Source organism: Hemiscyllium ocellatum, chromosome 23 (genome assembly GCF_020745735.1).
Source record: "Hemiscyllium ocellatum isolate sHemOce1 chromosome 23, sHemOce1.pat.X.cur, whole genome shotgun sequence".
NCBI lineage: Eukaryota > Metazoa > Chordata > Chondrichthyes > Orectolobiformes > Hemiscylliidae > Hemiscyllium > Hemiscyllium ocellatum.
The window spans coordinates 6,609,067-6,753,245 of NC_083423.1; the positions used below are offsets into that span (position 1 = coordinate 6,609,067).

General features: G+C 43.5%; 1 protein-coding gene across 3 annotated transcripts; it reads left to right on the top strand.

Annotated features, from left to right (window-relative positions):
* Positions 1-9,819: 9,819 nt before the first annotated feature.
* pfkfb3 (6-phosphofructo-2-kinase/fructose-2,6-biphosphatase 3) lies at positions 9,820-105,694 on the top strand. Of its 3 annotated transcripts, none has more exons than XM_060842631.1 (15): positions 9,820-9,938; positions 80,955-81,080; positions 82,163-82,259; positions 83,497-83,563; positions 84,189-84,263; positions 85,108-85,164; positions 85,281-85,405; positions 86,906-87,113; positions 89,662-89,808; positions 91,056-91,160; positions 91,526-91,655; positions 91,908-91,970; positions 92,064-92,128; positions 95,483-95,659; positions 103,569-105,694. In XM_060842631.1, the coding sequence occupies exons 1-15, from the start codon at positions 9,923-9,925 to the stop codon at positions 103,605-103,607; spliced, it is 1,497 nt and encodes a 498-aa protein (XP_060698614.1). In that variant the 5' UTR covers positions 9,820-9,922; the 3' UTR covers positions 103,608-105,694. The 3 variants fall into 3 exon arrangements, with proteins under 3 accessions (XP_060698614.1, XP_060698613.1, XP_060698615.1); XM_060842630.1 differs by lacking the exon at positions 9,820-9,938 and adding an exon at positions 71,359-71,674; XM_060842632.1 differs by lacking the exons at positions 9,820-9,938; positions 95,483-95,659 and adding an exon at positions 71,359-71,674.
* Positions 105,695-144,179: the final 38,485 nt, after the last annotated feature.

Consider the following 144,179-nt stretch of genomic DNA (forward strand, 5'->3'; position numbering starts at 1 on the left):
AACTTGTGGTAGTGTTAGTGTTTCTACCTCTGAGCCAGGAAGCCGGAGTTCAAGTCCCGCCTGCTCCAAAGGTCTGTAACAACATCTCTGAATTGGTCGACTAGAAAGTTTTACATTTCAGTGTAAAGTGTGTCAAATTAGCTGCTGGATTGGGATAAATCCACCCATGAAAATATACTGTCAGAGGGGGGCATGGTCCTATGTGTGCTGCATGTTTCCAAGCCTTGACCAACCAACCCAAGACAGTAAATCAACAGTCTGTCCTAACCCCATTCAAAGTCAAATAAATAATTATTAACATGGGGGAAACTTGTGGACAACTTTCTGTCTGCTTTGCCTTAAGGACTTTGAGACCAGTCACTGCATATCCCCAACTGCATCGGCTGAAATTGGCTAATTTGCCATGGGTCATGTATCAAGTCTAGGATCCTTTCTCCTGATCCTGTGCTCAGTTCTGTCTCCCACATTCGGATTCGACATTTAACAAATGGAACTTTGGGGCGGCACAGTGGCTCGGTGGTTAGCACTGCTGCCTCACAGCACCGGGGACCCGGGTTCAATTCCCACTTCGGCAGCTATCTGTGTGGAGTTTGCACGTTCTCCCCGTATCTGCGTGGGTTTCCTCCGGGTGCTCCGGTTTCCTCCCACAATCCAAAGATGTGCGGGTTAGGTGAATTAGGTGACCATGCTAAATTACCCATAGTGTTAGGTGTAGGGGTAAATGTAAGGGAATGGATCTGGGTGGGTTGCTCTTTGGAGGGTCGGTGTGGACTTGTTGGGCTGAAGGGCCTGTTTTCACACTATAGGGAATCTAAGAAATCTAAGAAACTTCCAGAATATTCTCCTGCAGATATTATAGCTCTCTTTTGCCTATTCACTTTGTTTTGGTGGTCTTTTTATTTGCTGATCCTGCATAAAATGATATCGTTCACGAAGGAGACGGTTGCAAAGTGCTGCAAATGCTGGAAATATGGAATAAAGATAACAAATGCTAAAAGTGCTCAACAGGCCAGTCACCATGAGGGAGAATAGAAGTGTCAATCATTTGTCAGATCTTCAGGTCCACTGCCCAGTTGTTTAAGCATCGTTGCTTTTTTCATTTAGGTATTACAGGTAATCCATTTTGTAATGTTTTGGTGTCAGCTGTGTAACACACTCACCTCTGAGTTAAAGACCTCCTCTATTGACTTGAACTCAAAAATATTTTGGTTGACACTTCATTATAGAAGTGCCGCTTTGTTGTAAGGTGCTGTCTACTAATGGAGGCCTTGACCCATGTTAGACAAAGTGGCATGATTCTGAAGAAGAACAGTGGGCTGATGTCTGGTTTCCAGACCAATATTTATTCCTTATCGATGCCTGGTCTTTGTCACGTTACTGATTGTGGTAGTTTGCTGTGAAAATCTCCTGCATTCAGAAAGGGTAATGTCATTAAATTGGTAATCCAGAAAAGCTGACTCATGCTGTTGGGGAATGAGTTCAAATCCCATCATTACAAGGTGAAAATTGAATTCAATAAAAGAAAATTGGAATAAAATGTTAGCCTAATGGAAATGTGTGTAACCACTGCCAGTTGGTTGTTAAACAAAAAACCCATCTGGTGCATTAATGCCCTTTAGTGAAGGAAACGTACCATCCATACCTGGTCTGGTTGACATGTGACTCCAGACCCACATTAGTGTTTGCTCTGAGCTGCCCTCTAGCCAATTGGGAACTGGCAGCAAATGTTGGCTTAGCTGGCCGTACCCACATTCCACGAATAAAAAAAACTCTGTTTGTGAAAGGTGGCAGATAAATGTAAGTCTGTTCATGTGTACGCACACAATTACGTATTGATCTGATCTTGAAAGCAACTCACCCAGCAATTTTCCAGGGCAGTAAAGGATGGTCAAGCAAACATGCCCACATCCTGTGAGTGAATAAAAATAAATCTTGAAAGATCGTTGCAAATGAATTCTTCTCCAGTATAATTGATGGATTTTATGTACTGATGAATTCAAGTATAGTAAGGATATATACAGTATAAAGTTAAATTCTGTGCTTGCTTCTTTAGCGAATGCATGGTGACTTTATTGGAATAGACCTTAGAGAAACATATTTGACAATGTTCACGTTCCTGTTCACCATCTGTTAAGTTTTCTTGGAATGTGTGAGTATTGACATTGGTGAGAAATGGATCAGGTTTCATGCTTTACCTGTTGGCATTCGAGTGGAAAAGATTTAAACCATATGGCATGTTAATTGCTGAGGTACAGTCTCGAAAATAAAATGTAGACTGGCAAGTGCCAGTGCCTTGAGGGAAGGGAAGGGCAGTAACCAGAGGACGAAGGGAATAAAGCTGAAAGATGTGCACGACTGCAACCGCTCAGTTAAGAGTAATGAGATTTCCCTTTTCTTCTGTTCTTCACATGTTAACAGCCCACACACACACACGCGGTTGTCCTCCATTTCATTTGGCTCTGGGGAATTGTATTATTTTGCCTTGACATTATTGAAACTGTTTCACCATGTGACTCCAGGTCTCCTGCTGCTGCCTTTACAAAAGCTCCAGAGCTTGTCTTTTGCTGATTTTTTTTATCTGTGTCTTATTGTTTTTTGTCGTCTGAGTTTCTACAGCACTGTCATGTCTTGAGTTTGCAATGTTTTGATGAGCACTGAATATTGTGCAAAGCACTATACAAAAGAAAATAGTGCAGGAGGATCCTTTTGATCAGTAGTGTGTATCAGTGCTAAGGAACTGTCCTAACTTTTCTAATCTCTCCTCAAAACTGAGGTCCCTTATTCCTGCTGTCATCCTCTGTACACATCCCTATGCACATCTTATCTGAAGTGGGGTGCACAGAATTGTCCTTTTATTATAGCTGAGGAATAATTAGTGATTTATAATCTGATATCATCTCTGCTTTTTTATTTTAATACTCTGTTTCAATACACAAATATCTTGTGTTGTTATCCTTCTGCGCACCTTGCCTGTTCACTCTGGCTTGTGCATCTCACCCTCTCCTCATGCTCTTTCTCCTCTCTTTCCCAGTGCTCTCTCCCCAGATGTGTTTCTGCAGTTATGTTTTGCTAGGCTTATGTACAGGGCCTTCTGGAGACCACACCTTGAGTAATGTGTGCAGATTTGGTCTCCCTAAGAAAGGATATATTTGCCACAGAGGGTATGCAGCAGAGGTTCACTAGGCTGATACTGGGAATGGCAGGATTGACAAATGAGGAGGGATTGGTTCTAGAAGGTTGTGAAGGGATTTCAATGGAACATTATAATATTCTGACAGATCTGGACAGACTAGAACTGAAATTTCCCTTGGCTGACAAAAGATATTGAACATTGAGTCAAGACATGGGGGAAGTGACATTTCTAATCAGGGATAGTATCACAGCTGCAGAAAGGGAGGTCATCAAGGATACTTAGTAGACAAAGTCAGTATGGGTGGAAGTCAAAAATAGGAAAGGAGCTGTCAGTTTATTGGGAGTTTTCTACAAACTCCTCAATAACAACAGAGAGATGGAGGAGGAGATTGGAAGACAGATTTTGAAAAGGTGCAGAAGTAACAAAGTTGTTGTTATGGGTGACTTCAACTTCCCTAATATTGATTGAAACTTCCTTAGTGCAAATAGTTTGGATGGAGTGGATTTTGTCAGGTGTGTCTAGGAAGGATTCCTGGCCCAATATGTAGATCGGCTGACTACAAGGGAGGCCATATTGGATTTGGTGCTTGGCAACAAACCAGGCCAGGTGTCAGATCTCTCAGTGGGAGAGCATATTGGTGATAGTGATCATAACTGCCTGACTTTTACTATAGTCATGGAGACCAAAAGCAGCAGACGATATGGGAAAGTACTTAATTGGGGGAGGGGGAATTGCAATGCTTTTAGGTGGGAACTGTGGAGCATAAATTGGGAACAGATATTCTCATGGGAGTGCATAACAAAAATGTTGGAGTTGTGTAGGGAGCACTTGCTGTGAGTGCTGGATAGATTTGTCCCCTGAGGCATGGAAGGGGTGGTAAGATGAAGGAACTTTGGATGACAGGAGATGTGGAAAATCTAGTCAAGAAGAAGAAAGAAACTTACTTAATGTTGAGGAGGCAAGGATCAGACAAGATTCTCGAAGGTTACAAGGTAGCTAGGAAGGAACTGAAGAATGGACTTAGGAGAGCTAGAAGGGGGCATGAAAAAGTATTGGCAGGTAGGAGTAAGGAAAACCCACAGGCATTCTGCACTTATTCGAGGAACAAGAAGATAGTGAGGGATAGTGGAGGGAACTTATACCTGGAGTCAGGGAAGGTCCTTGATGAATACTTTGCTTCAGTATTCACTACTGAGAGGGACCTTGATGTTTGTGAGGACAGCGTGAAACAGACTGATATGCTCAGAGAAAGTGAGGATTGGAGATCAGAGTTGAAGAGTGTGGTGCTGGAAAAGCACAGTATCTGAGGAACAGGGAGAGGCTACATTTTGGGCACAAACCCTTCATTAGGAATCACAGACCAGTCAGATCTTCCATCGGTGGTGGGCAAATTATTGGAGAGGATTCTGAGAGACAGGATTTATGATTATTTGGAAAAGCATAGCTTTGTGAGGGGCAGGTCATGCTTCATGAGTCTTATTGAATTCTTTGAAGGGCTTGTGCCTGAAATGTCAACTCTCCTCCTCGGATGCTGCCTGACTGGCTGTGCTTTTCCAGTACCATCCTGTTTTGACACTGATGTACTCAAAACAGGTTGATGTTAAGAAAGAGGATAGGTAAGAAGAAGGGAAGCGATTGCTGCACTTTTGGTGATGGTTTTTGCATCCTCACTGTCCACTGGAGTAGTACCAGATGATTGGAGGGTGGCAAATGTTATTCTTTTGTTCAAGAAAGGGAATAGGGATAACCTGAGGAATGACAGACCTGTCGGTTTTATATTGGTGGTAGGCAAATTCTTGGAGAGGATTCTGAGACACAGGATTTATGATTATTTGGAAAAGCATAGCTTAATTAGAGGTAGCATGGCTTTGTGAGGAGTAGGTCATACCTCGCAAGCCTTATTGAATTCGTTGAGGATTTGACAAAACACATTGATGAAGGTAGAATGATGGATGTGGTGTATGTGGATTTTAGCAAGATGTTTGATCAGGTTCCCTGTGGTAGACTCATTCAGAAAGTAATGAGGCATGAGAAACAGGGAAATGTGGCTGTCTGGATACAGAATTGGCTGGCCCTTAGAAGAAGAGGGTGGTAGTAGATGGAAAGTATTCAGCCTGGAGCTTGGTGACCAGTACTGTTCCACAGGGATCTGTTCTGCGGCATCTGCTCTTTGTGATTTTTACAACTGACTTGGATGAGTAAGTGGAAGGGATGACACGAAGATTGGTGGAGTGGTGGATAGTGTGCAGGGCTGTTGTAGGTTGCAATGGGACACTGACAGGATGCAGAGCTGGGCTGAGAAGTGGCAGATGGAGTTCAACCTGGAAAAGTGTGATTCATTTTTGAAGGTTAAATTTGAATACAGGGTTAAAGGCAGGATTCTTGGCACTGTGGAGGAACAGAGGGATCTTGAGGTCCATGTCCATAGATCAGTCATATTTGCCACCCAGGTTGGGTAAGGTTGTTAAGAAGGCTTATGGTGTATTGGCTTTCATTAGCAGGGGGATTGTGTTTAAGAGTCGTGAGGTTATGCTGCAGCTCTATAGAGCCCTGGTTAGACCACACTTGGAATATTATGTTCAGTTCTCATTATAGGAAGCTTGAGAGGGTACAGAGGAGATTTACCAGGATGCTGCCTGGACTAGAGGGCATATGAAAATGATTGAAGGAGCTTTTCTCATTGGAGTGAAGAAGGATGAGAGTTGACTTGATAGAGGTGTAGAAGATGATGAGAGGCTTAGACAGAGTGGATAGCTAGAGACTTTTTCCAAGGGTGGAAATGGCTATCAGGAGAAGGTATAATTTTAAGGCGATTGGAGGAAGGTGTAGGAGAGATGTCTGAGGTAGGTTCTTTGCACAGAGCGTAATAGCAGTGTGGAGTGCATTGCCAGCGGTGGTGGTAGAGTCAGATATATTAGGGATATTTAAGTGACTCTTGGGTAGGCACATGGATGATAGTAAAATGTAGGGGTATGTTGACTAGTTTGATCTTAGAGTAGGATTAAAAGGTCAGCACAATATTGAGGGGCCAAAGGACCTGCACTATACTGCCTTGTTTTTTTCTCCTTTTATCTTTCTTTCAATCCCCCTTCTGAAACAATCAAGAGGAGAATCTTTGAACACTGTTCCAGCTCCCTCAGAGCCAGCTCTTAGAATGTCAGGATGTCTGTCTCTCATAGGCTGCCTTGTTTTTTTTTATTATTAAACCCCCACACTACCGCCTAACTGCAGTAGTGCTTATTTGTCCCCAGCACTCGTGTGTGTGCAGGTGTGAGACACAGTGAGAGACACAAGGTGTACAAATCTTTATTCAATTTCCACCACCAGGAAGAAAGGAAACACCCGAGTGGCCTGTGACAAGCAGTGCCCTTCACGTCAAAGGGCAATGCTGTGTGATCAAACAGTGAAGGAGGAGGGTAGGGACTAAATCAAAATAGAGTTGGAGGAGGAAATAATGCACTCCACTCCCTGCGGCACCCACCTCTCCCTGAACAACTCCAGGGTGTTGGTGGACACCGCGTGCTCCTTCTCCAAGGACACCCGGGCTCTAACGTAACCGCAGAAGAGGGGCAGGCAGTCAGCCCTAACCACCCCCTCCACGGCCCGCTGCCTGGACCTGTTTATGGCCAGTTTGGCCAGGCCCAGGAGCAGACCCACGAGGAGGTCTTCAGGCCTGCCTTCCCTCCTCCATAACGGGTGCCTGAAGATCAGGAGCGTGTAACTGAAGTGCAACCAAAAGCAGAGGAGGAGGTTTTTAAGAAAATCAAAAAGGGAGTGCAAACGCCCACACCCAATATACACATGGTCCACAGACTCCACAGTGTCACAGAACAAGCAGTTGGGCTGGGAGTGCGTGAACCACCGCAATCTGTGGTTGCAGGGGACTGCTGCGTGCAGCACCCTCCATCCCTGATCCCCGAGAGAAAAGGGGAGGACTCCCGCATAGAGAGCCCTCCACTGTGGATCCCCACCGCCCGGTGGCAAATGGGCATGCCAAGGCATGTCCGGACGGTGGATGAGGGAGAAGAGGTGGACGGTGTGCAGCAGCAGTCGATACAGGGCCCACCTTTTTATGTCCTTAAAAAAAAGGGACAAAATTAAAATTCCGGAGGCGGCTCAGGTTGTGGGGCACAGGCTCCCGCGGGAAGTATGGGACCTTGGGGCCAATGTGAAATTCTGTCCGGGCTGGGGTGAGCGCGGATGGGATCCCACCGCACACCTGAGCGTCCTCCAACTGGTGCACTACGTCAGGTCCAAGCACCGCCGTTTTAAGGTGTCGGATGGCGGTGGCCACGTACCGGACATCTACCGCTGTCCTGCTCGCTATGTCCTGCAGCATCGTCCAGCCCAGGCCCCTGGCACCCAGCATGTCCCTGACCCTGCTCACCCTCGCCGCCACGGCCCTCCCCTCCGACAGCCACTCGAACCCTTGAGTACGGAGGTGCAGATTCCTGAGCAACGGCTCCCTGACGACAGCCGCTACTCCTGCCGGAGGGTAGGCGCGACGCGATTCGACCATGTTCCAGACCGTGATCAGGTCCTGGTAAAAGACAGGCAGCACCTTGAGGGCGACCTCCAAACCGTCACGGTCGACGAACAGGAGCTGCGTGTCGTAGTTGAGGTTACGTACCTGGCAGAAAAAATACGTCGCTAGGGCACACCACCTAGGAGGAGGCTCGACGTAAAGGTATTGCTGCAAGGTCTGAAGGCGGAAGGTCGCGACCTGGGTGCGGACGCTCACCAGCGAATGACCGCCCTCCTCAATGGGGAGACTCAGAACCTGCGCAGTGACCCAGTGCATCTTTTTGTCCCAGAAGAAGTCGACTAACGTTCTCTGGATGTCAGCGACAAAGCCAGGAGGAGGGACCAAAGTGACCAGCCGGTACCACAGCATGGCGGCCACCAGCTGGTTTATGACCAGCACTCGGCTCCTGTAAGATAGCACTCGGAGCAGTCCTGTCCAGCGGCCTAGGCGAGCCGAGACTTTGGCCTCCAGCTCCTGCCAGTTGGCCGGCCAGGATTCCTCGGTCGGGCTGAGGTAGACCCCAGGTAGAGGAGATGGGTGGTACTCCAGCTGAACCCCCGAAACTCCTCCGGCAGGGAGTCCACCCGCCTCGGACCCACCAGTAGCCCGGAACATTTGGCCCAGTTGATCCTGGCGGAAGATGCTGCCGAGTACATGGCCTGGCACTCGCGGATCCTCCCCAGGTCAGCCGGGTCGGTGAAAGTGAGGAGCACGTCATTGGCGTAGGCCGAAAGGACCACCCCCGTGCCCGCGCCGCGCAGAACCAGCCCCGACAACCTCCTCCGCAAGAGGCGCAGGAAAGGCTCCATGCACAGAGAATACAGCTGGCCAGACAGGGGGCAGCCCTGACGCACTCCTCTCCCGAAGCGAAGGGGCGCCGTCAGGGACCCGTTAACTTTAACCAGACACTCTGCGGCGGTGTACAAAAGTCGGATCCGGGCGACGAACTGCATCCCGAACCCGAATGCCCGCAGAGTCCCGAGCAGGTACTCGTGTTCAACCCTGCCGAACGCCTTCTGCTGGTCGAGAGACAGGAAGGCGCTCGGCAGACCAGCCCGTTGACAGAAATGGATCAGGTCCCGGACCAGATGGACGTTGTCGTGTATCCTCCGGCCCGGGACCGTGTAGGACTGGTCCGGGTGAATCATGTGGGCCAGCACGGAAGCCAGGCGAGAAGACAACACCCTGGTGAAGATTTTGTAGTCCGTGCTGAGGAGGGAGACCGGATGCCAGTTCTTCAAAGAACAAAGGTACCCTTTCTTTGGCAGCAGGACGATGACCGCCCTGCGCCAAGAAAGGGGCAGCTCTCCGGCATTTAGACACTCCCCCAGGGCCTGTGCGTAGTCGCTCCCCAGGATGTCCCAGAACGCCCTGAAGAACTCCACAGTCAGCCCGTCCAGCCCTGGGGACTTGCCCCTAGAGAGCTGATCGAGGGGTGGGGGGGGGGGTGAGGGGGAGGTGGTGGGTGGGGGTGTGGGGGTTGAGGGGGAGGGGGTGGTGGGGGGGAAAGGGGGAGGGAGGAGGTGTGGGGGGAGTGGAGTGAGAGAGGGAGTGGGGGAGTGGATGAGGTGTTTGGGGATGGGGGTGTGGGGGAGAGGATGAGGCGTTTAGGGAGGGGGAGGGATAGGGGGTGTGGGGGAGAGGATGAAGTGCAGGCAGGGGGTGGTACAGCAAGTGGGAGACTGCAGGGTGAGAGAGGGTGGTGGGGGTGGGGGTGGGAGAATGGGAAAAGTGCTGTTGAAGTAAACGATCTGCATTGATTGTGTAGAATGTCTGAAAGGGCTGAATGGCCTGTGCCTGTATTTCTGAAAAAGACTAACATGTCATTGGTGTCACTGTTGTTTCTCCAATAGGTGCCAATAGCTAATGAGTGTCTGTGTTAATCATCGTTCCCTCCAGAGCCCAGCTCTGGGACTCTCTGATTCAGCACCTTCCCCTCTGCTCTGAAATCCCCCTGCTGAAAGGGATCTCCCAGGCTCAGGAACATTGATCTCTCTGTCCAAATGGCCCCCTCTCTCTCTCTCTCACACACACACACCCCAACTCTCCCTCCACAATGCACACTGTTTGTGTTTTTTGAAACAGGCGGAGATGAAAGGGTTAACACTTCAGTGACAGCTACTTCCGAGGTTGCAGTTTGACATCATGTCTGTACGAGTAAGGCACGTCTTAGTCAATTTCTAAGTGTTTATGCTTCAGTGTATCGGGCCGGGGGAGCTGAAAAATCAGCCTGTTCCTTTACCATCGCAATCTCGGTCATCAAGATGCCTTTAGGAGTTGGTAAGTAACATTGTTATCCTCATATTCTGGGGCGACTTTCAGTCCCAGAAAGGGGCGAGGGAAAGCGGTTGGTCAAAAACCATTTGTGCGAAGGTTTACTGAGCAGAAAGAATCCTCTGACCCATGAACAGGAGATTTCCAAATCCAAGTGAACAGTCAACACTCTTCCCCACCCCCGGCCCGAAAGGTCGCATTGCAATGCTTTTAATTCCTGATGAAGGGCTTTTGCCCGAAACGTCAATCCCTCCTGCTCCTTGGATGCTGCCTGACCTGCTGCGCTTTTCCAGCAACACGCTCTCGAATGCTTTTAATTTGTTTGATTTTAGTTCTGTCAACGTTCATTAAGGTAACACGGCATGAGGCGTCGCCAGCTGGCTGGGAAATGTTTGCTTTAAAAGGGGATGTTTTCAGATCACTGTGGATTTTGCCATGCCCGGAAATTTGTTTCAAGTGTGTGAAACAAACGGGAAAGGTGAGAGGAGATGGTTTTTTAAGGAAAAACAAATAGGGTGTCTCCCTTTTATTTCAGAAGCGAATATGTTCCAGCCCCTGCCTTTGACGGGCACGTTCACAACACTTTTACTGAAGTGCAGTCATTTGTTGAAAGCTAGAACACCAAGACGTGTGCACAAACCACAGAAAACCAGCATGGAGGTGCAGCAGCTAATCAGGGAGGCTAGTGCAGTATTGGACCTTATTTCCAGGAGGTTGGAGTGGGGAAGTCTTACTGCAACTGTACAAGGTGCTGAGAGACCACACCTGTAATCAGTTCTGGTCCCCTTATTTAAGGAACAATGTTATTTTGTTGGGGGCAGTTCATAGAAGGTTCCCTCAATGGTCCCTGATACGGAGATATTGTCTTATGACTAAAAGCTAAACAGGCTGGGACCCTACCCATTGGAGTTTAGAAGAATGAGATTGACCTCATTGAAACACATGGGATTCTTAAGGGACTTGGCAGACTGTGAGAATATTTCCCCCTGTCTAGGACCAGAGGTCAGAGTCTCAGGGTAAAGATATGCCAATTTAAGACTGAGATGAGGAGGGAGCTCTTCACTCATACAGTTGAGTGTCTTTGGAACTCCTTGCTATAGAGAACTGTGGTGGCAGAGTCCCTGTGCATATTTAATAATGTGAAGGTGTTGGACTGGGGTGGACAAAGTCAAAACTCACAATGCCAGGTTACAGTCCAACAGGTTTATTTGAAAGTACAAGCTCTCTGACGAAGGAACAGCACTCCGAAAGCTAGATCCAGGTAGACCTGTTGGACTCTAACGTGGTGTTGTGTGATTTTTAACTGTAAATTTAAGTGTGAGATTGATTCTCGATCAGTCGGGGAATCTAGGGTTGTGGGGAAAAGTCAGGAAAATGTCATGAGGCATATTGGGTCAGCCGCAATTCTGTTACATGCTGCAGCAGACTGGAGGGACGGAATGGTCTACTCCTGTTCCAGTTTCTTATTGTCTCACCAATAAAAGTTAAATGTATTATTGTGAAGTCAAATCCTGACCCTATGTTGAAATCCTTGAATGTTTCATACAGAAGTCTCTCACTGGACCTGCTGCCGCCAAAAGGGTATTTGTTGCTCGTGAAACACAAATGGCTTTTCTCGGGTGGTTAAGACTCAGGGACACTCTGGGTGTGGAGTTAATCAGAATAAGGACAGCAGATCTTTTCTAAAAGGACATCAGTGAAGCAGATTAAATTTAATAGCAATCCCACAGTTACTGAGCCTAGCTTTTTATTCTGGCCTGAAGAGTTTAATTAATTGAGTTTACATTAATTCACAGTGGGTCACGTTGCTGGGTCATTTTCTCAAGTTTCCGAATAGCTGGTCAAGTATTAATATCACTCTGTGTAGTCCACATTGCTCTCCCTCCCAAGTTTCTGATGGCCTCATTGTTCTGTCAGCTTTGGATGAGTGGACAGCTAGTCAGCCCAGTGTGCGATCGAGCGACTTACTGCCCACATTAGATGCTTGGGTTGTGTTAGGTTAAGGAGTGCCACAATTGGTCCAAGTCATTCTTCTCATAGTCAATCAACCCAGTGATACTTGTTAGCTGGGCTTGTATTTGAAGAATGGTACCAATACATTGAGTATGGGCAGGTGGAACTGTACCAGAGAAGGGCAAGGATCATATAGTATGGACAGTAAGTAGTCCATGTGCTATCCAAGTAGAAGCATCCATCAGCTCCCACCATCACCCTGGTGTATAGGGATAGTGGGGAAACACACAAATTAGCATTGGGTCATTGAACTGGTGCAAGCATGATGGACTGAATGGCCACCTTCAATGTCATCATTAGAGTGGTGCTGTTAAATCCCAATTATTTAGCATCTTGGTAACTGGAAGAAGTATTTTTTAATCCCTCCAGCCTCAATTCAGTGGGGTGAAAGTGGTGAAATTGTTTCCACTTGTTTAGAACAAGTGGACATCAATATAAAATAGCAGCTAACACATCAAACAAAAAGGAAGAGAATAGTGTAACCGTACAAACACCCGCCCATGTGGATTGTTTAAATGAGGAGAAGGTAGCCTAGTGATAATGTTACTGGATCAGTGATCCAGAACTCTAGGCTAATGCTCTGGGGACAAATTTCTGACGAAGGGCTCCTGCCGAAATGTTGATTTTTCTGCTCCTCGGATGCTGCCTGACCTGCTGTGCTTTCTCAGCATCACTCTAATCTTGACTCTGATCTCCAGCATCTGTAGTCCTCACTTTCGCCTACCTTCAATGTCATAACAACTCTGTGATCATGTATAAGCAGCATCTACCCATGTTTGTATGACTCATGGACCTGATCATATTTAATCCAATCACAATGTAGGTCTGCATCTTGTTTTATTCTGATTTGTAGCTGTGGACTTTTCCTCTATTTTGCTCAAATGCGACCATCTTCTAAAACTAATATCTATTAATATTGCATCTATCAAAATCATAAGGCATAGCAAAGTGCTTTATAGCCAATGATTGACACTCCTGTTGTTCAAGGAAGTACAAGGGTTTTGGGGTTTCACAGGAATATGGAAATAAGGCTGTTATCAAATTGTGATCTCATTAAATGGTGGAGGAGGCTCAAAAGGGGCCAAATGATCTAATTATGCTTTGAATTCATGTTTGTGTGAAAATTAGACAGCTGGTGTCGAAAGCACATCAGCCAATTTGTACGTAACATGCTCCCACAAACAGCAATGTGAGGTGTTTGTGTTGTTGATTGAAGTCTGAATATGGTCCAGGACATCAGGGAAATCTCCCCCATTTGCCTCTGAAATAATGTTAAGGATCTATTATGTTCACCTGGGAGGACAGTGTCTTGGTTTAAATACTCATGTAAATGGAAGCCAGTGATGTAGCTGCAATGTCACTGATCAGGGCACTGAGTTTAGAAGTTGGGAAATTATGTTGCAGTTGTACAGGATGTTGGTGAGGCCGCACTTGGAGTATCATGTTCTGTTTTGGTCCCCTTTTACGGGAAGGATGTTATTAAACTGGAAAGAGTGCAGAATAAATTTACAAGGATGTTGCCAGCACTCAATGGTCTGAGTTATAGGGAGAGGGTGGACAAACTAGGACTTTTAATTTAGAACGTGGGAGACTGAGGGGGGGCTCTTATAGAAGTGTATAAGATCATGAGAGGTATGGATAGGGTGAATGCACTATCTTGCAGAGCTTGGTGTGTGTATGGAATGAGGAAGTGGTGGAGACTGGTACAATTACAGCATTTAAAAGGTATCTGGATGGGTATATGAATAGGAAGGGTTCAGAGGGATATGGGTCAAGTGCTGGCAAATGGAATGAGATTAATTTAGGATATCTGGTCAGCATAGACAAGTGGTCTGAAGGGGCTGTTTCTGTGCTGTACATCTCTATGACTCTATGACCTCTAATGGCGACTATGTCAATTATCTTAAAAGTCTATCTGGTTTGATGTTATCTTTCAGGAAGGAAATCTGCTACCCTTGCCTGCTATAATTTTTTTCAGTGTTCAATATTTTCACATTATTATTCCTCCTTTACATTTTTCGCCTCAAATGTGTCTTTCAGATGCAATGTGATCTATGTTAATTTATGCAAAGTTAATCTAAGTCAAATTTGAGTGTGATATTCATCACCCAAAACAATTAATTAAAAAAACAAATAAGGGCTTCCCTCTTTGTTTGTAAGACCATAAGATATAGGAGGAGAACTGGCCATTCGGCCCATCAAATTGGCTGCACGCTTCAATCATGGCTGATGTGTTTCTCAATCCCATTCTCCTGCCTCTCTCTCTAACCTTTGATCCCTTTGCTAATCAAGAGCCTATCTATCTCTGTCACGTAGTGTCACAGAGTCATACAGCACAGAAACAGACCCTTCGGTCCAACCAGTCCATGCTGACCATAATCCCAAACTAAACTAGTCCCAACTAAACATGTTCAAATGGCAGGCCTGAAGTGTTTTCAGAAATAAAAAACAATTAGGTTACAGATACTTTTATAAGTATGATATTCTAATGTATCTATTGAGAGCCTGAGTGGGATGTAATCATTTAAATATAATAATTTATGTATATAAGCTTTTAGAATTATTAACAACAATACTACTTTCTGTGTGACTTGGTTTTTAAATGACCAGGTTAAGGCCCTCCCTAGGCTATTCTCAATCATGTTTGATTGCACACATAAGGCTTCTCAGAATCTTTTCTTCTATTCTACCATAGCCCCATCACCCCATGTGACCCTCCCTCAGCTTCCATATCTTGTTGGTTGCTGTAGTGATTGGAGCGAGGTGGATCTCATTGAGTGTGAGTTCCTTTAATGGGATTGTTAACCTGGACCAATCAGGGAGTCCTGGCTGACAGAGATAACCAGGAGTCTCTCTCCACGTGTAAATAAAGAGTGTCTTGGTGATGGGTTGCTGGCCTCTGTGGGGTTATTTCATGTATTAATCATTTCTCTATGTTAAGAACAGAAGTGTCCAAGGTTCTGTTCATGCTGAGTGTTGGTTCTGAGGGAGCTGCATCAGTGTCAAGGAATCTCCACACCAAAGAATAGAAACAGGAGTCTCACATAAGCATTACCCCTATTGGGCTTCCATCATTACTGGTTCCCTGGCACGTGGGTGATTTTCCAGGTGACTGAAATATTGAATGAAGTTATTTGCACAATGATGTCTTCACTGAGTGCCTGCACTCACTCATTCTGTCATTCACTCACTCTCACTCATACTCACTCACTCACTCTCTCGTGCGCGCACACACATACACACAACATGGGTGCTGTGGGGAAAAATAAGCACTGCTGCTGTGTAGTCCAAAAATAAACAGGAGTCTCAGGATTTTCCTGACTCTATGGATTGGGTTCAGGTCTGGCTGGTCAGAGTCCACGTACTGTGTAAAGAAAGAGTGACTTGGTGATGGGATACCGGCCGGAGTGGAGCTATTTCAGTTGCAATGTGGTGTTTGGGGAAGTTGGGGTCGGAAGATTCTCTGCACGCAAATTCTGCTTCTCTGACATTGCCTCACAGTTTGTTATTTGCTTCCCCTGTCAGAGCTGAGTCTTGCACTCGCTCTCCTCCTGAAGTGACATTTTGTCATTTCTTCGCTACCATTAAAAGCCTCCAGGAGCCGTTTGGTTTGATTTATTCCTTTGAATTCTCCCAGCATCGCCTCCGTATAAACCACTGTCACTCTTTTGAAGATATGTTATTTGCAGGTTAACCAGTTGAGATACATAAGTGGTCATCACTGCTGTGGAGAGAGATGTTCCCAGGTTTGCGATTGCAAAACTGCGATTCTGTTGCTTATGGCAAGTCCCTGCATTTTGTTAATGCGCCACTTAGTGCTGGACATTTTATTTGCAGACTTGAAGCAATTATTCATCAGTGTGAGTTATTTGTAGAATTTCCAGGAATAGATTGCAAAAGTTTATTTCTCAACTGGTTTCCAGTAATGACCTTATGGCAATTAATCTTTTGTTGTGAGTATTAGTGCCTCTTAAATGATATTTGTTGTGACAATTGCTGGAGGCACAGGAATGTGCTGGGAGCTGAGCACTGTTTAAAAAGCAGAGGAACTGAAGTCTAATATTAAAACTGCAATTAATATAACGATTGTAAGCTTCATGAGAGTCACTGTCAGGATTTATAAAACCACCTGAACCTTTCAGTTTGATTACTGTCTATGAGAAACCCAAAGTTGGAATTTATTTTGCAGATCCTTAGCAACATAACTCAGTATATCTTTCTGGCATTTGAATCAGGAATAATCTTTTGCATTATGAAACAGATATTTCTGCAGTGTCCCTTGCTGCAGGGAGATCATGGCAACTTGGTCAAATCATTTGACGAATATTCCAGAAACTAGTCAATTCTTTTGGGATATGAATTCAATCCCTGCTATGGCAGCTAGCAAAACTTCAATTCAATAAAAATTGGAATTAAAAATAAGCAAGCTGATTAGTAACCATTTTTAGTTTTCATAATTATCCATCCAAATCACAAAAGGCCATTAGAGAAGGAGATCTGTTGTCCTTTCCTAAGTCTGGCCTCCATGTCACAGCTAGATAGGACAGTGAAGAAGGCGTTTGGTATGCTTTCCTTTATTGGTCAGATTATTGAGTACAGGAGTTGGGAGGTCATGTTGTGGCTGTACAGGACATTGGTTAGGCCACTGTTGGAATATTGCGTGCAATTCTGGTCTCCTTCCTATCGGAAAGATGTTGTGAAACTTGAAAGGGTTCAGAACAGATTTACAAGGATGTTGCCAGGGTTGGAGGATTTGAGCTATAGGGAGAGGCTGAACAGGCTGGGGCTGTTTTCCCTGGAGGGTCGGAGGCTGAGGGGTGACCTTATAGAGGCTTACAAAATCATGTGGGGCATGGATAGGGTAAATGGACAAAGTCTTTACCCTTGGGTTGGGGAGTCCAGAACTAGAGGGCATAGGTTTAGGGTGAGAGGGGAAAGATATAAAAGAGACCTAAAGGGTAGCATTTTCACACAGAGGGTGGTACGTGTATGGAATGAGCTGCCAGAGGAAGTGGTGGAGGCTGGTACAATTGCAACATTTAAGAGGCATTTGGATGGGTATATGAATAGGAAGGGTTTGGAGGGATATTGGCCGGGTGCTGGCAGGTGGGACTAGATTGGGTTGGGATATCTGGTCGGCATGGATGGGTTGGACCAAAGGGTCTGTTTCCATGCTGTACATCTCTATGACTATGGCTATGACTCCAGACCCACAGCAATGTTTGCCCTTCACCTCCCTTTCAAATGGCGCTGAAGAGCCAATCAAATATGCAAGAATAGAGTGAGTGTTTAGGCACCATTTCTTCATGCTCATAATAGTACACACAGAGTAGATGTTGAGAACATGTTTCTTATTGGTCAGAGAGACCAGGATCCAAAGGCATAGTCTTTGAGTAAAGGGAAGACCTTTTAGAATGGAGATAAGGAGAAACTTCTTCAGCCAGAGAGTGGGGAATCTATGGAATTCATTGCCACAGAAGGCTGTGGAGGCCAGGTCATTGAGTATATTTAAGACTGAGATAGATAGATTCTTGGTTGTCAAGGGGATCAAGCGTTACAGGGAGAAAGCGGGAGAACGGGTTTGAGAAACTTAACAGCCATGATTGAATGTTGGAGCAGACTCGATGGGCTGAATGGCCTAATTTCTGCTCCTATGTCTTTTGGTCTTATGGAATTATTGGCAATTCAATCCTTTTCTCTTTCTATCCTGAGTTTTGCCAGAGATTGTGGTGAGTGATTGGGACTTCATTATTGGGCTCATCAGCCAGACAAAGACACATAGACCCAGTGACACAGACTGTCCTCACTGGACAGTATGACCCTTTAGCGAGGGTTAGCCAATGACGATTTGTCAGAGATGGTAATAAATTTCCTGTGCAGACTTGTTTCAGGCTATAATCCAAGGCAGGATTCAAAATAATGCACTTCAATCGTCTGAGGTGTGTCTAGTGAGTTAGGGAGTCATAGAGATGTACAGCACGGAAACAGACCCTTTGGTCTCTCTCGTCCATGCCAACCAGATATCCTAAATTAATCGAGTCCCATTTGCCAGCATTTGGCCCATTTCCTCAACTTTTCCTATTCATGATGCCTTTTAAATGTCACAATTGTACCAGCCTCCACCACTTCTTCCAGAAGCTCATTCCATACACGGAACACCCTCTATATGAAAATGTTGCCTCTTAGGTCCCTTTTAAATCTTTCCCTTCTTACCTTAAACCTATACCCTCTAGTTTCCCCTACCCTGGGTAAAAGCCCTTGGCCATTCACTCCATCCATTCCCCTCATGATTTCATAAAGCTTTATAAGGTTACCCCTCAGCCTCTGATGAAAACAGCCCCAGCCTATTCAACCTCTCCCAGTAGCTCAAATCCTCCAATCCTGGCAACATCCTTGTAAATTTTTTCTGAACCTTTTCAAGTTTCACAACATCCTGGGATACTGGGAGGCCAGTATCCCAACAGTGGCTTAACCAATGTCCTGTACAGCCACAACATGACCTCCCAACTTCTATACTGAATGCTTTGCCCAATAAAGGAAAGCATACCAAATGCCGCCTTCACTATCCTATCTACCTGCAATTCCACTTTCATGGAGCTATGAACCTGCACTCCAAGGTCACTTTGTTCAGCAACACTCCCCAAAACCTTACAATTAAGTGGATAAGTCCTGCCTTTCCAAAATGCAGCACCTCGCATTTATCTGAATTAAACTCCGTCTGCTACTCCTCCTGCCCATCTGATCAAGGTTCTGTTGCATCCTGAGATAATTTCAGTCATTTAAGTCCTTACATTTGGTGCAAAACTTTAGGATTTAATCCCCATTTCATTTGTGAGTTGAGGGAATTCAGCGTAATTTCTGTTTGGAGCGAGGAGCCTGTCACTGTGTGGAATGTGTTAGGTTTTGTGTTTTTTTATGTTGTCTGCACTTTATTAAAAGCCATGATGCATGGTGCAAATGCCTTAATGTTAAAAGCCCTTAGGGCCATTATACCTATTTAAATATACTGCTCATTGGCTTCAAAACTGGAAAAGCAAAGTCCAATTTTTATGCCTAACAACCATTGTAGGGATATCGTCTGGAACTTCTCGGAGCTTGAGAGATGGAAAGGCTTGTGTAAACTATTAACGATTGCCTACAGGCAATAAATCTTATGCTATAACTTGTCGACTGGACACATCAAAGATTTCAAATTATCCTCTGCCCACTGCTCTACCTCTCTCCAATAAAAACATATGTTCACCAGTGCAGCAGATTCAAATAAGGAGCCAATTACAAAATTTTCTTGAATGAAAGCAAGGGCAGCTTTATTGCTTGCTAACCCTGATGGGAAAAAAACAAAGTTGTGATACTAGGCCAGACCACTCAAAACATTCTTAAGCAGGCAGCCCAGACCATGACTTTGCAATTTGTTTCGATAAGTGTACAGTGAAAATTACCCGGATTAAGTTAGCGAGGTTGACTATCAGGTTTAAAACAGACAAAAATTTATTCACAAAATTACACAATGAAACGCAAAGAACAGAATAAAGAACACCTACAGAACTCAGTCTATCCAAACTCGACCTAAGTATGCTGTTCCGAATATACACAACAGTCCCAGTAAGCAAACCCCCTTTAAAACACAGTACAAAAAAAGTGATTACAGGTTGAAGTTAGAAAAGTAGAGAGAGAGCGAGAGAGAGAGAGAGAGAGAGAGCTTGTTTCTACATAACCCACTGTTGAACTGAACTGAACTAAACTGCTTAACTAGAGAGCTGATCACTCCCCTTTCTTTATATGGTCACTGCTAAAAGATGATCACTTTGCCCTGAAATCTTCTCTGTTTATGTATAAATAAGAGACCCCTCAAAATCCTTTTCACCTCTATACCAAACCAGTCTGATCTGAGCCCGGACTGGTTTATTATCCCTCTGAAAAAAATCAAGGGTAGAGTATCCTTGATCCAAGGCACAGCGTTTAGAAAATAAAAGGACTAGCTTTGTGACACAAAACACACAGAAACAATGATATGTCGTCTAACAAAGAGTGTCCAGTATAAAGACTTTGAAGTAATTAAAGTCCCTAGAGCACTAGATTTTAGATGTTTTGCATTTCAAAGCTTTTCACTGTGCCTCGGTACATGTGATAATAAATTCATCTTGCTTCAGAGTGTTTCTACGCACCTCTGGAGCAGGTGAGATTTGAACCCCGCCCAGAGGTGGACACTATCATTGCACCACCAGAATGCTGAAGTTTCAACCTGAGATCATTGTGGTTTAATGATGACCCACTAGTTGTGCATGTGAAGTGGGGAGGGTGTTGAATCTGCATAGTGACTCTCTGTCTGAAGTGAGCACTAAATAAGCACCTAATTGCTGAAGATCAGCTATTGAACATTGTGTGGGGTGTGGCTGGTGCTGTATAAATGCCTCTGATAAGACTGTTTAGTGGAAAGACCTTGCTGGGGAGTGGCCTTTGCTCAAGGTGCAAATGCTGTGTGAATGAAGTGTGCAAAAGTGCAAGCTCTAGTGGTGATTAAGAGCTGCTGAAGCAGGTAGAGGTGAGGGCCTGTAAGGAAGAAAGAGGGTCCACCTCAGGGTTGGAGTCAAAGACAGCCTAGTCAGTAAACATCACTTCACTCATCATGACAGCCCTTTGTCAGTGTGGTCAGTGATCATAGTTTGTCCAGCCTTGCCCGCTTGCTCCCATCTCAGAGCTCAATGCAATTTGACACAAAGGACTGTGATGGAAGTGTAGACTGTGGGCTTCACACCATAGATCGGTGTAAACGTTTTTGCTGATCTTTGTTCTGTTCTTAACATTACTGAGCCACCTTTCTCTACAAAGGCTGCCAATCACACACCTCCCAAACTCTCTATCCTTTGGAAAAGGAATGTGAAACCCACCTCCAGATGTATGCAGGTTGGGTGGATTAGCTGTGGGAAATGCAGGGTTACAGGGATGGGGTGGGTTTGGGTGGGATGCTCCTCGGAGGGTCGGTGTGGACCCGTGTTGTGGTGGTGTGGGTCGAATGACCTTCTTCCACACTCTAAGGATTCGATTATACCTACCTGGCAGAAAGTGATCTGGGAGGCCTCCGCAGTGAGGACTGAGGCCTAGCTGCTGAGGTGTGTTCTGAACTCTCTGAAAAATATTGACACTTGGTGCCCCTTGGAGAGAATGCAGAGGTCTCCATGGGTATCAACGCATGATAGATACCAAGAAATCCAATAAGGAAGACCAGTGATATGTCTTCACCCAAAGTGGGATGAGATTGTGGAACTTGCTACCATTGGGGTCAACAATGTTGATGCATGTTAAGAAATTCAGAGATGCATACTGAGGGTCACAGGCATACATCATAACCTGTGGTCACTGTAGGCGCAAGAGGACATGATCTCTGTCCAAAGCAATGTTTTAATTTCATTTTAAATTTGTTTCAAATATGTTTTTTTTATTACATTGCCACCTTAAGGGGCTGTTACCTTTGTAGTTTGGTTGAAGAGTATTACTTGTGACGCAGCATCTGCACATTAGTGAGGCCAACTTCTCAACACAGTCCCTCTAATAAGGGATCTTAGAAACGTTGAAGATAGAAGCAAGGGTAGCCCATTCAGCCCCTCAAGCCTGCTCTGCCACTCGATGTGATCACGGCTCACCTGAATTGTAGCAGCCGTCTGCAAGGCAGCTGCTCATTAGCAACGAGGGGTCCATTTCGGAACAAACTGGTGCTGCCACTGGGAGTTTGTCTAAGGGCCAACATTATTGAGGAACGGTCACTTTGCAGCGGTCACTGGGTTAAATGTCAGGTAGGTCTGTGGTAAGCTGTCAGTGCATACCTCCCATGGGCAGGACAACAAGTCTGACCTGGATCTAGCTTATCTCTGGATAACAAAATACATTCACTACTGTACAGCTCCACCTGGAAAACCGGTTCTGGGTTCAGCCAGGAGTTCCCACTATGATAGCTTGGTTGTTCCAAATGAGTTTATCTCCTGTTGTTATTAGGGTGCACATCTCAAAGATCACCAAAAGAAAGTACTTTCATAGCTCAGGGCATTGGAATTCAAGTGCTATAGTGCAGTCAATTTTCATGTGATGTAGAAACATGTTTGTACCTTTCTGGAAGTGAGCTATCACCGTGCTGGGTGTTGCCTCTGAGTTTCTGACTCATTTGCAGATTAGTGCTGGCAGCTGGTTTGAGCCTGGGAAATGGTGATGATTCACTAGGTTTGTGTGTAAAGCCTTTCAGCCCGAGCTCCCCAGAGGACTGGAATCTGTAGAAACCATTGGGTGGTCCTCCTGACAAGGAATGTACGATGTTCTGACCAGGAGTGAAGCAGCTTTCCTCTTTATCCCACCACCCATTTGGCCACGACAAAGAATTTTACCTTTTATTTTAGCATACCATTATATCACACTTCAGTTTAAATATAGAAATAGTCAAGATTAAGGAGCAAGATGTTTTTGAGCGAAAGGAAGAGGAATTTTATTGTTGTTAAACTGAAGAAAAATAAGAACAAAACACAACATCTCTCAAACACACATGCACGCGCACACACATGAACACGCACACGAACACATACACGTGCACACACATACTCGAGCACTCACAAGCGCACACATGCATACACCCGCGCACACACTGCATGCTCACACACACGTGCACGCATGCGTGCACATAGACACACAAGCACTCACAAATGTGCACATACGCACTCACATGCACACAGACATACACAAGCACTCACAAACACACACACACACTAATACACTTGCGCACTCATGCACGTGCACACATGTGCACGCACACAAACACATGAGCATTCACACACACGCACTCACACTCGTGAACACACATACACGAGTACTAACATACATACACACGTTCGCACGCACATGAGCGCACGCACACACACAAGCACTGACAAACGCGCGCACACACTAACACAAATCAACAAATGCGCACATATGAGCACTTGCACACACATGCATGTATACATACACGCACACACAAGCACTCTCACACACGAGCACCACATACACATGAGTACTCACACAAATGCACACACAAGAGCACTCACACATGCACACACACACGAGCAATCATGCGCACACACGAGCAATCACGCACACACACGCATGCATACACATGCACTCTCAAACATACAAACACATACCCACACACAAGCACTCTCTCTCTGTCTCTCTCTCACACGCGCACACAAACACACACGCACACACACACGTGTAAAGTTTAAACAAAGGAGAATGTTGAGTATAAAAAAGGAAGATCAAGATCAGACAGATTAAAATAAAGTTCTGAAAATCCTTGAGGTGTTAGGTTTCAACCTGAGACCACAGTTGTTTAGTTGATAACTTGTATCCTCACCAGTAGCAACATTTGTAGCTATTGTTGAGTACTTGGTGAATGGATGTTCCTCTGAGTTGCTCTTCAATGGGGCAGTGGGGACTGTTTTTTCAAAGGTTAAAAATAACAGATAAAGCAGGGGTGAGCCAGCCTTTGATTTCTGCTGTTATAAAACTTGTATGCTGCAATCATTTTGAGGCATGTAAGGGTCAATTTGAATTTTGTTGACCCTTTTGTAATTTTCGAATTGAAATATCTGGTGATGGAGTTTTACACATTTTATGAATAAAATGTATTTTTGGGTAAAAGAAGCTGCATTTTATTTGACCTCAAGGCAGAAACCTGAGGATCCCTGGGAAAGGAGAGAAACAGAAAACAGTCCTGATGGAAGGACAATGATGTTGGGTTGAATTTTGCCCCCAGTTTCAAGTTCTGATCCACACATCTGCTGGCATAGTTAATGGGAGACAGTCCTTTCAAAGGCTGGCCCACTATCCTCCACCCGCTTAAAGATGACAAGTGGCACAAAACTTTAACTGGGCCTGTCAGAGGATCCAAAGGGAGGACAGGGGGGCAGCCCCACTGCAGCAAGTGGGTACGCCTCAGGGAGAGGGTGAGTGAGAGGGCACCACAGGCCAAAGTGCTCAGCAAAGTGTCCAAAAGACAGCTGGAGAAACACCCGAGAGCACCAGTCTGGCAGGGGGACACAATTATTGCTGCAAATACACGGCTACAGTTGTTGGTCTCCCATGCGTCAGGCCAAATACAACATTGCCAATTTTCAAACAATCATCGGGTAAAAAATGAGGTCTGCAGATGCTGGAGATCAGAGCTGAAAATGTGTTGCTGGTTAAAGCACAGCAGGTTAGGCAGCATCCAATGATTCCTGATGAAGGGCTTATGCCGGAAACGTCGAATTTCCTGTTCCTTGGATGCTGCCTAACCTGCTGTGCTTTAACCAGCAACACATTTTCAGCTTCAAACAATCATAGCAAGTTTTATAGGACTGAAGAAAAGGGATGTTTGTTGGTTGACTAATTGATTCTGATTGGCTGTACAGTTGCCAGGGAGAAAGAAATGGAGTCTATAGGCTCCTGGCACTTTGGGGTGACTCCGAGAGAGCACAAGGCTTGAATCTGTTCCTTTTGTTTGCAGAGGGTGAGTCCCTGTGTATGGAAGTGTTTCATTTCGAGCTTGCTTGGGAACAAAATTACCTGACGGTTCCTGATGCTCTCTCCATGGCCACACCTCCATTATTCAGCTCTCTTTACTCCTGTGGTTCAAAGTGGTGTTACCAGTTCAAATCTGGCATTCTTGCATTTGTCCTGATGGGCACGAGATGAAAAGGCTTGGCCACACTTCACTGTTTTCTGTGAGATTCAAGCTCCTGCTGCCAAGCATTCCTGCCCAAATACATTCAGCCAGAGAGGTACGCAGTTCATTGAAATTTACGTCACAGGGAGACTGGGTGGTGAAAAAGGTGTTTAGCGCGCTGACCTTCATTGCTCAGTCCATTGAGTGTCGGAGTTGGGATGTCATTAGATTTAGATTAGATTACTTACAGTGTGGAAACAGGCCCTTCGGCCCAACAAGTCCACACCGACCCGCCGAAGCGCAACCCACCCATACCCCTACATATACCCCTTACCTAACCCTTACTACGGGCAATTTAGCATGGCCAATTCACCTGGCCCACGCATCTTTGGACTGTGGGAGGAAACCGGAGCACCCGGAGGAAACCCACGCAGACACGGGGAGAACGTGCAAACTCCACACAGTCAGTTGCCTGAGGCGGGAATTGAACCCAGGTCCCTGGCGCTGTGAGGCAGCAGTGCTAACCACTGTGCCACCGTGCCGCCATGTTGAGGTCACTTTTCGAGTAATGTGTACAGTTTCTGTCATCCTGCTGTAAGAATGATAGTATTAAATTGGAGTGGGTTCAGAAAGGATTTCCCACGATATTGCTGGGAATGGAGGGTGAATTTGAGTTATAAAGAGAGGCTGGGAATATTTTCTGGAGCATAGGAGGTTGAGGGGTGACCTTATAGAGGTTGATAAAATATTGAGGGGTATAGATAGGGTGAATTGTAGGTGTCATTTCCTTGCTGGGGTTGGGGGTGTGGTTCACAACAAGGGGGCATAGGTTTAAAGTGAGAAAGGAAAGATTTAAACGGGACCTGAGGTTCAACCTTTCCACAAAGAGGGTGGTTTGTTCGCGGAATGAGCTGCCAGAGGAAGTGGTAGGTGCAGGTACAATTACAACATTTAAAAGGTATTTGAATAAATACATGAATACATTGGCCAAATGCAGCCAGGTGGGACTGGTTCAGCTCGGGAAACTTGGTCAGCATGGATGTGCTGGGCTGAAGGGTCTCTTTCCGTGCTGTATGACTCTGTGACTATGACTCCATAGACCATGTGTAGCCAGTCTGAGCCTTGCGATGGATATATGTGGCGTGTCCCGCCTCAGAGACCACAAGACGTAGGAGCAGAAATTAGACCATTCGGCCCATCAGGTCTGCTCTGTCATTCGATCATGGCTGATAGGTTTCTCAACCCCATTTTCCCGCCTTCTCTTCGTAACCTTTGAGGTCTGACCTCATCTGAGGTGTGGGCTCAGCAGGTGAAGGAGGGGAGGGTGGGGAGCTGTGCCACTCTGTCAGATGCCTTGCTGTCTGAAAGCAGCTGCTCACTTCAGCCCATCTTCATCAGGTGTGTTCCCGAGTTCAGCAATGTGGGAAAATTGCCTGGAAAAAGGGGAGCGCTTTGCGGGAGCCATTTTAGATTAGATTAGATTACTTACAGTGTGGAAACAGGCCCTTCGGCCCAACAAGTCCACACCGACCCGCCGAAGCGCAACCCACTCATACCTTTGCCTAACATTACAGGCAATTTAGCACAGCCAATTCACCTAACCCGCACATCTTTGGACTGTGGGAGGAAACTGGAGCACCTGGAGGAAACCCACACAGACACGGGGAGAACGTACAAACTCCACACAGTCAGTCGCCTGAGGCGGGAAATGAACCTGGGTCCCTGGCGCTGTGAGGCAGCAGTGCTAACCACCGTGCCGCCCACTAAGAACCATCATTTTGATGGAGTTTTTCTGGCCCATCCTCCTCTGAACCTGGATCGCCAAGAAGCCAGGAACGTCCTGGCCCTGTAACTCTACTGGAGCGGCTGAACATTGCCGATATTTTTCTGTACTTCCTTTTAAAATTTCTCTGGTGGTGCAGCATTTGCAATCGCAATCCTCCTGTCCCTGAATGCCAGGGACCATTGGCGCTGAGACTGTAGTGGTGGTGGTGGTGGTCAGTGTGTCCTCCTGGTCAGGCAGCCCTGGTGCTGTGGGTTTGATGACCCTATCCTTGGCTTGTTGGTACTGAAAGGATTGTCAATGCCAGGCAAACTGCACTGTTGTTCAGGAGAAGAGAGGGAAAAACTCTCTGCTGCATGAGCCTTCATTTCTCAGCAGCGGCTTGATGACGTTGAGGAGGGTTCTGATGCTGTTAGAGCTGAAACAAGATGGGAACATGGGAGGAACATGGATAAATTGACAGAAATAAAGTTTGAATAATAGTCCAATGAGTGCCACTCAGTGGAATAATCATAGAATCTCTACAGAGCTGAAAGAGGCCATTCGACCCATCCTGTCCACCCCAACCCTCCAAAGAGCATCCCACCCAGACCCATAATCCCACATTTAGTGTGGCTAATCCGCCCAACCTGCACATCATTGGCCTGTGGGAGGAAGCTGGAGTACCTAATGGAAACCCATGCAGACATGGGGAAAACATACAAACGCCACCCAGACAGTGGCCCAAGGCTGGAATTGAACCCAGGTCCTTCATGCTATGAGGCAACAGTGCTAACCACTTTCAATCAAGGGTCTGCCTCTGAGCTGTAGACCTCAATGACTCTGTGCTTCTGTGTGAATTGACCCAGTGAAAAACCAATTGCAGATAGACCTAATGATAAACGATATGGGTCGGGACTCAATTTAGTTAAAGGCAAAGTAGGAAATAAATCTACTCTGTCCCAGCCAAAAATAGAACTTGCAAATAGGAAGTTTGCAGTGTCATAAAATATCACAACCAAGCTCCAATATTTGGCTAATATCCAGAGATAGGTGAAGGTTAGTGTTACTGAGCGCTGACAGCAGGACACTTCAATAAGGATTGAGGGTTTTGGAGGAAAGCTGCTCAATGACAGTCGGCTAATGAGGAACTAAGCCTCTTTACTTCATGATCCATCCATGCTGGGAGCTGCTCTGTATCACCTCTTTAACCTTCCACACGAGGCTGTATTTGGTCTGATTCAGAATCCTTAATAACAAAAGATGGTACTAGCCCCGTAACTGAGCTGTGATTGGACAGTCACTCTCCACAGGAAATTTTATACCAGTTGGGATGTTGATTGGAGCAACTTTGGGATTCATTCTCAGGAAGAGTTTAACCTTTGCCCCAGAGGACATCACTGATGAAAACTAGGACGAGTGAGAGATTGATTTCTTCGATGACATCTTTGAAACTTTGCTGCCTTCCATCTGGAAGGCAAGGATCAGCTGATACACGGGAATGCATCCACCTGCAAGTTCCCCTCTGTGCCATTGACCATCCTGACTTAGACCATAAGACTATCAGATATAGGAGCAGAACTAGGCCTTAGGGCCCATTGAGTCTAAGCTGCCATTCGATCATTTCTCAACCCTATTTTCCTGCCTTCTCCCTGTGACCCCTGACCCCCGAACCAATCAGGAACCTATCTATCTGTGCCTTAACTACACTCAATGACTAGGCCTCCACAGCCCTCTGCAGCAATGTGTTTCACAGATTCCCCACCCTCTCACTGAACGAATTTCCTCATCCCAGTTCTGAAAGTTTATCCATTCACTCTGAGGCTGTGCTCTTGGGTCCTACTAATAGAAACATCTTCTCCACATCCACTCTGTCCAGGTCTCTCAGTACTCTGTAAGTTTCAATCAGACTCCCACCTTATCCTTATAAGTTCCATCGGGTACAGACCCAGAGTCCTTAACCACTGTTTATACAACGAACCCTCAATTCCATTTCTGTAAAGCACCCTTGGACCCTATCACTGTTCTTTCAGGGTTGCTGGGTTGAAATCCAGGGACTCCCTCCCCAACAGCATTGTGGGACTACCTACAGCACACAGACTGCTGTGGTTCAAGAAGGCAGCTCATGTTCTCAAGGACAAATAGGGACAGGCAATAAATGTTGCTTTGAGCTGTGGTTGTCAACATTTTGTGAAGTAAATTAAAAAGACTTTGTTAATATTTTCTTAGTCCCACTTTGCAAAACAGGAAAAGTTCATAAAATAAAAAGAACAGATTCACTTTGCTGAAATATTCTTAATTTGTATCAAAAGTATACAATTTTTAATATTAGTGAATTAAAATAATGCATAATATAATATTTTTGATATTTTAGACTTGAATACATTTATCATTTAGCAACAGTTGCATGTAAATTACAAATTTAACACAAAATATGCCAAGTTTGTGAACAGAAAATTGAAAATTAGAGCATGAGTGGCCATTCAGCCCTTCGAGCCTGCTGTACCGTTCAGTATGATCATGATGTGGAGTTGCTGGTATTGGACTGTGGTGGACAAAGTCAGAAGACACACAACACCACGATATAGTCTCAGTGAACCTGATGAAGGGACAGTGCTCCAAAAGCTTGTGATTTCATTAAACCTGTTGGGCTATAACCTGGCGTCATGTGATTTCTACCACTATGATCGTGGCTAATCATTCAACTCTGTACCATGTTCCCACTTCCTCCTCATATCTTTTGATCCCTTTAATCCTAAGAAATATGTATATTCTCCGTCTTGAAGATATTCTATATATTCTGAGAATTCCCCAAGCTCCCTACTCTCTGAATGAGGACATTTCTCAGCTGAGGTGTAAACGGCCTACCATGAATTCTAAGATGGCTTTGGACTCTCTGGTCATAGGGAACATCTCCTGCGTTTACCCTGTCTAGTCCTGTTAGAATTTTATAGGAGTCTACTACATCCTAGTTTTTCTTCTAATCTCCAGTCAACAAAGTCCTAACCGATCTAGTCTCTCTTAGTATGTCAGTCCTACCATTACTGGAATCATTATAAGTCACTGTAAAAATGTAAATCTGTTCCTAGTGGTCAGGCCATCATCAACCACGTAGAACCCTGCCAGAGAGCTCAAGCTGTAATGGCTGTTACTCCATCAATAGGCAGACTGTCTAATGTTTGGATAGTCCCAGTGTTATTGAGTTGAGACTGAGGCATTTTGTACATGTGGAAGGTATTTCGTGGATCCAATTGTTGAATTTCATCCTTTGAATAGCCTTTAATTTTGCTTCCTTGTGCTTACTGAGCAATAGCCTGTCCAGGGCCAGTCCAGTGAGTGCAGGAAAGTTTAAGGACGCTGCGGACATGCTGTCCCTCTTTTTGCTGCTCCATGTCTCTAAAGGTCTCCAGTCATGGAGTTAATGTGGGAGTGTGTTGCTCTGCTGATTCATCATTGCTTTGACCAGGATCCACCCGCCCTTCCGGGGTAAAATGGCCATTTCCATTAGGGGAATGGAAAGCATTCCGGACTGGAGGATTTGCACCCAGGTGTTTGAAACTAGCTCAGAAAGAATGCCAGTTTGTGCTGAATATAACATATGCCTGAAATTTCCTAATACTTGGCATTTGTTTGGTTGATGTGGGGTCAAATTGTACAGAGAGATCAAGACAACTAGAAATTCTCCCAGCTGGTGTCTGTAACTGTTCTGCTAGAATCCCTATGGTATGGAAGCAGGCCATTCAGCCCATCAAGTCCACACTGACTCTTTGTACAGTATCCCACCCAATCCTTGTAACCCTGCATTTCCCATGGTTGCTCCACCTGTGGGAGGGAACTGGAGCACCCGGAGGAAACCCACGTAGATGCGGGGAAAACGTGCAAACCCCCACACGGACAGTCACCCGAGGATAGAATCAAACGCAGGTTCCTGGCACTGTGAGGCAGCAGTGCTAACCACTGAACCATCATACCAACCTAGGGCCGGTTAAACTGGTCACTTAAAGTCCTGCTCGGTTGAGTTATACAAGACAGTTACTTTCAAAGGGATTTGATGCCTTAAACGAAAATGCATTCATTCAATAATGTGTTAATCATCATTTGTAAGCAATTGGAGATTGTGTTTTGAACATTGTGCGGCAATGTTAAGGTGCAAGCTAGATTCTCCCCATCAAGGGGCGCCATTGCTTCACTCTCCCCACTCTGTGTCCTTTCAATCTGCGACTGTTCTTGGCTCCTGTTCCAGTGAGCTCAGATTTGTGAATTGTACAGAACTGTCTTAATTACAAGCCGAAGCTTCTATGCTGTTTGTAAACATGGAACCAATTTTAACCTGAGGGCGATGCTGACACTGGTTTGACATTCGGAACTAATTTTATTGGCTGTCATGTAAAGTTGATTCTCTGTGTCCTGCCTGGCAACTAAGATTCCAGTCACACCCAATCAGTGTTTTGAAATTCCACTGTACACATTTTAGCATGACAACCTTTCAATTTATACGTAATTCCTTTGTCCATGATTTGATTGTCATTCCCGCTGTTGGTGTGGTATACCTGTGTGTGCCTGGAAGCTACGTGCGTTAATACACATGGCCCTGTTCTTTACACACTAAAAGAACATATACACACGCACACACATACACGCGCAATGTGCCTGTTTCAACATGGTGATCACCATTCCTCAATTCATTGAATTCAATCAAAGTTAATCTGTCTGATGTGAAACTTAAACAAAATGTCCACAGTTAACTGTCAATCATCATTAACTGGTGTATTCTCAATGGGCAATCAGAGTCCATTTAGCAACCAGATGGCATTCTACTCTCATATTGTACACATGTTGTTTGCACTTGCCATTTTTATTCTTCATGGGATGTGTATGTCAACAAAGAACCAAGGAACAATACAGCACAGGAACAGGCCCTTCAGCCCTCCAGGTCTGTGCTGACAAATTTTGCCCTTCCATACTAAAACTGACTTCACTTACAGGATCCATGTCCCTCTAGTACCCTCCTATTCCTGTATTCCTCCAGGTGCTTCTTAAATGCTGCTATTGTATCTGCTCTCACCACCACCTCTGGCAGCATGTTCCAGGCACTCACCACCCTTTGTGGGAAGAACTTTCCTTGCACATCTCTTTTAAGCTTCCCCCTATGTACCTTGAACCTGTGTCACCCAGTAACTGACCCCTCCACCCTGGGAAAAAGCTTCATCTTTCCACTCTATCCATGTTATTCACAATCTTTTAAACTTCCAACCCCACCATTTGTTGCCTGTTCCTAATTGCCCTTGAACTGAATGGCATGCTCAGGAAATCGAATTCTGATTTCTCTAAACAGATGCTGCCAGACCTGCTGAGCTTTTCCAGCAATTTCTGTTTCTCTTTGTGATTTCCAGAATCAGCAGTTCTTTTGTAAAAGTCACCCATATTGGCTGTGAGTCTGGAGTTACGTGTAGGCCTGACTGGGTATGGACTAGAGTCGATTGTGTGGTGCTGGAAAAGCACAGCAGGTCAGGCAGCATCTGAGGAGCAGGAGATGAAGGCCCGAAACATTGACTCTCCTGCTCCTCAGATGCTGCCTGACCTGCTGTGCTTTTCCAGCAACATACTCTCGACTCTGATCTGCAGCATCTGCAGACCTCTCTTTCTACAGGGTATGGACTAGAGATTTTCTTCCCTATAGGGCATAATGAAGCCATCTTTATAGGAAAAATGATAATTAATGGTTTGGCACTAGACTAGCTTTTATGCTAGAATTTTATTGAATTCAGACTTTGTTATCAGCCATGGTAGGATTCAAACCACACAGCCTGGCCTCATACATTCCATACACACCCCCAACCCCATCCAACCTGACCCACACCCCTCCTCCCCAAGATGGAGTCCCTGATTTAGTAGCCTTGTGACATTTCCACTGTGCCACTCACTACCTCTAAACAGTCAACGGTAAGGTTGCGGGTCACCTGTTGTGGCCACCCTGCCACTATACCATTATGTGTACATGTTTGAGTGTACCAGTGGGGGTTGCTGACCTCACTGGGATGGTACAAAAGGCCTCAACATCATCAGAAATGTTTCTTCGACTGATTGCTGACTCCTGGGGGTTACTGGCCATTCGATAAGGACGGTACCGTGCTGGATTGTGATTCTTGCACCAGGTGAAGAGTTGGCCACTGCTGCCAATTATCAGCCGAAGGATCCGAGATCTGGCAGCGGGCCAGTGGAGTTAAATTCCCAGCGTGAACATGTTGAGAGCCGAAGGATAATCTCCAGCCTCTAAGCCAGCCTGTAGTTTCAGGAACGGCAGACATTGGAGAGATTTCTTTTGCTGAGAGATGATGCTTTCTGCTTCTGAGTTCTTCCACACGTAGAGGAGAAGCTGCAGTTCCCAGCTCTGTAACCTCAATCCTCTTCATTCAGTGATGTCTGAAGATATACCTTATCCTCAGTAATCCTCGCCTTGGGTTGCCACATTCCCAGAAATGAAGAATTTCCATCCTCCTATGCTTGGCCAAATGAACTATACAACTGACAGCTGTTAGGAAGTGTGAGATCCAATCGAAGAATTGTCTATTTGACCCCTAATTAAAAGAAAACCAATCTTTTGTGCTTCATTAGGCAGGCTCTGATGTGAAGTCAGATTCACAGGTGAATAAATTCAATGCAGAACAAAAATAGTCTTACTGTCAAAATTCAGCTGAATCACAGCGTGGGTTTGTAATTTCAAATTTATATTGCTGTTAATAACCTTGTGACTCAGCATAACACTGATTCATCATAACTTTTTATAGTTTGTTGAGTAATATAGATTGATTAATTTATTGTTGTCCCATATACTGAGATACAGTGAAAAGTGTTGTTTTGTGTACTTATATAGGCAGATCGTACCATACAGAGTGTGTCAGGATAGCAGAACAGAGTACAGAATACAGTGTTACAGTCGCAGAGAGAGAGAGATCAGCATTAACATTCGAGAGGTCCATTCAAAAGGCTGATAACAGTGGGGAAGAAGCTGTTCTCAAATCTGTTTGTACACGTTTTCAAACTTTTACATCATCTGCCCGAGGCAAGAGGGTGGGAGAGAGTATAACCTGGTTGGGAGGGGTCTTTGATGATGTTGGCTGCTTTCCCGAGGCTGGTTTGGGTGACGGACAGAGCTGTGTTCACAGCTCTCTAGTAACTTACAGTCTTGGGCGGAGCAGTTGCCAAACTGCACTGTGATTCATCCAGATAAGATAGTTTTTGTGATGTATTTATTAAAAAAATGGTTAGAGTCCTTCTGGACATGCTGAATTTCCTTGGCCTCCTGAGGAAGTAGAGGCGTTGTTGATATTCTTGACCATCGTGTCAAAGTGGGTGGACCAAGACAGATTGTGGGTGATGGAGCCTCCACTCCACTCCCTGAAGTTAATGACCAGCTCCTATGTTTTGTTGACATTGATGGGAGATTGTTGTCTTTACATCATGCTGCTAATCACTCAATCTCTTTCCTGTACTCTGTCTTGTTGTTTGAGATCCTGTACTCTGTCTTGATGGTATGGTCAGCAAACTGTGAATGGCGTTGGGGTGGAATTTGGCCGCAAAGTCACGAACGTGTAAGGAGCACAGTAAGGGACTGAGTACACAGCTTTGTGGGGCACAGGTCATAGAGATGTACAGCACAGAAACAGACCCTTCGGTCCAACTTGTCCATACCGACCAGATATACCAACCCAATCTAGTCCCACCTGCCAGTACGTGGCCCATATTCCTCTAAATCCTTCCTATTCATTTACCCATCCAGATGCCTTTTAAACGTGGTGGAGGAGGTGTTGTCGCTTATTATCATTGACTGCAGTCTATAGGTCAGGAAGTCAAGGATACGTTACAGAGGGGGGAGCTGAGGCCTTGGTCTCAGAACTTAGAGATGGGTTTGTTTGGAATTATGGTGTTGAAGGTGGAATTGGACTCAATAAGTAGGAACCTGATGTAGGTGTCTAGATGTTGCAGGGATGAAGGTAAGGCCAGGGAGATGGTATCTGTGCGGACCTGTTGTGTCAGTGTCAAAGCACTTCGGGAGGCTGGAGTTGGTATGAGCCATGACCAACCTCTGGAAGGACTTCATAATGATAGAGGTCAGAGCCACCGGGCAGTTATCATGGAGGCATGCTGTGTGGTTTTTCTTTGTCACTGGGGTGATGGTGGTCTTCTTGAAGCAGTTGAGGACTTCAGATCATTGTAAGGAGAGGTTAAATCTGTCTGAAAAAAACTCCTGCCAGAATTCAGTTCCTTATTGAAATGTGGAGATTGAATTAGCAACAAGTTCAAAACCAGAATATAACCCAAACTGGCTATCATTCTATCAGTTGGGAGTGTGATGGGATACTCCCCACTCACTCGGATGGGTGCATCCCCAACAACACTCAAGAAGCTTGTCACCATCCAAGGCAAAGCAGTCTGCTTGATTGATACCATATCCACCATCTTCAACATTTACTTTATTCATTCCTTTCAGTAGCAGCAGTGTGTGCTACCTACAAGATGCACTGAAGCAACTCTTCAAGGCTCCTTTGACAGTATCTTCCAAACGTGGGAAGGACAAGGACAGCGAAACCATCCCCTGCAGGTTCCCCTCCAAGCCACTCACCATCCTGATTTGGAAAACCCTAGAACTCTCTCCCCATATACCTTAAGGACTGCAGCAGTTCAAGATGGCAATGCATCATCACCTTCTTGTGGGCAGTTGATGATGGGTGATGAATACTGGCTCAACCAGCGACACCCATAATCCCATGAGGGAACAGGAAAAATTACAAATAAAATGATTATGACTACATTTGTGCTTTATGTTGGAAATTGGTGAGATTTGGGCATTCTCTTTATTGCTAATAGTCACAGGGTCACAAAGAGTCTCATTTCAAACCTGAAATGAGCCTCACTTTTGCTGAAAGATCACACACAGTCACATTCTCTCTGCTGGAGAGGAATGCCTTCTCTAATCCTCCTGAATAGCCGCCTGACTCCTTTTAAATACACATTCCAAACTTTCCAACGTTGCACATTTTTGTCCTCCTGATGCATTGTGGGTTACAGAGTGACTTTGCCAAATTTGAGCTGTTTCACTTTCCCTCTCCAAGCGACCCACACCTCCATCTCCATTAAAAACTCTTGTTGATTGAAGTGGACTGAATCCCAAAACTGTCAATGAATGTGTGAAGGAATCAGATTCCAAATGGAAAATACCAAAACAGAAGCTGCAGGAGACCATTCATACCTTAACATTCAATAGGAAAATGGCTGATCCTTTACATCATTTTCACCGTCTCCTCATCTCCTGTTATCCTTTCATTCCCTGAGTACAAGAGCACTCAAAACTCTATCAAACCCTACCTTGAGTGTACTTGATGTTCTGTCCCAAAGTTTGGAAGTTATTTTCTGAAAACTCTTGGAATATTTAAGCAGCATTGGGATAATCTCTTGTGTTGCTGTTGCCTGCAGGGCTATGGGCCAAGAGTTTGAAAATGGGATTAGTGTAGTCAGATCTTTGTTGACCAACGTGGACGTGATGGGTCAAATGGCCTCCTTCTGTTCTGCAAATGATGTTTACGTATTTACAATCTCTTTGCTTTTTTTTATATTCCTCAGTCCTTTATGTGGCTGTGTATGTGTGTGTGCGCATGTTTTGTATGTGTGTGCACGTGTATATATGCCTGTATGTTTGTATGTGCATGTGTGCGCACACCTACGCCTATGGCTCTGTGTGTGCGTGTGTGTGCATGTATGCACGCAGGCATGTGCATGTACACCTGTGACTGTGTGTCTGTGCACATCTATGCCTGTGTGTGTGTGTGTGTGTGTGTGTGTGTGTGTGTACCTCTGTGTGCCTGTATGCGTGTATCTCAATGTGTGTGTGTGTGTGTGTGTATCTGTGTGACTGCAACTAAGTTTGTGTTTGTCCAAATAATTTAATTCACATTTAATGACCAACAAACAAATGAGATCAGCCGAGGAGACGGTGTATGTGTTGATAACACGGAAGACTGTTATTCCTTTTGATTGTTTCTTTCTTTCTAATAACTCTCGCTTTTGATAAGAGAGACACTGAGAGGAAGGGGCAACACTTTAGAATATCTGTCCCACCATGTTGGCGAAAGACCTTTTGCAAGAATGAGGAGAATATTAATTTAGTTTTAAATAAACTAGATTGAAAGAGTACTCTGTCCAGGGAAGACATTGTGGACATCATTCAAGTTATTGCAAACGTGGGGTATCTGTCATAATGTGCGTTTGGACATTATCTTCACATACAAATGATGATCTTCCGAATGTGTGAATTCCCTCACAATTCAAACCTGTATGTTCTGTCACATTGTCTTTTGGCTCATGAGACCCAAATTCCTCTTTTCAAATTGTTTGGGGATTTTCTTTCAGTTGATGGAACTCAGTTGCCTCATCTACTTTTCTGAGATGAGGGTGGTTTCTCCCTGCAACTTCTAACATTCAATATTGTCGCAATTTTTCAGCTGCTTTGTTTTAGCTTCTTCATTTCTTGGTAGGTTTAACACCAGCTGCAATTGAAGACAGCAGCATTAGATTAGATTAGATTCCGTACAGTATGGATACAGGCCCTTTGGCCCAACTAGTCCATACCGCCCTTCCAAAGAGTAACCCACCTAGACCCATTCCTCTTCTCTGTATTTACCCCTGACTAATGCACCTAACACCATGGGAATTTAGCATGGCTAATTCACCTGATCTGCACATCTTTGGACTCAAATAGATTCATTACCTAACGTCACTCCATTCCATGATGGAGTTGTCTTAGGAGCAAGTGTTGAACTAGTTGGGTTTATTCCTTATCTAAAGAAGCACATACTTGCTACACAGGGAGTGCAATGCATCTTCACCAGACTGGATTGGTGAGATTGTTCCAAGGGAAGAGGTTGAGAAGACTACACATGTATTCTCAGAGTTTGGAAGAATGAGAGATGACCTTGTTGAAACATACAAGATTCTTGGACTACTTGACAGGGTAGATATGGAGAAGTTGTTGTCCTATGTTGGAGAGCCTTACCTCAGACTATGTGGTTGCATGTTTAAGACAAAGATTTTTTTGACTGATGGTAGTGAATCTGTGGAAATTTTACAGAGGGTTATTGAGGCTGAGTCATTGATATATTCAAGGTGGAGACAAGTTTTTAATGTGTAAGGGAGTCAAGATTATGGGACAAAGGCAGGAAAGTGGCGTTGTGGATTATCATGTCAGCCATGACATCATTGAATGGTAGAGCAAGCTTGACAGGCTGATTGGCCTACTGCTGATCCTACGTCTTATAGTCTAATGGTCCTATGGTATGACAAGTTGAATGTTAGAAAGTGTGTTTCCCTTGTCTAGAACTAGGGGCACACTCTCAGAATAATGTACATCCTGTCAATCTTTAAATCCTGACAATTTAAGACTGAGGTGGGAAGAAATTAGATTAGATTACTTACAGTGTGGATACAGGCCCTTCAGCCCAACAAGTCCACACCGACCCGCCGAAGCGCAACCCACCCATACCCCTATATGTACCCCTTACCTAACACTACGGGCAATTTGGAATGGCCAATTCACCTGACCCGCACATCTTTGGACTGTGGGAGGAAACCGGAGCACCCGGAGGAAACCCACGCAGACACGGAGAGAACGTGCAAACTCCACACAGTCAGTTGCCTGAGTCGGGAATTGAACCCGGGTCTACAGGCGCTGTGAGGCAGCAGTGCTAACCACTGTGCCACCGTGCCGCCCATTTTGGTGAAAATGTTTTTCATCAAAGGGCTTTGGAATTCTCGGCCTGAGGGGGCTGTGGGAATGCAGTCATTGAGCACGTTTAAGACAGAGATTGATAGATACTAATGACATCAAGAAATTTTAAGATAATACAAACAAATAAGATGGCACTGAGGTAGATGGTCAACCATGAAGTAGAATGGTGGAGGAGGCGAGAGGGGCTGAATAGCCTACTCCTGCTTTTATGTTGCTATGTTCCTATACTGTTGTACCTAAAGCGTTGCCCCTTCCACTCTGTGTCTCTATTACCAAAAGGACTAATGCCCTTCCGTGTTACCAACACTTACACCGTTTCCTTGGCTGGTCTCATTTGTTTGATGGTCACTAAATGCGAATTAAATTATTTGGACAAACTGAGTGTTCACCTTTAACAACATTCTTTTACATCCAACTTGTCGTACTGAAAGGTCATCACACAATCAGATACAGGAGCAGAAATAGACCATTCAGCCCATTGATGTGCTGTGTGCATACAGTCTTACAACACTGCCTAGCAATTATTTTGCTCTGTGTCTGCAGGCTGTACATGCAGAAATCAAGTGGATTGCTGTATATTTGTTTCATAACTTATAGAGAGGCCCCGATTAACAAATATCTGACTTGCAAATGCTCATAGGATTCAGCCAGGGTTAGAGTTACTGAGGAAGGGTCACTGGACCTGAATAGTTAACTCTGGCTTCTTCCACAGATGCTGCCAGACCTGCTGAGTTTCTCCAGCAATTTTTGTTTTTGTTTCAGCATCCACAGTTCTTTATTTTTGTTTCAAAGTAGTTCAGTGCTTTTCCCTGGAGCGTTGGAGGCTGGGGGGTGACCTTATAGAGGTTTAAAAATCATGAGGAACATGGAGAGGGTGAATAGTCAAGGTCTATTTTCCAGGGTAGGGGAGTCCAAAACTAGAGGACAAAGGTTTAAGGTGAAAAAGGAAAAATATAAAAGGGACCTGAGGGGAGAGGGTGGTGCGTGTATGGAATGAGCTGCCAGAGGAAGTGGTGCAGGCTGGTACAATTACAACATTTAAAAGGCATCTGGATGGTTATATGAATAGGAAGGGTTCAGAGAGATATGGTCCAAGTGCTGGCAAATGGGACTAGATTAATTTAGGATATCCGTTCGGTGTGGATAGGTTGGACTGAAGGGTATGTTTCCATGCTGTACATCTCTATGACTCTCTGCTTGTTTTTGACCAGCACAGACTCAATGGGCCGAAGAGCCTTTTGCTGTGCTGCAGATCTCTATGACTCTATGACATGAGCTCTGAAGCAGTCACCTGACTGAAATAACCCGAAACCATGTTTATGTTAATGATGCTCTCATGATACACAATGCGTTATCGATTAAAAGTTAAACAGGCATTTAGCTGCTCAGCAGACTCCAAGCTAAATGCATTCTTGTCGTTTAAAAATGAAATGTAAATACTCCTACAATGACACAGTCAGAAAGAATGCATTTGGAACAAGTTTGAGTGAATATTTGTGCAGTTGTGAACTGACGTGTCTGAAATTGCGACACACAACGATTTTTGTCAAAGAAAGTGTTCAGTGGCTTTCCATTGTGTAGGTTTATCTTTTGTCTTTTATAGCTCAACACTTTTGTTCTGTCATTCATTCTTACATTGTTAAGGGCAAGCCTCCAAGCAGGGGCAGTGATTCTAACTGTGTGAAAGACTTCCATTGTCAGTTCTTGTACAGTGTAGTTCTGATCTGTATGTGTCAATGTGACCTCCCAGATAAAACTGCACTCTCTACCTTTAAATGGCAATGATCCTTTAAGCAACGTAGGAGGCTTACTTGTAAGAGGAAGGTCAACAAATTGGATTGGAAACTCTGCTGAATATTAACTTGTTGCAGCTGCAGGAATGTTTGGCATTGCAAAGCTTTTGACACACAGACTGAAGCAATCCCCATCTTAATCACTCATGCCTCAAAGTGTCCCTTCACTCAGAGATTTGTGCCTCTTTTGTAGTCCATTACCCTCCGGAAAGTTATAGATATCCAGTCGTTGGGCACATTTTGAGGCTTTAGATGTATAGACTCTTCAGGGAGTGAGCAGATGATGGGGATTGGGGGAAAGGTTGGATTGATCTTGTTAGACAGGACCTTATTTAAAAGTGGAGCAGTGTGAGCGACTGCTCCCATTTCTTACAGCCTTGCGTACTTAGTGTTCTAACATTTATAGCATATGCATTGTCAGCTTCCTCGGGAAAAGTCATGTCATGCAGAACTTCAATTTAGTTTCTTTATATAGCAGGTAAATCTTGGATAAGGCTGTAATAGAGCCACATTGAGGTGGAGTTCTCAAAGTGAAATTGGTATGACGAAACTTCCCAAACGTCTTTCCTGCAGCACAAACCACTGTGAAATGGAATGAGAAAGTGAGGACATTGACTCATCAAGAGCAATTAATTCACTTATGAAAGTTACTGTAACAGAGAGCAGCTGCCTGGTTTTCTGAGGATACATATCGACATGAACAGCACGTTGACTCTGTGTATCCTCAGAAATACACTCTCCGTTAGCCTTGATAAGTCAGTGTTCCCAACACAGGCTTCATATTTAGCTTTCACCTGTCAGAAGAGTTAGATGTGACAGCAATTTCCTATTCAGCGCCATAGTAGGGGGAAGTGGGGTCTGTTCCTGAATTTCTTGATTTTACCAGTTGTCCTTCTGCAGGAAATGGGGAGGGAGGGTGGAGAGGCAGTTTCTCTAAAATTGTTTTGATCCAGTGATGAGGAGAAAACTTGGGGCAGGAGTCATGGGGACCCACCGAGTTTGGGGTCTAATTTAAAGGAAGTGGCTGGGGTTTTGAAGGGGACCTCAGTGTTTTCTGTTGAGCGGTGAAAGGAGTAGGGGTCAGTTTGACTCTCCAGAGGAGGAAGTAGACCCCTACTGACTGTGTCCAGTGACTGTGCTACAGCATGGATGACCTGTCTGGCCAGGTATGGAAGCAGCTGAAGGTCTATCCTCCACTAGCTATTCAGCATCTTGCGCCATGTTGAGATGATTAGCCCCTCATGGGGAGAGTCTATGGGCAGAGGGCACAGTCTCAGAATAAAGGGGTTCCAATTTAACATTGAGATAAGGAGGAATACCTTCTCTCAGAGGCTTGTGAGTCTTTGGAACTCCTTGCCACAGAGAGAGTTGTGGGGGCAGAGCCATAGAGCTGCATAGCACAGAAACAAACCCTTCGGTCCAACTCATCCATGCCCACCAGAAATCCTAAACTAGGCAAAAGTGAGGACTGCAGATGCTGGAAACCAGAGTTTAGATCAGAGTGGTGCTGGAAAAGCACAGCAGGTCAGGCAGCATCCAAGGAGCAAACAAATCGACGTTTCAGGCAAAAGCCCTTCATCAGGAAACCTAAACCAGCCTAGTCCCATTTTCCAGCACTTGGCCCACATCCCTCTCAACCCTTCCTATTCGTATACCCATCCAGATGCCTTTTAAATGTTGCAATTGTACCAGCCTCCACCACTTCCTCTGGCAGCTCGTTCCATACATGCACCACCTTCTGCGTGAAAAAGTTGCCCCTTTTAATTCTTTCCCTCTCACCCCACACCATTCTAAACAGGAGAATGAAGTTGTAGGTTTAGTGAGCACTGAGTTAAGGATATCTATTGGCATGGACAAGTTGGACTGAAGGGTCTGTTTCCGTGCTGTACAAATCTATGACTCTAATGTGTGAAAGCCTGGTCAGGGTCAGTTAAATTCAAATGTACTTCCTCAAAGTAATTTGTTGCATTTTAAAAATGCCAAACATTACACAATTTTAAGATCCAAATGACAAAAATTACAGGAATCTCAACTTCAAACGGTATTTTTTCATATTGCTGCATTTCAAACAATTTAAAAAACATTTTGTAATAAAAGCAGCACTGGCCCTACTTAGTGGTCACGTGTCTGTTCAAAATCAGTGTTTTTTTTTAGATTACTTACAGTGTGGAAACAGGCCCTTCGGCCCAACAAGTCCACACTGACCCGCCGAAGCGCAACCCACCCATACCCCTACATTTACCCCATACCTATCTCTACAGGCAATTTAGCATGGCCAATTCACCTAACCTGCACATCTTTGGATTGTGGGAGGAAACCGGAACACCCGGAGGAAACCCACGCAGACACGGGGAGAACGTGCAAACTCCACACAGTCAGTCGCCTGAGTCGGGACAGATTATGTTTTCAGAAGGGGATCCAACAAAGGGAGCGGGATCATAAGATTCATCTCAGCAGCAGAGCAGGCATCCTTGTGTATATCTAAGGCTGAGATAGTTAGATTCTTGATCAGTCTTAGTCAAAGCTTATGGGTAAAGGCCAGCAAAGTGGGTGTGAGGAATGTCAGATCAGCCATGGTCCATTTGAATGATGGATGGGCTGAATGGCCTACTGTACGCTTATGGTCGCCATGGTGCCATTGTCCAGCTGCTGTTTCTACTTTTTATTGACTATTTAATGAGGTTGGTCAAAGCTCTATCCTCTGCTGAAGCCCACTCTCAATTATTTACCCTTTACTGCAGTTAGTTGACCTCATCTCTCTCTCTCTCTCACACTCTCTTTCACCTCCCTCTTTATCCCCCCCCCTTTCTCTCTCTCTCTCTCTCTCCCCCCTCTTTCTCTCTCTCTCTCCCCCCCCTCCCCTTCTCTCTCTCTCCCTCTCTCTCCCTCTTTCTCCCCCTTCCTCCCTCTTTCTCTCTCTCCTTCTGTATCTTTTTCTCTGGAACATCTCTGATTGACCCTCCAAATTCGAGAGCCCACTTCCCGCCTTTACTTGGTCAAGGAGTCAGTCTTCACCTCAGCGCAGGGGCATGTTGTCCAAAATCTCACTGAGTGACTGGTCTCCTCTCCCCGAGGCTGGATCTGCCAATCAGAACAGGCCTGGGCTCCGGTGTTCTATCCCGGGGTGAAAACTCAGATCATGGGGACGATATGTGGTTTAAGCATTAGCGGATAAATAATGTTTTTAAAAGCTACCATTACATGTTTCACACAGAGTGGCTGGAGGAGGTCTTGGTGTAAACTGCTGATGGTCTTGGCTGCAGATTGGCAGATCCGTGTGAGGAAAACTTCAAGGGGGGGGGCAGACTCGGACAATGGCCATGGTCCCTCACCTTCTCTCAGGGACCAGCAGCCCACTCCGATAGTGCTTTAGGACAGCTCCTGCTGATGAGGGGGCGAGAACGAGGGGCATGAGGACACAGTCAACCTCAGGGTCCTGCAGCAAGAGCCTGCAATGCTCACTGCATTGTTCACCCGGACAGCCTGAGCTGGTGGAGTCCCGAGCTAGAGGGCATTGGTTTAGGGTGAGAGGGGGAAAGATATAAAAGGGACCTAAGGGGTAAGTCTTTCACGCACAGTGTGATGCGTGTATGAAATGAGCTGCCAGAGGAAGTGGTGGAGGCTGGTACAATTGCAGTATTTAAAAGGCATCTGGATGGGTATATGAATGGGAAGGATTCAGAGAGATAGGGCCAAGTGCTGGCAATTGGGACTAGATTAGGTTAGGATATCTGGTCGAAAAGTGTGGTGCTGGAAAAGCACAACCAGTCAGGCAGCATCCGAAGAACAGGAGAGTTATTACCTCAGAAGCTGCCTGGCTTGCTGTGCTTTTCTAGCACCACACTTTTCGACTCTGAAATCCAGCACTTGCAGTCCTCACTTTCCCCTAATTTAGGATATCTGTTTGGCATGGAGGAGTTGGACCCAAGGGACTGTTTCTGTGCTGTACATCTCTATGTCTCCATAACTCTATGCATTTTTATACACTAGTTAAGACAATTTCACTCTGCTTATTGTTGGGTGTGGATTGAATAGTGCAAGCAAAGTTGTAACAGTGGGTGATTCACCTGGGGGTGGAGTTCCTCCTGAACTACCGAGGGATCAAAACCAACCTTCGAGACCTCCATAGACTTGGGCTGATGTTATAAATGTCCCTGTCGGTTGCTTGGAAGGAGTTGGAACAGAGCGCTGGGTGTATCTTCAAGGCTGCACATGGTCTTGGTACTCACCTCTAGGTTCTTGTGTGAAGCCCCTCACTGGTAACTGCCTGACATTGGCACCCTGTTGTGGGAAGGTAATGTGTTGTGGAATGTGAGACTTTCCCCTTCATCTGTCAGCCTGGGTCCCCCCGTGTCACAGACAGCAGATGAGGAGTACCCATGATGTTGCTGATCTTGTGATCTGCAATCTCTTTGGGAATTTTAAACCCCTCTGAGTGGCCCTCAGTCCATTTGAGACAAGACCACTTCTTTATGTGAGTGCTGAAAATGAACCAGTACTGCTCCACAAAACACGTTAGCTCCAGGAATCTCATTCTCCAGCTTCTCTCAGGCACAGTAAGCTGCCTCAGTTGAAGTTGACGAGACAGTAGCTCCTTCATTTGGACCTTTTCTGTGTGGTGACCTAGGACCATGTCTGCTGGGATTTCGGTGAAGTAATGTAGTGCCCCTCATTCTAAACTAACTGGCTGCAGAATCATCGAATCATAGAGATATACAGCACAGAATCAGACCCTTTGGTCCAACTCATCCTTGTTGAACCGATATCCCAACCCAATCTAGTCCCACCTGCCAGCACCCGGCCATATCTCTCCAAACCTTTCCCATTCATATACCCATCCAGACGCTTTTTAAATGTTGTAATTGTACCAGCCTCCACCACTTCCTCTGGCAGTTCATTCCATACGCGTACCACCCTCTGTGTGAAAAAGTTGCCCCGTAGGTTTCTTTTATATCTTTCCCTCTCACCCTAAACCTATGCCCCCTAGTTCTGGACTCCCCCACCCCAGGGAAAAGACTTTGTCTATTTATCCTATCCCTCATTATTTTATAAACCTCTGTAAGGTCACCCCTCAACCTTCGACGCTCCAGGGAAAACAGCCCCAGCCTCGTCAACCTCTCCCTGTAGCTCAAATCCTCCAACCCTGGCAACATCCTTGTCAATCTTTTCTGAACCCTTTCAAGTTTTACAACATCTTTCCGATAGGAAGGAGACTAGAATTGCACACAGTATTCCACAAGTGTCTAACAAATGTCCTGTACAGCTAAAACATGACCCCCGAACTCCTGTACTCATTACTCTGACCAATAAAAGAAAGCATACCAAACGCCTTCTTCACTATCCTATCTACCTGCGGTTCCACTTTCAAAGAGCTATGAATCTTCATTCCAACGTCTCTTTGTTCAGCAACACTCCCTAGGACCTTACCATTAAGTGTATAGGTTCTGTTCTGATTTGCTTTCCCAAAATGCAGCACCTCGCATTTATCTGAATTAAACTCCATCTGCCACTTCTCAGTCCATTGGCCCATCTGATCAAGATCCTGTTGTAATCTGAGGTAACCCTCTTCGCTGTCCACTACGCCTCCAATTTTGGTCTCAACGGCAAACTTACTAACTACACCTCTTATGCTCCCATCCAAATCATTTATATAAATGACAAAAAGTAGTGGACCCAGCACCGATCCTTGTGGCACTCCACTGGTCACAGGCCTTCAGTCTGAGAAACAACCCTCCACCACTACCCTCTGTCTTCTACCTTCGAATCAATTGTGAGAGTCAGTGCAGTTGGTGACGTAGTGGTACAGTCAGTTGACGAATTCATCCAGAGGCCATATGGCTGATGGTGGAAGTTGAATTCAGTAAAGGTCTGGAACTTCAAAAAATAAATTCGCCTAATGGTTAATTGTTGTTAAACATTCCATCTAGTTCACTAATGTCCTCTCGGGAAGGAAAGTGCCAGCCTTACCTGGTCTGGTCTACATGTGACTCCAGCCCCACAGCAATGTGGGTGACTGTCAGCTGCCCCTCCTATGGCAGTTAGGGATGGACAATAAATGCTGGTCTAGCCAGTGACGCCCTCATCCTGTGAATGAATTTTTAAAAAAGCATTGGAAACTGGATTCTGGGATTCTTTCCCTCGCGCTTGGTGGCCGACTTACTGTGGAAATGATGAGTCCGTTTGGGATGCTAAAGTGGATGTTCGGAACAAAATTATCGTTTAATCAGATGTAGGCTTTGATGATAAGGTCAGCATTGGCCATCCCTGATTGCCCGCTAACTGAATGGCTCTCTCGGCCATTTCAGGGGCAGTTCAGAGTCAGCCACATTGCTGCGGTCTGGAGTCACATGTAATCCAGATTGGATATGGACAGCACGTTGTCATCACATTCATGAAACAGATGGACTTTTAGAATAATTGATAATCAATTTCTTGGCTGCTGTTTAGGTTTAGGATTGAAGTTAAATTCCATCCAGTGCCCAGGTGGAAGATTTGAACCTGTATCACCAGGACTGGTCTGGGTACAACGGTGGGGACATATCTGGGCCCAATGATGGAGGCTGAAGGGGTTGGGCATGGCCACCCTGATTAGGTTGGGGGTCGAGACCCGGATTCCTGGGGGAGGGCTTTTACCTGAAACGTTGACTCTCCTGCTCCTCGGATGCTGCCTGACCTGCTGTGCTTTTCCAGCGCCACACTCTCAAGGGAGACAATACCTACCTGCTCTGCATTGCTCCTGAACATATGCTTACAGGAAGGGAGCACTTGGTTGAAATGCAAAATGTACAATCTCACATCTGAAGTAGGGCTCTTGTGGGGACAGTGGCAGTGACCCTACCCTCTGAACCAGGAGGCCCAGTTTCAAGTCCCACCTGTTCCAGCGGTGCGTAATACCATCTCTGAACAGGTTGAGCAAGAATATCTCAGTTACTCAGAGTTGCTGCGGCACCTTGAGTGCATGCACATGTGGAAGGAGATGGGAGAGCTGCTGGCATCACATGTGGCTCATTGCTCTGGAATAAACACACGTGTAATTGCAACAGCTATAAACACACCATCCCTCTCCTCCCCCGCCCCTCCACCTCCCCGGGAAACCTCCTGAAGTCCCCAGGCAATGGGAAACAGGTCGAAAATGAAGGCTGTGTGTCTCCAGGCTTTGTGCATCACCATTTTGTGTTCACGTCCTGGGAATAAACACACCCTGTGCCAGAGAGAGTGGAAAAGCAGCCCTAATGATATTGAAATCGAACTGTGCCATATAAATGTCATTGCAATAGGATGCTCTTTGAACCATGTCAGTGATGTTAGGAAGAAAGGCCAAAGGGTTCAGTGGGGATGCATGATCATTATGTAGCTCTTACCAGAAATCTCCTGCTCCTTGGATTCCTGATGAAGGGCTCTTGCCTACTCCTGGGATGCTGCCTGACCTGCTGTGCTTTTCCAGCAACACACTCTTGATTCTGATCGATCCAGCATCTGCAGTCCCCACTTTCTCCAGGTATTGATCCCCTATTGATATTTAGAAGGATCTTTGGACAGTAGCCACGGGAAGTCCAGCAGATGACCACTAGCCATCGGGGCAGTTGTAGTGGCCCTACCTGGGACCGAGAGGCCCAGTTTCAAGTCCCACCTGCTGCAGAGTTATGTAATAAAATCCCTGAAATGGTTGATTGCAAAAATAGAACAGATGATTGTTCCTCACTGTTCTCGCTTAATGCCCCAGATAAGCGGGTGTGACAATCGGTTCAAACCTTGTGTAATGCCCTGGCCCCTCTGGGTTGTGTGGAACATCAAATTAAAAAAACCCACAAATCCCTCTCTCCTTTCTCTCTTTGTCAGCCCACTACTTCGAGGTCAGTCTAAGTTCACTTTGGTAGGAGGAACAGAGGTGCAGGATATTTCTTAAATGGTGATAGATTGGTAAGTGTGATGTCCAAACAGACCTGGGTACCATTTTGCATTTGTCATGAAAGCTAAGTCCAATTGTGTAAGTCATCTTGAAGGCAAATGGTATATTGGCTTTTCTCATGAGAGAGTATTTCAACAGGAGTTTTGCTTCAGTTGTATGGACCCTTGGTGAGAGTACACTTTGGAGTATTATGTGCAGTGGAGGGTTGGAGTGGAGCCCGCCTATGAAGAGATTGAGGAAACTTGGCCTGTATTCTCTAGAGAGTTGAAAATGTGTTGCTGGAAAAACACAGCAGGTTAGGCAGCATCCAAAGAACAGGAAATTCGACGTTTCGGGCCAGAGCCCGTCATCAGGAATGTATTCTCTAGAGTTTAGAAGAATGGGGGGTGATCACATAGAAACTTAAAAACTTTTTCTCAAGACCTTGAAAGGGGAAATGCTGAAGAATAGTTCCTCTGGTTGTAGGGTCTTGAACCAGGGAACACAATCCCTCAGTGAGGGGCAAGCAGTTTAGGACTCAGTTGAGGAGGAGCTTGTTCACTCAGAGGCTGGTGGGTTTTTGGAATTCCCTATGCCAAAGGGCCTTGGAAGCTCAATCATTGAGTTTAATAATCAAGAGAGAGTTCAAGAGATACTTAGAACTGGAGAGAAATCGGGAATATGGTGTTGAGTGAGATGTTCAACTAAAATCTAGAATGGGAGACGAAGAGGTCTGCAGTTGCTAGAGATCAGAGTCAAGAGTGTGGTGCTGGAAAAGCACAGCAGGTCAGGCAGCATCCGAGGAGCTGGAGAATTGACATTTTGGGCCGGAGCCCTTCATCAGGAATCCTCGGATGCTGCCTGACCTACTGTGCTTTTCCAGCAACACACTCTCAGCTAAAATCTAGAATGACAGAGCCAGTTTGAGGGGCCAAATGGCTTGCCCCATCTCCTTGCTTGTGTGCCTGGGTGCCTTAAGAGTTCCATCTTTGCACATCCCAGTGAGTTTAGGGAGGGACTTGAAGTTAAGATTCCACAGCCGTGCTGGAGAGTGAGCTGGTCTCCTTTGGTCAGACAGAAGCTGGTGTTGTCGTTCAAGCAACCGAAGGTAGAGAGTACCTCACTGAACACAACTAGGCAGAAAGCTGTTGGATCTAATGCTCGTAAGGCTTGGAAAGTATACTTTATTCTCTCTGCAGACACTGCTGGACCTGCTGATTTCTTCAGCGCTGTTTTCATTTTGGAATATGGGTCACAATTAAAGTTGTGCCCTGGTGCTGAGCAGTGGGTTTATGTGATTAATAGCTTGGTTGTGAAATGTGAAGCTAACTAATATGGTCACCATAAAAAGCAACAATGGAGGATGTCAGCTTTACATTACAGGAATTGGTATGACAAGCTGAATGTTGTATTTGGGTATATCACACTTAACTGCAGTCTTGAGGCTTGTAATTTATTCTCATCTTATTCATGACCAACATCATGCCTCACCTTTTCTCTGTTGGCATTCTCATGCAGAGTTTCTCTCAGACTGCTCGACAATATGCGCGGAGCGAAACAGATTCTCAAAACTTAACCAGACAGTGTGACTCTCACCAGAACAAACCACAGATCACACGGTCCAACTGGGGTGAAATCCTGACGATTGGATTCTCGTTGTAGTTTTGATAAATGAGCATTTCTTTATTTTGTGAATACTAGCAGATTTTTTAAGGGCAGTGACAAGCAGATTCAGTAAAGGCAATTAATGCACCAGAAATCTCAGAGTTTAAAAAAAATAGCAGCTGGATTCATGTGTAGAAGAAAATAAATCTTTCTGTAGGCTGCTGAAGAATCATAGAGATATACAGCACAGAAATAGTCCCTTTAAGCCAACTCGTTCATGCTGACCAGATACAGGTGTACCCCACTATCCAAAAGTAGAGCATTCCTATGAACCTTTCATAAGCTGAAATGGCGTAAAGCAAAGAAGCATTAATTTATATGGGAAAAAGTTCGCCTGTTTTTTGTAAAAGCAAGAAACCTCTTTAGAATTCTTTTGGTTAAATTCAGGTACTAATGTAGGTGTTTCGTAAAAGTGAAGTGGCATAAAGCAAACTTCCGAAAAGCGGGGTGTAGCTGTAACTTCAGTTAGTGTTTTCAGAAGGGGATCCAACAAAGGGAGCGGGATCATAAGATTCATCTCAGCAGCAGAGCGGGCATCCTTGTGCATACCTAAGGCTGAGATAGTTAGATTCTTGATCAGTCATAATCAAGGCCTATGGGTAAAGGCCAGCAAAGTGGGTGTGAGGAATGTCGGATCAGCCATGATCCAATTAGTGTTGAGATTGTGGTGCTGGAAAAGCACAGCAGGTCAGGCAGCATCCGAGGGGCAGGAAAATTGACGTTTCGGGTCAGAGCCCTTCATCAGGAATAATACCGAGCTTTTCCAGCAACTCTGATCTCCAGCATCTGCAGACCTCACTATCTCCTCTAACCTAAACTAATTTAGTCCCATTTTCCAGCACTTGGCCCATATACCTCTACACCCTTCCTATTCATATACCCATCCAGATGCCTTTCAAATGTTGCAATTGTACCAGCCTTCACCACTTCCTCTGGCAGCTCATTCCACACACACACCACCCTCTGGGTAAAACTGTTGCCCCTCAGGTCCCTTTTCAATCCGCTGGTCCCTGCTGGCTGGAGGGGTTTTGTTGTAGCGTTCGCTGTCTCTGACAGCCAGGAAGCTTCTGCATCCCACATGTGGCTCACTCTCGTTACCATGCCAATGCTGCCCAATAACCCGCTGCAAAAAGCTTTAAAAGAAAGAAAAATGAATGAGAAGACACAAGAGAAAAAAAAAGGGCAGAGTTTAAAAGAAAGAAAAAGGAAAGGAGCAGCTGCCATCTTGAATCTTTAAGACCCGGGATAATGTTCTGGGGATATGAGTTTTGAATACCACCATGGCAAATGGTGAGATCTGAACTCCATAAAAAAATATCTGCAGTAAAAGGCTAGTGTGATGATCCCCATGAAATCATTCTTATAAAGAGCCATGGCTCACTAATCTCCTTCAAGCCTGACATGTTTTTCCGGACCCACAGCAATGTCGTTGACTTCCTAACTGCCCTGTCACATTCCTAACTGCTATTGGGTTGGGCATCGAATGTTGGCTTAGCCAATGGTACCCATTTCCCATGAAAGAAAATGTCACCCTGGTGATGCAAATTCTTAAACTCTTTCCTTGCTGATTGTCATGGTTCAGGGTAGTCTCTCACTGATAGTTAGATCAACACTTGCTATTTGGCTGGAGGATGATGTGCAATACATTGTGATGCCAACAGCACTGACTGATGTTACCATGATGGTCCCGCCTCTCAATCTCTCCCCTCAGCTGAGGTGTGGTGACCCTCAGGTTAAACTCACCACCTGTCATCTTTCTCTAATGAGAGAGCAGTCCCATGGTTCTCTGGGACTAAGGCACTTTTACTGTTACATGTTATGGAGACATGCCACTCCTAAATACCTGTTGCAGATTGGCTCATTTTCTAATGATCTATGACACAAACAATCCAATGAGTAATGGTACATGTTTTCAGTGTTGACAAATGTGAGGTCTTCAGGGTATAGAACTTTGTTTGGCTTCTGATGCCTGTGTTCCCGTTGTATTTCTAGAAATGTGTAAATCAGATAGTGAACCGTAGCTTCAAATCACAGCAGCGATTCCCTAAAGCCACCCGTTGCTCTGTTTAAAGACACCGTGCAAATTGCTAATGTTGAAATAAATCCATGCCTCTGCCACAGTTTCTGTCTCTTGCTGACTCAGACATATTGAGGGATTTGGAAACTCTTGTGACTAATGCACATCATCAGACTGACTGACTGCAGACAGCTGAGTGACCATGCACAACAGGTCAGCAAACTCCGAAAGTTCCCAACAGTGTATTAATGTCTTGACGGATTTTAACTCTATGACTTTTTTATTTTCTCTGAGTGGAATTTGGTTCTTACAGGCACCCTCGACTTTCTGGTGTTCAGGTCGTGACTGTTGATTCACCGGTGACTGTCAGTTGATATTGACCCCTGTGCTGACTGTATGCAGAGTGTGGATGTGACATGGGATGGCTGTCAAATAGCCAGGAGCAGAATAGCTCTCGTCCCATTCTCCCAAACACAAATATATGGTGACCGACTGTTGCATCCCAGCCATTGGTCTGTTTGAGATCAGCGACAACCAATGGATGACCTGGCATCTTTCCCAATCTGTACTGCTCAGGAAGTGAAGTCTTGGCTTGGTAACATATTTAGGAATCCAGTTAGTGAAGCATGGAAAAGGAAGGGACAGTTTGGACTAGCCACTGTGTGCAGAGGCCGCCAATGGAGTAACGTTTGTTTGTGCACTGTTATCGTAGAATGGTCACATTACAGGTGGAGGCCATTCAGCCCTTCATATTGGTGTCAGCTTTCTGAAGGAGGAACTCATCTGGCCTCTCACCCCCACTTCATTCCTCATAGTCCCATCAGGTGTCTAGCGAGTCCCTGGAAGTTGCTCCCACTACACTCTCAGGCAGCACCTTCCAGACATCAGGCATCGTTGTGTGAAAGGGTCACCCTTTGCCAGTGAAAAGCACGGGGGAGGGAGAACCAGAACCTCAGGAACTGGGATGAGGCCTCAGCCTGGGGGTGGGGTGAGGGTTGAAGTTGGGACAGCCATAGGTAAACCTCTCCCTCCACTGCCAACCCAGGCCCCACCCATTGATTTCTTTGGTGGCCTCCGTCTTTTCAATTAAAGGCTTAAAACTGTTGGGAGCATAGAAAATAGGAGCAGGAGTAGGCCTTTCAGCCCTTTGAGACTGCTCTACCATTCAGTATGATCATGGTTGATCATCCAACTCAGTCCCTCTTGCTGATTTCTCCCCCATACCCTTTGATCCCTTTAGTCCAAAGAACTATATCTAAAACATTCAATGGTTTGGCCTCAGCTGTTTTCTGTGGAGACAATTCCTTAGGCTCACCACTCTCTGGGTGAAGACATTTTTCTCAATTCAGTCCTGAATGTCCTATCCAATATCCTTAGACGTCACCCCCTGGTTCTGGACTCCCTGGCCACCAGGAACATCCTTCCTGCATTTACCTGTCTTGTCTTTGAATTTTATAGATTTCTCCAAGAGACTACAGTGTATAAAGTCCAAGTCAATCCAGTCCTAAGCCTGTCTTCTGGCCAATGGAGGGAATGCCCCTTGTGAAAGCCCCATTTACTGACAGTTGCACCCCCCCGGGCATGGGTTTAGGACCAGGGAACATCCCAACAGGAAGTTCCTGCTCTGCCTCCCAAGGAGGTAACAACCTTCAACTAGGAAGGGAAGCATAGAATCCCTAAAGTGTGGAAGCAGGCCATTCAGCCCATCAAGTCCACACCAACCCTCTGAAGAGTATCCCATGCAGATCAACCCTATAACCTGTGCATTTCCCATGACTAATCCATCTGGCCAATGCATTCCTGGACAATATGGACGTTTTAGCATGGCCAATCCACCTAAACCTGCACATCTTTGGACTGTGGGAGGAAACTGGAGCACCAGGAGGAACCCCACGCAGACACAGGGAGAATGTCTGTGTGAAGTTTGCACAATCACCCAAGGATGGAATTGAACCCAGGTCCCTGGCGCTGTGAGGCAGCAGTGCTAACCACTGAGCCACCCTGCCTCCCAGACAGTAATATTGACATCCATTGTCAAATGTTGCTTGGCATCTGATGGCAGCTTTCACTAAAACAGCAAAAATCATGAATGTATTTTCCTCTGTCAGATCTGACCTGCTGTGCAGCTCCAGTATTTTCTATTTTTATTTCCTATACCTGCCCTTATTATGAGCTCTGTACATAATGATATTTTTAACTGCCAGTGAATCATTCCCTTGGGTAAAATATAGGTCAAAAGACAAAATGCATTGCCTAGCTTCAAATTTCCATTATATTACTGAGTATCCAAGCATGATGTTTGAGAGCATGTTACATCTGTACAAGACATCGGTTAGGCCACTGTTGGAATATTGCGTGCAATTCTGGTCTGCCTGCTGTAGGAAAGATTATGTGAAACTTGAAAGAGTTCAGAAAAAATTTACAAGGATGTGGCCAGGGTTGGAGGGTTTGAGCTATAGGGAGAGGCTGAATAGGCTAGGGCTGTTTTCCCTGGAGCGTCGGAGGCTGAGGGGTGACCTTATAGAGGTTTACAAAATTATGAGGACCATGGATAGGATAAATAGACAAAGTCTTTTCCCTAGGGTGGGGGAGTCCAGAAGTAGAGGGCATAGGTTTAGGGTGAGAGAGGAAAGATATACAAGAGACCTAAGGGGTGACTTTTTCACGCAGAGGATGGTGCGTGCATGGAATGAGCTGCCAGAGGATGTAGTGGAGGCTGGTACAATTACAATATTTAAAAGGCATTTGGATGGGTATATGAATAGGAAGGGTTTGGAGGGATATGGGCCGGGTGCTGGCAGATGGGACTAGATTGGGTTGGGATATCTGGTCAGCATGGACAGGTTGGACCAAAGGGTCTGTTTCCATCCTATACATCTCTATGACTCTATTTAAAAGGCATTTATGCGTATATAAGCCTTTAGAGGGGTATGGGCCAAGTGCTGGCAAATCAGACTAGATTAGTTCAGGATATTTGGTCAGCATGGACGGGTTGGACTGAGAGGTCTGTACACCTCTATGACTCTATAACTTCATGTTGCAGTTATATAAGACTCTGGTGCGGCCGCATCTGGAGTATTGTGTGCAGTTTTGGTCGCCATACTATAGGAAGGATGTGGAGGCACTGGAACGGGTGCAGAGGAGGTTTACCAGGATGTTGCCTGGTATGGTAGGAAGATCATATGAGGAAAGGCTGAGGCACTTGGGGCTGTTTTCATTGGAGAAAAGAAGGTTTAAGGGTGACTTGATAGAGATGTACAAGATGATTAGGGGTTTAGATAGGGTTGACAATGAGAACCTTTTTCCACATATGGTGTCAGCTATTACGAGGGGGCATAGCTTTAAATTAAGGGGTGGTAGGACAGATGTTAGGGGTAGATTCTTTACTCAGCGAATCGTGAGTTCATGGAATGCCCTGCAGTAGCAGTGGTGGACTCTCTCTCTTTATGGGCATTTAAACGGGCATTGGATAGGCATATGGAGGATAGTGGGCTTGTGTAGGTTAGGTGGGCTTGGATCGGCACAACATCGAGGGCCAAAGGGCCTGTACTGTGCTGTATTTTCCTATGTTCTATGTTCTATAAATGCATGGGTGAAGCTTCCTGCAGCTTGTACCCTTGCCTGATTTTTTCTTAAAAACTCAGAATCAGGAGGATGAAATATATTCCAATATTCTGGTGATTGGTTTTGCCATTTCCTCATCATGAATTTTGCTTGAGATAAAACTTTGCATCCAGTCTCAAAGCCAAAAGAATTCTTCTTCTGAGGAAGACTCCCCCAATAAATGCTAGCGTTGGTGATGAAGCTTAGCCCAAGAACAAATAACAAAAAGAAAACAGATTTTCCAGCCAAATTCCATGTTTCATGAAATATATCGGTTTGGAATTATGATTCAGAAGATTCATGACTCATTTACGATTGAGACACAAAGAAAGAACACATTTTTTGGAGAAGACACAAACAGTTTGCAGCAGGATTTGGGTGGGTTGACTGAGTGAGCAAAAATCTGACATATTGAATAAAACTTGGGGAAAATATAAAGTTATTCACTTTGGCAGGAAGTTTGAGAAAGCGAATTATTATTTGATCCGGCAATGATGGCAGAAATCCAAGGTACAGAGGGATTCAGGTATTCTAGTGTGTGAGTCAGAAATTGTTAGTACTCAGGTGCAGCACAGAATGAAAAGCTAATGGGAGGCTACCACTTATGATGAGAAGAATTGAGCATAAAAGTAATGATGTTATGCTTCAGATATACAGGGCATTGATAGGACCACATTTCAAATGCTGTGTGTAGCTTTGGTCTCCCCTAACCTGACTACACGTGACAATAAATCTAATTCCAATTCTCGGGAAGACTGTAAATGGATTGGAGTTGGTTCAGAGAAGGTCTACAGGATTGATTTCTGGAATAAGGGGGTTATTTTATGGGGATAGGTTGAACAGACTGGGCTGGTTTCCATTGGAGTTGAGAAGAGTGAGGGCTGACTTTATTGAAATGTCTAAGATCCTGAACAGTCTTGACAAAGCAGATGGCTCCTCATGTTTGTGAGTCCAGAACTAAGGGACACTGGTTTAAAATTAGGCCTGTTTTAAAACCAGCCTGTTAGAGCTAAATAGTTTCAGAACTAGGAATCTGCCATCCTAACCTGGTCTGGCCCTTATGAGATTCCAGACCTACAGTGTTATGTTGTTGACCCTTAACTTGCTGGGGAGGTGATGGCTTAGGGGTATTATCACGGGCCTGTTAATCTGGGAACTCAGATGATGTTCTTGGGACCTGGGTTCAAGCCCTGGTATGTTAGGTGGTGGAATTTGAATTCAATTTTTTAAAATAAGATGGAATAAAATCTGGAATCGATGATGACCATTGCCAATTGTTGGGGAAAGGCCCATCTGATTCACTAATGTTCCTTAGGGAGGGAAGCTGCTATCCTTACCTGGTTTGGACTACCTGTGTTTCCAGACCCACAGCAATGTGGTTGACTCTTAACTGCCCTCTGGACAATTAGGGATGGGCAGTAAATGCTGGGCCTAGCCAGTGATATCCTCATCCCATGAATGAATGAAACAAACTGCCATCTGACCAATTAGGGATGGGCAACGAAAGCTGATCTAGACACCCACAAACATATTTTTAAAAAGTGCTCAGGGTATGTTATTTTGCAGATTTGTTTTGTTTACATTGCTTTATATCTGCAGTGTGCATGGTAGGTTGTTTACTGAAGCTGTGGGAACTATTAATAGTTGTTTTGATGATTCTGTGTCATCCTTGTTTCTGTTATTGATTGTTTTTAACATGTGGTTGATAACTGTAAAGTGTTGTAGAGTCTGAATAAAACTAAACAAACTCTAATTAAGTGTCTTGTCCAGTTTGTCCTTGCAGGGAGGAACAGAATTGTTTAAGAAAGGAAAAAGAGGCAGATCAGGTAAAACAATGTCTGTCCATTGAATGGCAATGAGCAGGGGTTACTGGAATCTGTCACCAGAGATCCATTCTAGGGAGCTTTCGGTGGGCCAGATGTCCAGGTTAAATCTCTTGGGATATAGGTTCAAATCCTACCATGGAATTTAACTCTAATTAATAAATCTGGAACTGAAAACTACTCTGAAATACAACCATATGTTATCAGTTCACTAATGTGCTCCAGGAAGGAAATTTGCCCTCCTTTCCTGTACTTGACTCCGACCCTACCACAATGTGGTTGACTCTTAACCATCTAGCCAATCACTCAAGAGCATTCTGGGATGGATGACAAATGTTTACTTTGCTTTTCTTTTATTCCCTTATGGAATACAGATGTTACTGCCAGCATTTATTGCCTGTCCCTAGTTGCCCTTGAGAAGGAGTTGGTGACCTACTGCAGTCTGTGACACCTAACTCCCATCAAGAGACGGAGGGGTATTTTTAAAAAGTCCTTAAAGTTGAGGGTCAGGAGAGTGGGGGTGGGGCGTGGGGGTGGAGAGGGAATCACAAGTAAAGAGTTTGGCCTGGTTGCCAACAAGTTCCCTCCTCTGGTCACTTTTCTGTGGCAAACTGTCAGCACATCATGTTTGTATGTCCCGTTAAGGCATGTTGGGAGACAAGTAGCATTTTTCTTAAGCAGTTTAATGACCAAAGTCCTCAAGCATTCATCATCTGACAAGCCCTTCATCCCTGGGTTATTCTTGTAAACCTCCTCCAGACTCCCACCAAGGCTAACACATCCTTCCATGGATATGGGACCCAAAACTGCTCACAATATTCCAAATTCAATCTGACCAGAAGCTTATTCAACATCAGTAGTACATCTCTGCTCTTGTATTCTAGCCCTCTTGAAAGGAATGCTAACATTGTATTTGCTTTCCTAACTGCCAACTGATCCCTTTGTGCTTCAGATGTTTGAAGCCTTTCCCCATTTTGAAAATATTCTACCCCTGTATTCTTCCTACCAAAATGCATAACCTCACATTTTCCCACATTGTATTCCATCTGCCATTCTTTGTCCCCCCTCCTAGCCTGTCCAAATGCTTCTGCAGCCTCCCTGCTTCCACAACATTAATGCTCCTGTATCAACCTTTATGCCATCTGTAAACTTAACAACAATGCTCACAGTATCTTTGTCCAGATCGTTAATGTACAACATGAATAGTTGTGAGCCCAACACTGACCCCTGCGGAACGCCCCTGGTCACCGACTGTCATCCTGAAAAAGACCCCTTTATCCCCACTCTCTGGTTTCTGCCAGTCAGCCAATTGTCTATCCATGCCAGTACCTTTGCCCTAACGCCAAGGGCTCTTGGCTTATTTAGCAGCCTCCTATTTAGTACCTTGTCAAAGGCCTTCTGGAAATCTGAAAAGATCACATTCACTGGCTCTCCTTTGTATAAATTGCTTGTTATCTCCGTACAGAATTCTAACAGATTAGATTAGATTAGATTACTTACAGTGTGGAAACAGGCCCTTCGGCCCAACAAGTCCACACCGACCCGCCGAAGCGCAACCCACCCATACCCCTACATTTACCCCTTACCTAACATTATGGGCAATTTAGTATGGCCAATTCACCTGACCCACACATCTTTGGACTGTGGGAGGAAACCGGAGCACCCGGAGGAAACCCACGCAGACACGGGGAGAACGTGCAAACTCCACACAGTCAGTCGCCTGAGTCGGGAATTGAACCCAGGTCTCAGGCGCTGTGAGGCAGCAGTGCTAACCACTGTGCCACCGTGCCGCCCACTTAAAACTGGAACACCTGGAGTAGTTAGGCATGACCACCCCTCACTGACCAGTCCTCACTATCTCTCCCTCTTGACAAAGCTGTACTGACCCTACCTTATTTTACCATGCATTTCCAAGTACTCTGCAATCTCATCATTAATACCGAACTCTAAAATCTTACCAAAGACTGAGCTCAGGCTAACCCCTATAGTTTCCTGTTTTCTTCCTCCCTCGCTTCATAAACTGAGGTGTCGCAATAGCCATTTTCCAATCATCTAGGGCCCTCTCTGACTCCAGTGATTTCTGAAAGAACACCACCTATACCTCTACAATCTCCTCAGCTATCTCCTTCAAAATCCTGGGGTGTAGTCCATCTGGTCCAGGTGATTTATCCACCTTCAGACCCTTCAGTTTCCCCAGCACCATCTCTTTTCTGATGACCTCTGCCCCTTGACTCTCTTGATGTTCTGGTATGTTGCTGGTGTCTTCCACTGTGAAGACTGCAAAATACCAAACTAGTTCCGCCACCATTTCTTTGTTCTCCTTTACTGTTTCTCCAGCCTTATTTTCCAGTGGTCCAATGTCCACTTTTGCCTCTCTCTTACCTTATAGTCATCTAAAAAAAGCTTTCCAATCTTCTTCTTTTATATTACAAGCTAACTTACTGACATATTTCATCTTCTCCCCCCTTATTGCTGTTTTAGTTATCTGCTGCTGGATTTTGAAGGTTTCCAACTAATCTTCAGTACATTGTGTGCTTTTTCTTTTGATTTTACGCTTTCCATGGCTTCCCTTGTTAGCCATGATTGCCTTATCCTCCTCTTAATATGTTTCTTCGTCCTTGGGATGAATTTCTGTGAATTACCTCCCGAATGACCCCAGGGACCCCTGTCATTGGTGCACTGTCTTCTCTGCTAGGCTCCTCTTCCAATCAGCTTTTGCCACTCCTCCCTCATGTCTTTGTAGTTACCTTTACTCAATTGTAATACCGTGACATGTGATTACAGCTTCTTCCTCTCAAACTGCAGAATAAATTCTATCATATTACCGTCATTGTCCTCTAGGGGTTCCTTCACCTTAAGCTCTTTGATCAAGTCTGTCTCAACACAGATCACCAAATCCAGAAATGCCTGTTCCTAGTGGGCTCTACCACAAGCTGCTCCAAAAAACTGGAATGATTATAGGTTAAGGGAGAGTTGCATTGAAAGGATTGGTCTTGCTCCCCTGTGTTTAAAAGTTTGTGAGATGATCTGCTTGAATTTTTTGAAATAATTAAAGTGGGTGCTGAAAGGGTGTTTCCCCTTGTGGCAGAGACTATCACTAGGAACAAGGTTTTAAAACAAGATGAGAGTTAAGGAAAATTTTTGTTTTCCCTGAGGATTGCATGACTGTAGAACTCACCTCCTCAGAGAGCAGTGGAAATGGGGATCATTTGAGTGTTTTTAAAGTGGAAGCAGATTCTTGACCAATAAGAGAGTCAAAGGGTACCAGAGAAGGCAGGAAAGTGGAGTTTAGGCCACAGTTGGATCAGCTATGGTCTTAATGAATGGCAGCGTTGATTTGAGTGACCTATCCTGCTCCACACTGGTAAGTTATGGGACTGATAGTTGACACAGCGCAGAAGCTTCGCAATAAATTTGAGACACTTAAGAGAGTATTCTTTTTTTCACAAGTATTCCTGAATATCATCTTCGCAGAATGGTTGAGGTTAAATCAGTTGAAATATATCAGACTGATGGTAGGCAATGATACCAAGGTATATGGAGCAAAGGGTGTTTAGCACTGTTGCCTCACAGCACCAGGGTCCCGAGTTTGGTTCCAGCCTCGGGCGACTGTCTGTGTTGAGTTTGCACATTCTCCCCGTGTCTGTGTGGGTTTCCTCCCACAGTCCAAAGATGTGCAGGTCAGGTGAATTGGCCATGCTAAATTGCCCATTGTGCTAGTTGCATTAGTCAGAGGGAAATGGATGTGGGTGGGTTACTCTTTGTAAGGTCAGTGTGGACTGGTTGGGTCGAAGGACCTGATTTCACACTGTAGGGAATCTAATCTTAAAAAGGAGGTTCAGGTAGAATCAGTCAGAATTCAGTTAAAAGACCGAATGGCTTGAAGGGTCTGAACACCCTCCTGCTGTTGCTGTATTATTCCATGTAAAGACAATTGTTTAAATGATGCCTGATGTGGGTGACGCTCAGTTGTTCTACATATGTGACCCTCAGCAACAACATTGATTTTTTGTGTGTGCAGTGACTGTGCAACTATGTGATATCTGCAATTAAAAATTAATACTAATTAGGACAATGAAATATAACTCTAATGTGCTTTCATGCTTGCCATTCAGAAAAGCACTGCCATGCTGCAGAAGTAATTCTGCCAGAGAATTGGAGCAGCAAATTTCTCTCTCTGGTTTAGAACCCTTAGGGAATAAAACAGCATCTATTTTCCCTGATATTTGGCGCAAAGATGATTATGACAAGTTTTTACAAATAACCAGGAAATGTTTCGGACATAGTTTGGTTCACAGCAGCCAAGCAAGGACACTTCCTGCTGATCGAAGAAAGCTGCCCACAGTGACCCAGTTGATCTCTTTGCTGTGGATATCCCCTTTTCAGACATATGTTTAAATCTGTCGACCCGTCATGGGGATCCCCTGGCATGTAGCAGCGGTGATGTCAGCAAGCAGATAAGGAGCCAATCATGTTTAACTATTCTCCACACTCCGATTTTCAGGTAGCAAAACTAGAGATTAGATCAAGGTGGAAACTAAGATAAAAGGTTTAAGAACTTATTTGAAAAAAAAAATTACGTTTCTAACAAAGTAGTGGGTTATTTTGATGAAAATAAAATCAAGGATGCTGGAAATCTGAATCAACCACCGAGAATGCTGGAGGAACTCAGAAGGTCTGGCAGCGTCAATAGAGAGAAATTGAGTTAACATTTCAAGTCTCTTCTTTAGACCTAGGTGTTACAGTGGCTCAGTGGTTAGCACTGATGCTTCACAGTGCCAGGGACCCGGGTTTCCCTGATTGGGGAACTGTGTGTGCAGAGTTTGCACGTTCTCACCATGTCTGCATGGGTTTCCTCCCATAGTTCGAAGATGTGCACTTTGGAGGAATGGCCATGGTCAATGTGTCCAGTGTGACCATCCTGCCCCTTTAACAAGGTTATTCTGTCCTTTTTCAAGAAGGGATTGTAAAGGCAGAGGTGCCAAAATGTCTCGGAAAGAGCTTACTTTACACAATGGAAGGGAATGGCCAGTTCTCCCAGCTCAGGCTTGTTCTAGTTTGATTTGATTTTTTTAGCAGACTTGTACAAAACTGCTGGTAGCAGGGACACAGCTACAGTGAAAAGAGGTTCCATGCTTCAGCAGAGATCTTGCCTGGGCTTTCTCTCTGAAATCTCTCCTCCCTGTAAGAACCTGTGTTTAAATTTACCTTTTACCAAGGGGTGTGTTTATGAGATGCTACAGGGGTTGGAACAGCTCCTTCAATAGCTGCAATAGAATTGGTTGGCTTATCAAAGAAGCTAAATTATTCTAAATTCTGTTTTCTTTTGTTTGTGTTTCATCCATAGTGATTTTAAAAATCCTGTTTTGTTTAAAGCCGAGTGGTTTGACCAGCTGCATCACTCCTGGAATATCCACTTCACATCTGCCTTTAAAATAAGAAAAAAGTTAGGGTCTGTGCTACATTATTAAAACATTTTGAGGGGTCTGGCCTAGTCCATAACACTAAGGAAGTGCAGGGTGGATGGATTAGCCATGGGAAATGCAGGGTTACATGGATAAGATGGTGGGATGGATCCGGATGGAATAATCTTCGGAGCGTTGGTGTGGACATGGTGGTTAATGGCCTGCTTCCACACTGTAGGGCTTCTATGAACTGGGAACAATGGATTAAGAAAGATAGAACATAGAACACAGAACAGTATAGCACAGTATAGGCCCTTTGGCCCTCGATGTTGTACCAGCCTTTTATCCTATTCTAAAATCAGACTAACCTACATTACCTTCACTGTACTAACTTTCATGTGCCTATCCAACAGTCGCTTAAACACCCTTTATTTTATCATTATGGAGAAATCTGACATTTCTGCAGATGTGAAATTAACCTTAATTTCAAGTGAAATATTTCAACTCCACCTGAAGCATGTATAAATTTGCTTGTAAGGGGTTAAAGAAGTCTGATTGTTTAATAATGTGAGTCTTGTATCATTAGATAAATTGATTTAGTCCCATCCTACTACCAGTGTTTTTGAAGATATCACTGAAGAAGTGAAATGCAATAACAGGGAACCACACTAACAGTTGGTCTATTCAACTTTCTTTTGTGTTAAGTGTTAGCACAGATAAGGGCTCTTACAGTTTAGTTCTAGGGACACATATACTTATCACGTTGAGAGATTTGTGATGATAAGTGCTATCTGCCTCTATACACTGGAGATGTTCATTGAGACTGGAAATGTCTACCCCAGGCTGAATTTAGGAGAAACAATTTCAGTATTTGGAGAAACAGATTGCAGTGAGTAAAGTGTGGAATTTTCAAACCAGAAACATGGCAATTTATTTTCTTACAAATGCCGAGCAAGTGGGTTGATTCTTCACCAACTTGGTAAAAGTATATTCAGCGGACACTAAAACAGAAATAGATAAAAACAAGGACTGTAGATGCCGGAAACCAGAGTCTAGATTAGAACGGTGCTGGAAAAGCACAGCAGGTCAGGCAGCATCCGAGGGGCAGGAAAATCAACGTTTTGGGCAAAAGCCCTTCATCAGGAATAGAGGGCAGGGTGCCTGCATAGTGGAGAGATAAATGAGAGGAGGGTGGGGGTGGGGAGAAGGTAGCATAGAGTACAATGGGTGAATGGGGGTGGGGATGGAGGTGATAGGTCAGGGAGGAGGGTGGAGTGGATAGGTGGCAAGGAAGATTGGCAGGTAGGACAGGTCATGAGGGCGGTGCTGAGCTGGAAGGTTAGAGCTGGGGTGAGGTGGGGGAAGGGGAAATGAGGAAACTGGTGAAATCCACATTGATACTCTGGGGTTGAAGTGTTCTGAGGCAGTCAGGTGGTGAGGGAGCGGCGATGAAAGTGGCCCAGGACCTGCATGTCCTCGGCAGAGTAGGAGGGGGAGTTGAAATGTTGGGCCACAGGGTGGTGGGGTTGATTGGGGGTGCGGGTGTACCGGAGATGTTCCCTAAAACGCTCTGCTAGGAGGCATCCAGTCTCCCCAGTGTAGAGGAGACTGCATCGGGAGCAACGGATACAGTAAATGACATTGGTTGATGTGCAGGCAAAACTTTGGTGGATGTGGAGGGCTCCTTTGGGGCCTTGGATGGAGGTGAGGGAGGAGGTGTGGGCGCAGGTTTTGCAGTTCCTGCAGTAGCAGGCCAGGGTGCCAGTAAGGGAGGGTGGGTTGTTGGGGGACGTGGACCTGACCAGGTAGTCACGGGGAGAATGGTCTTTGCGAAAAGTGGAAATGGGTGGGGAGGGAGATATATCCCTGGTGGTGGGGTCCGTTTGGAGGTGGTGGAAAAACAGAAATTGCTGGAAAACCTCAGCAGGTCTATCAGCATCTATGGAGAGAAATCAGAGTTAACATTTCAATTCAAGTGACCTTGCCTTGGAACGTTACCTCTGATTTCTCTGCCACAGATGCTGCCAGACCTGCTGAGCTTGTCCAGCAATTTCTGTTTTTGTTTCTGATATACAGTTTCTGCAGTTCTTTCTGTTTTCATTTATTAGTAAGAAATTTCTATGCAACCAGGTTTGGAGAGCAAGTTAGAGTTATAAGCAAGAAATTGGATGCATCTGTTTAGGAAGCAGAATTGAAAATGCTCTGGAATTATCCATAGTTTAGATATGTTTTAAAAGGCTTCCTGTTCTCCTTAGTACCCAATCAGAACAAGGAATTAAATAAATCAATTTTATTTCTGTTATTTCTTGTTTTACCAATGAAGGTGTCAGTAGAATTTGTCTTTGAATTTGTAACCTGGAATTCACAAAGTGACAGCAAAGGTAGAAGTCACATCATATACACAAAGTGGTGCCACTGAATCTCCTTTGTAAAAGAGTGCCCTGGTATTGGTTTTATAAGCTAAGTGTATATAGTGGTGCTAATGAAACCCAGATGATTACTCTATGATACATTTCAGTGCTGAATCAATGCTGCCTTTCAGACAATTCTGAACGTGCACACAGGCATGTAGACATCCAGACACACGCTCAGATTGTTTCTCCGGGAGAATCAGGAAATTAGCTGCTGACTTTACAATTATGAAAACAGGTTATGTTGTCTTGTGAGCAGCATCTGATGTTCAAACAAAAGATTGAAGAGTTTTTGGTGCTAGGTACCTAGAGGAGTAAAATAGTGTTCATTGATTCCAATGATATGAGGCTCCCTACACTGGTACATGACCACATACAGCTGACTTGAATCATAGAGTCAGAGGTTACATGTCGCCAGTCCAGTGGGTTTATTTGAAATCACAAGCTTTTGGAGCACTGCTCCTTCATGAGGTTCACCTGTTGGATTATAACCTGGTGTCATGTGACTTCTGAATTTGTCCACCCCAGTCCAACACTGGCACGTCCACATCATTGAATTATAGAATCATATAGTACAGAAAATGTTCTTTGGCCCATTGAGTCTGTACTGTCAAAGCTACACTAGTCACACTTTCCCACACTAGGCCCATAGCCTTGAATGTTATGACATTTTAAGTCTACAGTATGGTGCTGGAAAAGCTCAGCAGGTCAGGCAGTATCAGAGGAGCAGGAGAATCGAAATTTCGGGTAAAAGCCGAATGATATTTCAAGTGCTCTCTTTGAAGGTTCTGAGGTTACCTGCCTCCCAGGCAGCACATTCCAGGAACCCACCACCCACTGAGTGAAAACTTAGAGTCATAGAGATGTACAGCACAGAAACAGACCCTTGGGTCCAAGGTGCCCATGCCGTCCAGATATCCTCACCCAATCTTGTCCCACTTGCCAGCACCCGGCCCATATCCCTCCAAACCCTTCCTATTCATATACCAATCCAGATGCCTTTTAAATGTTGTAATTGTACCAGCCTTCACCACTTCCTCTGGCAGCTCAGTACATACACGTACCACCCTCTGCGTGAAAACGTTGCCCCTTTGCTCTCTTTTATACCTTTCTTCTCTCACCCTAAGCCTACTCCCTCTAGTTCTGGAGCACAACTACCTCCCCCAGGGAAAAGACCATGACTATTTACCCTATCCATGTCCCTCATGATTTTATAAACCTCTACAAGGTCAACCCTCGGCCTTCAACACTCCAAGGAAAACAGACCCAGTCTATTCAGCCTCTCCCTGTAGCTCAAATCCTCCAACCCTGGCAACATCCTTCTAAACATTTTCTGAACCCTTTCAAGTTTCACAACTAACTTTGATAGGAAGGAGATCAGAATTGCACACAATATTTCAAAAGTGGCCGAACCAATGTCATGTATACCCACAGCCTGACCTCCCAACACCTATGCTCAATACTTTGACCAATAAAGGAAAGCACACTAAACGCCTTCTTCACTATCCTATCTACCAGTGACTCTACTTTCAAAGAGTTGTGAACCTGCACTCCAAGGTCTCTCTGTTCAGCAACACTCCCTAGGACCTTACCATTCAGTGTATCTTTCCTCAAATCCCCTGTTACTTTGTTGATCCTTTTGCCAAGGGGGACAGCTGCTTTCTATCCACCCTGTCCACACCCCTCATTATCTTAGACACTCCCATCAGGTTCGCCCCTCAATCATTTCTGTTCTAAAGAAAACTACCTTAGCTTATTCAGCCCCTCTTCAACACTGAACTGCTCCGTCCCAGGCAACCTCTTCTGCACCCTCTCCAGTGCAATCACATACTTCCTGCTTTTATATACCACTGCTGCCGTTTGCAAGGTAGATAAAAAGAGCAGAGAATGCTGAGGGGAGATTTAACTGAGGTGTTCAAAATTTTAATGTGTTTTGACCTGCTGGAGGGTAGGTAACCAGAGGTCACCACTATAAGATAATTGACGATGGCCCTGGGTGGGAGGGAGCTGACTGGAAACAAATATTGTGGAAAACTCCCCTGAATACACTAAGAACTTTTGCCCATCTCCTATCCTTTCTACATTCAAGTAATTAATGTCCCACTTTTTAATTATTCTGTATTTCTTGCATGCCACTGCAATTTGTTTCTCCAATTCTTCCCTGGCTGACACAATGCAACCAGCTCAGTAACATTACCACCATGGATTTCCCCCATGTGCTCCGGTTTCGTCCCACAGTTCAAACATGTGCAGCTGAGGTGAATTGGCCATGGTAAGTTGCCCATAGTGTTCAGGTGCATTAGTCAGGGGTAAACATGGAGTAATAGGGTAGGGGAATGGGTCTGAGTGCGTTACTCTTTGGAAGGTCGGTGTGGACTTGTTGGGCCAAATGGCCTGTTTCTGCACTGCAGGGATTCTATGATTCTTCTGCACTATCTCTCCATACACTCATCAGTTCTATCCAATTTGATGAAAGCTTCAAAATTCTTTAGTGTTCCTACCCAACCTCTGGATTTAAATAATTAATTTAATGCTGATTGTAATTGTATGATAGGTTATCAAATTGTGTTTTGTGCTAACTAATTAATCTTATTTTACTTTCAACATGTTTATTTCATTATATCAGCTGTTCACCTGTATACTCATCCCAAAGATGTCTTTATTCCTCATGCTGAGATTGGTCTCATGGTTCAATCACATACATTTGACCTGTCCATTTTGCCTCTGCATTTAACCTAAATGGATTACACTTAAGAAACTTGACACCATTCAGGTCAAAACAGCCCGTTTGATTGGCACCACATCCACAAACATCCACTCCCTCCACCACCGACACTCAGTAGCAATAATATGTACTATCTACAAGGTGCACTGCAGAATTCACAAAGGCTCCTTCGACAGAACCTTCCAAGTCCACAACCACTTCCATCTAAAAGACAAAGGGCAGCAGATGCATGGGGTCACCATTACCTGCAAGTACCCCTCCAAGTCACTCACCATCCCTGACTTGGAGACACGTCACCATTCCTTCTATCGCTGGATCAAATCCTAGAATTCCCTCCCTTAGGGCATTGTGGGTCAACCCATAGCACATAGACTGCCACGGTTCAAGGAGACAGCTCACCCCACCTTCTCAAAGGACGCCCAGTGATTGGTAATAAATGCCGGCCCAGCCAACAAAACCCATGTGCCATAATACTCACCGTAAAAAGCTCTAGTCTTGTTACTCCTTTTGTTTATCCGATCGGGGATATGGATGTCACTGGTTGGGCCAGCATTTAATGTCCATCATTGGAGTAAATTACCACAGACGCTGAAATCTGAATTGAAAACAACAAATGCTGGAGATCACAACGGGCCAGGCAGCATCTGTGGAGAGATAGCGAGCTAACGTTTCAAGTCTAGATGAGTCTTCATCAGAGCTGATCTACCTTCTTCAACTGCTGCAGTCTATAAACTGAGGTCTGATGAAGAGTCATCTAGACTCAAAACGTCAGCTTGCTGTCGCTCCACAGGTGCTGCCCAACCCACTATGATCGCCAGCATTTGTTGTTTCCATTTAATGCCCATCTCGGGGTACCTTACGGAAGATGATGGATGGTGAGCTGCCTTCTTGAATCATTGCCGCCCATTCATTGTAGGTAGACCAAGCAATATTTTTGAGGAGGGAATTCCTGGATTATAACCCATCAACACTGAAGGAATGGCGGTAAGTTCCTTCCTAGGGTCTCAATGGTCTGGGATGGGAGTGGGGGCTTGAAGGGGGTCAGAGGATGGGATCACCAGACTTTGACTTCAGTCCACTCACTGCAAGCCTCCTGGTGTTTGTGTTTGACTTGGAGATTAGATAAGATTATCATGAGAGCTCATTCTGATCCAAAAGCACTGTTTCTTCTTAAACCCAATGAATAAAAAGACTTGCCAATTCTAATTGCATTTGAAGTAGGACAGTGATATTGCTGTTTTTTGTTTTGATGTTGTGGCCAGAGGATGATCTCAGGGGGGTTGATGACAGGAGTTTGTGTGTGTGTGTGAGATTACCTTTACAGAGGGAGCGAGTGAACGACCAGCAGCCCCTACACTGCAGCTCCTGCGGACTCAGCGCACTGAGATAATGCTGGCTCCTCTCTGCAGAGTTTCTCCAGCACTGTTTCTGACCAAAGGAGTTCATACGCGAGGGGGAAATGTTAACTGTGTGTCTCCCTGCACAGCTGCTGCCAGACCTGCTGAGTTTCTCTCGCGTTCTGTGAGGTTGTTTCGGATTTCCACCATTGTGCCTTTATGATTACAACCATGAGGAGGACAGACTAATCAATTGACCCTTCTGTGGCAGCATCCATTAATAGGATAAAAGAGTGCAGAGATTGAATACACTCCACAATAAAGGCAGATGTCACTTGCACACGTATTCACTAAGTCAGGAAGACTGGTTGGGAGCACTTTTTAAACGGTTAGAGCTAACAGGCTGAGGAATTGCACGGACATCGAAGTATTTAGGCGACACCCTCATAAATACTTACTGAGTGTACCTTTGTTAAGAACAAGACAGATAAGTTTCCATTCTAATTTTTGGGTGTATAGTGTCCACACACACACACACAGGCACCGTTTGGTTCAGTTTTAAAGGAATAAAACTCCTTCAACAATAAAGTAACACCAGGATAGGTGTTTAGATAAAATACCTGGACCTGGAATAAACACAATGAGGGAGAGTTGTGGACCACAACGGAGATTTTTTTAAATTCCGCTGTTCCCTCGGACTGGAAATACTCACGGAGGTGCTAATGTGCCGGCTGAGTCACCGAGTGAAGAGAGGGAGGAGAGAGCAGGGGCTTTGTGTCATACTCAGTACGTGAGGAACGTGCCTAGGGATCCCCCCATCCCTCATTCGGAATCTAGTCCAGAGTTTTTTTTAAAATCTCCCTTAGAATAGTCTAGACGATTGAGTTACTAACCCATTGCTTGGCACAAAGAAATATCTTAATTTAGACACAAAATACAAAGAAAGTGTGCATTATGAAAATCTCTGGATTAAAACAAAATTGGTAAATTACATCTTTTAAGCGGGCGATAAATAAATTTGCTGCAGAAAAATGTAATTTATTTTATATTTGGAAATATTAGGAAAAGGAATTAAAATTCGTCGGTGTTAATACGAGTTAATAAAGTAATTCTTTATAGTTGTGATTTACTTTTATCAAGTTACAATGTTTGGGGGAATTTCATAAAAGCAGACTTTAATCCCATTGTTTGCTGTACGAGTGAACAATGAGAACAAAGAAAACGATCTGAAAGAATTCTTATTCACTAGCATCCTCGAAATTTAAGGTCATTCGGAACAAAAGGCGAAAAATTACCTTCGCACCAACACAAGACATCTTTATTATCATTTCATAAACTTGTCGTTTTTCAGTTTCGACTAAAGTGAAGCAATGTCATGGAATTAGATGGAACAACTGTGGAACTAATGCAGGTTTGCAAAAAAAGTTTCTGTATTCTTCTAGGGGCTTTGTAATTGAATTGTTTCATTTCGAGTATATATCAGAAAATGCTTCCATATTTTGTCTCTGGGTGTATTTTCTGGGCATGTCACTTTTTCATATGGGTATATATTTCTTTGAGTATTTATTGTTCCTCAATATATATTTTTGCCAAAGTATATATTTTTTCCTTTAGGAATATTCCTCTTCCCTCTGAGTGTATATATACTGTACAACGGCTTGACTTTCTTTCTTTTCTTGTGAGTTCCATTCCCTTAGAATAGTCTAGACGATTGAGTTACTAACCCATTGCTTGGCACAAAGAAATATCTTAATTTAGACACAAACTACAAAGAAAGTGTGCATTATGAAAATCTCTGGATTAAAACAAAATTGGTAGATTACATCTTTTAAGCGCGTTCCATTTCTTGTGAGTTCCCTCCTTCCTGTTTTCTTACGAATATTTTCTCCTCTGGCTATACCCTGGATCTACATTTTATATATAATCTATACATTTGTCTTCTGGATATATTCTTTCTCAGCTGGACGTACAATTTTTGAGTATATACATTTTCTCCTGGATATATGTTCTGTTTTCCTGTGGACATATTCCTTTTTTAAAATCTGAATATATACTTTTTTTCTCTGGATATGTCATTTTCTGAGTATATGTCTTTATTCCTCTGGGTATTTCCTTTACTCCTCTGAGTGTACATTTTTCTAAGTATTGTTTTTCAGGGTATATTCTCCTTTTTCCTGCGGTATGTTCCAGTTTATTCCCCTTTGGGTATATTCCCTTCTTATTATGGCCATTTGTAAACATTTGTCTGAGAATACATCCCCTTATCCCTGTTAACATTTCCACCTATTTTGGAATCTGCCTCTTTGAGGGGAGGACATTATCTCAAGGAAAGGGGCGGCGACCCCCACGACCTCGCTGATTGGCGTTGCTCGGAGGCAAAGGGCCAATAGGCACCTGGGGTGGGCGGGGCCACGTGCGGGTAATTTGCATGCCTTCCTGCTATTGGCTGGGGTGCGTGGATGACGTGTGAGGGAGCCGGTGATTGGGTTAAAAGAGCCGGCCGGCGCTGAGTCACTCTCACGAGGTGCAGCTCCAGCCTCAGCTCTGGCTTCTGCAGCATCAGCTACTGCGGCATTGCGGAGTCAAGGGGAGCCGGCCCGGTACAGCCCAGCCCAGCCCAGCCCCGGAGCACTGCACCCCTGACAATCAGCGTTACCATTCCCACCCAGCCTTCTCCACCTTCCCCTCTCCCAACACCTTCTTGTAGCAAGCCCTGTGGTTCCCCCTCTCTCTCCATCCTTGGCCAGCAGCAGCAGCAGCAGCAGCACAATGCCCAGGGAGTTAACGCGGAACCCGATGCAGAAAATCTGGATCCCTTACAAGGATGAGCGGCCGGCGTTACTGTCCCGACGTGAGTGTGTGTGTGTGTGTGTGTGTGATAACAGGGGAGGGGGTGTCTGGGTATTATCCTGGGTGGTGGGGGATGCTCTCTCCCTCTCTGTTTCAGTCTCTCTCTCTGTCTCTGTTTCAGTCTGTCTCTGTTTCTCTCTGTGTGTCTCTCTCCCTCTGTCTCTCTGTCAGGTTCCTCCGGGGAGGAGGTATCCCCGATCATGGGGACCAATGGACCAGACCCGTCTGTCTGTGAGCCAGTGCCCTGCGTGTGTGTGTGCCCCTACCCCGGGGGCTCTCTGTCCCCTGCCCCTACCCTGGGGGCTCTCTAAGCCAGTGTCCTACCTGTCAGGGAAAGGTAGTAGTTTTTTTGTTGTAAAGTCAGCTTTCTCCCGCTCCTCCTTTATTTTAATGGAGATCACACATTGAGTTCCTCTCCGGCTTCAGCAGCCGATTCACTCCAGACTTGTTTTTTTTTGGCAATATTTTAAAAAGCTCTTTTGAGCTGCACACGTGACTGCCTTGTGGAGCCCGCAGAGCTGCCGGGTTATTTAAGGATACGGCGATCCCCGTGCTGTGGTACTGTATACTCCCAGCACCCTGCCCTCTCTGTTTGTAACAACACTCCCAGCTCAGCCTTTCTCTGTGCTCTCTGTTAACTTGGATCTGCACTTACTGACACCGTTCAGTCAGGGTTTTGATGGATGAATTATGGTCACCAGGACACACACCTCCAGTCTCCCTTGGACAGAAACTGCGGGAGAAACTCGGCGGGTCTGCCACCACATGTGGAGGGAAACAGTCAACGTTTCAAGTCCAGTGACTCTTCAATCAGTTGCTTTCTTCCCACAGATGCAGCCAGACCTGCTGCGCTTCTCCAGCAATTTCTTCCTTGTTCCAAACCTTCAGTATCTTTGCTTTAATTTTTGGTATGCCTGGTACACGTGGATAAACATTATACAAGCGCACGCTAAATTATTATAACATTTTATAATGTTTCGGCCAAAATTAGGATTCTAATTTCTCTTGACAATGAGCTAGGTATCTGTTCGTGTGGGAGTTGTTGAAATATTCCAAATGAATTTTAGGTACGGAGACATTTTTGTAGTTTTTAGATGATTTGAGACTTTGAGTCATCGGGATGTCCAGCACAGAATCACACCCTTCGGTCCAACTCGTCCCATGCCAACCAGATAATTTTTTTTTGAAAATGAAGTTTTACTTTTGTATGAAGTTGTAGGTTGGTGTGTGCCTGGGCCATGCGGTTTCTTCCGGAGTGACATCAGATCATTGTTCAGAAATTCCCGGCAGCCGCTGGAACTTTCAGTTTTAGCGTAACCGGCTCGGAGCTGAACCTGTGTGTGTGCCTCTCATAGAGAAAGGGGGGTGGGGGGAGGAGGTGCTCTTGCCTCGGGTTTGCAGTCTCCGTGTGGGAGTGGTAATCATTACATCACTCTGCCTGCCTGCCTGCTTCCCCACGCTGCAGTTTGCCGGCTCCCATTCAGAGACTTTGCTGAAAGGAAGCAGTTTAAAATCCCAGCTGGACTTGGATGGGCCAGCGACAGTTTCTTTTGCATCAACATGAGATTCCACCCCTTGTATGTGAGAATTTGCTACAGCACCTCCATAAATATAATATGGACTGGGGTGGACAAAGTTTAAAAATCCCAACACCAGGTTTAGTCCAACAGGTTTATTTGGAGGCATTAGCTTTCAGAGCGCTGTTCCTTCATCAAGTACCTAACAAAGGGGCAGCAGTTTGAAAGTTAGTGCTTCCAAACAAACCTGTTGGACTATAACCTGGTGTAATTAAATGTAGAATCCCTACAGTATGGAAACAAGCCCTTCGGCCTAACAAGTTCACAACAACCCTCCAAAGAGTAATCCACCCTGTCCCTTACGTTTAACCACTGAGTAATGCACCTGACCTACACATCCCTGAACACTGGGCAATTTAGCATGGCAGTTCACCCAACCTGCACATCTTAGGACTGTGGGAGGAAACCAGAGCACCCAGAGGAAACCCACGCAGACAGTCACCCTGAAGATGGAATTGAACCCAGGTCTCTGGTGCACTGAGGCAACCACTGCTAACCACTGGCTGATCAAATAATTCTCCCCTTCAGCTGTCTTATCTACATAACCTTTTGATTCCCCTCTGTCTTGGGTCCACAATGACCTAGCTTTGGCAGCCCTCCATGATAATGAATTTCACAGACTCACCATCTTCTGAGAGAAGAAGTTCCTCCAAATTGTCTGGGTTTTAGGAGAATGAGGTGACCGTGTTGAAAAGTTTGAGATTCTTAGGAGAGTTGACAAGGATAGATGGGGGAAAGTGTTTTCCCCTCGAGTATAGAAACAGAGGGTATAATCTCTTAAAAATAAAGGCTCACACAGATGAGGAATTTCTTGAGAATGATGAATCTGTGGGATTGTTTAACCTCCAGGGCTGTTGCGGCTGGGTCGTGAGTACAGTATATTCAAGGTTATGGTAAACAGATTGTGAATCAGTAAGGAAATCAAGAGTTACAGGGAAATGGCAGCAAAGTGGAGTTGAGGATTGATCTGGTTAAGGTTACAAATTCACTTGCTATTCCAAAAGTACCTACCTCCTGAAGTGAAGGATCTGTAATACTGTATTTTCAAAGGGACAACTTCCTCCTTCTAGCTTTCAAAGCTGCTTGCTGAACTAATTTATCTGGTTAACAAAATATTTGATTTTGCATAGGTGCTACTCTGACAATGGGAACAGATTTTACTTCCAGCTATATATCCAATGGCCTGTTTGAGGTTTTACTGCAGAATTTGCCTGTGGTCAGTTTAAATTCAAATGACTCTGCTTTGATTTGAAAGAGTGGCTGTTGTTGTGGCAACACAGGACCTCAGCTCATGCTGCTGCCTCTGCTACTGAATAAATAGATTCATTCAGCTCTCCTCCTCCCTGGTTGAATGCAGCTTGGAAAAAGGTTTCCGAGAGAGTGAGAGAGAGGCTTGCATTTATATAGTGCCTTTTGCAACCTCGGGACCCACGCAGGATTATTCAATCAAAAGTATGAATGGCAACTTTATAGTTTGAAATGCAAATCCAATCTGCTTTCTTTCACCATTCTATGAATTATTTAGCAATCTAAAGCTGCCTGGTCAGTTGGAGGCTGCTACAGTAATGTGGATTTGTGAGCAAGATATTTTCATGTATATACACCCAATATATCTTCGACAGATCTTGGTATTTGCAGGTCACATCAGGGCTTTATTCAGTTATAGAGTCATAGAGATGTACAGCATGGAAACAGACCCTTCGGTCCACCCATCCATGCTGACCAGATATCCCAACCCAATCTAGTCCCACCTGTCAGCACCCGGCCCATATCCTCCCAAACCCTTCCTATTCATATAACCATCCAAATGCCTCTTAAATGTTGCAATTGTACCAGCCTTCACTTTCTCTGGCAGCTCATTCCATACACGCACCACCCTCTGCGTGAAAAAGTTGCCCCTTAGGTCTCTCTTAATCTTTCCCCTCTCACCCTAAATCTATGCCCTCTAGTTCTGGACTCCCCCACCCCAGAGAAAAGATTTTGTCTATTTACCCTATCCATGCCCCTCAATTTTGTAAATCTCTATAAGGTCACCCCTCAGCCTCCGACGCTCCAGGGAAAACAGCACCAGCCTGTTCAGACTCTCCCTGTAGCTCAGAACCTCCAACCCTGACAACATCCTTGTAAATCTTTTCTGAAACCTTTCAAGTTTCACAATATCTTTCCAATAGGAAGGAGACCAGAATTACACACAATATTCCAACAGTGGCCTAACCAATGTCCTGTACAACCACAACATGACCTCCCAACCCCTGTACTCAATACTCTGACCAATAAAGGAAAGCATACCAAATGCTGCCTTCACTATCCTATCTCCCTGTGACTCCACTTTCAAGGAGCTATGAACCTGCACTCCAAAGTCTCTTTGTTCAGCAACACTCCCTTGGACCTTACCATTAAGTGTACAAGTCCTGCTAAGAGTTGCTTTCCCAAAATGCAGCACCTCGCATTTATCTGAATTAAACTTCTTGGCCCATCTGGTCTAGATCCTGTTGTAATCGGAGGTAACCCTCTTCGTTGTCCACTACACCTCCAATTTTGGTGTCATCTGCAAACTTACTAACTGTACCTCTTATGCTCACATCCAAACCATTTATATAAATGAGGAAAAGTAGAGGTCCCAGCACCGATCCTTGTGGCACTCCACAGGTCACAGGCCTTCAGTCTGAAAAACAACCCTCCACCACCGCCCTCTGTCTTCTACCTTTTGAGCCAGTTCTGTATCCAAATGGCTAGTTCTCCGTGAGATATAACCTTGCTAATCAGTCTCCCATGAGGAACCTTGTCGAACGCCTTACTGAAGACCATATAGATCATATCTGCTCTGCCCTCATCAATCTTCTTTGTTGCTTCTTCAAAAGTTAATTCTTTTCTTCAGTTATCGGATAAGCTGGTAGTTGGCTGGCCAACATTCATTGCTGCCTTGAACCACTGCAGTCCATGTACTGTGGGTGTTTGACTTTGTAGTAATTGAGCTGAAAAAATGTGTTGCTGGAAAAGCGCAGCAGATCAGGCAGCATCCAAGGAGCAGGGGAATCAACACTTCGGGCATAAGCCCTTCTTCAGGATTCCTTGCTCCTTTTTGTAGTAATTGATACAACTGAGTGGCTTACTAGTCCGTTTCGGAGGGCAGTTAAGAGTAACCACATCGCTGTGGGTTGACTGCAGTTACTGGTAGGCCAGACCAAGTGAAGTTGGCAGAAATTTCTTCCCTGAAGCACATTAGTGAATCAGATTTTCCAACGATCAGCAATGGTTTCATGGGCTTTGGTAGATTCCTAACTCCAGACTTTTAAAATTGTTTTCAAATTCCATAATCTGCTATGGTGGGATTTGAGCCAGAGTCCACAGAACATTAGCTGACTCTCTCTGGAATAACAGGAGAAGTGAGGACTGAAGATGCTGAAGAAAGGCTTATGCCCGAAACGTCGATTCTCCCGCTCCTCGGATACTGCCTGGCTTGTTGTGTTTTTCCAGCGCCACATTTTTCCATTTCTGGAATAATAGGCTAGTAATCTTCTCCCCCCAATGTAGTTCTTCAGTCTTGGAAGTAATCCTATGCCTCAGTAATCGGCGCACTATTCAAGTACGCAGTTGCACTGGTCACTTTTTTGAGTGAGCTTTCTAAACAGTTTGCAGACTTCCAAGGCCTCTATTATGGTCTAACTGGAAATGGATCTCTTTGTTGAGGGATGGGGTATGTAACGTTCCAGGTCCACTTGCCATCCTTGCCCTTCTGTTCTTGGCTTGTCTCCACCTTTACGCCAAGCACAGGGTCATTGTGTAGAGCTGCAGTGACTTTCCACTTAAACTAATGCTCGAAGTGTGTTGATAGTGTCAACAATTTTTGTTGACGCAACAGTGTCTGAAGTCTATTTGTGATTAATTGCTGTTGTCTTACGTTTTTAATTCCTGAGCCTGTAGATCTGGGAATTTCAAACTCACCCTAAGGTAATTAGTATTCAGTGAATACATAGTGGTGTTAGAGACTCCAGGGTTGTTGCTCAATGTACTCTCATTTTTTTTTAAAATGGTGTTTTTGTTCTTGAGGGATCCTGTCACTGATTCAGTATTACCACTAGAAGTAACATATTGGCAACCTTGTTCTGTATTTGTGTGTATTGAAACATCAATTGCTCACCCACACCAAAGTCTGACCCATGCTGTTGAGGTGTAACTTGTACACACGGAGCTCCATCTCAACCCCTGATCTGACCAGTCGTGTAGTCTTCCTTTGCAGAACACTGGTGGTTGGAGGGCTTGTGTCAAATTCCTGTCTGACCTAAAGGCAATCAAAAAAAAGTTCCAGTGCATTGGGAGAGTTATCCTCCAACACCCCAGCTTCCTTCTTGTACGTAGTGAGCTATTGTCCGGAAGTTGTCAATCTCCCAGTAGACTGCCTGTAGCGAAGCTTCACTCTTTGCACTAGCTGACAATTTAATACATTGGTCAGCACCTCCTTGTGAATCTGTGACTATTACCTTTCGGTTTTGCTCTTGGGATGCTGCCATTTAGATACCAATTGTTTCCTGTTATATTGCTGGTGTCTGAATGGGAGGCTCAACCTGTTTCTTGTACTCAATCCAAATGATTAAAAATAGCCAGGAATTCCCAACTTTATCGTTTGGGGTGACTTTTTGATTCTGAGATCGCCACCTTTTATCGATGGCCTTCAGAAGAGGATTGGATAAATGTTTGGAAGTAGGGAAGAGTGCAGGAAAATGGAGGAAGTGGTTTGGAGGGATATGGGCTAAGCACAGGCAAGTGAGACTAGCTTATTTTGGGAACATTGGTGTGGACTGGTTGGATTGAAGGGTCTGTTTCCATGCTGCATGACTGAGTGGGTGTTAATTGGTGATGGTCGGGTGATTGAACATTTTTAAGGCAGAAATAGACAATTTTATGAATGAAGGAGACTGAGGATTTGCAGAAGAAATTGGAATTGAGGCCATGATTTGATCAACCAAGATCTTTATTCAGTGGTGTAGCAGAGGGACTGAAGGACTTTCTCCCGTACCTAAATTCCTAATTTTTGTCTGTGAGCAACGGGACTGAACACTGCACTTATAAACATTTCTGGATAGTACTGGCTGTTCAGTCTGAATGTTTTGGGGCTTTCGAAATGGTGAATAGTTCTTTTGAGGTGGCTTTAAATCTTGACATGTACTGTGCACCGTGTTGTGTTTCTTTTCAGATCTGAAGTTTTGTTCTAGATCCTGTATGTCAGTAATCAGATTGGTGATTTCATGTTTACATCCTTAAAAATCAATCAAAGTACAGCTATTCAGTTCTCTGGGGCTGTCAGGAGGGAAAGATGACTGCTGATGGTTTAACCTGAGGCTCACCATGTCTGAGGCACAGGGTGAGGTCGAGAAGGTGCAGGCCTTCATGGTAACCTTCATGGAATGTGGGAATTGAACTGCACAATTGGCGTCACTCTGTATCACAAACTGAATGTCTTGAGGAGACAATATAACAAGAATGGCGTGGCAATTGTAAGGCTCAATCAAGATGTATGGACTTGAGTTCAAGCTTGTGCCAACTGACACATTGGAGATAAATATACTTAACATCTCAGTCTTCTGGTTGAATGTTTTGTGACCCAGAACTACTTTTCCTATTTCTGTGGCTCACAGTTGTGATAACACACCATTTTCACTTGCCTGCTTGACCTTTTCGGGTCCAGCCCCAGCACTTGTGTTGATACCATTACTTGTAACTGAATTGGATCAATATCAGAAAGTGACCTAGTGAATTGAGTCTGATGCCATTTCGGCTTTAAAGGGGGAGAAAGTGCCACTCACTCCAGCATAATTTCAAAGTCCTGGTGTTTTTAATTTGTAATTATGTTGTCAAGCTAGATTTCCTTAATTCGAATAGCATTCCCAATGAGGATTTGCTGAGTTTTTCCCTTGGTACAGTATATCTGTTCTATTCTGGGAAATTTAGTCCATTGACGTTTTCAATATTGAAAGGCCTCCCACCAGTGTTTTACTACTAAATTTTATACATCACTTCAGGTTATTGATATCTGGGAGAGTTAGTTACATATCTCCGCTGAAAGCAGAGCCTTACTAGGGACAGCAATTCACAATTGTCTTGTTCAGACTATCATCTTTTTGGGGCTTGTTTGAAGTGCAAAGGGTGTATGAATAGATAAGGAATTAGACCATTTTGTGTCTGTGTTAACTGCCTTCTCAAGGTAAACTCATGCACATGCTGCAGGTAATTCACTCAGATATAATTTCCTGTTGCCCTAGCTTCAAGGGCATGTTCATGTGTTTGATGATTAATCCTTTTAAGTCCACCGTAGTGTGATTGCACCCTGTGTATTACAGTATAATTAATTAGCTGTTTGATCGGTCTTGTCTTGTCTTTGAGGATTATTGCTAAGTGTTTCTTTGTAGTTTCAGCAACCCTCAAATGTTTGTCCTCCTATCACTAGTAAATTCATTCTATTTTAGTTAACTTCATTGTCTTTTTTGAGAGGAAAGTGAGCATCATGTATTCAGCAGAAATAGTGGAGCTGATCTGTGTAGCTTTCCTGGTTGGAGATGCTGTTATTGTGGTGGTTTCCATATGTTTTATGCAAATCTATTCCATGTAGGAATATTGATTTTAGGGAATGTACACTCTGTTTACTGATTTTAAAATGCTTGCCTTGAACAGTCGTGGAATTTCTCAAGCTCTTAAGTATTTTAGTGATGTTTACAAAAACTGAGACACTGAGGATCAAAGATGTAACCTCTCTTGACATGTGACATGATCATTAAAGTTTACTTTTAGTTCACTGTTTTTGGTTATGTATTAAATTGTCCACTGCCTTAATTAAAGGAAGTTGCTTATTTGATCTTCACTCCTCGATTTTAGCCAATCCCTTTTTGTGGGAAATCAATCCATCATATCCGTTTGTGAAATGTACATTTTGATTAAATCCCAGTCCTGTCTTGAGAACTGTTGGTCAGTACTGATTGGCTTGATTCACAGACCTCCTAGACTCCAGCTTCCTCCCACCGTCCAAAGATGTGCAGGTTAGGGTGGATTGGCGGTGGGATGTGCAAGCTGGGTGGGTTAGCCAGTGGAAATGCAGGGTAACAAGGATAGAGTAGGGGTTGGGATGTTCTTCAGAGGGTTGGTGTAGACTCGATGGGCCACATCCCCTGCTTCTACTCTGTATTGATTCTATGATATCTAGACTGGCACACAACTATGTTGAAAGTTGATTGGTGGTCAGCACTCTTATTATTGGTTATCAGCTGGCTGCCTTTGTTTTTGACACACAAACCTATCTGTACAGATGGTACCCAATTGAGGGAGGATCGTGGTTTTCACTTGTACCTCATTAGCTGATGTTGCTGAGATGAAACAGCAGAGAATGTCGAGGTACCTCATAGTTCCTTTTTTTTTAAACAACAAAATTTGAGTTGATGGATGAATAGGTTGAAATACTAGGGAGTACATTTCCCCTCTGACCTGTCGCTCCCTGTGGTGTCTCTGTCACCAGCTGTTTTGTAGCTCATTGCTAACATGATACAGAGACGGATTCTGTCTGCTGCTTACACCAAAATATTTAAAAGTGTGTTGGCGAAAAATACGTGACTCCAGTCGAAGGTGGGGAAAGATATTGTCACTACCTGTGCTTTACATTTGCTTTTTCATCTACATTCCTAATGTATGTGTCTTTTCTTTTTCTCTCTCGAATAGCATCTGTCCCCCACCTGACCAATTCCCCCACTGTGATTGTGATGGTGGGATTACCAGCTCGAGGGAAGACCTATATTGCTAAGAAACTGACTCGCTACCTCAATTGGATTGGAGCCCCGACGAAAGGCAAGTATACCAATACAAAAGTGCTGTTGAAATAAGGGTGGTGTTTAAAGGTTCAATTACATAATTGAGTTGGTGCATGCAAGCGAGTAATGATATTAATTTTAGATTCTTCTTGTTAGCGAGTGGTCACGTGTTGCAAGAAATTACTGGGTTTTAAAAAGATCAACCACGAGCAGGCTATGGAAATATCATGGAAGATTTGTTGAGTTCAGCGTATGTGCCTCCTATTAAATTGAAAATGTGGAGGCTGTGAATAGTTGAGGAAATGTTTTGTTAAATAAATGCCTTATTCAGAAGTTGTAACTACCTCCTGGTATGTTGTGGTTATTGGGAGGAAGAAAAGTTTTTGGCTAATAAAGATGTTTGTTTTTTTTTTAAATTTGAAACCCAATTCCTCATTTGCACCTTCTGCTAAATTTCAGACTTTCTATTCCTAATGTAAACAGTGAAGCGACATTCTCTGTATTATTTCAGAGATTTTAAAGTGGGATGCAGTTAGGATCATTGTTGGACAGAAGGAGTCCATTACTGTCTGCCCAATTTTAAAGTTGGGCATGATCCACATTGAGAGATTTTAAAATCTGATTGAAGATTTGTAGCTCGGGTATCCGTTGTTGTGGTTCTGCTCGCCGAGCTGGAAGTTTTTGCTGCAAACGTTTCGTTTCCTGGCTAGGGAACATCATCAGTGCTGTTGGAGCCTCGTGTGAAGCGCTGCTTTGATGTTTCTTCCGGTATTTATAGAAACATCAAAGCAGCGCTTCACACGAGGCTCCAACAGCACTGATGATGTTCCCTAGCCAGGGAACGAAACGTTTGCAGCAAAAACTTCCAGCTCGGCAAGCAGAACCACAACAGAGATTTTAAACTCTGGAGAAATTTGGTCTTGCAGTATAACAGCTGAAGTCCACCTAGTGAAGAGTACCTAAGCTGCATGAACCTGAAAGATGATGGAAAACACTTGTTGACCATGGTAATAGCAAGGAGATGAGAATAAAATACAATGAGAGGAGAAAGCAGTTGTGAACTCTTCCAGCTTTTTCAGCTGGGCCAGACTAATAATCCCCTGTCACTACTTTACACAGTCTTTAATGTTGGAGAATACCGTCGAGAGGCTGTAAAATGGTACCGTTCTTATGACTTCTTCCGGCATGACAATGAAGATGCAATGAAGATTAGAAAGTGAGTGGATTGATGTATACCTTAACGCATAACCTGCGATATATGTGTATTAGCATTTCTTTAGTACTGTTCTGATTTGTCTCACTAATGTATCTGAGAAGGTCTACGCTTTCTGTGCACACCAGTTGGTTTTGGATGTTGTAAAGCTGGAAAAATAGAGGGCTATTCCCAATAATTGTCTGCTCAAGGAATACTTTTTGAGCTGGATCCATACCAGCAAGGAACTAACTATGGGCACCATATGGTCTTTTCTTTTTTTGGGGGGGGGGGAAGGTGGAGTTGGTAGGTTCAAAAAGAAACTTCCTCACTAAGAGTTAAATTGGTCACAATTGATTCCAGGTAATGAAGGACTGGGGAGAAGAGAAGTGAAGCTGTAATTGTACAGTAGATGGCAAAGACAAAATCTGAGCCTGAGAAAAGCAGATGGATGAGCAAGACTGATGTGGAAGCATATTGTAGACTTGGCTAGCTATCCATGTGATTTTATTTTTGTTTTTTGAAATATGGACTTTGTTATACTGAATCCATTGATTAAAATACTTGTTAATTATTTGCATTGTTCATGCAGTTTAACTTGCTGCCCACAATGGAGAGGGTTATGGGGCACAGTCTGAGAATTGGGGCAAGATGCAATGTCAGGCAGTACCTCCACACACGTGCTGGTAGATGTTTGGACCCCTTTCCACAATGCTGGAACAGTTTTTAATTTTAAATGTGAGATAAATATGTATTTGCTCAACAATTTTTAAAGGATACAGGCTAAAGGCAAGTATATGGAGTTAGGCTTCACATCAGCCATGATGTCTTTGAACAGCACAGCAGACTCCTGGGGCTGAATGGCCTACTCCATTCTGATTGTGTTTTCCCATTGCCCACAACTGCCCTTTGTTCCAAAGGTCAATCGTTATTAAAAATAATCATTTTGTGTAACTTTGGAGTTGCAGTGGTGTATTAAGCCATGTGGATATTTTGAAAGCACTTTCAATATTTTCCAGTATATTTTGCACCAATATATTCCATTAACATTCCAAACCAAGGTGTTGCACTGTGAGCAGTATTAGATGGGAAGGAAATATTGAAGACTGCTTAGAACGATTTAATTTATTGGAGCTCCTAGTGTAACAAATTCAAGGCTATTTTTAACTGTCAGTGTCTGGCTTACAATGCAATGATGAATTCACTTCAGTTCTTCTGCTAAACCTCTCTTCCTGATTGTTTCCTTTCTTGCTGTCTCCAGGCAGTGTGCCTTAGCGGCCTTAAGAGATGCAAAATCCTACCTTACTGAGGATGGTGGTCAGATTGCAGTAAGTACCCTCCCTATGACTGTCAGACTAAGCAGCATACTTTTGATAGTGGAATAGTCTCTGCCAAGATTTCCCACAGACCCGAGGGAGCTGTTTTCCATCTTGGTTTTTCAGTCAGTATCTGGGTCACCGAGTTTGGATTTTCTTTTAAAAACAGTGCTTGACTTCATGACCCAGTGAAGAATAGCAATGCTAGAGCTATGCAGTTATTTTCCTCCTCTGTTCTTCTTGAACAAAATGCCTAGTGATGGTTTAAAATTGAAAGAGTTGGGCATTCCTTGGGCTCCGAACATAACCATTATTTTGAGTCATGTAGACATTACCTTGACAGAACAACATTTTAGTCCATGTGTTGTACAAGTTATAATTCTTAGTTTCATGATTCAATATTTTGTATCTATTTAAAATGAAGTCTCATATACTCGTGCTAGATTTTCTGGTATACTGTGTACTAATCATTGACACTGAAATAGACTAGATGTTTCTAAACACCATTGTGATTGAAAGCATTTGTCTTCCATTTACAGTTGAGTTAATCGAGAATGCTGTTGCTTTGAGCAGCTACTTGAGCACAATATAAGTTGTTGACCTTTGTGACCAGAGCTCCTGTTATTTTATTTTTAAGGTTTTTGATGCTACAAATACCACAAGAGAAAGGAGAGAGATGATCCTAAACTTTGCCAAAGAACATGAATGGAAGGTCAGTATAGTTTAAAGACCATTCCAGATAGCTGGCCTGTTATAGATTCTTCTCAATCAGAACCACCTCAATCGCTTCACGTCTTGTCTTTAAACAGAGAAGGTAGCATAATGGTCTGGGTCCTAGTCTAGGCTGGCTTATGCTTAGAGATGGTGTGCCCCCATAACTTTGGACATTGAGCAGTTCAACTTTTTTTTTGTTTTCCTTTAGTTTTGTTCTGACAATATGTACTGCACATTTGAGTGCTATGATTGTGTGGAGTGCAAATAAATCTGATTCTGAATGGGGCTCCCATTTCCTGCAGTAGCATCTATATTTTCCTTTCCTTAGCAATATATGAAAGTCAGCCAGTATTCTGAACACACCGTTCCCTTGAGTCTCTTCCAGCGGTGGATTGAAATTTTCATTTCCCACCACAACTCTGTATGCAGCAGGGAATTTGTGGTGTTGATAGTAGCCGTAATGTGGAGGTGACCATGTCAGAAGTCACATGGCACCAGGTTATCGTCCAACAGGCTTATTTGAAATCACAAGCTTCCGGAGTGCTGCCTCTTCATCAGGTGAAGGACTTCACCTGACGCAGGGAGCAACACTCCGAAAGCTTGTGATTTCAATTAACCCTGACGGACGATAACCTGGTGCCATGTGACTTCTGACATTGAGAACTTGTCAGCAGGCTTCAGAATTGGAAGCTTTTCCTCTTTTTGTTTGTTTTTAAAAATTTTTACTTTTTGAAGCAATTTCTCTCGTCAAATGATGTTCAATGTAACTATTGACCTGGTGACCTTAACTTTTACCTTCTCTCCTGTGTGAAATTACTAAAAATGCTGTCTTTCTTTCACAGGTATTTTTCGTGGAATCGGTTTGTGATGATCCAAGTGTGGTGGCTGCAAACATCATGGTAAGTGGGAGAATTATTGTTTTGTTCCAATAGCAAATCATCAAATTTTTGGGGGTCCTTTTTGTTTTGAGAAGATTAGTTAATCAGTAAGACTGATGGTGTTTCATGATACACAGGATGTGAAAGTGTCGAGTCCAGATTACATGGATTGTAACAGGACAGATGCAATGGAAGACTTCCTGAAGAGAATTGAATGCTATAAAGCAACATACCAGCCCTTGGACCCAGATCATTATGACAAGTAAATCGCTACTTTTCTTTTTATTATTAGGATATCAATACAATGTCTGTCTGTGCTTGCAACTTTGACTGTTATACAACGCTACCAAATACAGGTAGTTCTCCTATAATGCTGTAGTTGGTTTCCAGTGAAACCTTGCTTAATAGAAAATTGCTGAATAGAAATAATGGGGCCTATGGGACGAGTGGGGATTGGGGCAGACCAGCCAAAAATATCTCACTCTCACCTCGCTCAAAAATCACAAAGTCTAATGCAAAGTATAACGCAGCCTGAATGAGAGTTGAAATCATACTTACTAACAAAACGAAAGTAAATTTAACACAGTACGTTTTAAAACAAATGTAAGGAAGCTGCTCTCTGTATAGTATCTCTCACAGCTGCTCTGTTGGCAGCTGACATCGTGTATATGCAGAATGGCATGGAGATTTCGGTGTGGATATCGGCGCGTGCACAGAATGAACCACGTGAACCGATCCCTGCTGGAATCGCGCTATTGCCAACAGAGGTAAGTGTTCCCTGGTTCTTCAGCAACATTGTCAAATCGTGCTGCCGAAGTGCACTTTATACGAGAACTACCTGTACCATAATTATTCACTTGGAGTGGGAATGCTGTTCAATCATCTGGCACAGCCTGACTGTACTCTGTCTGGATGAAGATTGATGCGTGCTGGAAGTTGTTTGGTACAAAGAAATGGGCTTGGGGCCTGATGCAGACTCGTAGAAAAAGTGCCTTTTGGGAGTCTGAATAAATGCAAGAATGATGTTCCCAGTGACCCTAGAGTGTAGAACCAGAGGGTCACAGTCTAAGGATAAGAGATAGACTGTTTAGGACTAAAATGAGGAGAAATTTCTTTGCACAGTGGTGAGCTTGTGGGAATCTTTAACCATAAAGCAGTTGAGGCCAAAATCTTGAATATTTTCAAGAAGCAGTCAGATGTAATTCCTTTGGTCTGAAAGGATACATAGAGAAAGTGGGTCAGGGGCCTGGGTTGGATGGTCAGCCATGAGCCCAATGATAGAAAATAGCAGCTTGCGTGGTCAATGTTGCTATATCATGTGGAAGTGATGGGTGCAGGTACAATTACAACATTTGAATACGTACATGAATAGGAAAAGTTTGGAGGGATAAGGAGCAAACAAGTGGGACGAGTTTAGTTTGGGATTATATTCGGAATGGACTGGTTGGACCAAAGGGTCTGTTTCCGTGCTGTATCACTCTGACTATATATCGTGTTGCTCTCGCTGTTTCTCTTGTGCTACCCATTCAGTCCTTAACTAATGGGATCAGGTCAAACTTTGCCTATTAACCTATTTTGCAAAAGTTCTGAAAGACATTTTTATTGTAATTGACGTCATTGGGTGTCCCTTCTAACAATACACATGACATTTATGGTGCTGCTTCTGTAGAGTTGTGATCAAAGTAATGTTGCTGGGTTATTGTGAAGAGAATTAAAATTGTACTGAACATCTGTACTAACTATTTCCACTTCTTTTGTTTAGGGATCTGTCATTCATCAAAGTGATTAACGTAGGCCGGAGATTCCTTGTAAATCGGGTCCAAGATCACATCCAGAGCAAAATTGTTTATTACCTGATGAATATTCATATCCAGCCTCGGACAATCTACTTGTGTCGCCATGGGGAAAGTGAATACAATCTCCAAGGCCGGATTGGTGGGGACTCTGGCCTCTCATACAGAGGAAAGAAGGTACCTGTTAACACTGGCAACGTTTTTGGCTATTTTTTATTCACAATGAAGCACAGGGCTATTGAAAGATCTTTCAATCTGACTTGTGAGCACACGCATTTGTGAATGCAATCTGATTTGGAGTGTAGTTTTAAAGGGCTGACATACAAATGCTGTTTCATTATGAATGGTTCCTTAATGTTGTACTGCATTATGTTCCAACTTGGAAATGGGCTCCAGGAAGGTATCTGTTTGGACTGTCTGAATGCAGATATAGCCTAGATTAGAGTGGTGATAGGGAAAGCGCAGCAGGTCAGGCAGCTTCCGAGGAGCAGGAAAAATCGATGTTTCGGGCAAAAGCCCTTCATCAGGGCTTTTCCTGATTTTGAAGGTCTGTCATTCAGTTCTATTCTGACTGATCAGAGACCGAACTCCCATATTCCCACCTTTTTGCTCCAATGACCATTAGTTTACTTAGTGTGGAAACAGGCCCTTCGGCCCAAAAGTCCACACCGACCCTCTGAAGAGCAAACCACCTAGACCCATTCCCCTACACCTAACACTACGGGCAATTTAGCATGGCCAATTCACCTAACCTGCATGTCTTTGGACGAGGGGAGGAAACCCACGCAGACACTGGGAGAACGTGCAAACTCCACACACAGTTGCCCGAGGTGGGAATTGAACCCAGGTATCTGGCGCTGTGAGGCAGCAGTGCTAACCATCGTGCCGCTAAATAAACAAAACCGGTCATCTATCTCCGCTATAAATTAAGCATTTGATCTTATGTTGATTGCAATTTAAGTAAGAGTTCCCAACTCTATTTACAAAGTGTTTTCTCATTTTATTCCTGAAGAAACTCAGCAAGTCTGGCAGCATTGGTGGAGAGAGAAAGCAGAGTTAATGTTTCATGTCTTCTTTGGTTCTTTAGTTCGATGGAGCATTGCCAGACTCGGACCTGCTGAGTTTCTCCAACAATTTCTGTTTGTGTTTTAGATCTTCAGCATCCGCTGTTCTTTGTTTTATTTCAGCAAAAATAGTTTCCTAACCCTAAAATGTTACCCATAAACATGTTTGATCAAATCTCCCTTTTTTATTTTAACTAAATTCCAGGGGAGTACTGCTGCAGTTTGTGTAATTTTTTTTTTAAACACTGGGAAGTTCAGCCTGTACTAGTGGTATTCCTCCTTGTGAACATAAAAAAAACACAAGATTGCTAACTTGGTGTTTTTAGCAATTACTTTACTCACTGCTCTGCCTGGTTAACTTCCCAACTCATTTGACATCTACATGCAGCCTCTCGGCACCAGGGACCCGGGTTTGATTCTAGCCTTTGGCGACTGTCAGTCTGTGTGGATTTTGCATGTTCTCCCCGTGTCTGCGTGGGTTTCCTCCAGGTGCTCCGGTTTTCTCCCACAGTCCAGAGACGTTCCGGTCCAGTAGATTGGCCATGCTAAATTGCAGGTAGTGTTAGGTGCATTAGTCAGAGGGAAATGTCTCTGGGTGGGTTACTCTTCAGAGGGTTGTGTGGACTTGTTGGGTCGAAAGGGCTTGTTTCCATACTGCAGGGAATCCAATCTAATCTACGAACACATGTAATAGTCAATATGATCTGCTAAGTCATTTCTCTCCTGGCAATGTCAATGATTTTTTTTTCTCTCTAGTTCAAATTTTGTCTTTGTTTTGTTTGACAATATGCAATTGTGGCACCGTGGTAGTGTCCCTGCCTCTGGCCCAGGTTGAAGTCCCACATACCCCAGAAGTTTGTAATAATTCTCAAAAGTTTTTTAAGGATTTTAGAATAATTATTTTAGTGCTAAGTTTTTGAGTTGGTACAGTTAGCGTTTGTGAAGGTGCTGAAATAAGTTAATGGGGGTGGCTGGTTTACACTGTTTGGGGATTAGCTAGCCCTGACTGCTGTCTTCAGGATCAGATGGTGCCTCTTTCTGCCTCCTTTCTTCAAATAAATGGTCGGACTATATTTGAAGTGGTCAGGTCTGGGCACCTTAGTTAATTAAAGACATAACCCTCTCGAGTGCAAAGGAGACTTTACTGGAATGATATCGCGAAGAGGGATTTTAGATACAAGGAATGATCAGAAGAATTGGGCTAGGAGCAGTAGATTTAACAAGGGGTATGTATTGAGGTGTTTAAAACTTTTGAACAACTTTTGACAGGGTAAAGAAGGATATTCATTTTCCACTAGTTAGCAAGACAGTAACTAGGGTTCACAATTTCAAGATGGTCAGCAAGAGAGCTAGGTGTGAGATAAGGAGAAACCTCTTAACTCCAAATATTAGGATTTGGAATGTGCTATCTGGGAACATGTAGGTTGATTCCATAGGTTTCAAGAGAGCTTGATTTATATATTTGATAGTGGTGAATTGGAGAGGTATGGAAATAGAGCTGGAGAGTGGGACCAGCTGGGTAGCTCTTTTGAGAACTGTTACAGGGGTCAAATGGCCTCTTCTGCTATAAATACTATGACATGAGCATTTGAAAAAGAAGTGCTCTTTCGTTCCTTGACAGTCTTTTTTTTAAATTTGTGCTTAATTTTTTTTCTTTTCAGTTTTCCTCTGCACTCAGCACCTTTCTGGAGGAACAGAATCTTAAGGATCTGAAAGTATGGACCAGCCAACTAAAGCGAACCATCCAAACAGCAGAGGTTTTGGGAGGTCGATATGAGCAATGGAAGGCTCTGAATGAAATTGATGCTGTAAGGTTTTTTTTTAAGCAGTATTTCAGTGCTTGTGCTCAGGCTGCCACCTATTGCTCTACTGTCTGTAAATGAACGGGGAACTTGATGGGCAGTTATCAAACAGATCGTAAAATCTATTCTTGCACTTCATTTAGCTGCTGTTGCAAAAGTTTGCTGCTGCCCTCTTCAAGGGTTGCCCTCTAACCTTTTTTAGAAGGGTAATATCATGGGTACCAATCAGTGAACTTCCTGCCACAGTATTCTTCCCTGACTATTGGGCATCAATTGAGATAAAGTTGGAATTCTCCCAGAGACGGCGCTCTCATTAGGGAGGGGATTGGTGGTGACTTTGACTTGAGGGTCACCCTGCCCTGAGTGAGGAAGTAAGGTCTGTGTGTGTGTGTCTCACCAACTGAGCTAATCAACTCCGTTCTCCCCATCCCCGAGCATCAAGTAATACATTGTACCTACTGCTCAAGGAATACTATTGCTTCTGTGCTGTCACTCCCAGTGTAATCGATGCCAAATCTACATATTCGAGCACAATCCATTTCAAACAAACCAAGGAGAAATGATTAATAAATTATTGGGGCAAAACTGAATAGTTTCCTTGTTTGTAATGATGTGGACAAGAACATTGATTTTTGATTTATTCTGGCAAGCTTGGTTTTATAGGCTTCTCATAGGTTAATTCCAGATCCATTTTGTATTCGGTTTTTTAAAAATCTACTCATGGGACTAGTGCATTGGCTAGGCAGCACCTCTTTATTGCCTGCCCCTAGTTGCCCCTTGAAGTTGGGGGTGAGCTGCCTCCTTGAACCGCTGCAGTGCCAATGCAGCAGGTTGACCTACAATGCCCTTGGGAAGGAAATTCCAGGATTTTGACCCAGTGATGCTGAAGGAACGGTGATATATTATCAAATCAGGATTGTGAGTGGCTTAGAGGGCATCTTGTAGCGGTGGCGCTCCCATGTATCAGCTGCTTTCATCACTTTAGATGCGAATGGGTGTATGTTTCCTTCATTCTCAACAGCGAGTAAGTGAATTTTGAAAGCTTAAAATTCCTGAAAAACATTTCGGATTTCCTCCAGTTGCAAATGATGCTATATAATGGAAGTTCTTTTTTAAAAAAAACTTTTTTTTAGGGAAGGTAACCAGTAATTTTTTTTTTTCAAACTTGTGTATTGACCTATAGTCCTCCACGTTGCATCTGCTGTTTGGGGTAAATTTATGAAGTGTTTTAAGGTGACATTTGTTTATTGCAGGGTGTATGTGAGGACCTGACCTATGAAGAAATCAAGGAACAGCATCCTGAGGAATATGCGTTACGTGAACAGGACAAATATTATTACCGCTACCCAACTGGTGAGGTAGGTAGCAGCTTGTAGTATTGACTGAGCGTGATTGCTTCGCTTTGGGAAGGAAACCTTTTGAAGCTTAATCCATTTAACAAAGTGAAGACACCAAATTCCTGGCTCTGTTTCAGGAATGGATAAAGTCTGTTTCAAAAAACTGGCTTTATGATCCTTCTTTTTGAAGGGTGTGATTTCCATAGCGACATCCAGGATGTATACTAGACTCTACCTCCTCTTGTACAGATGCCGCTGGTGATAATCCAAAACAATACTTAACCCCTCCCTTTAATTTTGTAATCCTGTTGGATTTACCTCCTGAAAAGTGTTACTTTTTTGAAATTGTAAATTGAATGGTGGTTTTTTTTTTGTTGTTGTTTTAGTCTTACCAAGACTTGGTGCAGCGTTTAGAACCAGTCATCATGGAGCTGGAGAGACAGGGAAATGTATTGGTCATATGTCACCAGGCTGTCATGCGTTGTCTCCTTGCTTATTTTCTAGATAAAAGTGCAGGTATGTGCATTGAAGAACACCTTTTATTTTAATTATATCCAATCTTTGTTCCATTTAATAGATCAATGACCAGCTTTTTCTTGCTGATGAAACAGCAAGTCTAGATGATTGCAGTGTCATTTAATCAGCAGTAGTGCAATGTGGTTGGACTCAGCTGTGTATCAGTCATGCATCGTATTAAATGTTGAACCTAACAAGGAGATGAAGTGTAATATGATGGCTAATGGTATTGGGTGGTTTCTGTTTTTGTAGACGAGCTGCCCTACCTAAAGTGTCCTCTTCACACTGTGTTAAAATTGACTCCATTTGCTTATGGTGAGTTTGGTTTTCTTTTGCATGTCATTTGGTTTGATTTTACATTCAAGTGGATGATGAGCTTAATTTTCTTTCTTTTTTACATTCAATTAGGCTGCAAGGTTGAGTCTATCTTTTTAAATGTGGAAGCAGTAAACACACACAGAGATCGACCAGAGGTGAGTATTTGGTTTCTCACACATACAATACAGTTTGTTTTCCCTTTTTAAAAGCAGTTGCTGCATCATTGTTTTTAAGTAAGTTGTCTGTCTGAGGCAGCAGAGCATGTTATGGGGCAGGAACTGAGTGAAAACTTAAAAAACCGGGGTCACATCAAGTTGGGCAAATATCTGCACAAAGGAGCAGGAGATGTCTTGATCTTTTAACTGAGGAGCGAATCCAGCCAAGCACTGAGCTTGCTGCAGTGCCTCAGCTGATTCCTTGCAGCTGGCTTGCGTTAATTTGCAAGCCTATTTTGAATTGCTTTACGAATGTCATGGGTTCAAGAGTTCCTTTTTTATGAGGAAGGAGAGTCTGATGATTTCCAGTCGTCATATTTTGCAATGCAGGGTAACCCAAGGCTCCTCTCCAGATTGTGTAAGGGCTATTTGAAATTGGTATTTTGTCACCAACGAAGGCACTGGATTCCATCCGCTCACCCCTGACCCCTCTCTCACCTTTCTCTGAAGTGTTTTTGCTGTTGATCGATTTGGGTCAGTGTTTTGTGGCAGGGCCAGCTTATGCTGTTGCTAGATGACCATACACCATGAAGTGAATGGGAAAGATCAGTGTGTTCCCTGACTGTTGGTCAGCTTGTTCTGCATTGTATAACAGAAGGATTGAATGTGTAACTTGTTAGGTTGTGCTGACGGTCTATGCAATCTCTGCTTTGCTGCAGGATAGTCTAACTGGCCACCTGTTCCCTTCCGAGGAGAGCACACGCAATTCTGCTGATTTTTATTTTTGACTAAGTTGATGTCAAAAAGCTTTGTGTCCTATTTTAGCTTGAGACTGATCTTGCTTCCCCTGTCTTTCCATCGCCTTGAGTTTTTAGTCTTTTCAGTTTCTTTTTCGAAGAAGGGCAGACTGTTGATATCTGAGAATTGCTCAGTTCTGCAATTTTTGGATTGCTGAAGAAATGTGCTCACTCTCTGGTAGGGTCCCTGCTGAGCTGACTGCTGGGAAGTGTGCTAAAGAGAAAATAACCAAAAGAATTTTGAGCAGTGTCTTGATTGTGGTATAAAGCACCAAATCCTTTTAATGACCTGAACTACAGCTGTCTTGACTTGCTTATTTGTGGTTATTTACTTTTTGTCTGAGACAGTGCTGTTTTGTTCTCTTCTGTCTAATATAAAATAAAATGGAAATGCTTCTGTCCTGGGAGTAGTTGCATAATCACTGACTTAAATGTAGCTGCCTTCTCCAGTGCAGTTGGGAATGGGCTCTAACTCTTTTGGCCTGCCATCAATGAACTGATAATAAATGGTTCACTGGAGTTAAACCGTCTCCCATAACTGTTTGGCTGATTTTGGATGTTGCAGCAGGATCAAGGGACAAGTATTGTATTAACAATAGGACCTGAACTGTAATGGAGCATTCAGTACACCTCTCCAGGAATCTCCAAAGCATGGCATTCATTGACTCACATGCTCTTACGTGAGTCAACATTACACCTACACATGCACCCACCCATAACTTCCAGATGAATTACAGAAATGTGCTGCTACATTTGTGCATCATTAGAGATGAAACAGAATGAGTGGTCCTATATGGAGGAGGTTGTCTCTCCTCCTGTTTATTTATCTCTGTGCTGGCTTTAAACATCTCTGGCAACAGCCATGGATGTGCCCTTCTACTGATCATCCAGAGAGGCTCTTGTATTCATGCTTTGATTATTCATTTAATGACTTGATCCCACTAATGATTTGGGGAACATACTGTGCCCTATAACCTGGGGATGGTATATCCGAGTTGCTACATAACATTTGAGTTTGTTAATTTAATCTGGGTGACTTCGGCCCCACCGGGAGGTGTGCACACATATCTTTTCAGGAGAACACAGATTGACTGAGATTCTTCCTATTTTAGTCATCTATGAACTTCCATAAGAATATAGGTATGGATGAAACAAAAGTCACAATCTGTTAACAAGGGCATGGGGTACATCACCTTGCTCTTGTATAAGGCACTTGTTAGACTCCCCAGAAGTACTATGTACAGTTGTGGGGTGCACATTACATGAAAGAGATGAATGCATTGGACAGAAAGTAGAAGTGATTCTCGAGAATGGTTTCAGGACTGAGACATCAGTTATGGGGCAGTTTAGTTGGGACTTTTTTTATTTTCCTAGAGAGAAGGTGGCTGTAAGCAGATTTGATAAGTTTTCAAAATCCTGAGTGGGCTAGAGTGCATAGGGAGATGCTGGTCCTACTTGTGCAGGAACAAAATATAGAGGGTGTAGACATCTTTTAAAGATACCAGGATAATGTGAGGGGAGGGGAAAACCTTTTATTTTTCCCCTCACTGAGTGGCTCAGGTCGAGAAGGTTCAATTGGGGCATTGGATAGTTATTTAGATAAATAGTGTGCAAGGATGTGGGGGAAAAGACAGGGGATTGACACTTGGTAACGGTGCTCTGTTTGAAGGGCCAGTGCAGGCAGTATGGAGCCATTGTGATATGACATAATAGCAATAGAGAGTTAGAATTCTATTTGAGGGGAAAAAATGGCTTTTGGGAGAAAGAGTCCATTAAAGTTTGCCTTTTGATTTTATTTGGACTGACATTTGGATGTTATTCATTGGCTATAAAATCTGCCACAGTTCAGTTTAGAATACATATTGTCCCTTTAGAGCAGCCTTCAGCTGTTCGTTCAGTCTGCTGTTTTAAATTCTTGTTCAGCAGAAACATTGGTACTGCACGGAGTGATATTTCTCACCTTTTTTTATCCTTAGCCCGGTATCACTGGGAAGTTGTTTTACAGTGAGTTTTTGTGAGCACGTGTTTCTAGACACTGGGCAATTTATACAGCTCTCTTTCAGAGCAGGAGATTTACCAGGCTGCCTCTACTAAAACCAGCTTCTTCACTTTTAATTGCTGTCGCGGGAACTGAAGTCTGAGGATTGCTTTAGAAATGATTGCTGTCCCTGATCTGTCGACTTAGTAACATGATTGGGCTCCTGTGTGAGTGTGATGGCTCTTGTCAAAATATGAAGTTTCTAGATAGAACAATGCTTAAGATTCTATCACCAAATTATTGAACCATTTTAATTTGGGGCTCATTTTTAAAGTTTTACCCATTTGTGATGGGTGGGAATGAATGTGGGCAGGTTTCACTATAAGTACAACACACATAGTGTGTAGTCATGTGACCTTGATTTGACTTTACTACTTCTTCTGCTCTGCCTTGGTCAGACAGAATATATAGACTTGAAGTGATTTTTATTGAAGTCTTGGGATTTTTGAAATGCTCCTATTGTAATTTAGCTTTTCTTTTTCTTTACGTTTTTTGTTTCTCCCCATTCACTTTGACCAGGACATTGGTAAGAAGGGATCTAACCCACTCATGCGTCGCAATAGTGTTACCCCTCTGGCAAGCCCAGAACCCAACAAAAAGCCGAGGATTGAAGGCCTAGACGACCACGTGGCCTCCTCTTCCTCTGCCATGCCCGTCTGCCTGGCTTCTGAAGTGTCCACACCCCTGCCTGGACAAGTTAGTTGAATGTTCTGTACCATTATGGCTGTCTCTGCTGCTGCTTTTTCTTTTATTTTTGCTGATAATCCGCAGATTGAGTATACTTTCGGCATAAAATATTCAGCTCTGTGCTCCATAATATTACTAATCGCTGACCTAAAATTCAGCTGTATGTGAAAAAAGCTGTGCTACTCCGCTGCTTTTGTGAATAAGTGTTGAACTGAAATAGCTGTGCAATTTTTCATTTTGGGTTTGTGCTGGTTCAGTCTGCTTGCTTTTAGATATAGCTGAAGTGTTTTGGCTTTGCTGTACGTTCCTAAGAATACAAAACGAAACTATTTCTCTGTGAACTCCTATTTATGAAGATATAGAACTTTTAAATTAGTTATGTTAATGTAATTAACCATCTCTTTAATTTGTAGAATGTACACTAACAGCTGTCTTTAGTTTTTAAAAAGCTGCTTTTTTTTATGAAGAATGTACTCCCAGTTGCTTTGGAAAATGCCACACATTAAGGTTATCTGTTTTTAATAACCGTCTTCCCTTACTTAATTCTGACTTTATTTAATTCTATATTATAATAAAAATAATGCAATTTTGATGCGAATGAGGACTTTGGTAGAATTTCCAGTTGAATTATGATATTTTGAATGGGCAGGTGTCTCTCTATTGTGTTGATCTAATCCATGTTTATCTCACAATAGTATCAAATTTTCTTTATCTGTTCAGCTGGGTTATCTGGGAGAACAGACCAGTTTTTTTTGTAAAAAAAAACTTCACACTTTCGTCAACTAACTTAAATTTTGAATGAAGATAAAATCCAGAATTAAAAGCTACCTTCAGTAACCAAACCATAAAACCATTGTGTTTGTCATTTTTAAAGCTCATCTGGTTCATCAATTTCCCTTTTTTCTCTTGGGTGGAGGGGGAGGAAATCTGCCATCCCATCACAGCCTGGCCTACATGTGGTTCCAAACCCAGCACAGCCTGGCCTACATGTGGTTCCAAACACCCAGCTAATGGTCCTCCACAATGGCCCTGAAAACTCCTCAGTTCAAAGTCAACTGGAGATGGGTGAGAGATGTTACCCTTGCCAGTGATGCCCTCATCCTGAGAGAGAATAGAGGGGGAAATAAAACTGAGATATTGTAATGATAAACGCCAAGAATTTTTATCACTATTCCAAATGTGATATTGACTTAATTCCTTTCAATAAGTGGATGCTTAAACCCCATTGGCTGCACTAAAGATATTCTTTGTTAAAACTCCAACTTTTGTCTTTTTCAGTCAAAGTTTCCCTTTTTTTCTTTAACCAGGTTCCCGTCAATGTTTGATAGCCAAGTGGTTGTGAGGGGGTGTCGGTGGATAACTTGAGTGATTTGGTAGAATTAGTGTAGAGTTAGATCTGGTTTCATTCCAAAGGAGGCAGGTTCTGAATCCTCCAGTTCCAATGGATGGTGGAGGCAGAAAGTGATTTTACTCATTTGAAAAAGCAAAATTCTATGATGGGCTGTAACCTACAACGAGATCATCAGCACTGTGGGGGACCCTATGCCCTGAAATGCAGTAATTTCTTAAAGACCACCACCATCTGGGCAATTGTGGATAGTTAACACAGGCTGACCAAAGTTAGTGATGCTTCTGTTCCATGAATGAACTTTTTAAAACCTAAAAATCTAGCATGTGGGATTAGGTTTGGACCAGTACATACGATGGGCTGAATGGACTCCTAGTTTGAGTATGACCCTGCATGGAGGGAGCAAGAAAGATGACCACTTTGTGCCCTCCAATGGCTATTTTCCCTGTAGTTTGTGAAATGCAGTTGCTACCTGACTCTAATAGCCATTGGAGGGTTGCACAGAGATGGAGCCCTTTCACATTCCAGGGATCTGTATTCAAATAGAACAAAACCCTGGATGTTGGGGATCTGAAAGACACCAAAGCAGGAATTGCTGGAGATATTGAACAGTTCTGGCAGCATCTGTGGAGAGAAAAATGTTTTGCATTGAGTTCAGTGGGCTGCCTTCAGAATTGGGCTTACTCTTAACACAGTTGCTGCCAGATCTGTATTTGTATCTGATTCTGATGTGATTAGTGCTCTCCCATATTTAATTTGGATTGGTTTTTACAGTGCCCTATTGGTCTGGGCCTACAATATAAAATTGTTCCCAAGTCACCAATGAAGTGCAGTGTAACCAGATTCTCCATGTCTTTGAGCTGATGCTTTGGGGATTTGAACAACTGGGAGGTTAGCTCTTTGCTCGAGGTAAAGTTTTTTTTGAATTTGTTCAGCAGCTACTCGTAAAATTGTCAAAATTGTGGGGAAATTTGCTTAATTCCTCACTTCTTCTAGTGCACAGTAGAACCATTTTGCACTCCCAGTTCTGACGTCCAGCTTTTATTTTTGTGTGAGCTGCCAAATCTTTAATAACTACATCCTAGTTTGAATTGAGCAAATCTGTGGGGAACCTGAAATGCGTGTGGGGAATACTCAGCAGATCAGGCAGCGTCTGTCAAATAAATCTTCCTTTGTGTCAACTATTCGGCAGGATTGTGGAGTAATTTCCTGCACCTAGTTTATATCTTTAACCAGTAGGAGTAGGCTACTCAAGCCTGCTGTGGTGTTCATTCAGATACTGTACCGGCTGGTCCTGCATCGCAACAGTATATTCTGACTTTCTTCTCGTACTCATTGATGCCTTTTAAAAATCTAAAGAGATCCATTTGTTTCATTTTGAATCGATTCAGTGACTTGGCTTCTATAGCATTCTGCTGTCGAGAACTCTACAGATTCATTACCTTCCAGAGTGAAGAGTTTTTTCCTGATCCCGAGCCTAAATGGCTTACCCCCATATTCTGAGTTTGTCCCCTGATTCTAGAGTCCCCACCAGGGAAAGTATGCTCCCTGCATCTAGTCTGTCCCGCATTGTGAGCATTTTGTTTCAATCTGATCCCCCTTCTAACCTTTTCAGTGCTACACCTACACCTGTCCAAAACTAAATCCCCTTCAGCCTTCCATAAGTCAAGTGATGATAAACCCAGTTGAACCAATCTCTCCTAGGACAGTTGTATGGTCGATCTCTGAAAACAGTGTAGTGAATCTCTATGGCAAGGATATCCTTCCTTGGGTAGGGAAGCCATAATGGTGCACACCACTTAAGGTGTGGTCTCAAAGGCCCTGTAAGACATTCCTATTTCTAAACTCCAATCTATATGCACACTCCTGCCTAACACTGTCTGAAGTGTTTTTTGTTCTCCTCTTGCTCTTGTTTGCACCAACCCTGCCTGCCTCTGTAACTTCTGTAATCCCAATCCCAATGATCATTTGTTGACCTGAAACGTTAACTCTGATTTCTGTCATCACAGATGCTGCCTGACCTGCTCAGTGTTCATACCATTTTTTGAATTTAGTGGTTTAGACATGTTAAAAATCTGCACTTAAAAAGACATCTTTGAATAGTGAAAAGGTGTCCTTAATAACAGTATGTGAACTCACGGCTGTCAGGTTGTCTGGGCTATTTATGTTTCTGTGACTTCCCATTTTTTTTGTTTTGAAGTAAGTTTTTTTTTAAAATAAGTATCCCATATACTTGTAAACTAGCTTTGATCAAGAGAAAGATGCATTTGATTTTTTTAATCTTGAAAGATTTTGGCTAAGTCTGTGCTGAATTTATGAAGTGATTTGTGTTCCCTACACTTTTTTTTTTCTTCTTTTCATAATTCTTTCTTTCACTCTTCAGTCTTTACTAGGCAAGGCTTACCTGTAAGTATTTTCTCTTTTATCTGTCTTTACTTTAAGTGGCAGTTTATTAGTGTTAGTGCTGACAAATTAAAAGATTTGGCTTTGGATCAATCTACAAGCTTTTGTCTTGGAATTGAACTGGAACTAACAAACCGAATTGGAGATGGAAAGCAACTTTTTGGCTAATTTTATGCGTGAAGTTTACTTTGGATTGATGTACCCATCCAGATGTCTTTTTAAAAGTTGTAATTATACCAGCCTCCACCACTTCCTCTAGCAGCTCATTCCATACACGCACCACCCTCTGTATGAAAAGTTGTCCCTTGGATCTCTCTTAAATCTTTCTCCACTCGCCTTAAACCTATGCCCTCCTAGTTTTGGACTCCACCCCAGGGAAAATATTTTGTCTATTTATCCTATCCATGCCCCTCATGACTTTATAAACCTCTAATGTCAGCCTTCCATCTCTGATGCTCCAGGGAAAACAGCCCCAGCCTATTCAGCCTCTCGGTATAGCTCAAATCCTCCAACACTGGCAACATCCTTGTAAATCTTTTCTGAACCCTTTCAAATTTAATGACATTCTTCCAAGAGACCAGAATTGTACACCGTATTCCAAAAGTGGCTGAACCAATATCCTGTCTTCTACCTTCAAGCCACTTCTGTCTGGACAAAGCTAATTCTCCCTCCGTGCAGTGTGATCTAACCTTGCTAAAATAGCTGGTAGAAGCATTGGCTTGTTTTAAGTATTGAAAAGAAGTCAAATGGAGCTCACTTAAGAATTTGACAACTCCTGTGTGCGTCCCTTGATTTACTAATCAGCTCCAGGTTGTACTGTGCCTGAACAATTTTTAAAAAAATCTAAAACTGACCCATGGCCACCTCATTCTGATCTTGAGAGGCAGTGCATGGAGGTGAAGTGGACTGCTATTTCATGACCTCACTGCTTTGTATGAGTTTACATGTGTCTCCTTGTGTCCATCACACTGTTATTGGATACTAATCATGACATTTATTCCTGGCCTCCTTCCAATTTTAGTGCCTGAATTAAAGCATTTTTAAGCCAGTTTGCAGACTAGCATTCTTCATCATAACTGGTCAATGTCTGGGGAGAATTTTGGTTTAATGGTAATCTGCCTCTTCCCCAATATCCCCTCACACCATTTTATGTTCCAATTACCTGGTGTCCTCTTTAATTCCTCAACTGAACCTCTCTCCTCTTCTTTTCCAGAAGGTGCATCCCACAACTAAACTACTCGCTCTGCAAAATGTTTGTTTTTCTCCCTCCAATCTTGCTTTTAAAGTTTGTCCCCTCGAGGTTTTCTCATGTAAGGTGACCAAGGACCAATGACCATTTCTGTACTCTGTCCCATTTCCATGACTGTTTTCTGCTGTATTCCTTATGGTGACCAGTTTATTTCTCCCCCATGCCCACCACCCAACGATGGCCTTGTCATTTTTTTGTAGAAAAACTCTAAGATTGGAAAAATCACCTCCCATTTTTTTTTTTAAACAAATCAGAACTTTCAATGACCGTAGTGAGAGGTGACCGAGACAATTTTTACGATGAGTGAATGTCTGTCTGGTTCATACTTTTCCAACTTTTTCACTTGGATTTCTTTTGAAATGGTTTGATGCTCCATTCAGGAGGGTAGAGGAAGATACATGTCCCCTTGATGGAGGGATCCATGACCAGGGGAAGAAGGTTTAGAGGAGAGGTGAGGGAAAAACTTGCTCACCCAGAGGCTGGTGGGAAATCTTGAACTCTCTGCCTGTAAGTATGGGAGAGGCAGAAACCCTCATCGCATTGAAGCAATATTTAGATCAGCACTTGAGATGTCAAGGTACATCAGGCTATAGGCTAGTTGTTGGAAAATGGGATTTGAAAAAGGTAGGTTTTTTTATGGCTGGTGCGGACTCAGTGGCTGAAGGATCTTTGGCAGCTATTGACCTCTGACTATCTAAACCTGGGTGACCTTAAGGAGCCAGAGGGAGGTGTCTTTTATAGCTCTCATTCCTGCTTGTTTTTTGTTAAAAGTCATCACAATAGACACTTTATCAATGCAAAACAAAGTTTGAATTTGACCTATTTTTCTAATCAATCTGTTCAGAGATGTTACTACACACATCTGAAACAGCTGGGACTTTAACTTGGACCTCTCAGTCCAGGGGAGCTGACACTATCACTACACCACAAGTTTATGAATTGATGTGCACACTTTGCATAAAAAAAATTTTGTTTTGTTAACAGACCTTTTTGAGATGGTACAAATGTACTTCTTTCTCATTGGCTGATGCTTGGTTCACTCTGTGCAGTCATCTTTCTTTCTCTCTCTCTCTCCATTTTCTCCCTTCTCAGACATACAGTTTTTCGTTATCTCAACATATTATTCTTGTTAATCCTTCGAAGGTAACTGGCTAAATGCATGCTGGCTGTGCCCTTTGACCTATAGAAATCCCATTAGTGGTTCTTGTGCAGGGCTATTTAGAAATGAAATCTTTCACTGGTGGAAGATCTTTCATTTTTCCATCTAATGGATGTGGAGGCATTTGCTCTTTGAAAATTATGGGATGCCACCTTGGTGATACTGATAGGACTGGTTGATGTGGGGTTGTATGGGTTGGCTAGGGATGGCATAAGGAAAGGGTTTAGAATGCAAACAAATACAGTTAAAATCGAATTTTCCTGGAAAACTACAGTGCCTTGCTGAACTCCTTGTACAGATAAAGACTACATTCCTCATAATTTTGAAAAGTTTACGTCTACAGATGTGTAATTGAATGTATTAAGTCTTGAGTACAACTCTGTGCTACTGAGCGAAAATAAATAGTGACGTAAGTGTATTCCATCACTATATCTTTTGTATTTATATAGCAAAATGTTTCTCAATGATTTGATAAAAAAACAAAATTTGTGCCGGAGCCACATGGAAGTATTGGGACCCATGGCTAGAAGCAAGGCCAAAGATTTTGAGGCATGTCTTAAGCTTCATCTCTTCCCTCCTCCCTAAGGAGGGAGCTCCAGAGGTTGGGGTCTAGACATTTAAAAGTATGGCTACCAATGTTGGACTGAAGTAACAACATTTGAGAATGGGCAAGAGGTCAAAGTTGGAGGGGTGAGACCTTGCAAGGATTTGAAAATGCGGGTGACTATTTTGATAACACAACTACTGCTTAGGGGTAGTGTAGGTCAACAAACACATGGGTGATGGGTAAACAGATTAAATTGATGATTTGACATTCACACTTTTTTAATAGGTAAGGCATTCTTGCCTTTTTGGTTTGCAATGGAACATTCTTGTAAATTTGATTCAAGTGTCTAAATTTGGCAAATGTTGTCTAAAAACTTTGACCACCTTTTTGGGGTGGGGTTGAGGGGAAAGGAGTCAGTGTAACCTATAATGGAATGGCTCTTCCAATAATGGAGTGCCTCTTCAACTGTCTCCCCAAAAGATAAATATCCAGACTTGAATAAAGTTTTGGAACTAAAATGGATATTGGAAATTCTCTAACTTTTTTTTCTCTCTCGTATCTTACTCAAAGGTAGACATTAAATATTACTGGAGAGTACCATTATACATAGCCAGTCAATCCAAGTCTTGAAGTTGACTGTACTGCGTTTTAGAGTTTGTCTTGTAATCCCCTGGGTCATTTTAATTTTTCTATTTATAAAATGCAGTTCAAAGAATTTCTCAGAACTTGCCTTGTCTTTTGTTTTTGCATGACCCTTTGTCTTCCTGGATATGTAAATAGGCATTCTGTTGTCTCCAGTTGTGGTGGGTTTAGCAAGAAATTCTCTGAATTAATTTTTAATTCTTCCTAAATTAATCTTCCCAAGCAAGGAGAGGTGTGTTGTGGCAAATGTAAATAGAGGTTCTGGCCATTCTCTCCAATGGCACTGTAGCTGTGCAGTCTGTGGACCTTGTAATCAGGGCATTCTTAAGATGATTTGTACATAATGTTTATTGCAAGAATTTCACATGTTGAGGAGGGAGTCAGGACATTTTGTTTAGTGAAGCACACTCTCGCTACTTTTTTTGTAGCATAATATGCAACAAATACGCTTCATTGATCAGCTGTTTTAGTTGCTTGCATGCATGTGGCTTCATGGGTTTGCCTTTTTGTTGGATTGATTTAGAATTATTTTTATTTGCATGTATTCTCAACTTTTTCTCCTTTCAACAGATAGTGAATGAGGTCCCAAGGTCTTCGGAGGTTGTCTGACCGTCTTTCTCATATCAAGAATGAAACCTTCCTTTCAATTTTAAAGAACTTATGAAGCTACATTCATCCCCACTGCCCAAAACCTCCCCATTATTGAAAAAGCACTGGATTCCTTTGCTTAAATCTCCATTGGTTGTAAGTTACTTCAAGTGATTCATCGGAGAGATGAGAGAATATGAATTGTAGACTTCACCAGAAAGGACCTTGACTATTTTCACTGACTGTAATATGAATGTCTTGCTACTGTAATAATGTGCAAGTGCTTTTAGTGAACAAAACTTGTTCTTCTGTTTGTAAATACCTAGTAAATCTCGTTGGAGGGATATATTGAACTGTGTATGCATATATGAAGTAAATAGTTGCCCAATGAGGGTTGGAATCTAGATTTCCAAGCTTTGGTGTTCATGAGTCCATGCAGTCTTTTTAAATGTATGAATATTTCTGGTCCTGAAATTGACACTACGATAACCAGGCTGATTTGCGACCAGTTGAAATTTTATGCTGGAATTCATGTTCACAAGATTGGCACACTGCTACCTAAATTAAGTGGCCAGATATTGTATCCGGGGACAGAATAAGGCTGGGGTTGCCATTTGACCAAAATTTTGTTTTCAATTATTTGTTTTCTCCTTTTGCCATTTTACAGAAATGACTTGGAAATACCAGATGTTGTTTTTGACTTACAATGGCTCCCAGGTTTGTAATTAGACCCTGGAGTCACAAGCACAGTATAACAAACCCAGACCTGTCAAACTACAAGTAATTGTCTTCAGAGTATCTATTTGCACATCACTGTGAAATGCCATTCGTTTTTTTGTAAAATGTTAATAACTTGATGGCTTTCCAGTTCAGCTTAAATTGGAGAAGATGCATGCTCAGCACTTGAATAGGGAAGGTGTTCATTCCTAAAATGTTGGAGGAAATCATTGAAACGTCCATGTTAATGGTCATGCTTCTTAATCCCATAATACAATATGGACTCAATCACCTGCATGAATCGGTGGTGATGTCTCTGGAATCCAGTTTTGGATGTGAGAATCCTACCTTTTTTTTTCCCTTGATGTACATTCTTGGCCCACCAGTCAATGCTGGCCTTTGTTAGTCTCTGCTAAGGGAACAATGTCATCTTCCTGCTCTGACTTTGATGTAAACATTCAGAACACCAGTTAATGACTTCAACTGAAATTTTGTTACCACATGCATTGAACTACCAGAACATTGAAATGTTCTGCCTGATGTATGCTGTTTATTGATCAGCTGTGCTGCTGGTGCTGGAGCAGCCAAGGATTCCAATATTACCAAAGGGTCTAGTTTTGTTTGAGCTCCAAGTCTTTAAGTTACATGTCTGTTACATGAGCTGATGCGTGGGATGGTAAAACCGCAGTGCCTAGTGCGTTTGTCTTGCACAGCATAAATCTTGCGTTTAGCCATTTTGATGAGGAAGCTTGAAGCTGCACTTGACGTGCAGTCTACCAGCAGGATATCGACACTCTATCCCTATTTTGAGATGAATGCGTTATTGCACAAGTTTTATTTATCTGATTTTGGTTCAGAGGGGTTGGTTTTAAGTGGGTGTTTTAAACCACATAGAATGGGGGTTTCTTCTGCATACTGCTGGCTGCAGCTTTAGTGAGTACTGGATTCCATAGCATTCACCAAAGCATTTCTGTTGTAATGTTCTCATTCATTCCAATTGAATGGCATCATTATATTCTGACTTTAAAGTGGATCAGTAAACCCTGTGTGGATAGGCTTGTGGCCAAACTGAGCAAGTTGTTTGGGTTGTATTTTGTAGTTTATTGTTGAATGAATGTTAGATTTTTTTTTTGTATTTTTTATAGTACTGATTCTGTTCTAACATAAATTTTTATTTAAGACGATGGTTCAGAGTTTGGAAAAGCCTTTTCCATCTCAATGTTTTGGCATGTTGCATCTTCTGTGTGTATGTATGTATGTAGGTGTACATTGCTTTTTTTTCCTGAGGAAAATAGCTAGGTCATGCCAGCAGAAGTATACAGGGTACATCTTTCTGATTGTGTATTTTGCATTTGCTGGACCAATAATAAAAACTCTAACTTAAAATAAAACTTGTGACTTGTTTTTCTTTTCCATACTGCATACAGAATTTCTTTTGGACCTATCACCTGTGTTGTCCTTAAATCAAAACAGAGATGTGGGTCCTCCTATCCTCTCTGCCACTTTTAATGAGGTTTATGTCTGATTCTCAATTTCTGCTTTGATTACAAAGACCTATCAATGTTGGCCTTCATATTTGCAATGATGGGAGTTCATCGCTAAATGGGGCGTTCAAAGAATTCCAGTGTTTCCTTTTCTACCTGAAATGGCCTTCTGGTTCTTGACTTCAGCCAAAGGAAATTAACCTCCTTTCTCAAATGTTTCACACATTTTATCAACTTGTTATGACACCCTTTCAGACAAGTTAGATCCTCAATCCAGACCTCCTGGCCTAGTGCTAGGGACACTATCATTACGTCTCCAGAACCCCTCCAATGTGCCCAATATTTTTTTTCCAATCAAGCTCTTCAGATGTTACAAAATTTTGGAGCAGGTATGACCTGGCCTCAGGTCAGGTAATGACACTACTACTGCACCAGAAGACTACTACTCAATGTTTCTTTTTTTTTTCTTTCCCTATTTCCTATATCCTGAGGCACTCTAACAACTGGACTTATCTTCCCCATCACCATATCAGCCATAGTATTTTTTTTCATCTATTAACCCCCGCTAGTTAGTCACTAATGTTTTCCCATTTGAGTTTTACATGCATTGTGGGTGCACAGACTGCAGTGGTTCAGGAAGGCAGGTCTTTGCCACCTTCTCAAGGGGCAGCTAGGGACAGGCAATAAATGCTTGCCATGACCCATGAACATTCTTTTTAAAATTCAATCATTCTTTATCAATCTTTTCATGCTATTTTATTATCTCTTTGGATGTAATTTTTTTTAAAGGTTAACACGTGTGTCTTTGTCTTTGGATGCAACCTTACAAAGGGTATAACATTGTTAAAGTTGACTGTATTTCCTTTTTGTAAAGCCATGTTGACTTTTAACAAAATTGTTATGGTCATACATGAAGCCAGTTCTCAAATGTTTCATTCCCAGGTATTTTCCTAATCAACCTGTTCAGAGACCTCATGACACTACTCTGGAGTAGGTGGATACAGGCCTCTGAGCTCAGATCAAAATACTGTCCCTTTTCTACAAGAGCCCCTCAAGTGTTTCACTAGACGTGGTCCAACTGTAATCAGCTACTTCATTGGTGATCTCCCTCCCTACCCTCCATCATTAAGTAAGTCGCCGTTCACATACAACCAGGTCTCCACCAACATTCAGGCTTGGGCTGACAATTGGCCTGGATTATTTGTACCACAAAAATGCCAGGAAAGACCATTCCCAATTAGGGGCCATCTGGCTAGTCAATGACCAGACCATCTCTTCTCTTTCTACCCACCCCTTCCAAAACAACATCAGTAAGGGGGGGTTATCATTTCCCAGAATGGGCAGACATTTAAAGGAGATATGCATGGAAAGTTCTTTTACGCAGTGGGTGCTAGGTGCCTACAACATGTTGCCAGCAGAGGTGGGCTTGATAACGTCATTTAAGATGTGCCTAGACCAATACATTAATAGGGTGCAGAGGGATACAGATCTTTAGAAAATAGGCGCCCGGTTTAGATAGCGGATCTGGATCGGTGCAGGCTGAGAGGGCCGAAGGTCCTGTTCCTGTGCTGTACTGTTCTTTTTTTTGGGACTAGCCATGTACATATGTGACTGCAAGAGCAGGTCCGAAGCTAGGAATACTGCAGTAGGTAATGCACCTGGCCACAACGTTCAGCAATGAGAACAAGAGGACGAATGCTGATTGGTTGCTTGGCAAGTGTTCTTTTTGGGGGGTGGGGAGGAAAGAAACATTTATCTGGAGAATGCATCAGACTAACCGCTAACTCACCAGCTTTCTTTAAATCTTTAACTAGGCAGTTAACTTTGGCTCATGTTTCAGGCAATATCTTGACCAGACAATAGATGTCCCTTTTTAAAACAGGTTCTGTACTTGAACATTTTCCTTGTTGGGAAAGAGCCACCTTGCACATCAATATTTGTAGCTTCTCGAACCTGTAAGTGTACCACTTCGCAAGGTTGAATGGCAATCCTAAATTGGTAGTGTAATTCACACACACATCGGCTTATATGTGGCAAACACTGGCCTGTCGTGGAATCCTATTAATTGCTGGACACTGAGTTTTGTAAATGCAGGCTGATTGGGCAGAGTCAGTACCTTGTTGCAAATAACTGCAAAGATATGCTGTTGTGATATGATCGGTCAGGACTTGGTATATATGACTGACCATACTGTGCTTTACATTTGTATCCACTAAATTGGACTGAAATCTAATTTTTGAATGTCCAATGGGCTTGCAGTGAGACCACGTGCCTGTTCTTGAAGCTACGTCTATAAACACACACAGCCCACTTTGCAGGGAACGAACATGTCCATGCTTGTTTCAACTCGACAAAATAAGCGACAGCCATTTGCTTGATCAGTTTTTAGGGCAATGCTTTGATCAGTTAGCATTACCTGCCTGGTTTAAAATCCAAGTAAAGCTTGATAGTTAATTGCCAGTCATCATTATCTGGTGCAAATTCCATGGCAACACCTCCATCATAGAGTCGTAGAGCTGTACCGCACGGAAACAGGCCCTTTGTCCAATTCGTCCATGCCAGCCAGAAAACCTAAATTAATCTAGTTTCATTTGGCCCATATTCCTCAACCCTTTGTATTCATGTATCCATCTGGATGTCGTTTGAAACATTGTAATTGAACCAGCCTCCACCACTCCCTCTGACAACTCATTTCATTCAATATATATGTACCACCCTCTATGTGAAAAAATTGCCCCTTAGGTCCCTGTTAAATATTTTCCCTCACACCTGTGCCCTCTCGTTCTGGCCTCCCCAACCCTGGCGAAAAGACCTTGTCTATTTACCCTATCCATGCTCCTCATGATTTCATAACTCTCCACAGGTCACCCCTCAGCCTCTGACACTCCAGGGAAAATAGCCCGAGTCTATTCAGTTTCTCCTCCAACCTTGGCAACATTTTTGTAGATCCTTTCTGAACCCTTTCAGGTTTAATAACATTTTTCCTATAGTAGGGAAATCAGAATTGTATGCAGCATTCCAATAGTGGCTTAACCAATGTCCTGTAAAGCTGCAACATGAACTCGCAACTCCTAGAATCAATGCTCTGACCAATAAAGGAAAGCATACCAAAAGCCTTTGTCACTATCCTATCAACCTGTGACTCCACGTTCAAGGAATTATGAACTTGCACTCCAAGGTCTCTTTGTTCAGTAATACTCCCAGGACCTTCCCATTAAATGTATAAGTCCTGCTCTGATTTGCTTTTCCAAATGCAGCATCTCACATTTATCTAAATTAAACTCCATCTGCCACTGCTCAGCCCATTGGCCCATCTGATCATGATTCAGTTATACTCTGAGGTAACCTTCACTGTCCACTATATTACCAACTTTGGTGTCATCTGCAAACTTACAACCATATCTTCAAAGTTTGTGAGAAGATTTGTAGCTCGTTGTTGTGGTTCTGTTCGCCGAGCTGGGAGTTTTTGTTGCAAACGTTTCTTCCCCTTTCTAGGTGACATCCTCAGTGCTTGGAAGCCTCCTGTGAAGCGCTTCTGTGTTGATTCCTCCGGCATTTATAGTGGTTTGTCTCTGCCACATCCGGTTGTCAGTTGCTGTCCGCTGCAGTGGCCAGTATATTGGGTCTAGGTCGATGTGTTTGTTGATAGAATTTGTGGATGAGTGCCATGCCTCTAGGAATTCCCTGGCTGTTCTCTGTTTAGTTTGCGCTATAATAGTGGTGTTGTCCCAGTCGAATTTATGTTGTTTGTCATCTGAGTGTGTGGCTACTAAGGATAGCTGGTCGTGTCGTTTCGTGGCTAGTTGGTGTTCGTGGATGCGGGTTGTTAGCTGTCTTCCTGTTTGTCCTATGTAGTATTTTGTGCAGTCCTCGCATGGGATTTTGTACACTACATTGGTTTTGCTCATGCTGGGTATTGGGTCCTTTGTCCTGGTGAGTTGTTGTCTGAGCGTGGCTGTTGGTTTGTGTGCTGTTATGAGTCCTAGTGGTCGCAGTAGTCTGACTGTCAGTTCGGAAATGCTCCTGATGTATGGTAGTGTGGCTAGTCCTTTGGGTTGCGGCATGTCCTCGTTCCGTTGTCTTTCCCTTAGGCATTTGTTGATGAAATTGCGTGGGTATCCGTTTTTGGTGAATACCTTGTGTAGGTGTTCTTCTTCCTCTTTTTGCAGTTCTGGTGTACTGCAGTGTGTTGTGGCCCTTTTGAATAGTGTCCTGATGCAACTTCGTTTGTGTGTGTTGGGGTGGTTGCTTTCATAGTTCAGGACTTGGTCTGTGTGTGTGGCTTTCCTGTGTATCTTCGTGGTGAATTCTCCGTTCGGTGTTCTCTGTACCACCACGTCTAGGAATGGGAGCTGGTTGTCCTTTTCTTACTCTCTCGTGAATCGGGTTCCTGTGAGTGTGGCGTTGATGATCCGGTGTGTGTTCTGTATTTCTATGTTTTTAATGATTACAAAGGTGTCGTCCACGTATCTGACCCAGAGTTTGGGTTGTATTTGCGTTAAGACTGTTTGTTCTGGGGATCCAAGATGGCGGCGACCCAGCAAGACTGAGTCCACAGTGCTCTACCCAAAACTTGGGAAAAGTGGGCTATCCACCCCCACCACACTCACTAAACCATTTATAATAGTTGTTAACCTTAAATAGTTACCTATTAGTACATTTAAATAGTCTAATACTAGCTGGAAAATGAGTAAAGGGAAGGGAACAGGCAGCTCTAAGAAAGCAGGGACCCCTCCCCCACCCTCTCCCTCTTCAGCTGCAACAAAGGTGTCTTCAGCTACTTCAGGAGATTTACCAATGAAGATGAGCTTTGAGGAGATGTTTGCCAGGTGGGAGGCGAAGATTGATGCTTTTATCGATGAGTCTCGGCAGAGCAGAGAAGCACTATCAGCCGAGCTGCAGAAGCAGGGCAGAGACATTCAGGAATTGGGGTGCCGAGTCAGAGAGGTGGAGTCGAAGGCCGCAGCCTCAGAGACTGCGATAAAATCAACAGCCGACCACATCCGTTTTCTCGAGAATCGAGTCCAGAACCTAGAAAACCACATTGATGACCTCGAAAATCGATGTCGTAGAAAAAATATTCGGTTGTTGGGCCTGCCCGAGCAGGAAGAGGGAGGTCAGCTGACAGCATTCTTAGAGCATTGGCTGCCACAACTTTTAAATCTGCATAATGGATCAGGCCAGGTAAGGGTAGAATGGGCCTACCGGGTCACAGTACGTGGGCCCGGCTCAACCCAGCGCCCACGCCCGGTCCTGTTCCAGCTGCAGAGCTATAGGGAGAGGCAGATGCTCCTGGAAGCCTCAAGAAATCTGGGAAAAGATCCCCAAGCTATGACCCACAAAGGATCCAGGATCATGCTGTTCCAGGACTTCTCCCCAGCTTTGGTCCGAAAGAGGAAGGCATTCGATGAGGCGAAGAAGCGTTTAAGGGACATAAATATCCAGTACTCCTTACGATATCCAGCGACGCTACGCCTTAGCCACGAAGGATCCATATATAACTTCGGATCACCAGAGAAGGCTAAGGAATTCTTGGACTCTCTTAAATAAACTGTAAGAGATTGTGGACGCTGGTCTGCCTTTCCCATTATTGTGGTTTACATCCCTTCATCTTTTCTTATCTTTCCCCCTATGTGTGTATGTATATATATATGTTGGGGCGTTTGGTTAATGTTGATGGGGAGAGGTGGTTACCTTATTCTATTTTACTTCTGTTTTTAGGAGCGGGGTTGTTTTTCTTTCCCCTGTTATTTTGTGGTATTATATTTAAGTATTACAAGTTGAGATTGTAATCTTATAGTTATATATGGTATTAATATTCCCAAATATATTTAGATGTGGGTGTGGGTGGGGGTGGGGTGTTCACTGTTAACTCTAGCTTTATATTATATTTGAATTCTCCTCATTTTATTGAGGAACACCTGGGTCAAGGGTGGGGCACTGGTTGGAAGAGGGTAAGATGGACTGTGGGAGAGGAAGTGACGCTCCCTGGAAACAAGGGAGAAAATCTCCAATTCGGAATGTTTTATATTTTTTATACTTAGAAAGAGTTTTTTGTTATATTGTTTTGAGTGTATCAGAGAATCTTTACTTTTGTAAATCTTGTATGCTCCATGCTCGGGATGTTCTAGATAGGGTTTCCCCTCCCGAGGGGTCTCGGATCTGTCCAGATGATTATGGCTGAACAGTCGGTTAAGTGGTGCACCTGGAATGTCAGGGGGAGTAATTCGCCTGTTAAAAGGAAGAAAATATTATCAAATCTTAAGAAGGAGAGAGTTGATATAGCTCTCCTACAGGAGACACACCTGTCGGATAAAGAACACTTAAAATTACGACAGGGCGGATTTGATCAGGCCTTTTTTTCCTCTTTTAATTCAAAAAGCAGGGGAGTCGTTATCCTTGTCCGGAAGAACTTCCCTTTGAAAATTCTAAATCAGATAAAAGACGAATCTGGACGATATATTTTGATTAAAGCCCTCATAAATGGAGAGGAATATGGGATCTTAAATGTATACTGCCCCCTGGCACACCCCTTTAAATTCATAACGGAAGCTTTTTCAAAACTGATGGCCTTTGGTGCCCGTCATACAATTATAGGGGGAGACTTTAATTGTATTATGGATCCGGAAATAGACAGGATTCCCAAGAGTGCCGCTGGAGTATCTCCCAGATCTAGACAACTGGCGGACCTGAATAAAGAATTAGGATTGGTAGATGTATGGAGATGTCTCCATCCACAGGGTAGAGATTTTTCTTTCTACTCTAATCCACATAAATGTCACACAAGAATTGATATGTTTTTTGCCCCATCGATTTTTCTAAACTCTATAGCAACCTGTAAAATAGGTACTATAGCAATCTCTGACCATGCCGCTGTATACATGGAAACTAAGGTAAAGAACAATGGGACATCTGCTCGGCATTGGCGTATGAACCCCTTCCTGATAAAAGATAGCAAATTTTTAAAGTACTTCTCCCAAGAACTTAAAACTTTTTTAGAAATTAATACTGGTACGGCTAGCAATCCGTCAATGATGTGGGAGACCATCAAAGCTTATGCACGAGGTCTGATCATCTCCTATTCAGCGACCCAGAGGAAAATGAAGGGAGAGCAACAGCGTCTGCTCGAAGCTCGCCTAAAAGCAGCCGAAACAGCATACGCTGATAGACCTTCTATCACAAAATTGCAGAGGATTACAGCTCTTAGGACAGCTTTAAACACCGCGCTTACTCAAACGGCTAAAAGGGAAATATTATTTGCGAAACAAAGATTATATGAATATGGCGACAAACTGGGTAGATACTTAGCATTTCTTGCAAAGAAAAAGAAAGCCCCTCAAACTATTCCGACCATCAAGGAAAGTACAGGTACCCTGACTCATGATCATAAAAAGATCAATGCGACCTTTAAAGAATTTTATTCTGAACTATATAGATCGCAGGATTGTGAAGATAGGATTAGGAGGATGCAGTCATTTTTTAAAAATTTGACCTTCCCGGGCCTGACTCCGGAACAGGTGTCGGCCCTAAATACCCCTTTAACAGTCCAAGAAATACTTGAGGCAATTAGGCAACTTCAGAGCGGAAAAGCACCGGGCCCGGATGGTTTTCAAGCTGAATTCTATAAAGAATTTACAGGAATATTGGTAGACCCACTTATGGATATGTATAATTTTGCGCATAGTCAGGTCTGTCTCCCACCCACGCTGAAAGAAGCAAATATTTCTCTTATCCTCAAAAAAGGAAAAGACCCAGAAGATTGTGCATCTTACAGACCAATATCCTTACTAAATGTAGACTTTAAAATTCTCTCAAAAATGTTAGCACTAAGACTAGAAAGGGTACTGCCATATATTATAAAGGAGGACCAGACGGGACTTATTAAGGGCCGCAGATCATCCAATAATATCAGAAGGGTCTTGAATATGATCCAAGCCTGTCATCAGGGAAAGATACCAGGAGTAGTAATTTCATTGGATGCGGAAAAGGCATTTGATAGGGTTGAATGGTCATATTTATTTTACACATTGGAAAGGTTTGGCGTTGGACAGGTGTTTACCAAATGGGTTTCAACATTGTATAATGACCCCAAAGCAGCTGTTATTACCAATGGGTTAAGATCGGATGGCTTCAGTGTGGGTAGGGGCTGCCGTCAAGGATGTCCTCTCTCACCATTGTTGTTTACACTGATAATCGAACCATTAGCAGAAGCCATCCGGACTGATCCTAATATAACGGCCCCGAGGATTGGTACAGGTAAACACAAAATTACCCTCTATGCAGATGACGTTCTCTTATTCCTCAGTAATCCTTTAATGTCAGTGCCTCGTCTAATTCAAGTTATTAATACATTTAGTGCATTCTCAGGCTATAAAATTAATTTTTCAAAATCGGAAGCCATGCCAATGGGTGGTCTGGCTATGATACCCCACTTAATGGACGGATCCCCTTTTCCCTTCCGTTGGTCCCTGGAGGGCTTCTTATATTTAGGTATTTTTATCACGCCAGTATTTGATCAGCTGTATAGGGCTAATTTTGTACAATTAATGGAAAGGATAAGGCAGGACCTCCAGCGATGGAGAGACCTTCCGATTTCCTGGCTAGGGAGAATAGCATTAATTAAAATGAATGTTCTGCCCCGTCTCTTATATCCTATGAGAATGCTCCCGCTGATGCTACCAAGGCTAGCCCTACGTAAATTATATGGCTGGTTGGGCTCCTTTATTTGGAACCATAGACGGCCCCGTATTAAGCTGAAGAAGCTACAGCTTCCACAGGCAAGGGGAGGACTGGACTTCCCAGACTTTAGGAAATATCAGTTAAGCTCCCTACTAAATTACATAGCTGATTGGGTTTCATTTGATCCACAATCAATTTGGCTGGATATCGAAGCCTCCCAAGTAAAATACCCACTTATTAACCTTTTATTTTCAGATAAGAGGAAAATCATTACAGACCACTGTAAAAATCCCATAATATTAAACACAATTAAGGCCTGGAATATAATGCGGCAAAATGAGGGTAACTCACATAAAACATCCCCCCATGCACCAATAGTAGGCGCATGGGGATTCCAACCGGGGATTACAGATGCCACCTTTAAACTCTGGAGATCCAGGGGCATCTCATGCTTAGGGGACCTATTTAAAGATGGGATCCTGATGTCCTTTGAGCAGCTGCGTCTGAAATTCGGAATACCTAATGGGGATCTCTTTCGATACTTCCAAGTTCGAGATTATATACAGAGGAAGACTACATTAATAGATAGTCTTTATAAATCAGACAGAGAACGTAATGTCTTACGACCAGCGGGGGCATCCTCCGTTAGTACTATATACCATTTGCTACATGATGGAGTCTCAGGAGACATGGATGACCTGCTTAAAACATGGGAGCAGGACATGGGGCTAGAAATCTCTGAGGATATGTGGAATGACATTTGGGAAAATGCTAGAAGAATTGCTATCTGTAACAGAACTCAGGCTATCCAACTAAAGATACTTCATAGGGCCCATATAGCTCCGGCTCGACTGGCAAAATTTAAGGCAGGAGCATCTCCAATGTGTCCTAAATGCAAAATAGAGGTGGGTACTCTTGTACATTGTCTGTGGACTTGTCAGAAAATCCGCAGATACTGGACTAAAGTGGCAAATACCCTGACAGAAATTTTAGGAACGGAAATTAGGGTGGACCCTGTATCTCTCCTTTTGGGCTTTTCGAACCTCTCATCTCTGGATGTGCATGGGAAGAGACTATTTTCTATTCTCTCTTTCTGTGCAAGGAAAAATATTTTGGTGAACTGGGTGGCTGAGGGCCCCCCTGGACTTTCAAATTGGCACAGATTAATTATGGAATATATCCCCCTTGACTTCCTCACAAATATGGTGCACCGAAAGACTGAATTATTTTATAAAATATGGCAGCCCTTTTTGAATTATATAAATGCAGATATTTCGGCTATCCTAACAAGGGCTTTTATTTAGTGAAGATTTCAGACCGGGCTGCTCCGGGGCCCCTTGGGAGAGGAATCCTGCGCGAATACGGGTTTTATTATATTTGATGTTTATACATTCCGAGCATGTAAGAGACTTAGGTATACACTCTGGTTAGTTATAGGTTAGATTAGTAGAAAGTTGAGTTTTTTTTTCTTTCTTTTTTTGTTTCTTTTTTTTTCTTTTTTTGTTTTCTTTCTTTCTCTTTTCTTTGTTAAATTATGACTATTGTATATATGATTTAATTGTACATCAATGTTTGTATTTGAGAGTTTTGTTTATTTTTGTAAATTTGCAAAAATGTTAAATTTCAATAAAAATATCTACAAAAAAAAGACTGTTTGTTCTAACCTTTGCATTACTGCTTCTGCTATGAGTCCAGAGATGGGTGAGCCCATGGGTGTTCCGTTGATTTGTTCATATATCTGGTTGTTGAATGTGAAGTGTGTTGTGAGGCACAGGTCCAGTAGTTTAAGTATGCCGTCTTTATTAATAGGTTCAACGTCCTGTTGTCTGTTCTGTATGTCCAGCAGGTTGGATATTGTTTCTCTGGCTAGGGTTTTGTCGATAGAGGTGAACAGTGCCGTTGCAACAAAAACTCCCAGCTCGACAAACAGAACCACAACTACAACTATATCTCTTACGTTCACATCCAAATTATTTATATAACTGATGAAAAGCAGTGGACCCAGCACCCATCCTTATTCCTGATGAAGGGCTTTTGCCCAAAAAGTTGATTCTCCTTCTCCTGTGATGCTGCCTGACCTGCTGTGTTTATCCAGCACCAGACTCTCTACTCTGATCAACCCTTATGACACAGGCATCCACTGGTCACAGGCCTCCAATCTGAAAAGCAGCCTTCCACCACCACCTTCTGTCTTCTTCGGTCGGGCCAGTTCTGTATCCAAATAGCTATTTCTCCCCCTCTCCCTCTAACCTTGCCAACCAGCCTACAATAAGGAACCTTGTTGAACGCCTTACTGAAGTCCATGTAGATCACGTCCACCACCCTGCCCTCAATCCTCTTTGTTACTTCTTCAAAAAACTCAATCAATTTGTTGCACACAATTTCCTATGCACAAAATCATGTTGACTATCCATAAGCAGTCCTTGCCTTTGCAAATGCACATAAGTCTCCTTAACCCTATTTTCCAAAGCTATCTTGTGTGCCCTTTTTGCCTCCTGATTTCCCTCTTAAGTATACTCCTATTGCCTTTATGGACTTTGAGGGATTCACTTGATCTGTCCTGTCCCCCTTGTTTTTCTTGACCAAATCCTCAATTTCTCTAGTTATTCAGCATTCCCTAAACCTACCAGCCTTGCCCTTCACCCTAACAGGAATACACTATCTCTGGACTCTCGTGATCTCATTTTTGAAGACTTCCCATTTTCCAGCTGCCCCTTAACCTGCAAACATATGCACCCTATTCACTTTTGAAAGTTCTTGCCTAATACCGTCAGAATTGGCCTTCCTCCAATTTAGAACTTTAACTTTTAGAGAGAATGGTGGTGGAGGGTTGTTTTTCAGACTGGAGACCTGTGACCAGTGGAGTGCCACAAGGATCGGTGCTGGGTCCACTAATTTTCATCATTTATATAAATGATTTGGTTGTGAGCATAAGAGGTATAGTTAGTAAATTTGCAGATGACACCAAAATTGGAGGTGTAGTGAACAGTGAAAAAGGTTATCTCAGATTGCAACAGGATCTTGATCAGATGGGCCAATGGGCTGAGAAGTGGCAGATGGAGTTTAATTTAGATAAATGTGGGGTGCTGCATTTTGGGAAAGGAAATCTTAGCAGGATTTATACACTTAATGGTAAGGTCCTAGGGAGTGTTGCTGAACAAGGTGGGTGGCACGGTGGCACAGTGGTTAGCACTGCTGCCTCACAGCGCCAGGGACCTGGATTCAATTCCCGCCTCAGGTGACTGACTGTGTGGAGTTTGCATGTTCTCCCCGTGTCTGCGTGGGTTTCCTCCGGGTGCTCCAGTTTCCTCCCACAGTCCAAAGATGTGCGGGTCAGGTGAATTGGCCATGCTAAATTGCCTGTAGTGTTAGGTAAGGGGTAAATGTAGGGGTATGGGTGGGTTGCGCTTCGGCGGGTCGGTGTGGACTTGTAGGGCCGAAGGGTCTGTTTCCACACTGTAAGTAATCTAATCTAATCTAAAAAAAAAGGAGACCTTGGAGTGCAGGTTCATAGCTCCTTGAAAGTGGAGTTGCAAGTAGATAGGATAGTGAAGGCGGCGTTTGGTATGCTTTCCTTTATTGGTCAGAGTATCGAGTACAGGAGTTGGGAGGTCATGTTGCGGCTGTACAGGACATTGGTTAGGCCACTGTTGGAATATTGTATGCAATTCTGGTCTCCTTCCTATCGGAAGGATGTTGTGAAACTTGAAAGGGTACAGAAAAGATTTACAAGCATGTTGCCAGGGTTGGAGGGTTTGAGCTATAGGGAGAGGCTGAGCAGGCTGGGGCTGTTTTCTCTGGAGTGTCAGAGGCTGAGAGGTGACCGTGTCGAGGTTCGCAAAATCACGAGGGGCATGAATAGGATAAATAGGCAAAGTCTTTTCCCTGGAGTGGAGCAGTCCAGAACTAGAGGGCATAGCTTTAGGGTGAGAGGGTAAAGATATAAAAGACACCTACGGGGCAACTTTTTCACGTAGAGGGTGGTACATGTATGGAATGAGCTGCCAGAGGAAGTGGTGGAGGCTGGTACAATTGCAACATTTAAAAGGCATTTGGATGGGTATATGAATAGGAAGGGTTTGGAGGGATATGGGCCGGGTGCTGGCAGGTGGCACTAGATTGGGTTGGGATATCTGGTTGGCATGGAGGGGTTGGACTGAAGGGTCTGTTTTCATGCTGTGCATCTCTATGACTCTACCTATCCAGTCTATCCTTTTCCATCACTATTTTAAAACTAATAGAATAATGGTCGCTAGCCCCAAAGTGCTTCCCCTCTGCCCTGCCCTCAGTCACCTGCCCTGTCTTATTTCCCAAGAGTAGGTCATGTTTTGCTCCTTCTCTGGTGGGGACATCGACATACTGAATCAGAAATTTTTCTTATTCACACTTAACAAATTCGTCTCCATTCAAGCCCCTAACACTATGGCAGTCCCAGTCTATGTTTGGAATGTTAAAATCCCCTACCATAACCACCCTGTTATAATTACAGATAACCGAGATCTCCTTACAAATTTATTTCTCAATTTCCTGACTATTGGTCTATAGTGCAATCCCAATAACGTGATCAGCCCTTTTCTATTTCTGAGTTCCACCCTAATAACATCCCTGGACGTATTCCCAGGAATATCCTCCCTAAGTACAGCTGTAATGTTATCAAAAATGCCACTTCCCCCTCCTCTCTTGCTCCCCTTTGTTCCTTCCAATGGCAAATTTGGACTGGAATATTAAGCTGCCACATCTGCCCATCTCTGAGCCATGTTTCTGTAATTGCTATGATATCCCAGTCCCATGTTCCTAACCATGCCCTGAGTTCATCTGCCTTCCCTGTTAGCCCTCTTGCATTGCAATAAATGCAATTTAATTTATCAGTCTTTTGTTTGTTCCTGCCTGCCTTGTCGGTTTGAATTACTGCTTTTTTTGATTCTACCAATCTCAGTCTGATCTTTTTCCTCACTGCCTCCTTAGGTCCCACCATCCCTGCCACACCCCTGCCCCTCCCCCAATGCCAATGAATCAGCATTCTCTTCCCATACAGTCTAAATGTTCTCTTTTATTTTGCTATTTCTTGTCAATTGTCCTGATCAGTCAAGGCAAAAAATGTCAACAAAATGGACCTTTTATTTTCCAGCAATGTTCTGTACATGTAAACAAGATTTACAACTTAATTAAAGTGCAAGTGAGTATGAGTTTTATCAAATAGCGAAAGTGCCAAAACATTATTAGTAATGTTTTTCAGGCTCTATCATCACCGAGGTGAGAGAGTGGCGCTTGATACTCAATTACGCACTGTCTTAGTTTTATTCAAAGGAGGGGGTGTTGAAGACAATCGTCCATTTCTGTGGCCACAGAGGGCTCTTCTGTCAGTAATAGTATCTCTGCAGACTGCTATGTCAAGGCTTCAAAGTTATGTTGAACTTTGCGCGATAATACTTTCCTAATGAACTGAATCATTGTATCATTTTGATTTCAATCAATGTGTGAGCCTATTATTCATGTGTATTGATATGTGGGTCTTTATAAAGGATTTATTTTCCCCAAATTCATTAAAGTTTTGACGGTAAATAATGTATTGTTCATTTCAGGATACAAATTGTTGGAGTTTTAATGTTTGGGGTTAGCTTGGAGGAACAAATATCCAGTTCTTTGTATAAATAACACTTTAGGTTTGAAGCACTAGGAAGATGATACACTTCACTAAGAACATAAGGACTAGGAGGAGAAGTAGACCATTCAGCCCCTCGAGCCACTCCACCATTCAACACAATCATGGCTGATCTCATTTCAGCCTCGTCTCCACTTTCTCTATAACCCTTCACTAATTGAAAATCTGACTTTCTCCTACTTTAGATTTACTCAGCCATTAGCTGTAGACAGTTCTGTTCAGACTCAGTTCTGGAGTAGGAGGGACTTGAACCTGGGCTGCCTAGCCTTGAGATAGGGGCACTACCATCGCACCACTAATTCACGAACTGTATGCTTTGAGTTTCTTTCCCCTCTGAAGGACCAAATTGTTACTGGCTTAGAACAGAGCAATCTCTCAATGCCAAACAGTGCATGTCATAGCAGAGCTGAAATATATTCAGGATATGGCTGTCTGTTTAGAATACATCTCAAAATGAGGTTCCACTCAAGTGTCAGAAAATTTTGACAATTAAAGTATCAAACTTTTATTAGGACATTGGAAGCCATCTGATCTTGACATTCAAACACCTATGCCGCAAAAGAGTTTGGGTAAATAGTTAATGAGGTGAGATTCAGTGAGAGATCTTATTCAACCGTACAGTGGAAATCCCTCCAAAAAACGCAAGACTAACATAGCACAAAGCCATCAGGTTCAGCCCAAGCTTGTAGAATATTTGCAGAAATAGGCCATTGGGCTTGGCTGGCTCTCTGCAAGAGCAATTTAGCTCAAGACGTAACCGTACCCCTTCCTTGCAATCTGGCAAATGCTTTCCTTCTGATGATTATTTAGTTCCCTTTTGTAAGTCCCAATTAATTCTGCCTCCATAAGACCTCCAGGGATTGTGTTCCAGATCCCAATGTTCTTCCCCGTGTCAACCTTTGCCAAACATGTTAAGTCAGTGTTTTCTGGTTCTCGTGTCAACCCAGTGGAAACCGTTTCTCTGTCATGAAAACACAAACGGTAAAGTGAATGATTGAAATGAGATTTTATGTACAGGCAGTTCTTCCATTATGTGATGGTTGTATTCTTGTGAAACCCTACATGATAGAGAAATCATGCTTTGGAAACAGTACTTAAAATATTGGGGATGTAATCGCTTTCCAGCCAACACACGGTTTAAAAGTTCGCTGTTTAGAAATGGTGTCCCCAATTTGTCAATAGCGTTACGACGAATTTGCGTTAACAAAACCCATGTTATAGCAGTGACCTGTAGTTAACTCTCCTCTTTCTTGTTCAGACAGTCATAGTTTGCACAAAGTCTCTAACAGCTGCTGTTTCTTACTGTGAAGAACCTACTGTAATTCTTTAGAACCTGATGACCATATGGCGTTTGAGAAAAAGAATGGAATTGGCAATCTTAAGTGAGATTGGTGCAAGTTTTTTAGCGTTTTGCTGTTAAATCTGCCATTGCAATGTTTATTGGAAGTCAAAAGTTAGTTTTTAACATTGCAAAGAGAGAGAAAACACGTCAAGAGTACTGTATTGGACGCCAGGAACGTTCAGATGCACTGAGCTCATGAGCTTTTTGAAATGAGAAGTCTTTCTTTACCACTTTCTCTGGAAATGTTTGTACTGCTGCTCTCACTGTCATCATTGGGTTTTGTTGTTGGCAGGGAAGTGTTTACTTTATATTTTCTGAACAAACCTGTTCAGAGATGTATTACACACCCCCGGCACAGATGGGACTCGAGCCCAGGTGTCTTGCCTCAGGAGTTAGGGACACTACCAACTCACCACAAGATCCTGAAGTATTTTCTAATTTTGTAAAAAAATGATTGAGAAGTTTTTTTTTAATTAATCTATTTTTCTAATCAACCTGTTCAGAGATGTTATTACAAACCTCTGGAGCAGATGGGACTTGAACCCTGGCCTCCTGGTACAGAGATAGGGACACTACTACTATACCACAAGGATCCACGACTGGGCAGTGTTTTTGTTTTGGTGTCAGTCATTTCCATCTGGCTTTGTTCCCCTGAGTAAATATCTCCAGATATTTACTGAATCAACCTGTTCAAAAATGTTGTTATTCCTCTCTGGAGCAGGTGGGACATGAATACGGACCTCCTGGCCAAGAGGTAGGGACACTACCACAAATGCACATCCTGGCTGGGAAATGTTAGGTCAATGAGATGATGGAGGTCAAATGCTAGTTGTTGTGGGTATGCCTAGTTGAGAGGTTATGACCTCAGCCAGGAGATTATAATGGGGGTAAGGGGTGGAGGCGTTCTGGCTGCTGATGCAGTGATGCTCAAAGTTGGTTAAACATGAGACAAGGGATAGAGTCCAACCAGATTACAGAATAGTGCTCATTCCAAATGATGGTGGTGTAGTGACAGTGTCACTAAATAAGAAATCTGAAGGGCCAGACTAATGCTATGGGGATCAGAAGTTCCAATCCCCCCACAGCTGCTGCTGAGATTTAAACTCAATGAATAAATATCAGTCCCACCTGCTGTAGCAGAGTGTAATAATATCTCTGAATAAATACTGAGATAAAGCTCCCATGTAACCGCCGTCAATTGCCATAAAAACCCAGCTGGTTCACTAATACTCTTCGGGGAGGGAGATCTGCTGTCATCCTTACCTGGCCTGGCCTACATGTGACTCCAGACCCACAGCAATGTGGGTCACTCTTAACTGTCCCTTTGAGGTGGTCTAGCAAGCCCCTCAGTTTAAGGGCAATTAGGGATGGCCAGCAATACCCACATCTAATGAATAAATTCAGAGAAACAATTTCCTTAGAAGCAAAATGCAACTAGGAGGTTACTTTCTGATCATATTTGGAAGGAGTTGTGACGCCACAGGGTCTCAGATATGGAGCAAGGCAGAATAAGGTGGTACTGAGAAATGGGATGAGCAGGATGCCTGATGATGCAGAGTTTCTAGTAGAATGGGAAAGATTAAGCAGTTTTTTAAAAGCCCATTCACAGAATGTGGGCACCGTTGGCTCAACCACCATTTATTGCCGATCCCTAAGTGCTCAGAGGGCAGTTGAATCAACTGTATTGCTGTTGGACTGGAGTCACATGCAGGCCAGACCGGGTAAGGATGGCAGTTTCCTTCCTGAAAGGATAGGAGTGAACCAGATGGGGTTTTTCTAACGATCAGCAGTGGTGTTAGATCTTCATTCCAAAACTTTTTGTTATTGAATTCAAATTCCAGCATCTGCAGTGGCAGGATTCAAACGCAGGTCCCCACAACATCGCTTGGGTCTCTGGATTAATAATCCAGTGACAATACCACTAGAACATTGCCTCCCCTCAGTGAAGTGTGAAAGACAATTGCAGATAAAGTAGGAGATAGAAGTCAGTGAAGTAGAGGAGAAGGCCATAGAAGAAGTGTCACACACGAAGGAGAGAGAATGAAGAATTGTTCAAAATATTGTATGTTGGGAATGGGCACAGCCAGGGTGCTGGGGAATACAATGTGGAGCTGGAACCTTTGTTCCATTTCATTCCCTGTTTTTACTGATGATCCCTCCAATAACATGATTTGGAGATGCTGGTGTTGGACTGGGGTGTACAAAGTTAAAAATCACCCAACACCGGGTTATAGTCCAACAGGTTTAATTGGAAGCACTAGCTTTCGGAACGCTGCCCCTTCATCAGGTGGTAGTGGAGTATGCAAATGTAAGATACAGAATTTATAGCAAATTTGCTATATATTCTGTGTCTTACAATTGTGTACTCCACAACCACCTGATGAAGGGGCAACGTTCCGAAAGCTAGTGCTTCCAATTAAACATGTTGGACTATAATCCAATAGAATTGTGCTTCTTACACCTGATAACCTAAGGCAATGAAAGAATAGTTTGATCTGATTTCTGGAAGAGTGATCCTGATGATCAGATAGCCTTTTCCCACTCTGGACCTTGTGTTAATCCCTAGCACAGTATTGATGGCTATTGGCAAACAGAGTATGGTTTCTCATGACCTCTGACTTTAATGGTATGCTGGACCCCAGAAAGATAATGCACTTTCCACTATTATTATACATTCTCAAGTCCAATTGAACTTTTTTGGAGGTGGCTGAAAGGCAGGCATTGCAAAGAAGGCTGGAAGCATCTTGCCAGGCAAAGAGTGAGGCACTGCGAAGCCATTTATCTCTGTCCTGTCTCTCTTTGCAGGACTAAACAATGCGTTTTGAAAGAGACTTCCTGCGTATATTATCTCAGCTGGAGAATGACATGTGACACTGGAAACTTTATTGTTTTAAAATAAACGTTGGACTTGCAAACGAATCTCTGACCATTCCATGAATTTTGCAATCACTGGAACCAGTTGAAATCACACCCCTTCATTGCATTTAAAAGGCTGGTGCTGCAAATCCATTCTAGTGCCTGCTAATGCTTATTATTCAGTGTCAGGGAACAGACCCATTTCTCAATTTTATTGTTAAATCAACCTTTTTAAGGTCACGACTGGGTCTGCAAAATGCCCAGACGTTCTGTGATATCCTATTAGTGAGCTCCTGCACTATGGGTGCAGGCACTGACTCTGCATTGTTATTCCGTGCACAGCAGCCTCTTACTGCAGCTTTGATTTTTCAGACTAACTCAGTAACGTCATGAAACTGAACATGGTTTATGCATCTGCAGACCTCATTTTTTACTCGAAGATTTTAACCTACTGCGAATCCTCTTACAAGGATGCCTTCCTTGAAGAAGCTCTCTTCCTCCCTCTACAAGGATTTCAGTGAGTCCCTCTCTCACTGCACCCCCCAGGTCATCTCCTCTGCACAGAAGCTCTTCAGCCACGTTACCTCCTTCCACCTATCCCACCTCCATCGCCCCTCCCCCTAGTCCCTCCTCCCTACCTTTTATCTCAGCCGGCTTGGCTCTCTCTCTCTTATTCCTGATGAAGGGCTTATGCTCGAAACGTCGAATTCTCTATTCCTGAGATGCTGCCTGGCCTGCTGTGCTTTGACCAGCAACACATTTGCAGCTGTGATCTCCAGCATCTGCAGACCTCATTTTTTACTCGAAGATTTTAACCTACTGCGAATCCTCTTACAAGGATGCCTTCCTTGAAGAAGCTCTCTTCCTCCCTCTACAAGGATTTCAGTGAGTCCCTCTCTCACTGCACCCCCCAGGTCATCTCCTCTGCACAGAAGCTCTTCAGCCACGTTACCTCCTTCCACCTATCCCACCTCCATCGCCCCTCCCCCTAGTCCCTCCTCCCTACCTTTTATCTCAGCCGGCTTGGCTCTCTCTCTCTTATTCCTGATGAAGGGCTTATGCTCGAAACGTCGAATTCTCTATTCCTGAGATGCTGCCTGGCCTGCTGTGCTTTGACCAGCAACACATTTGCAGCTGTGATCTCCAGCATCTGCAGACCTCATTTTTTACTCGAAGATTTTAACCTACTGCGAATCCTCTTACAAGGATGCCTTCCTTGAAGAAGCTCTCTTCCTCCCTCTACAAGGATTTCAGTGAGTCCCTCTCTCACTGCACCCCCCAGGTCATCTCCTCTGCACAGAAGCTCTTCAGCCACGTTACCTCCTTCCACCTATCCCACCTCCATCGCCCCTCCCCCTAGTCCCTCCTCCCTACCTTTTATCTCAGCCGGCTTGGCTCTCTCTCTCTTATTCCTGATGAAGGGCTTATGCTCGAAACGTCGAATTCTCTATTCCTGAGATGCTGCCTGGCCTGCTGTGCTTTGACCAGCAACACATTTGCAGCTGTGATCTCCAGCATCTGCAGACCTCATTTTTTACTCCATGGTTTATGTAAACAATCCACACAGAGGAACGTTTGCGTGTAACAGGAAATTACAGAGCTCCGGCTTGTTCTAGTCAAGTTTTATGTCAGCCAGCGCTACAATATTTTAGAGGCTTTTTTGTTGGCCATAATGATGCTTCACAGACTCACAGAACAGTTAGAATGCAGAAGGAGGCCGTTCAGCCCATCCTATCTGCACTGGCTCTTCAAACAAATATCATTACCTAATGCCTATTCCCTGTCTTTTCTCCATATCCTTGTAAGGATGGAAATGTGGACGAGGCAGGTTCAATTGAGACATTCGAGAGGGGTATTGGATGGTTATTTGGATAGAAATATCCTTGCCCACTATTTCTATTCAAATAACCATCCAATGCCCCTCTCGAATGTCTCAATTGAACCTGCCTCCCCCACATTTCCAGGCAGTGCAGTCTGGACCCTAACTATTTTGCTGCATGAAAACGTTTTTCCTCCCATCACCCTTGCTCCATTTGCGCATCACTTTAAATCCATGCCCCTCTGGTTCCTTTTACAAACAGGAACAGATTCTCCCTATCTGCTGTATCCAGCCTGGTGATGATTTTGAAAACCTCTGTCAAATATCCCCTCGGTCTTCTGCTCTCCATGGAGTCGAGAGTGTGGCGCTGGAAAAGTGCAGCTGGTCAGGCAGCAACCGAGGAGCAGGAGAGTCGACATTTCGAGCTTAATCCCTTCATCTCGCATCTGCAATCCTTCTTTCTCTCTTGTCTCCAACGAGAGAAGTTTCAACATCTTTAATCTATCTTCATATCTACCATTCCTCACCTCTAGACCCAATCTTGTAAATTGTTTCTGCCCTCTGCCCAATATATTCGCATCTTTCCTAAAATGTACTCAATCCTCCAGCTGGGGTCTAACAAGTGTCTTGTACAAGTTCAAAGCACCACTCTCTATTAATAAATCTAAGGATACTCTATGCTTTATTTACTGCTCTCTCCATCTCCCTTGCCACCTTCAATGTTCTGTGCACATATACATACTGATTCCTCTGCTCCTGTACCCTTTTGGAATTGTACCTCCTATTTCATATTGTCTTTCAATATTTTCCTATCAAAGTGCACTACCTGACACTTACCCACATTAATCCTCATTTGCCACCTCTCCACCCTCTCCACCAACTTCTCATTGTCCTTTTGGAGTTCCACACTTCCCTTCTCATAGATTACAATTCTTCCAAATTTTGTGTCATCTGAAAACTTTGAAATTGTCCCCTGCACACCAAGATCCAGATCATTAATATATATCACGAAAAGCAGGGGTTGCAATACCAACCACTGCTGCACTCCACGACCCAAAACGTTGACATTTCCACCTCCTGACGCTGCTTGGCTTGCTGTGTTCTTCCAGCCTCCTGACTGTCCACCTTACACTCCACTACAAGCCCCGCTGCCTGAACTGCTGTGCTCTTCCAGCACCACTAATCCAGAATCTGGTTTCCGGCATCTGCAGTCATTGTTTTTACCTCACTGAAATATCCATTGACCGTTACTCTCAGTTTCCTCTCACTCAGCCAAGTTTATATCCATGTTGCTACTGTCTCTTTTATACTGTGAGCTGGAACTTCCCTCACAAACCTGTTCAAATGCCTTCTGGAAATCCATTCTTCTGGCACCAAGTACTGGAGCTAAGTGAATGATATAGCTGTTGTAGAGTCCTGGCTGTGGGGCGAAGTCAGTGAGGTTCAGGGAACTCTTACTGCCTTGATGAGTGATGTGGGAAGTGATGTGCAATTACCTGTTCATAAATGTGAGGCCAGCTGAGTAGACATCAGCAGATATAAGCACAGACCACAATTATACCATGACAGAGGTGAAGACTTGAAGATCTTGCATATGCAGTCAATTAGAAGTTTAATGGCCAGATTATTTTCAAAACAAAAACGTTGTTTGTAGAATGTGGGTACAATTAACAACAGTTTTATTATTTTAGAGTATGACCCCTTCTTCCTCCTATTACATTCCTCACACCTTTAGAATGTTTCAGCTTCCTGAAGAAGAGTCACTGGACTTAAAACATTAGCTTCTCTTCACAGATGGTGCCAGACCCACTGAATTTCTCTTGCAATTTCTTAAACCCTGTAAGATACAGAAAGATACCGATATATCCTATATCCTCAAAGGATTACCGAAATGATTAAGGAATATAGATACTTCAGCATGTGTAATGTCAGAACAGAGTAATTTCAATATATTAATTCCACTTTAACCTTCTTTTAATCCCCGGTAAAATACTCCTGTTATGCTGAGTTTGCCAATATATAATTGTTACTTGCCTGTGTGACTTTAACATAATTCCTTAGTTATTGCATTTTCCTGCTGTAAGTTTGACTGAAATACAGACTCATGGCGGTAACATATTTCTTGAATAAAATCCTCAGTATTAATTATTTGAAGAGAAAAACCCGTGGATATTGCATTACAGCATGGCATTTTGACATCTATTTAATCATTGCAATATAATGTTTACATGATTTCCTTGAGAACTTGAGTCAATGTGACACAGCAAATAAATTTAAAATGAACTGGGCCAGTTCCTGGAACATATTGGACCTTATTGAAATTTTTAAAGTTAAGAGATTGGGATTTTGAAAGTATTTAACTTTTTTATTTATTCTTCAGAATAGGCATCACCAATTGGGCCAAAATCTATTGCTCATTCCCAACTGTCCTTTAACTGAGCTGCCTTCTTTTTTAATGATGTGAAGGAGCTGGTGTTGGACTGGGGTGTACAAAATTAAAAATCATACAACACCAGATTATAGTCTATCAGGTTTAATTGGAAGCACTGGCTTTCAGAGCACTATCACCTGACGAAGGAACAGCACTCTGAAAGCTAGTGCTTCCAAATAAACCTATTGGAATATAACCTGGTGTTGTGTAATTTTTAACTTTCTTTTTTAATGCATTCACAGGAGGAAGGCATCTCTGGCCCAGCCAGCATTTATTGTCCAGAGGGCAGTTAAGAGTCAACCACATTGCTGTGGGTCTGGAGTCACATGTAGTCCAGACCAGGTAAGGATGGCAGTTTCCTTCCCTAAAGGGCATTAGTGAACTGGATGGGTTTCCCCCAGCAATTGATAATGGATTCATGATCATCATTTGACTCTTTATTCCAAGTTTTTATTGAATTCTGGTAAGATTCAAGCCTGAGTGCCCTGGGTTTCTCGGTTAACAGTTGAGCAATAATACCACTAAGCCATCACCTCTTCTGAACTACTGAAGTTCACATACTGTAGGTAGCCCCATGATGCTGTTAGGGAGGGAGTTCCAGGATTTTGACCCAGTGACAGTGAAGGAGCAGCAACTATTTCCAAGTCAGGATGATGACCGGCTTGGAGGGGAACTTGCATTGATGATGGAATATTTGTGCACCCTGTTCCTGATGTTCGTTATTGAATTATCCACCCTTATTCAAGACTGGAAGTGGCAGGTATGCAGAGCTTAGGTTTGCTCCGTTGATTGTGGGATGCTTAGTTCTGTGCTATAATTCCAAGTGATGGATCTATTGGACGAATCAGATCCCAGACTGAAATTGGCTTCGTAGTCCTATTAATATTTTTGTTCAACTTGGAGGTGGTATTGCGATGTGCCTGTTGTTTTTGTTCTTATAGATGGCAGTGGTCATGGCTTTGCAAGATGTTGTCTCAGGAGTCCTTGGTGAATTCTTGCAGATGGTTTACAACTATGCATTGGTGGTGGATGGAGTGAATGTCGAAGTTGGTAGAATCAAGTAAGCTATTTATTTCCTGGGTGATAGTGAGTGTCCTGTGTTTTGTTGAAACATCGAGGATTGAAGTTTAGATTCTGTCTTGCTGGAGGTGGAATCTTGATGATATTGAACATTGTGCAATCATCGGCAACGATCCCCGCCGCTGATCTTATAATGAACAGAAAAACATTAATGAAGCAGTTGAAGTTGGTAGGGCATGGAGCACTCTCCTGAGAAATTCTTGCAGAGATGTTCTGAAGCTGAGATCATTGATCTTCAGGAACCACAACCATCTTCCTTTGTGCTAGCTATGACTCCAACCAGATGAGAGCGTTCTCCTGTTTCCCATAGACTCCAGTTTTGCTTGGGTTTCACAATGCTGCACTCAGTCAAACATAGCCTTGATGTCAAGAATAGTGACCTCACATTCTCCTCTTGAGTTCATCTCCTGTGTTTGGACAAAGGCTGTAATGAGGTCAGGAGTTGAGTGCCCCTGATGGAACCCAACCTGGGAGTCACAGCTGCAAATGTGTTGCTGGTCAAAGCACAGCAGGTCAGGCAGCATCTCAGGAATAGAGAATTCGACGTTTCGAGCATAAGCCCTTCCTGGGAGTCACTGAGTAGATTATTGTTGAGTAAGTGCCACTTGATAGCACTGTTGATTACACCCTCCATCATTTTCCTGATGATTGAGAGTAGACTAATTGGACAATAATTCAAGGGTTGAATTTGTCTTGCTATTTGTAGGCAAGATAACCTTTCCTTTGTTGATTAGGTGCCAGCAGTGTAACTATGTTGGAAGTGCTTGGTTGGAGTGCAAGTCTTCACTACTATTACTGGAATGTTGCCAGAGCCCATATCCTTTGCAGAATCCAGTGCTTTATAATATTAATTAAATTGGCCGAAGACTGGTATCGGCAATGCTGGGGCCCTGAGGAGGAAGTTTGCACTGGCCACTTGGCTGTTTCAGCCTTCTCTTTAGCACTTCTTGGCATTAAGAATGGAATATTTGTGCACCCTCTTCCTTCTGTTCATTATTGAATTATCCACTCTTATTGCTGACGAAATGTGGCAGGTATGCAGAGCTTACGTTTGCTCCGTTGATTGTGGGATTGCCTAGTTCTGTGCTGTAAGTCCAACTGATGGCTCTATTGGGCAAATTAGATCCCAAATGAAATTAGCTTCATAGCCCTATTAATATTTTGTTTCAATTTGTTAGCATGGTATTTAGTCACAAAAGGTGCAGATCCTGTTTCAAGACTTGGGCAACATCCAGCCCTGGGCCAATTACTGGAGAGTACCATTTGTGCCATACAAATGCTAGGATATTACCATCTCCAACTAAACAGAATCTAACCATTTTCCTCGAATGTCTGATGCTGAATGTCCCACCACCAACATCCTGGGGGTTATCATTGATCAGAAACTGAATTGTATCATCTATACAAATGGGCGAAAGTGCGGACTGCAGATGCTGGAGATTAAAGTTGAGAGCGTGATGCTGGAAAAGCACAGCAGGTCAGGCAGCATCCGAAGAGCAGGAGAATCGATGTTTTGGGCAAAAGTTCTTCGTCAGGAATGAGCCCTCTACACAGCTGAAGCCAAGCTCCAAGTTGAAGGCACCTCCTCCTACCGCCCCCTCGACCATGACCTCATCCCCCATCACCAAACCATCATCTCACAGACCATACACAACCTCATCACCTCAGGGGATCTCCCACCCACAGCTTCCAACCTCTTAGTTTGAGAACTCCACGCCACCCAGTTCTACCTCCTACACAAGATCCACAAGCCTGACTACCCCGGCCTTCCCATCATCACGGCCAGCTCCTGCCCCACCAAATTAATCTTCATATACCTTGGTACTGTCCTATCTCTTCCTGGTCCAGGAAAGCCCCACATACATTCGGGACACCATCCACCTCCTCCAAGACTTCTGTTTCTCTGGTCCGCAACACCTCATCTTCACCATGGACATCTAATCCCTCGACACCTCCATCTGCCATGACTTAGGGTCTCAAAACCCTCCATTTCCTCCTCTCCCAGCGTCCCTACCAGTACCCTTCCACAGACACTCTTATTCATTTGGCTGAACTAGTCCTCGCCCTCAATAATTTCTCCTTTGAATTCTTCCTCCAGACGAAAGAGGTAGCCATGGACACCCGCATGGGCCCCAGCTATGCCTGTCTCTTTGTCAGCTACGTAAAACGATCCATCTTCTGCAATTAGACCGGCACCACTCCCACCTCTTCCTCTGCTACATTGATGACTGCATCAGTGCCACCTCGTGCTCTCAAGAGGAGGTTGAACAGTTCAATACCTTTGCCAACACATTCCACCCCAACCTCATTCCCTCCCTTCCTGGACCTGTCCATCTCCATCAACGGGGAACAACTCAACACTAACATCTTCTACAAACCCACCGATGCCCACAGCTACACCTCCTCTCACTCTGCCTCCTGTAAAAATGCTATACCTTATTCCCAATTCCTCCATCGCTGCCGCATCTGCTCCCAGGAGGAGCAGCACCAATACAGAACACACCTCTTCTTTAAAGATCGCAATTTCCCCTCCCACGTGGTTGATGATGCACTCTAATGCATTCATCCACTTCCTGCACCTCCGCTCTCGAATCCCAGCCCTCCAACCGCAACAAGGACAGAACCCCCCGGTCCTCACTTCCACCCGACCAACCTCCATATACATCACGTCATCCACACAAATGGTTAGAGGAAGAGGACTTTGCAGATGCTCCTGAAATGCCAAGCTCCTTCACTAACAACAAGACACAGGTCATGGGTGTGATGGGATACTCCCCACTAACGACAGGACCCAGGTCAGGGGTGTGATGGGATACTCCCCAATAATGACAAGACCCAGGTCAGGGGTGTGATGGGATACTCCCCTCTAACGACAAGACCCAGGTCAGGGGTGTGATGGGATACTCCCCACTAACGACAGGACCCAGGTCAGGGGTGTGATGGGATACTCCCCACTAACGACAGGACCCAGCTCAGGGGTATGATGGGATACTCCCCATTAATGACAAGACCCAGGTCAGGGGTGTGATGGGATACTCCCCACTAATGACAAGACCCAGGTCAGGGGTGTGATGGGATACTCCCCACTAACGACAAGACCCAGGTCAGGGGTATGATGGGATACTCCCCATTAATGACAAGACCCAGGTCAGGGGTGTGATGGGATACTCCCCATTAATGACAAGACCCAGGTCAGGGGCGTGATGGGATACTCCCCACTAATGACAAGACCCAGGTCAGGGGTGTGATGGGATACTCACCATTAATTACAAGACACAGGTCAGGGGTGTGATGGGATACTCCCCATTAATTACAAGACCCAGGTCAGGGGTGTGATGGGATACTCCCCACTAACGACAAGACCCAGGTCAGGGGTGTATGATGGATACTTTCCACTAATGACAAGATACAGGTCAGGGGTGTGATGGGATACTCCCCACTAATGACAAGAGGTCAGGGGTGTGTGATGGGATACTCCCCACTTGCCCAGATTAGTGCAACTTCAACCACGTTCAAAACATTTGATACCGGTTAGGACAAAACAGCCCATTTGATTGGCACCCCATCATTGGCATCTTCAACTTTCACTGCATTCACCCCGACACACTGGCAGAATGTGTACCATCTACAATGTGCACTGCAATAACTCATCAAGACTCCTACCAGGGCACCTTCCCAACTCCTGAACTCTTTCCATCTCGGAGGGCATGGACAGTTTACACATGGGAGCAAGACAACCTACAAGTTCCCTTCCAAATTACACACAATCTGATTTGAAATGTATTTAAAAATCACACAACAACAAGTTATAGGTCAGCAGGTGTATTTGGAAGTACTAGCTTTTGGAGCTAGTACCTGATGAAGAAGCAGCACTCTGAAAACTAGTGTTTTCTGTTGGACTGTAGCCTGATGTTGTGTGATTTTTAACTTTGTCCAACCCAGTCCAACACTGGCTCCTCCACATCTTGAAATATATCACGTTGCCATTCCTTTATTGTCATTGAGCCATTATCCTGGCTCTCCCTTGCAAACAGCACATTGAGTGTCCCTACACCACAATAACTCCAATGGTTTAAGAAGTCAAGTCACTACCATCTTCTCCAGGGTAATTAGGGATGTGTTATAACTGTTGGCTTAACCAACAATGCCAGGATCCTCTGGCTTGGTTGTATTGGTAGAATGGGCGATGTACCAGGCTGTGGGGTTACATACAGATTGTGTTTGAATACAAGTTGGGTGCTGATGGCCCATAGTCTCTCATGGATACCCAGTCTTGAGTGGGTAGATCTGTTTGAAGTCTCTCCCGTTTAGCACGGTGATAGTGCTACACAATATGACAGAGGACATCCTCAAAGTGAAGGCAAGGCCCTGACTTCACAAGGACTGTGTGATGGTCATACTTAATAATATAATTGGTCCCCAACTTATGAACATCCAACTTATAAGCATTCAAACTTACAAACGAGATCCCACTTAAATTTTAAGGATGCGCCATACGAACATTCAATTGTACTTAAAAATGGATATTTTATGTTGTACTGGATTGTGTTGCAATTTGCTTACAAATTGTGCATACTCGGGAACAGAACCCAGAGACTGTACTGTCAGGGGTCGATGCATGGACCACAGGTAGATCAATGAATTGAGGATGATTTGATGGTGAACTCCATTAGATTTTCTCTCATGTTGATTCCCTCACTATCTCCTGCTATTCCAGTCTAACAGCTACGTCCTTTAGGGATCAGCCAGCTCAGCCAGAATTGGAGCTACCAAGAACTCCTGCTGATGAATATTGAGATTCTTCCACGCAGGGGAACTTCTAGGCTCTTGTCACTCTCTGAGCTTCCTCCAAATGGCATTCAATGTCGAGGAGTACAGATCCATCATCTCGGTGGACGGGTGGTAATCAACAGGAGGTTTCCTTACCCATGTTTGACAAAATGGCATGAAACTTCATGAGGTCCTCAATCCAATTTTCCTAACTTCCAAATGGATCATTGTAAAATTCTTGATCCTTTATCTAATTTCTACCAGTTAAGAAAATGGAACTGAGTTCAAGACTGTAAGTGGAATTATATTCCCATTCCGTGTCAGTATATAATGTTACGCTGAGACAGCACTGGAATAAATCTGGTTCTAAAAACAAAGTGAAATCACAGTAAGACAGTCTGGTTTGATGACAGAGCCTTTGAGTTTGCTGCCCGTCACCATACAGTCTAAATAAACTCTTTGTGAATGGATGCCTTATGTTTCAGACAGTGTGCACCCATTTCATTGTCCTAAGTGGGAAAAAAAATCTGATTCAGTATCATGTGATTTGCCTGACTGATGGATAATTCCCAGTTAAAAAATAACTTTACAAATATACTCTCCTTAGGACTGAAAAAATGTAATTATAGTTTACTTAGTAACCTAGTTGAGTAAAAATGTGCTATTCCTTAAAACCAGATCCTATAAGTGTTTCTGGCAAATATACAGCCGCCCAGGACTGCAACCAATAGTCATCTCTGTTTACTTTGCAACTGCAAAATTGCTTTGGACTGTACAATCAGCCTTTGGAGACTGCCACTCACAGTAAGTCTGAATTCAATGCTCGATAGCAATTCTCTAATTGATGACTTATAGGCCTAAGGAATTTTTTTTGTTGTTAAAAAACTACGTGACTGAAATCAGGTTTCCCCACGCCCTGTGTAATGCAAGTCAGCTTTACCCAACATCTGGAAATCAGTGCCACAAGCAGCAGACATTATTTGGAGATGCCGGTGTTGGACTGGGGTGTACAAAGTTAAAAATCACACAACACCAGGTTATAGTCCAACAGGTTTAATTGGAAGCACACTAGCTTTCGGAGTGACGCTCCTTCATCAGGTGTTGTGTGATTTTTAACAAGCAGCAGAGATTTTGTTAACTTCCTGATAGCCAATAGCAGCTGTGCATCTTGCAGGGTTGATTTTAGCCCTTAAAATCAGAATATATAAAACAAATCTGGCAGAAATTTCACAGAATTAGATGCATTTTGGACAGATTAGTAATTTCCTGCAGAGAAAATCCGGAAAACTTTAAATAGAGAGTGCTGGAGAAACACAGCAGATCTGGCAACAGCTGTGGAGAGAAAGCAGAATTAACTTTTCGGGTCCAGTGACCCTTCATCATAACCCAAATTGGAAACTCTGATTTCTCTCCACAGATGCTGCCAGACCTGCTGAGTTTTTCCAGCAATTTCTGTTCTTGTTCCATCTTTAGTCTGTTAAGTGTAGACCTTCTGCAAAACCCTATCGCAATGTTTTGTAGCTTCTTCCTTCAGCTAACTTGAATCAGCCCAAATCCCAAATATTAAAATCCCTGAAATGTTCTCTCAATCATTGGCATGGATAAAAAAACTGAATTCAGCAAGATGAACACCACCTGAGGACTGATAGGCAGAAACTCACGAATGAAGTATGTATGAATGTGCATCTTAGCCGCATTGCATTGGTTAAAAACCTGAGCTCTCTTTTTAAACTCATCATTTTTATTTTGCTTTAGCACATGCTTAGCTTTGGCAACTCTAACTCTTTGGAACACAATGCAATGATATATTCAAATTAAGCATTTGTAAATTTGCAGGGTATTGCTTCATTTGCCGGAACACTGTGTACCATGTTGGCAATGAATTGAATGCAATTATTTTCCCAATTTCCTTGAAAGGCACAGCCAATGAACTTCTAGATGCAAGATAACACCAAGCCTAAGTCTCAATCTGTTTTGATGTCACGCATTGTGGTCTGGTCCACATTAGGACACATGAATGGTCGATTTTAATGTAAGGCAACTAACCACTTCCGTGTTCTACCTCCAGTTCCTCTCTTTGCATCAAACACTGAAAGAGGCACATTTGAAGTCAAGAGGAAGTGAAATATACTATATTAACAGTAGGTAATGTGGAGGTACCTGCTATCAATGCTATCCTTCCCGATTTCTCTTTTTCGTTCCACCAACTCTATATTTGATTGTCATTTAACTTTGGGATCATCCTGTGTAAACTTGCTCTACTGTCTGTTTTTCATGTAAGGATCAGTGAGTGATACAAAGGGTGTAGCGGTCAGGAAAGGGCAGTTTGGATGATGTTCCCTTTCTCATGTTGGGGGTTCAGAGGCTAGATTTTGTGCCTCTATCCTGTTCCATTTGGATGAGGAGTTGAACCTGAGCTGCTTCTGGTCAGTGTGCAGCAGGTGTGTCCCACTGTTGCTTTTTGTTAGTACTCAGTGTGAGGTCGACCTCCAACAGGTTGTATTACCTGATATAGCAATGCTAGTTATCTCCCGTAACATAAGAAACTGAGTATAGATTTTATGGCATTGAAGAATCCGAAAGACTTTCATTAAATAGAACAACTATAAACAAACTCAGATATATAAGTGTCTGGGCTAATATTGTATGAAACTATTACATTACAACAGAGGAATAGGCTTCCTGTGGAGTGTCATGCTTGAAATGATTCAAGGTAAGATTAATTATGAGATCTTAGCACACTCAAGACATATGCTGTGATATAGAGATTATCTCATGTGCATGTCTTTTAAAGTATGGAGTCATAGAGTTCAAGAGATGGACAGCAAAGAAGCAGACCCTTCAGTCCAACTTACCCATGCTGATCAGATATCTGAAATTAATCTAGTCCCATTTGCCAGCATTTGACCCATTTCCCTTGAAAACCTTCCTATTCATATACACATCCAGATGTCTTTAAAATGTTATAATTGTACCAGCCTCCCCCACTTCCTTTGGCCGCTCATTTCATACATGCACCCCCTCTGTGTGAAAAAGTTACCCCTTAGTTAATGTTCCCTGTCACGTTAAATCTGTGCAATCTAATTCTGAACTCCCCCACCCTGGGGAAAAGGCTTTGTCCATTTACCCTATCCATGCCCCTCATAATTTTTAAACCTCGACATTGTCACCCCTCAGTCTTTGATGCTTCAGGGAAAACAGTCCCAGTCTATCCAGCCTCTCCCTTTGACTCAAATCCTCCAAACTGGGCAACAAACTTATAAGTCATTTGAGAATCTTTTTGAGTTTTACAACACAGAGTCATAGAGTCATAGAAATATGCAGAATGGAAACAGACCCTTCGGTCCAACCCGTCCATGCCAACCAGATATCCCAACCCAATTCTAGTCCCACCTGCCAGCACCTGGCCCATATCCCTCCAAACTCTTCCTATTCATATACTCATCCAAATGCCTCATAAATATTGCAATTGTACCAGCCTCCACCACTTCCTCTGGCAGCTCATTCCATACCCTTACCACCCTCTGTGTGAAACAGTTGCCCCTTAGGTCTCTTTTATGTCTTTCACTTCTCACCCTAAACCTATGCCCTCTAGTTCTAGGCTTCCCGACCCCAGGGAAAAGACTTTGCCTATTTACCCTATCCATGCCCCTCATAATTTTGTAAACCTCTATAAGGTCATCCCTCAGCCTCTGACGGTCCAGGGAAAACAGCCCCAGCCTGTTCAGCCTTCCCCTAAGCTCAAATCCACCAACCCTGACAACATCCTTGTAAATCTGTTCTGAACCCTTTCAAGTTTCACGACATCTTTCCAATAGGAAGGAGACCAGAATTGCACACAATATTCCAAAAGTGGTCTAATCAATGTCCTGTACAGCTGCAACATGACTTCCCAACTCCTGTACTCAATACTCTGACCAATAAAGGAAAGCATACCAAACACCTTCTTCACTATCCTATCCACCTGTGACTCCACTTTCAAGGAGCTATGAACCTGCACTCCAAGGTCTCTTTGTTCAGTAACACCCCCTAGGACCTTCCCATTAAGTGTATAAGTCCTGCTAACATTTGCTTTCCCAAAATGCAGCACCTCGCATTTATCTGAATTAAACTCCATCTGCCACTTCTCAGCTCATTGGCTTATCTGATCAAGATCCTGTTGTAATCTGAGATAACCCTCTTCACTGTCCATGACACCCCCAATTTTGGTGCCATCTGCAAACTTACTAACTGTACCTCTTATGTTCGCTTCCAAATCATTTATGTAAATGACAAAAAGTAGAGGACCCAGCACGAATTCTTGTGGCACTCCACTGGTCACAGGCCTCCAGTCTGAAAAGCAATCCTCCACCACCACCCTCTGTCTTCTACCTTTGAGCCAGTTCTGTAGCCAAACGGCTAGTTCTCCCTCTATTCAATGAGATCTAACCTTGCTAATCAGTCTCCCATGGGGAACCTTGTCGAATGCCTTACTGAAGTCCATATAGATCACATCTACCACTCTGCCCTCTTCGTTACTTCTTCAATAAACTCAATCAAGTTTGTGAGACATGATTTCCCATGCACAAAGCCATGTTGACTAGCCCTAATCAGTCCTTGACTTTCCAAATAAATGTACATTCTATCCCTCAGGATTCCCTCTAACAACTTGCCCACCACCGACATCAGGCTCACCAGTCTATAGTTCCCTGGCTTGTCCTTACCACCCTTCTTAAACAGTAGTACCACGTTTGCCAACCTCCAGTCTTCCGGCACCTCACCTGTGACTATCGATGATACAAATATCTCAGCAAGAGGCTCAGCAATCACCTACCTATCTTCCCACAGAGTTCTCAGGTACGCCTGATCAGGTCCTGGGGATTTATCCACCTTTACCCGTTTCAAGACACCCAGCACTTCCTCCTCTGTAATCTGGACATTTTGTAAGATGTCACCATCTATTTCCCTCCAGTGTATATCTTCCATTTCCTTTTCCACAGTAAATACTGATGCAAAATACTTATTTAGTATATCCCCTATTTTGTGCAGCTCCACACAAAGGCCGCCTTGCTGATCTTTGAGGGGCCCTATTCTCTCCCTAGTTACCCTTTTGTCCTTAATGTATTTGTAAAAACCCTTTGAATTCTCCTTAATCCTATTTGCCAAAGCTACCTCATGTCCCTTTTTGCTCTCCTGATTTCCCTCTTATGTATACTCCTACTTCCTTTATACTCTTCTAAGGATTCACTTGATCTATCCTGTCTATACCTTACATATGCCTCGTTTTTCTTAACCAAACCCTCAATTTCTTTAGTCATTCGGCATTCCTTATACCTACCAGCCTTCCCTTTCACCCTAACAGGAATAAACTTTCTCTGGATTCTTGTTATCTCATTTCTGAAGGCTTCCCACTTTCCAGCTGTCTCTTTACCTGCAAACATCTGCCTCCAATCAGCTTTCAAATGTTGTTGCCTAATACCGTCAAAATTGGCCTTTCTCCAATTTAAAACTTCAACTTTTCGATCTGTTCTATCCTTTTCCATCACTATTTTAAATCTAATAGAATTATGGTCTTTGGCCCCAAAGTGCTCCCCCAGTGACACCTCAGTCACCTGCCCTGTCTTATTTTCCAAGAGTAGGTCAAGGTTTGCACCTTCGCTAGTCGGTACATCCACACACTGAATCTTTCCTAAAGCAGGGAGACCAGAATTGAGTGCAGTACTTCAAAGTGGCCTGACCAACGTCATGTACAGCTCCCTACTCCTATATTCATTGCACTGACCAATAAAGGCAATCATATCAAGCACCTTTTTCACTATCCTGTTCATCTGTGACTCCACATCCAAGGAACTGTGAACCGAACTCTAAAGTCCCTTTGTTTGACAACACTCCCAGGAGCTTACCATTAAGTGTATGCTGACACATTGACCATGAGATGTGACACAAGTTGAGCATGCTCCATTTTTAATATAAGAACAATGTACCATGGAAGCTGGAAATCTGGAATAAAAGCAGAAAACGGAAGAAATACCCAATGGTTTGGAAGCATCTGTAGAGAGAGAAACTGAGTTACTGTTTCAGGTCTGTGTCCTTCCTTAGTTCTGATTCTCCCTGACCTGATGCGTATTCCCAACATTTTATGATTTTTATTCCATTTTTAATGATTTTCACAGAGTTTTTAAAAACGGAGATATTTTACAGCACAGAAAGAGGCCCTTTGGCCCATCATGTCTACTACACCAGTCATCAAGCAAATATCTGTTCTAATTCCATTTCCTAGCACTTGGCCTATAGCCTTGTAACTTCTAGCCTTTAATTAATTCCCCTCAAAGCTACTGAAAGTAATTAATGTTGTCTGTGAAGACAATTACTTCAGAATTGGTCCAAACAATGCGCCTATTCAATACAAACAGGCATTACCATGTAAACATGCAATGCTAACATTACCAATCTGAGTACATGCCAGAAACCCTTCTGCTAAACAGAGAGGAGAAAATAACCTGTGATTAAACGTAATCAGTGTCTCACAGAAAGAAACCTTTCAATAGGAAACGTGGCTTGGCATTTCATCTGAAATTACAGAACCAATTGTGCTTTTATCTATTTACATGTTGTGTTAATAATGAAAGAGATGGGGATGGTAGATTTTAAAGACGCTTCGGACTGAGGCCAATTCTGGGAGAGAACAGACTCAATTAATGATTTATTCAATTGGAATTTTTTTTGCAGCAATTGTATAATTGGTGAGTCATTTGAAACATGATAGTGTGGCTGGATTGGGGGGAAAAGGTGACATTCCGAACTGTGTGGTTTTTCTTATCTAGTTTGGGTTTGTGATGGACTAATACAGGTTAATTTCCCAGATTGGTCAACAGCTCCCAATACCACTGTATCCTGTGACTACTCAGACGGGAGATAGCATTCTAAAGGATTCTTGTCCTTTTTGGTTTGATAGTTCCTATACTCCTAATGGCAATTGCATTCACTGTGCAGACTATGAGAACATTTTAATGGTCCGTATTTTGATTAATGGCACTGCACGTCGCACATGCACCTTGCCTTTAAGAGAATTCACCTTTAAGAATTCCACGTGCACGTGTGTACAATGTTATGGCTCTGCCTGAATGTGCAAGCTGCACACACACAAATTGGCCAATTTGTTGTAATGTTCACATCATAACTTATAATGTGTTTTACAAATACAAACTAACCCACAGAGTTAATTAATCACTATAGGGTTATTGATCATTACACCATTCTGATTGACATGATCGTTTCAATGCCTTGGGTGGACTGACAGAATGAAGTGGTTAGACACAATGCAGGACTGTAGTAGCTCATGCCACATGAGCGGTGTGAAGTTAAATTTGTGCTTGAAAACTGAACAAATTAAAAGATGGGAGCTTGAGGCAAAGAGAAGATAGGATTCCTTCTGCCTTTAGAAATGTTAATTCACAGAACTTGTTACTGACACTGAGATGATGACTGGTGCAGACTAGTTGCTGAATCATAGAATCCCTACAGTGTGGAAGCAGGCCATTTAGCCCATCAAGTCCACACTGACCCTCTTGAAGAGCATTCCACCAGAGCTCACCCTATTCCTGCATTTCACATGGCCAATCCACCGAGCTCGCACATCCCTGGATACTGTGGACAATTTAGCATGGCCAATCCACCTGACCTGCACATCTTTGGACTGTGAGAGGAAACTGGATCACCCGGAGGAAACCACGCAGACACAGGGAGAATGTGCAAACTCCACACAGTCAGTCACTCGAGGCTGGAATCAAACCCTGGTCCCTTATGCTATGAGGCAGCAGTGCTAACCACTGAGAAACCATGTCATTCCAGAATCAGTGCTGTTGAAAAATTGTTAGTGCTTGAAACGTTAGCTGTTTTAAATACAACATAGCCCCAGATCATTGAAGCCAGGCTGATATGTCACCCAGGACGGAGGGGAGGGCTGCATGTTGAAAGTGGCATCTTTTTGGATGAGATGGTAAACTGAATCGGCCAAAATGATCCATTGGGCATTATTTTGTCGAAGGGTAGAGGGGTTCTCCTGTTTCCTGGCTAATATTAATCCCTCAATCAACATCATAGGAAACAGATTATCTGGCCATTATCTCATCGCTGATTGCGAGAGTTTGCTGCATTCAAATTGCTATGTTTGCTATGCAGCAACAATGATTATACTCCCAGAAGTAATCTGTTGGCTGTAGAGGTGTTAAGTAGATGCAAGGCTTTTTTAAAAAAGATAGCTTTCAGAATGGGGCGGACTGCAATGCTGATGTTGAAGTGTTGGAAAAATGTTATCTACCTGGTTCCAGGTAGAGATGATGAAAACTGACCCCAAATTGTTGCATCACAAACAATGCCTTTCTTTAAAATCGGATATTCTGTAAATCAGAATATGCTGACTTTTGAATTTCAGGAAAAAGAGAAGAAAAAAGAGAGGAAGATCCCTGTGTCTGTGTGGGTTTTCTCTAGTTGCTCTGGCTTCCTCCCACAGTTCAAAGATGTGCTGGTCAGGTGAATTGGTCATGCTAAATTCCCCATAGAGTTAGGTGCACTAGTCAGAGGGAAATGGGTCTGGGTGGGTTACTCTTCGGAGGGTCAGTGTGGACTGGTTGGGCCGAAGGGCCTGTTTCCTCACTGTAGGGAACCTAATCTAATCTAAAAAAAAGTTGAGCATATTCTTGTAATAAGGCCCTTTATGTAAAATGTTGACCAAAACATATAGGGATGGAAACAGAAATTTAATATCACTTGAAATAATTATTAATTTGAAAGTTCATCATTTTTGTTTTCTCTGCAGTACTTTGTACAAATGACATTCATTTCAAGTAAATGACACAAATTATATATGAAACAAAAAACCGAATTAAAAATCAAAAGAACGGCAGATTTTGTAGATCAGCACGGTGGCACAGTGGTTAGCACTGCTGCCTCACAGCGCTGGAGACCTGGGTTCAATTCCCGACTCAGGCGACTGACTGTGTGGAGTTTGCACGTTCTCCCCGTGTCTGCGTGGGTTTCCTCCGGGTGCTCCGGTTTCCTCCCACAGTCCAAAGATGTGCAGGTTAGGCGAATTCGCCAGGATAAATTGCCCGTAGTGTTAGGTAAAGGGGTAAATGTAGGGGTATGGGTGGGTTGCGCTTCGGCGGGTGGGTGTGGACTTGTTGGGCCGAAGGGCCTGTTTCCACACTGTAAGTAATCTAATCTAATCTAAAAACAGAAGTTGCTGGAACAGTTCAGCAGGTCTGGCAGCATCTGTGAAGAGAAATCAGAATTGTTTCAAAAAACAGAATTGTCAGTTCAGATGAAGACTCACTGGACTTGAAGCATTAACTCTGCTTTCTTCCCACAGATGCTGACAGACCTGCTGAGTTTCACCAGCAATTTCTGTTTCAGAACTCCAGTTTACAAATTATAAATGGTCTGCTTTTCCAGTCTGAACACAGGTAATACTCTCTGGGGGACTGCGAAGCAGTGAAGATCTATTGTAAAATATTCTGCCAGGTTAACGCATAATTGGATGTGATTAATGAAGTTCAACATAAATAGGAACAAGGTACTCAATATGAAATGTGAAAGGAAAAGGTACAAGTATGTGTGGTTGGGATTAATTTGTCAAGGATACAGCCAAGTGAGACCAATTAGCCTTGGTTGGCTCATCATTCAACACATTAACATTCAAAATGACAATTGGCAAAAAAAACAGTATTGTTAAGATTAGATTACTTACGGCGTGGAAACAGGCCCTTCGGCCCA

What these genes read in the sequence shown, in the direction of transcription:
- pfkfb3 (XM_060842630.1), top strand. Translation starts at nt 71,593, where the DNA reads ATGCCCAGGGAGTTAACGCGGAACCCGATGCAGAAAATCTGGATCCCT. An exon ending in TCTCATACAGAGGAAAGAAG is followed by an intron (nt 87,114 to 89,661) that starts GTACCTGTTAAC and finishes TTTTCTTTTCAG; the next exon opens with TTTTCCTCTGCACTCAGCAC. An exon ending in CTCTGAATGAAATTGATGCT is followed by an intron (nt 89,809 to 91,055) that starts GTAAGGTTTTTT and finishes TGTTTATTGCAG; the next exon opens with GGTGTATGTGAGGACCTGAC.